This window comes from Nyctereutes procyonoides, unplaced genomic scaffold (genome assembly GCF_905146905.1).
Source record: "Nyctereutes procyonoides isolate TBG_1078 unplaced genomic scaffold, NYPRO_anot_genome, whole genome shotgun sequence".
Taxonomy (NCBI): domain Eukaryota; kingdom Metazoa; phylum Chordata; class Mammalia; order Carnivora; family Canidae; genus Nyctereutes; species Nyctereutes procyonoides.
The window spans coordinates 14,656,909-14,801,087 of NW_026575030.1; the positions used below are offsets into that span (position 1 = coordinate 14,656,909).

Below are 144,179 nucleotides of genomic sequence, written 5' to 3' on the forward strand. Positions count from 1 at the left end.
TGAGGCTGCTAAAGGAGGCAGCATCCTGCAGACCGGCTCAGGAGTTGAGCACTTAGGCAGTAGGGAATCAAAGGAGATCCTTCTTCTCCAGGTTAGAAAAGATTTGCTGCCTCGAATGATAACTACATGGCCAACCAACTACCTACTTAGGAAATAGAAGTTTGTGTCACTACAGTTGGCTGCCCCTATGATACAATTCCCCCACCATACCTACAGATGATGTACTGCCGTGGAAGAAAGGGTTTCTGGCTGTCAAAAATGACCAGTGAGGGATTTCAGCCAGGCTGAATCTTATTTATGGCTGCCAAACATATAAGACTGGCCTACTTTATACACGAATCATAAGGCACCCATTAGTGTTAAGGTAGGAGATGGATTTCAACAGCTAATGTGCATCAGCACATTATGGAGGAGTTGTCTGAGGATATGTGATCAGATCAGGGGTCATGACCCAGTCTCAAAACCCACTCCACCTCCCCTAGTTGTGTGGCCTTGGCAAAAGTACTTACTTCTATACAATCAAAGTTTAAAATTCCCCACTGTATGGGATGCCTACATGCCTACAGTTGAACATCTGCCTTCAGCTCAGGGAGTGATCCTGAGATCCAAGATCAAGTCTCTCATTGGGCTCCATGTAGGGAGCCTGCTTCTCCCTCTGCCTGTGTCTCCGCCTCTCTCTCTCTCTCTCTCTCTCTCTCTCTCTCTCTCTCTCTCTCTTTCTCTCATCAATAAATAAATAAATATTAAAAATAAAAACAAAATAAAATTCCCCACTGTAAAATGAGAATAATAATAGCATCTATTCCATAGAGTTGTTAAGGAATAAGTTGATTCCTATAAGACATTAGCTATAAGCATTAAGCTAGCTATAAGACATAGCTATAAGATTTTCCTATAAGACTGCTGCACACATTAGCTATTGTTAGTAAGTTATTCCTTCCTGTAAAACTTCACTTTCACTTCAGATAATAATGATTCCTTCACAAGCAGGAATAAGACTTCTAGGGATCAATGTCAGAGTGTGATGGAGAGTGTGGGTTCTGTTGTCAACTAGACTAAAGTAACGTATGTACCTGATCTTATCCATAGTACAGTGTGACCTTTAGTAAGTGTCAACCTCAATGTGATCTAGCTCATTCATTCACAAACCAGTGAGAGTACTATACCTCTGGATTCATAGCCCAGCTCCATTCCTTACTTTATCCTCTTGTTGCCTCAGTTTCTTACCTGGAAAATGCAGTAACAGCACCTATATCACTTTCAGGCAGAACCTTTCATAGAAGACTATGCAATTTAGCACATTCCCTCTCACAGTTAATGTGATAGTAGGAGCATCTATCAAGATAATGACTCCAGCATGAATGACTACAATGAGGAACAATTCCTGTTAACACTTTGGATCTGTAGCATGATCAAGAAATAAACCTAGGTTATACTAAGCTAATGAAATTTAAAATTGTCTGTTAGTACTGCAGAATCTAGGCTATCCTAAGAGCTCATAAGTGTGTGGATGGTATTTGAAGCCATGGGCATCAATTCATTAGATCACCTAAGGCATGGGTATGAGTAGAAAGACAAAAATATATAAATAGATAGATGGTAGATGATAGGTGATAGATAGATAGATGATAGATAAATGATAGATAGATGACAGATAGATATAGATGATAGATAGATGATAGATGATAGATGATAGATAGATAGATAGATAGATAGATAGATAGATAGATAGATGATAAGAAGAGAAGGGAAGAGAAGGAAGAGGGAGAGAAGGGAAGGGAGAGGAAGGGAAGAATGGAGAGAGATGGAGAGGTAAAGAGACAAGCAGAGATGAAATTCCAGAACATTTCAACAATGAGAAGCCTAGAAAAGAAAATGTTAGCAATAAATGCTAAAAATGAGTTGCCTTTACTTATTTTTATTTTTAATTATATTTTTGTTTATTATTTTTAGAGCAAAAATGGTGTCACTGAAGTCAAGAGAAGAAAAAGCTTAGAGAAGGAGGATTGGCTGGATAGGATTCTCTTAGAATTTAAGTAACTTGAGTGAGAAAATAAAATATTCTTTAAATTTGGAAATATGGAGATCAGTATTAACCTTGGCAAGGAAGTTTCAATTGGAACATGGGGATAAAAGTTCTACTTAAATAACCTGAAAAAATTCTAGGATGTGATGAAGTACAAGGCACTCCCCAGGTGATTATAATGTATGGCCAGGTTTGAGAATCACCAGCTTAGATAGGTAATTTCCTTGCTAACTGCTCATGTTTACCTCATCTCTGATCCATTTTCTTGGGTTTCTAGGCTTCTAGTCAGGTTTCCTGGTCCCTGTTTTCCCTTCTGCGTTCTAGCCTTTGTCTATATCATCTTCCTGAAACTATGAGCCTCACATGCTCCCTCTGTCACTGCTGTCCCCTTCCCTTTTGACTTGAAACTGTTCATTTCCAGTACCAGTTGGTCCTGGCTCCTCCTAGCCAAATCAGAACCAGAGCTATCCAAGGCTCAGAACATGTCTGATGGTGTCGAATGGCCACCAGGTCCTTCACAGGCCATTTCTGCTTTATGCTTTTCCTCTCTGAGAAAAATAAAATCAATTAAAGAAGTATTTGTAAAGTAAAAAAAAATTAAGAAGTATGGCAAGGGCATATAAATATTGAATTAGAAAAAGAACTCTCCTCTTTTGCACTCTTGTTTTGATAAGAACTGGGTGTTGTATATAGGTGATGAATTACTGAATTCTACTCCAGAAACCAATATTGCACTCTATGTTAACTAAGTAAAATTTAAAATTAAAAAAAACTGCCTCTGGGATCCCTGGGTGGCGCAGCAGTTTGGCGCCTGCCTTTGGACCAGGGCGCGATCCTGGAGACCCGGGATCGAATCCCACATCGGGCTCCCGGTGCATGGAGCCTGCTTCTCCCTCTGTCTATGTCTCTGCCTCTCTCTCTCTCTCTCTCTCTCTCTCTCTCTCTCTGTGACTATCATAAATAAAAAAAAATTAAAAAAAAACTGCCTCTTTTGCATATTTCCTTTCTCTGTGCAAGTTTTCAAAGGCCAAATGCTGTAATCAACAGAGAACAAAGCTCACAGGATGTGGTGACCCTGAGGGAACAATGTTTAGATATGAATTTCTACTACTGTTAGCACATGCTTACTGGTGATTCCAACATCACCATAACTATAAAAGGAAATCCTTTCTAAGAATTGCCACATGTTAGTATTCTTATGTCCAGGGTCCATGACACATCTTCTGGGTTTGAGTTTTGGCTAACAGGTATCTGAAATTTATTCCACACCAAGGATTTTCAGTACCCCTAATCACTACTGCAAGAATAAATTTAGCCAATACTTAAGACTTCCTTATTGTTTTCTTCTGATTTTTGCCTCTTTCAACATCTTTTCAAATATCTTGCACATGAGGGGCCTAACCTTCAAAACATCCTTTTGAATGACCAGGTCTGGTGCAGCTTTCTTGACAACAGGAGCAAAATGCTAACAATAAGTCAAATATCTAACTGCAGCATTCAGGCCCCATGTTTGATGGGGCTGTAGAGGCACCACCATGGCAAGTAATCATATTAATTCCCATTAGACACTTAGAACGCAAAAAGGAAGACTCTTCTCACAACCAGTTTTTTTTAAAAAGATTTTAATTCTCCTTTGGCCACATCACAGACAAAGAACAGAAGCAAATGGCCAGAAAACATCACACCCAGAGGAGAGAAAACCATTTGACTACAGTAAAAACAAATAAAATAAAGCCATTCCCAAAATACACAATTTGCGTCAAACACTTTCCAAATGCACTGGTTGTAAAACTTTTTTTTCGGTTGTTGTAAAATTTATTCTTAAAAAGGAATGTCAGTTATGATGGAACACTGAACAATGGTAAACGGTCTGAGAAAATTTGCTAAAGGTTAAGATGCTGAAGAATGTTCCCTCTATCCCTATACTCTGAAGAGTTGTGATCAGGAATGGATGCTGTATTTTGTCAAATGCTTTCTCTGCATCTATTGAGAGGATCATATGGTTCTTGTTTTTTCTCTTGTTTATATGATCTATCACGTTGATTGCTATACGAGTGTTGAACCAGCCTTGCGTCCCGGGGATAAATCCCACTTGGTCATGGTGAATAATCTTCTTAATGTACTGTTGGATCCTATTGCCTAGTATCTTGTTGAGAATTTTTGCATCCATGTTCATCAGGAATATTGGTCTGTAATTTTCCTTTTTGGTGGGGTCTTTGTCTGGTTTTGGAATTAAGGTGATGCTGGCCTCATAGAACGAATTTGGAAGTACTCCATCTCTTTCTATCTTTCCAAACAGCTTTAGTAGAATAGGTATTGCTTCTTGTTTAAATGTTTGATAGATTTCTCCTGTGAAGCCACCTGGCCCTGGACTTTTGTGTCTTGGGGGGTTTGTGATGACTGCTTCAATTTCCTCCCTGGTTATTGGCCTGTTCAGGTTTTCTATTTCTTCCTGTTCCAGTTTTGGTGGTTTATGGCTTTCCAGGGATGAGTCCATTTCTTCTAGATTGCTATGGCTTTCCAGGGATGAGTCCATTTCTTCTAGATTGCTATGGCTTTCCAGGGATGAGTCCATTTCTTCTAGATTGCCTAATTTATTGGCATATAGCTGCTCATAATATGTTTTTAAAATAATTTGTATTTCCTTGGTATTGGTGGTGATCTCTCCTTTTTCATTCGTGATTTTATTATTTGAGTCTTTTTTCTTTTAATAAGGCTGGCTAATGGTTTATCTATCTTATTAATTCTTTCATAGAACCAACTCCTGGTTTTGTTGATCTGTTCCACAGTTCTTCTGGTCTCTATTTCATTGAGTTCTCCTTGAATCTTTATTAACTTTCTTCTTCTGTTGGGTGTAGGTTTTATTTGCTGTTCTCTCTGCAGTTCCTTTAAGTGTAAGGTTAGATTGTGTATTTGAGTTCTTTCCAGTTTTTTGAGGGATGCTTGTATTGCGATGTAGTTCCCTCTCAGGACTGCTTTTGCTGTATCCCAAAGATTTTGAGCAGTTTTATCTTCATTCTCATTAGTTTCCATCAATCTTTTTAATTCTTCTCTAATTTCCTGGTTGACCCTTTTATCTTTTAGCAGGATGCTTTTTAACCTCCATATGTTTGAATTTCTTCCAAATTTCTTCTTGTGATTTAGTTCCAGTTTCAAAGCATTATGGTCTGAAAATATGCAGGGGACAACCCCAATTTTTTGGTAGTGGTTAGGAGCTGATTTGTGACCCAGTATGCAGACTATTCAGGAGAAAGTTCCATGTCACTTGAGAAGACTGTGTATTCAGTTGTGTTTGGATGTAAAGTTCTGTAAATAACTGTGAAATCCATCTCGTCCAGTGTATCATTAAGGTTCTTGTTTCTTTGGAGATGTTGTGCTTAGAAGATCTGTCATTTGCAGAACGCACCGTGTTGAAGTCTCCCAGATAAGTGTATTATTATCTAAGTATGTCTTAACTTTGGTTATTAATTGATTGATATACTTGGCAGCTCCCACAGTAGGGGCATAAATATTCATGATTGTCAGGTCCTCTTTTTGGATAGATCCTTTAAGTATGACATAGTGTCCCTCTTCATCTCTTACTACAGTCTTTGGGATAAACTTTAATTTATCTGATATGAGGATAGCTACCCCTGCTTTCTTTTGAGGACCATTTGAATGGTAAATGGTTCTCCAACCTTTCATTTGCAGGCTGTAGGTGTCCTTACATCTCAAATGAGTCTCTTGTAGACAGCAAACAGATGGGTCTTGCTTTTTTATCCAGTCTGAAACCCTGCGCCTTTTGATGGGATCATTAAGCCCATTCACATTCAGAGTTACTATTGAAAGATATGAGTTTAGTGTCATCATAATACCTATTCAGTCCCTGTTTCTTGTGGCTTATTTCTTTGGGCTTCCTCTTTCTTTTACAGAGTCCCCCTTAATATTTCTTGCAGGGCTGGTTTGATGGTCACATACTCTTTCAGTTTCTGCCTATCTTGGAAGCTCATTATCTCTCCTATTCTGAATGACAGCCTTGCTGAATAAAGTATTCTTGTTTGCATGTTCTTCTCATTTAGGACCCTGAATATATCCTGCCAGCCCTTTCTGGCCTGCCAGGTCTCTGTGGAGAGGTCTGCTATTAATCTCATATTTCTCCCCATATAAGTGAGGGATCTCTTGTCTCTTTGTTGCTTTAAGGATTTTCTCTTTATCTTTGGAATTTTCAAGTTCCACTACTAAATGTCAAGTTGTTTAACAGTTTTTATTGATTTTAGGGGGGGAAATCTCTCTATTTCCTGGATCTGAATGCCTGTCTCTCTCCCCACGTTAGAGAAGTTCTCAGCTGTGATTTGTTCAAATATGCTTTCTGGTCCTCTGTCCCTTTCGGCACCCTCCAAAACCCCAATTAAACATAGGTTTTTCCTTCTGAGGCTGTCATTTATTTCCTTTAACCTTTCCTCATGATCTTTTAATTGTTTTTCTCTTTTCTCCTCAGTTTCCTTCCCTGCCATCAACTTGTCTTCTATGTCACTCACTCATTCTTCTACCTCATTAACCCTCATCGTTAGGACCTCCAGTTTGGATTGCATCTCATTTAATTGATATTTAATTTCGGCCTGATTAGGTCTATATTCTGCAGTCATGAAGTCTCTTGAATCCTTTATGCTTTTTTCCAAAGCCACTAGTAGCTTTATAATTGTGCTTCTGAATTGGTTTTCTGACATTGAATTGTATTCCAAATTATGTAACTCTGCGGCAGAGAGGACTGTTTCTGATTCTTTCTTTTGTGGTGAGTTCTTCTTCCTGGTCATTTTACTCAGTGCAGAGTGGCTAAAATGAGTTGTATTGGAAAATGGAAGAAGAAAAAAGAAAGAAAAAAAAGAAAAACAAAACAACAGCAACAACAACAACAAAAAAAAACACGGAGGGGTACCCTCTGGTTCTATAAATCCCTCGACTCCCCCTGGAGCTTTCCAGCGCTGCTCGGTCCAGAACTTGCTCTTCCCCTGTCCTTCCAGCTGGTGTTCTGGGGAGAGGCTGCTGTGCTGATTCTCAGGTGTGTGCACCTGGGGGCGCTACCTCGCCCCCTGCCAGTTGCACGTCTCCGTGGGAGCTGCTTATCCCTTGAGGTCTCTGTTCCCTGGGGCCCTGCTCCATCCCAGGCACAGGGTGACACCCGGAGAGACAACACTGGTGGCAGTCAGCTCTCTAGCTCTGGCGCCAGCTCCCCACAGTAACTACCACTCCTAGTCTCCACTGGCCTGGATGCTCCCGGGCATGGGGGTGCTGAACTGCACAGCTATGCGGCGCCCGATGGCAGGAGCGTCCTCGCTGCCCTGTGCCCTCCCCGCCTCTGCCTGTCCCCGGGGGTGAGTGCAGGACTGTGGGCTGTGTCCCCCACACCCTGAGATCCAGGGCTGGAACTGCGCTCCCAGGACTCGGCCTCCACAGGTAGCAGGGCTCAGCCCCTCCACGCGAGCCGCTGCCTGCGCTTCCCCTGAGGCCCCGCCCGCGCGCCCCAGCCCTGTCCCGAGCTCCGCCCACAGTGTGTGGCCCTCTCCCCCCGCCCAGGGCGCACCCCCTCTGCCGGCCACCCGGAGTCTGGAGGCTCCACCGCCCCTCCTGCAGTTCTGCCCAAGTTTCCTGCTAAGCACCTTTCCATGCGGGAAGAATCTGGTGCAGATTTTTAAAGTTCCTGCTTCTCCAGGGCTGGGCTTTCCTGATCTGGAGGCTTTAGCCCGGCTCCTCGCGGGCCCCTGCCCCTACTTGATTCTTTTTTATTTTATTTTTCTACCCGCCTTCCTACCTTGCTAGCGCTAACTCTTCTTCTCTGTAGCATTCCAGCTGTTCTCTCTTTAAATCTCATGTCAAATTCACAGGTTTTCAGGATGATTTAAAGGTTATCTAAGTAAGTTGGTGGGGACAGGTGACTTGGGGACCCTACTCCTCTGCCACCTTGCCCCTTAGGGAAAAGATATAACATTAAATCTAAGGAGACCTTGATAAGATTACATTATATACCAGAATTCCTGAAGTAATTGGTTAACAATAATATAAAACAAATGTAGCTAAAAAGCCATTATAAGTGGAAGATAGAATGAAAATATTTGAAAGAAATACTTGAAAATTTTCACTATGTTAAAAAATATTTAACATATTTGAAGAAAATATATAATTAAAAAGAGAGAAGAACAAAAACTCATATGTAACAAATGAAAATAAATAGCAAGAAAGTGAACTTAAATTCAACTCAAATAATTACATAAAACATACATAGATGAAACAATACAATCAAGAGGCAGACTGATATATGTATATAAAAACAAAACACATATTATCCACAAGAAATAAACTTTAAATGTAAAGGCACAGATGAACTGAAAGTAAAAGAATGAGGGAAAAAAAGATACGTCATGAAAATAATAAGGATAAAGAAGTTGGTATGGCTATATTACTATCAGAAATGTATATGTTGGGATCCCTGGGTGGCGCAGCGGTTTAGCGCCTGCCTTTGGCCCAGGGCGCGATCCTGGAGACCCGGGATCGAATCCCATGTTGGGCTCCCGGTGCATGGAGCCTGCTTCTCCCTCTGCCTGTGTCTCTGCATCTCTCTCTCTGTGTGTGACTATCATAAATAAATAAAAGAAAATTTAAAAAAAAGAAATGTATATGTTAAGATAGGATTATTATCAGGGAAAAAGAAATATGTGTATTAGATTATTCATTAGAGTTTACAGTCATGCTTCCACTGATGCATAAATCAGATAATTCTTAAAAGAGAAGTGAGAGAAGGTACTGGAATGGCTTCCTAGTCATGATAATAAAAAGGGTTAATTCACAAGGTAATATAAAAATTGCAAATTTCTAATTACAAGGTTTTAAAATACATGAGGCATAATTTGACAGAACTGAAAGTAGATATAGCCACTATTATAAATTAGATATTTGACCACTCTTCACTTTCAAAAAAAAAAAAAGGTAGAACAAGCAGACATAAAATCAATAAGGACATAGAGAACTGAAACAACATACCAATCAACTTGACTATTAGAAAGATACACCTAAAAACTGCAGAATTAGAAGTATTTTCAAGTGCACACGAAGTATTCCCTCTCATAGGATAGTATATGTAATAGTTTCAGTAGTTAAAAAATGAAATCTTGCAGAATATTCTCTCTAACAGAAAAGAATTATAATAAATAACAATTCATATATATGTATATATTTAATCACTAAATACTTAAAAATAAGCAGCAATAATAAATTATTCTTGAATCAAAGGAAAAATAGAAAATATATCAAATTAGTGATTAAAGAATACACCCAAACCTGTGGGTTACAGGTTGAGCAGTACATAGAAAAAAGTTGCACTTTTAAATTGTTTTGTTATAGAAGAAAGTTTAATTGTCAATAATCTAAATTCTCTTATTATAAGCTGGTGGAAAAACAGTAAATTATACCCAAATTAAATAGAAGGAGGGAAATAACAAAGATAAAATCAGAAATTAATCAAATAGAAGCAATGACATAGCAACATGGTGGAGCAGGAGATCCTAGCCTCTGTGCCCCCACAAAGAACAATTAGACACTATGAATAATATTGAATGAATACTATATTTTTCTTCCTGAAAATAGTTCTGAGAAAGCTCAGGGGCCCACTTAATGAAACTTCATGAACACAATGCAGTAATGAACCTGAGAATCCTCACAAATAGGGTAGGAAAGATAATTTCATTTTGTTCACATCATCTCATTCCTCAGGCTGGTTCTGCTCAAGAGGGTACTCCCTGGCCCAAGGGTGTTCTGTTTACTGGGTGAGCGACCAGTTTCCCCAGCTTATGGAATCATTGCACAAAGGAACAAACAACTTGAGTTTCACCCCATCCAGAACACAGAGGAGACTGTCATAGCTAGGATTTCTGGAGGCAGCAACAAAGAATGAAAGGGATTATCAATATCAGCCAAGCAGTAGGAGCAATCCACAAAGCTTTCAAAACTGAGGACTCCATCACAGACCCCAGAAGAACACTCCACAAAAGATCCCAGCAGCTTCTGCTGCCAAAGAAACCAACAGCCAGCAGAACTGCTAAGGATCTCTTGCAGCTTTTGCCACTGAGGACCCCACAGGTTTTTTGCATTTGCAGATTCCAGAAACCTGAGTTTCCCCCAACCTGCCAGAGTGACACAGCCATCTTTGCTGTGAATACCCTGAACCTCAGGACTCATCACAGCCACTGTACTCATTGCCATCCCAGGCCCCCATGACCACACAAATGCATGCAGCTGGCTGCCACAGCATTACACACATGACTAATCCCTGCAGCTGCAGGAATGCACAGCAACAGCCTCAGTTTAAAAAAAAAATCAATACGGAAATCTTGGATTTGAATTAAGTTTTAGACCAAATGGACCTAACAAACATACCATTCAATAGCAGTAGGATACACACTCTTCTTAAGCACACATGGAACATTTTCCAGGATATGTCATATTTAGGCCACAAAATAAATCTAAACAAATATGAAAAACTTGAAATCCTACCAACTATCTCTTTCCTGACCATAACAGTATGCAACGAGAAATCAATAACAGAAGGAAAGCTGGAAAATTCACAAATATATGGAAATTGAACAACATGCTCCTGAGTCAAAGAGGAAATAAAAGGGGAAATCATAAACATGTCTTGAGACAAACAAACATGAAAATACAAAGTACCAAAATATATAGGATACAGCAAAAGCAGACCTAAGAGGGAAACTCATAGCAATAAATGTAAGAAAACAAAAGATCTCAACATAAATATGCAGAACTCTTCCATGTTTATTACATTCTTCAATAATATCATCCTCAATCTCTGTACCCCCTCCAATTTGGCAGGTGATTTTCTGGTAAAATAACAGCAGCATGTGTACCTCTTCCAACTTACCACAACCTCTTCCCTGATTCTATGACAGTGACACAACTATTGGTTCCAAGTCGATGATGAAGATATAGTCTCTTATGTAAAGAGCCTTTTTTTTTTCTTGAGAATTCATCTTGAGTTATCTTTTATTTAGATAAAAATAAAGAAGCAGGGAAGCCCTGGTGGCTCAGCGGTTTGGCATCACCTTCAGCCCAGGGTGTGATCCTGGAGACCTGGGATCAGGACCCACATTGGGCTCCCAGCATGGAGTTTGCTTCTCCCCCTGCCTGCATCTCTGACTCTCTCTCTCTCTCTCTCTCCCTCTCTGTGTTTCTCATGAATAAATAAATAAAATCCTTTAAAAATAAAAAAATAAAATAAAATAAAAATAAATAAAAAATAAAGAAGCAAAGATCCACTGTCATTTTATACAATTCCTGTTACCTTGAAAAAATTAAAATGTTAACAGGGAAAAAGAGGGAAAGGAGATCGAATAAACAACCTGAATTTATACCTTAAGAAACTAAAAAAAAAAAAAAAAAAAAAAAAAAGAACTAAGCCCAAAGTTAATAATAAAATGGAAATGACAAATATCAGAACAGAAATAAATGAAGTAGAGACTAGAAAAACAATAAAAAAGATCAATGAATGTAAGAGCTGATTTTTAAAAGAATAGACAAAGTCGATTAGCTAGACTGAGGAAAAAGCAAACATAAAATCAGAAAAGAGGAGACTAAAACTAAGAACACAGAAGTACAGAGGATAATTAAGAGAATGCTATGAATAATCATATGCCAATAAATTGAATTCCTCAGAAGAAATGGATATAATCCTAGAAACATACAATCTTACAGGACTGAATCATGAAGAAACAGAAATATTGAATCGACCAATATGAGTTAGATTAAATCAGTATAGAACCAGATGATTTCATTGGTGAATTCTACCAAACATTTCAAGAGGAGTTAGTACTAATCCTTCTCAAACTCTTCCAAAACTTTGAAGAAGAAGAAACACATATAGGTTCATTTCATGAGGCCAGCACTACTGGATACCAAAGCCAGACAAGGACATTACAAGAATGAAAAATTAAGGTCAATATCCCTGATGAATATAGTTATAAATATCCCCAATAAAGTGTAGAAAAACTAAATTCAGCAGCACATTAAAGAATTATATACTATAATCATGTGTGCTTCATCCCTAGGTTGCAAGGATGGTTCAACATAAACAAATCAATATATGTTATATACCATGTTTCAAGATAAATGTTGAAAATCTTATGATCCTTTCAATAAATGCAGAAAAACAATTTGACAAAATTTAATATTTTTTCATGATAAAAACTCTCAACAAATTAGGTTTGAAAGGAATGTACCTCAATATAATAAAAGCCCTGCATGTCAAAACCATAACCAATTTTATACCATTCAGTGGTGAAAAGTCAAAAGTTCTTCTTATAAAATCAGGAGCAAGACAATGATGTCTACTCTTAAGTCTTTTATTCATCATAATACTGGAAGTCTTAACCAGAAAAATTAGGGAAGGAAAAAAATGGCTCTAAGTTGAAAAAAAGGAGTAAAATTATCTCTGCTGGCAGATGGCATGATATTCTACATAGAAAGCACTAAAGACTCCACCCTAAAACCTTGTTAAAACTAATAAATTTAATAAAGTTACAGGACAAAGAAATCAATATATAAAAACCAGTTGTATGTCTATACTTTAGCAATGAGTTATCAAAAAAAAAAAGACATTAAGAAAACAATCCCATTTGCAGTAGTACCAAAGGAATAAAATACTTAAGAGTAAATTTAACCAAGGGAGTGAAAAATTTGTACACTGAAAACCATAAAACATAGATGAAAGAAACTGAAAAACAAAACCAATCATATCCTATTTTGTAGATTGGAAGAATTCATATTGTTAGAATGTCCATTCCATACAATATAATATACAGATTCAATGCAATCTCAATCAAAATTCTAACTGCATTATTCACAGAAATGGGGGGGGGGGAGTTCTAAAATTTTTATGGAACCACAGAAGACCCAAAATAGCTAAAGCAATCTTGAGAAAAGAAGAGCAAAACCGGAGGCATCATACTTCCTGACTTCAAACTATAAATTATAAAGCTATAAGAATCAAAACAGTACAGTACTGGCCTTAAAAAAAAAAAACATATAGGCAATGGAATAAAACAAAGTACCTAGAAATAAGCCTATGCACATACAGTCAACTAATTCTGAAAAAGGTACCAAAAATACACAATGGGGAAAGGATAGTCTCTTCGACAAATGATGTTGAGTATATTGAATATCCACATGCAAAATATGAAAATGGATCCCCAATTAATATGCTGCACAAAAAAAATCAGCTCGAAATGGATTAGACTTAAACATAACATAAAACTTATACAAGAAAATGGAAGGTTAGCTCCTTAACATTAGTCTTGGCATTGATTTTTGGAATTGATAAAAAAGCACAGGAAACAGAAGCAAAAATAAATAAGTGGGCTACATAAAGCTAGTTTCTCCCCAGCAAAGAAAACAATCAACAAAATGAAAAGGCAACCTATGTAAAAAGTGACAATATTTACAAACTATATATCTCATAAGGATTTAATATGCAAAATAAATAAGTGACTCATACAACTCAGTAGCAAAAAATAACACAAAATATGGGCAAAGGGCCTGAATAGATATTCATCCAAGGAAGACATACAAAAGGCCAAAGATAAATGGAAAGATACTCATCAATCATCAAGGAGATGCAATCAAAACCACAAATGAGATCACCTGTTAGCATGACTATTATCAAAAAGGCAAAAAAAAATAAGTGTTTGTAAGAATTTGGAGTAAAGGGAACTTTCTTATGCATTTGGTAGGAATGTAAATTGCTACAGCCATTATAAAAGAATATAAAATTCCTCAAAAAAAAAAAAAAAGGAACCACCATATGATCCAGCAATCCACTTTCTGGGTATACATCCAAATGAAATAAAATCACTGTCTCAAAGAGTTATATGCACTCTAATGTTCACTACATTATTTACAATAGCCAAGATATGTAAACAACCTAAGTATTGTCAAGAAATGAATGGTTAAAGAAAATGTGATATATAAGTATACAATGGAATGTTATTCAACCTTAAAAAAGAAAGAAATTGTGCCATTTTTAACAACATGAATAAACCTGGAGGATGTTATAGTAAGGGAAATAAGCGAGACACAGAAAGACAAATATCACATATCTACATATATGTTGAATCTAAAAAATATATATATATTTTTTAAAGCCACACTTGGTTCTCATTGTATCATTACATCGGTGCCTCCTTAATGAGCACTGGGTGTATTATGCAACTGATGAATCACTAAAGTCTACCTCTCAAGCTTAAAAAAAGGGGGGTAGAGGGCAAAAGCCACATTCATAGTAACAGAGAATAGAATAGTCGATATTAGAGGCTGGGGTGGTAGAAGGAGGAAAGACATTGATCAAAGAGAATAAACTTTCTGTTATAAGATGAATAAGTTTGATGACCTATTGTACAGTATGATGACTATAGTTAGCAGTAACATTTTATACACGAAAGTTTCTGAGAGTAAATTTCAATTGTTTTCATCACGCACACACACAAAAGGTAGCTGTGTGAGATGATGGATGTATTAGCTTGATCGTGATGCTCATTTTATAATATATATAAATATCAAAACACCAAGTTGTATACCTTAAATATATATATAATTTTGTTTGTCAAAAATAAATAACTATTGAAAACACGATAAAAAATAAAGAGACAAAAAATAGATAAAAGTAACTCTTAAAAGGTTTTTAAAAATAATCAATAATATTGATAAAATCCTTAAAGAATTATCCAGAAAAAAAATAAGAGAAAAAGCACAAATTATAAATTTGGGCAATAAAAAAAGGCATATAACTACCTATTGCAAAGACACTTAAAATATAATAAAGGAATATTATGGTTAACACTATTCCAATAAATTTGGCATTTTTTAAAAACACAGTTTACCTGACAAAAGAAGTAGTAATAGACAATTTATTAAGACATTTATAACATATATGCAAACAAATACATTTATGGAGATATATGTGACATATTTGCACAAAGATCTAGAAAGTATTTATTAAAAACATAAGTAGAGACACCTGGGTGACTCAGCGGTTGGGCAGCTGTCTTTGGCTCAGGTCATGATTCTGGGATCTAGGAATGAGTCCCGCATCAGGCTCCTGTGAAAAGCTTGCTTCTCCCTCTGCCTATGTCTCCGCCTCTGTGTGTGTGTGTGTGTGTGTGTGTCTCATGATTAAATAAATAAATCTTTAAAAAAATAAAAATATAAGTAAACATATACATTAGGAAAATGAATTCATAGTCAAAATGTCCAGGCCTCAATGAGTTCATTAGTGAATTGATCAAACATTTAAGGAAGAAATTATAGCAACTTTGCATGGAGGCTTTCAGAAAGCAAGGGAGGAAAGAACACTTTCCAAATGTATTAGGGCAGCATAAACCCACAACATCTAACACAGTTATTATACCACTAAAAACAGAAACAAACAAAAAAAATGCCCAATTATGTTCACAAAAATAAATACAAAAACCTTTAATAAAATAATAGCAAATAAAATCTCATGATATTTAAGAAGCACAACACAATATGATTGATCTGAGGTTATCCCAGGAATGTAAGGTGATTTAATATTCTAAAATTAATCAGTTATTCTTTATATCAACAAATGAGAATAAAATATAATAAATAATGAGAAAAAGTAAAATTTGATAAGTGGAAAAAATTGATAAAATTCAATAATTTCCCATGACAGAAACTATCAGCAAAGTAGAAATGGAAAGGAACTTTCTAATCTAATAAAGGACATCATGTGAAACCTACAGTAAGCTTTATGCTTGATGGTAAAAGACCAAATAATATCTCTATATGTTCAAAAACAAATAAGGACATCTATTCTCACCACTTCCATTTAATACTGCCTAGGGCCAGGTGAGGGGGTTCTACTCAGCTCAATATGGCAAAAAAATAAAGGTCACACTTACTAAAAATAAGTGACATTTTCTTTTTTAACAGAAGAGATGGTTGTGATGGTTGTGCATGTGAAGTCCAAAGGAATCAACAAAAACTAAAAATTTAGATAAATCAATTTCAAAAGTCATAGGATAAAATGTCAGTATAAGACCCTAAATTGCACTTCTATCTACTAGCAGTAAATGATGTGTTGGCTTTGTACTACGTCAAATTAGCTAAGCTGATTAGAGGACTACAAGGTAATTTTATGTATCTTGAAGATGGAAGTAAAAGAGTACCACTTTGATACCCAGAAATATAACAGAGAGAAGGCGCTGTCAGAGCTCACACATGCTGCTATTCATCAGCTGGCCTACTTCAGTTGAAGGAAGCCACAGCTGGACCTAACCTTCTGCAGCTTCCTCAATCTTTACAAAACTTCTACTAATCCTGGGCCATTGAGTGAGCACCTACATAGTGAAGAACATAGGCTTATCCTGCAAGTCATTTGAATCATAAAGATGGGAGGTTGTTTTAATCTACTCAGGAACCCATAACAAAATACCACAGACTGAGTGGCTTAATCAACATAAATTTCTTTCTCACAGTTATGGAGTCTGGGAGGTCCAAGGTCAGGTTGACAGCATGGTCAGTTCCTGATAAGAGCTGTCATCCTGGTTGGTAGATGATGGCCTTCCCACTGTATCTTCACATGACAAAAAAGAAAGAGACATCTCTCTCTCTTTTTTTTCTTTTTTTTTTTTATTGGAGTTCAATTTGCCAACATTTAGCATAACATCCAGTGTTCCTCCCATCAAGTGCCCCCCTCAGTGCCTGTCACCCAGTCACCCCCCACCCACCCACCTCCCTTTCCACCACCCCCTTTTGGTTTCCCAGAGTTAGGAGTCTCTCATGTTCTGTCTCCCTCTCTGATCTTTTTCTTTTTTTTTTTGTAAGGCCACCTGTCTTATTGAATTAGGACCCCACACTTATGACCTTATTTAATCTTAATTATCCTGTAAAAAACCTATCTCCAAATATGGTCACACTGGGGATTAAGGTTTCAACATATGAATTTTGAGGTGACACATTTCAGTCCAGGAGTGAGAGGCAGACAGTTCCATTTTTTTTATGACAGGTTCTGGATCATTCCCAGCTTCTCCTACTCCATGTATATTTTCCATTTTCAACCACCAGCACTACATACTTGAAGCTCTGTACCAGACAGAGGTAACAGCTCTATACACTGCTTAACAACCTCCTATAACTATATAAAATCCAATAACTGTAATTAATCCCTCATTCAACATTACTTTTGATTCTGCTCCTCTGACTGAACCCTGGCTGTTACATACCATTACATGATGAAAAATGAAATTTTAAAATATGTCATTTACTTTGCATCAAAATCACAAAATATTTAGGAATAAATTTAGTAAAAGTACAACAGCCATGCACTGTAAAACATGCAACATTGCTAAAGCATATTAAAGATGACCTAAATGGAAAGAAAGGCCTGACATGGCCATGAATTATAAGATTTAATATTGTTAGTATGTCAATTCTCTACAACTTGATACAGATTCAACGCAATCCCAATTGAAATCCTCATAGGCTATTCTGTAGTAGTTGAAAAGCTGACTATAAAATTTATATGGAAAACTAAACGATTTATAAAAGACAAAACAATCTTGAAAAAAGGACAAAGTAGGAGAACACATACCCCTTGAATTCAAAACTTCTTCTAAAGATACAATAATATGACAGTGTATTATTAATATAAGAATAGGCAACATTGTCGATGGAATAGAGTGCAGAGTTCCAATAGAAGAGAGTCCAGGAATAAAACCACACACATCCATTTTCTACAAATTTTTTTTCAAGAATCATTGCCTTAAATGTAAATGTTAAAAAAGACTGAAGCTTCTGGGGGAAAAAAAATGTAGGGGTAAAGATGGACTTTTTAGAAAGGACATGAAAATGAAAACTATCAAAGAAAAAGAAGAGATATATTCAAAAGACCTGCATAGTTAAGAAAATGAAAAGACAAATCACAAAATGGGAAGAAGTGTTCACAAAATTCATAATTGACAATGGCCTGTGTGTAGGACATATAAAGACTCTTAACACTCAATAATAGGAATAGAAACAACCCTATAAAAATGATCAAAATATTTGAACAGATGTTTAATTTGTGCTGAGCTCTGCGCAGTGACTTGCAATCAGTAAGTATCCAATTGATGCACACTCCCTTCCTCCTGCTAGCCCTTACCAGCTAAGAATGACCAGTTCCAGTGACCAAAGGGGAAGTTCTCCATGAACATATGGGATAGAGAAAGAATGAGACATTCAAAACTAGGAAAGAACAAACAAAAGTGTTCAGTCGGCTGAGCCTCTGAAAGAAAGAATCTTCCTCTGGGATTCATCTCTCATTCCACAAAATAAATATACACGCAAACACGAGGTGGCAATGTTGCTTCCTTGGATTTCCTGAGACAGTCATTAACAGAGCATGTTTATTGCAAATAGCTAATTATGGACTCTGTTAACATTCACACTCCTAATTAAAGACATTTGTTCTTTGTGAAATGTGTCCCGTAAGCTTGCAGGAGCCCAGTCATAAGGCTTTCCCTGGGCTCCTGAATAACATTTATAAATGAGAAGAGTCTCCAAGTAAAAAACACCAATTAGATTATTAGTTTCCTATTAAATATAGTTCATTTTCATTTATGCCTTTCACTCTCCCTTTCTCTCCTCTCCTTTCCTCCAAGGACAGTCTTCTAAAAAAGTAAATATCTATGTTCAATGTATGCCACATGGCTTTAAAAAAAATTGAATTTAAAAAATGAGGAAAGGGCAATTCTCAGCAGTTTGGGGCATTTCTCTCCTAGTAGAACAATTGACTCAATCAGTCCTCACAAGTAAGTCAAATTGTCTAACAACTTTTCAAACCCTGAGTTTGGTCTGCAGATCCCCTGGCAGGCAGGGTGTGGAAGGGGAAAGTGGATGGGTTTGGGGTCACAGAAGTCCCATCTAGGTGGGCTGTGTTTGCAGAGTCCTACCCAGCCCTGCCCTTGTCTGTCCAGTGGGATGACAGCTATAGTCACTGCCAGGGCTGTGGCACAAATTAAATGGAGCATGTGGCACTCAATGAATGCACTTTCCTTTCTTGTCCTTACCCATAGAAAGATTGTCTTTTTTTTTTAACTGTATCTTGAACACAGCAATCACTTTCGTCATTCTTGTTCAAATTGAGTGGAGGAAAAACCTCATCCTAACTCCTCTTTTCTAATGGAGTCCCGTTTCCAAGCTTGTGACACCTTCCAGAGACAATCCACTTTCAAGTATGTACTTTTACCTTTTAGGGGACTCATCCACAGAGATTTGCCCAGAATCTCCTTCTTGCCAGGTTTCCTTCCCTTCTCCAAAAGTTGATGGGCATTTTCTCTAATCAAATTGTCCTAGGAAGTCCGGGGGTGTCCCAACAGCCTGCAAGAGAGACCCAGAACTCTCTATCCTGAACATCAACTATACTTCTTATCACACATTGGCCTTATGTCCAGGCTTATGCCCATCAGCAACTATATTTGGCATCTACCATTCAACACGCCACTACCAAAGCCAGGCTGTCATGCAAATTTTACCTTCCTAATGCCTTCCACATCATCTTTGCTCAAATAAAGAATATTTTCTCTTCTTGCCATTCTGCCTATAGAGATACTCCCCATGCTTCAACTCATTTCCTCTAGCTTAGCCTCTAGAGACTTCTGCCCCTCTTCTGAACCCTGATAGTGCTCACATTCACTTGTGCAAGCTTCAGAAATTAATTTCAGTCTGCCTTATGTTGTTCTTTAACCGATAGAAGTGACCTTTCTCCTTGAGGACATTAAGTGTCCATTAATGACATTGCAGGATTCAGGGATCAAGATACAAAGCCTAGAGTATGCCAAGAAGCCTAATTCTGTGAAGCTGGAACCTGAAGTGCTACACCTTCAGTGTAAGTGTGAACAAGAAGTAAACATATATTCTGCACTCATTGCCACTTACTCAGGCCCACATTTACTGAAAGGAAAATGATGAAACACACCTGTCTGTCACAGCACTGAGTGAAGGAAAAACAAATCTACCCTGAGAATTGTTAACAAAATTTTTTTCTCATTCAAATTGCCGCATAAATCAACACTACCTGAAAGGTTTGAAAAAACTCAAGCTAAAAGCTAGGTTTAAAATAACAATTCCAGATAACTAGTAGAAGCAAATATTCAACAAAAGCTTGGTAGAGTCCCTGCAGATGAGCTCTCAAGGATTCTGATTTCACAGTCTAAAAAAAGAAAAAAAAATGCACAAGGAAAACAGGCATCCTCAGTAAGAATCAGCAGTATAACAGAAGATGATGCATTTATACCAACTTCAGAATTACCAACAAGAATATAAAATATGTATATTTAATGCATTTAAAGAAAAAATATTTGAGAAGATGAACAGATAATGAGAGATTGAGAGACATTAAAATGTCCAAACCATTTGACAAAAACCAGGGTGTCAAAGAATAACAATTAAAGAGCCTAATGGATCATTTTAACAGAAAGAATTTTGAAGTTGAAGAGATATTTAATAAAACAAAAACTAGATCTAAAGCCATTTTCTATAATACTATATAGAATCACGGTCAGAAAATAACAATGGAGAATGAGAAGACATGGAGAATAGAGCAAAGAAGTCTAATGTTTGTCTGATTGGAAGCATAGAATACTGCCATGAGAGATAGGGAGTGATATTCAAAAAAACTATGAGTGAAATATTTCAGAACTGATAAAAGACATTATTGCTTATATTATAAAAGCAAGTGTATCTCAAGCAGAATAAAAATTAAAAAAGAAAATCCACACAGAAATACTATAATACCAAAGGGAGCAAGAGACTATCTTAAAAATCTTCAGAGAGAAAAGACAGATTTTCAATAAAGGAATGACAAAAAGCAAGTGAAAGTCATAAAACAGTAGAATAATATCTTAAATGTGCCAAGAGAAAAACAACTTTACCCAGTGAAAATATCTTTCAAAGAGGAAGGAAGGAAGGAAGGAAGGAAGGAAGGAAGGAAGGAAGGAAGGAAGGAAGGAAGGAGAAGAAGGAGAAGGAGGAGGAGGAGAAGAAGAAGAGAAGAAGAAGAGAAGAGAGAGAAGAAGAAGAGAAGAAGAAGAAGAAGAAGAAGAAGAAGAAGAAGAAGAAGAAGAAGAAGAAGAAGAAAGAAGAAAGAAAGAAGAAAGAAAGAAGAAAGAAGAAAGAAGAAAGAAGAAAGAAAGAAAGAAAGAAAGAAAGAAAGAAAGAAAGAAAGAAAGAAAGAAAGAAAGAAAGAAAGAAATTCAGACAAAAACCAAGCACTGTACTTAAAAGACCTTCACTTATGATATTCCAAGGGCTATTCAATTAACAAAATTAAAGCAATCAGATGGAAGATCTGAGACATAAGAATAAATGAAGAGTAAGGAAAATAGTAAATATGAAGTTAAATCTATTCAGATATTGACTAAATAAGACAAAAATAATATTGTCTATTAAGGGTAGAGGGATAATAAAACAGATCTAAAACACTTGTCCACAATAATATATCATAAGGAAAAAGTAAGATTACAGTTAATTTATAATTCAGTTCTTGTATTATCCAGTAGAAAAGTAAAGATAGTAAGCATCTTCAATTTGGTAAGGTAACCATTGACAGAACAAGAAATAAATAGAATTAATCAGTTACAAAATAGTAGTAAAGTAAGAAAATATGCTTAGAGATGCCTGGGTGGCTCAGTGGTTGAGTGTCTGCCTTCAGCTCAGGGAGTGATCCTGGAGTCCCAGGATCAAGTCCACATCAGGCTCCCTGCACAGAGTGTGCTTGTCTCTGCCTGTGTCTCTGCCATTCTCTCTGTCTCTCATGAATAAATAAAATCTTAAAAAAGAGAAAATATGCTTAAAAAAATCAAAAGAAGAGGGAAAAAAGAAAGAAAAAATCATAGGAAATGTATAATACACAAAAAGATATTAGATATATGTATAATTATAATAATAATTAGAACACATGAAACAAAAATTAAGAATTAAAAAAAATATTTCCAAACTAGATAAATAAAATCTAATGTTATGCTATTTGTAAGAAACATTTCTATCTCATAAGTATTAGAAAGAATAATAGTAAAAAAAATGCAGAAAAATTATACCTGGTGAGTACTAACCAAAACAAATACAAAGGTACAATAATAGAAAAAGTCTGACTTTAAGGCATAGAGCACTAACAGATAATCACTACTAAATAATTAAAGGTCTAATTTTCAAGGAAGATATAATAATTGTAAAATTGTATGCACACAGCATATCCTAAAACATATAATAAGCAGAAATTGAAAGGATTATATGGAAAAAAACTCACCATCACCATCATCACTATTATCATCATCATCATCAACAACAAAATGTAGTGAGTTATTTTAACACAATTTTCACAGTTAATAATAGATTAATCAGGAAAAAATCAGTATTCATAAACAGAATTCGAATAATGCAACTGGCAAATTTAAACACACTTAGCTTGCATATTAACACAGCCAGTATAGAATATAAATCTTTTTTTAAAAGGTTTTATTTATTTATTCATGAGAGATACAGAGAGAGGCAAAGACATAGGCATAGGGAGGAGCAGGGTCCCTGCAGGGAGCCTGATGCGCAACTAGATTCCAGGACCCTGGGATCATGCCAGAGCATGAGCTGAAGGCAGATGGTCAAGCATTGAGCCACCCAGGCATCCCAAGAATATAAATCTTTATTAGGTAACTATATAATGCACAAAAATTGATCAAGAGGACTATAATTCAAACATCAAAAATTAATGCAATTAACTAGATATAAGAAACTAAAAAGAAAACTTAGAAATTCCTGAGATCCCCCAAAATTAGAATTTCTCAGGGTCCCTGGGTAACTCAGTTGGTTAAGCATCTGCCGTTGGCTCAGGTCATGATCCTGGGGTCTGAGGATTGAGACTGGCATTAGTCTCATGGCTCAGCAGGAAGTCTGTTTCTCCCTCTCCCTCTGCCCCTGCTCTTGTCCCCTCTTCTCTCTCTCTCCCGTGTGCTCTCTCTCTCAAATAAATAAATAATTTTTAATTAGAATTTCTCTTATATCTTTATACTTTTACAAATTAGAAAGCAATAAAACAAACAAAAATTATTTTTAAAATACAGTTTAAATAATTTATGGATCAAATAAGTCATAATTATGTTAAAATACATTAAATACATGGATTCAATAATGAAACTACAGCTTAACAAAATAGGGAAATATATAACCTAGTCATTTATATTTAAAAACTTAATAAAAAAGAAATTAGTGTGCTAAGAATCCAGATCAAGAGCTTACAACATACATAGAAAGAAGGAAATATAGAGCAGAGAGTAATCCAATTAAAAACTGACAGTATGTAACATTAATGGGAAGAAATAGTGTTAGAAATAACAAATGCATATACCTGCAGATTTAGACAAAGTAAAAACATTTCATAACTAACTTTATGCTGATAAATTTGAAGACACATCAACTGGACAAATTACTTGAAAGTACAACATAAAAGTCAACACCAGATAAAATAGAAAATGTAAATAATCCTATAAATATTTGATAAATTAAATCAGCAGTTAGATGTCTTTCCACAAAGAAAATACAGGCTTCCAATGGCTTGTCCCCATTAGTCCTGCAAGGAACAAATAATGTTAAACAAATATTATGGAGATAGGAGTGTGGAAATAGTTTACAACTCATTTTATCAGAAAATAAAATTATAGGATCATTTCATGAATCTATGCCAAAAAGTCAAATAAATATTAGCAAACTGAATCCAAGATGCATGGAAAAAGTAATACAATATGCCAATAAGAATGCAAGGGGATTTAACACAGAAATCATTTTAGGTAAGTTCTATGTTAACATTTTTAAAGAGAACAAAGAATTTTTGTTTGGTGAAAAAATTCCATTTATGTTTTTAAAATTAATAGCAAACTGAAAAAATTAGGAGTGAATTTTCTGAAGTTGGCACAATATAGCCACAAACACCTTCAAACAAGCATCATACTATACAAAAAAAAATGCTGAAATCATTTTCTTTATGAACAGGAAATGAAAAGCTGCCTATTATCACCATTTCTACTCAACACACACTGGTGATTTACCATGCAATAAGATAAAGAAGTACAAAGAATAAGGACAGAGAGAGAGAGACAGAGAGACAGAGAGGGCAGGAATGGAATGAAAGAAAGGGAGAAGGGGAGAAAGGAGGAAAGGAAAGAAGAAAGAAAGGGAGGGAAGGAGGGAGGAAAGAGAGAAAAAGGAGGGAAGGAGGAAACTATAGATAATGTGATTGTTAAAGTAGACAGACAAATTATTAGAATTAAAGATATGTTTAACATAGTAGGATGATTTAAATATATATACAAGAGCAGGAAATATTTTAAAAGTATAATTAAATAAAATTCTTTTTAAATACCTTGAAATTATAAAATTCCTATGATTAAATTTAGCTCAAGATCTTAAGCTTTCTGAAAATTAAATTTTAAAACTATATTAAAATACATAAAAGAAGATCCAAAGAAATGAAAGAATAAACCATTTTCATGGCTCAGAAAATGGCAGTGCTTAAAGATATCAATTATTTCCAAGATGATACACAGTTCAGTGCAAATCCAATTCAAATCTTCAGTTATATTGTGGTCCTCAAGAAGCAGTTTCTAAAATGTATATGGAAGACCAAAGGAGGAAGAATCAGTAAGATACCCCTAAAGAAGAACCCAGTTAAGGAGTCCTACCTCACTTGACCTATTAAAAAGTCATGATAACTATGAACAACGTATGGCACTGGTGCAGGGATGCCTTAGTAAACACACTAAGCAGGAGAGAAAGCCCACACACAGATCTTCACATGTGAAAATATGATGTATAACAAGGGGAAAACATGAGCTTTTCAATAATCTTTCCTAAGACAGTTATCCACATAAGGAGAAAACAAAGAAATTGGAGTATTACCTCATATTATACATAAAAATTAATTCCAGATGCTTTAAAGATGTAAATGTATATATAGTATGAGGCTCTAAACATCTTAGAATACCATATGGAAGACTATCTTTATGACTGCAGGATAGGAATGGATTTTTAAGATTCCAAAAACTCAAATCATAAAGAAAAAAATAAATGTAAACACGTGAAAAATAAGAACTCGTCTTCATCATAAGAAACCATTGTAAAAATGTACATAAGCCACAAATTGGGAAACATATTTGCAAGATATATAACTGACAAAGAACTAGAATACAAATTACTTAGAGAACAGCTATAAATCAACAGGAAAAAATAATCCAAAAGAGATTGTACTCAGAAATAGTACGCTCTGCCACAGAGTTACTTACAAAAGAGAAATGTACAGGGGGCGGGGCAAGAAGGCAGAAGAGTAGGGTCCCCACCAGCTTACCTAGATAACTTTCAAATTATCCTGAAAACCTACAAATCCGGATGAGATTTAAAGAGAGAACAGCTGGAATGCTGCAGAGAGAAGAGATCGTGCTTCTAACAAGGTAGAAAGAGGGGAAAAATAAAAATAAAAAAGAATCCAGTGGGGGAGGGGCCCCCACGAAGAGCAGGCTAAGCCCCCCTGGCAAAAGCCTCCAGGACAGGAGAGCCCAGCCCCCGGAGAAGCCGGAACTTTAACAATCTTCCCGGATGGAAAGGCGCTTGCTGGGAACTCGGGCAGGATCCCAGGAGGGGCAGGGGAGCCTCCAGGTTCCCAGGGTCAGTAACAGAGGAAGTAAGTGCGCATCAGAGGAGAGCGCCACACACCGCAGGCTGAGCCCGCGAAGGGCTGGAGCACCAGCCAGGCAGGGCCTTGGGAGCTGCTCAGGCGGTGGCTCCACGCAGAGTGGGCTGCATGGCCCCAAGAGGGAGATTCCAGTGGCGCAGGCCCCGGATTCCAGGGCCCCGGGAGACACAGCCCAGGATCCTTCCCTCATCCATGGGACAGGCAGATGTCGGGAAGACACAGGACAGTGAGGACGCTCCTGCAGCGGAGCATGCCTGAGCTGTGCAGCTCAGCGACCCCTTACCCCGGAGCATCCAGGCCAGTGCAGACTGGGAGCTGCAAAGTTATTGCAAGAGCTGACTCCAGGGATGGAGAGCTGGCCACCGCCACTGTTGTTGTTCCTCCTGGTGTCACCCTGTGCCTGGGACAGAGTGGGACCGCCAGGGAACAGGGACCTCAAGGGATAAACAGCTCCCACTGAGCCGTGCACCTGGCAAGGGGCAGGGAAGCTCCCCCAGGTGCTCGCACTGAGAATCAACACAGCAGCCCCTCCCCCAGAACCAGCTGGAAGGACAGAGGAAGAGCAACTTCTGGACTGAGCAGCACTGGAAATCTCCAGGGGGAGTTGGGGGATTTACAGTATATAGAACCAGAGGATACCCCTCCTTGTTTGTTTTTTTGTTTGTTTGTTTTTGTTTTTGTTTTTTGTTCTTTGTTCTTATGGATTTTTTTTCCTTTTTTTCCTCTTTTTTTTTCCTAACTTTTTCCAGTACAACTTGTTTTAAGACACTCTGCACTGAGCAAAATGGCTAGAAATAACTCACCACAAAAGAAAGAATCAGAAATAGTACTCTCTGCCACAGAGTTACAGAATTTGGATTACAATAGGATATCAGAAAGCCAATTCATAAGCACATTATAAAGCTACTGGTGGCTCTGGAAAAAAGCATAAAGGAATCAAGAGACGTCATGATTGCAGAATTTATATCTAATCAGGCCAATATTAAAAATCAATTAAATGAGATGCAATCCAAACTAGAGATGACGGTTAATGAGGTAGAAGAATGAGTGAGTGACATAGAAGACAAGTTGATGGCAAGGAAGGAAGCTGAGGAAAAAAACAGAAAAACAATTAAAAGATCCTGAGGAAATGATAAGGGAAATAAATGACAGCCTCAGAAGGAAAAACCTAAATTTAATTGGGGTCCCAGAGGGCACTGAACGAGACAGAGGAGACAGAGGACCAGAGGTGTATTTGAACAAATCACAGCTGAGAAATTCTCTAACGTGGGGAGAGAAACAGGCATTCAGATCCAGGAGATAGAGAGATTCCCCCACTAAAATCAATAAAAACCGTTCAACCCTGGCTTTTAATAGTGAAACTTGCAAATTCCAAAGATAAAGGAAAGATCCCTAAAGCAGCAAGAGACAAGAGAACCCTAACCTATATGGGGAGAAATATTAGGTTAACAGCAGACCTCTCCACAGAGACCTGGCAGGCTAGAAAGGGCTGGCAGGATATATTCAGGGTCCTAAATGAGAAGAACCTGCAGCCAAGAATACTCTATCCAACAAGGTTCTCATTCAGAATAGAAGGAGAGATAAAGAGCTTCCAAGATAGGCAGAAACGGAAAGAATATGTGACCACCAAACCGCTCTGCAAGAAATATTAAGGGGGACTCCGTAAAAGAAAGAGGAAGTCCAAAGAAACAGTCCACAAAAACAGGGACTGAATAGGTATCATGATGACACTAAATTCATATCTTTCACTATTAAGTCTGAACATGAACGGGCTTAATGATCCCATCAAAAGGCGCAGGGTTTCGGACAGGATAAAAAAGCAAGACCCATCTATTTTCTGTCTATAAGAGACTCATTTTAGACCAAAGGACACCTACAGCCTGAAAATAAAAGGTTTTAGAACAATTTACCATTCAAATGGTCCTCAAAAGATAAGAGATGAAGAGGGACACTATGTCATACTTACAGGATCTATCCAACAAGAGGACCTAACAATCATGAATATTTATGCCCCTAATGTGGGAGCTGCCAAGTATATCAATCAATTAATAACCAAAGTTAAGACATGCTTAGAGAATAATATACTTATACTGTGAGACTTCAACACAGCGCTTTCTGTAAATGAAAGATTGTCTAAGCACAACATCTCCAAAGAAACACAAGAGCTGAAAATGATACACTGAACCAGATGGATTTCACAGATATTTACAGAACTTTACATCCAAATGCAACTGAATACACATTTATCTCAAGTGCACATGGAACTTTCTCCAGAATAGACCACATACTGGGTCACAAATCAGGTCTTAACTGATACCAAAAGATTGGGACTGTCCCCTGCATATTTTCAGACCATAATGCTTTGAAACTAGAACTAACTCACAATAAGAAGTTTGGAAGGATTTCAAACACATGGAGGTTAAGGACCATCCTGCTAAAAGATGAAAGGGTTAACCAGGAAATTAAAGAAGAATTTAAAAGATTCATGGAAACTAATGAGAATGAAGATACAATCATTTAAAATCTTTGGGATACAGCAAAAGCAGTCCGGAGAGGGAATTACATTGCAATACAAGCATCCCTCAAAAAACTGGAAAGAACCAAATACACAAGCTAACCTTACACCTAAAGGAACTGCAGAGAGAACAGCAAATAAAACCTACACCCAACAGAAGAAGAGAGTTAATAAAGATTCAAGCAGAACTCAATGAAATAGAGAAAGAAGAACTGTGGAACAGATCAACAAAACCAGGAGTTGGCTCCTCGAAAGAATTAATAGGATAGATAAACCATTAGCCAACCTTATTAAGAAACAAAAGAGAAAAGACAAAAATTAATAAAATCACGAATGAAAAAAGAGAGATCGCTACCAATACCAAGGTAATACAAACGATTTTTGAAAAAATATTATGAGCAACTATATGCCAATAAATTAGGCAATCTAGAAGAGATGGACGCATTTCTGGAAAACCACAAACTACCAAAACTGGAACAAAAAGAAATAGAAAACCTGAACAGGCCGATAACCAGGGAGGAAATTGAAGAAGCCACCAAAAACCTCCCAAGACACAAAAGTCCAGGGCCAGATGGCTTCCCAGGGGAATTCTATCAAATATTTTAAAAGAAACAGTACCTATTCTACTAAAGCTGTTCCGAAAGATAGAAAGGGATGGAATACTTCCAAACTCGTTCTATGAGGCCAGCATCACCTTAATTCCAAAACCAGACAAAGACCCCACCAAAAAGGAGAATTACAGACCAATATCCCTGATGAACATGGATGCAAAAATTCTCAACAAGATACTAGGCAATAGGATCCAACAGTACATTAAGAAGATTATTCACCATGACCAAGTGGGATTTATCCCCGGGATGCAAGGCTGGTTCAACACTCATAAAGCAATCAACGTGATAGATCATATAAACAAGAGAAAAAACAAGAACCATATGATGCTCTCAATAGATGCAGAGAAAACATTTGACAAATACAGCATCCATTCCTGATCAAAACCCTTCAGAGTATAGGGATAGAGGGAACATTCCTCAGTATCTTAAAAGCCATCTACAAAAAGCCCACAGCAAATATCATTCTCAATGGGGAAACACTGGGAGCCTTTCCCCTAAGATCAGGAACAAGACAGGGATGTCCACTCTCACCACTGCTATTCAACATCGTCCTAGAAGTCCTAGCCTCAGCAATCAGGCAGCAAAAAGAAATAAAAGGCATTCAAATTGGCAAAAAATAAGTCAAAATCTCCCTCTTTGCAGATGACATGATAATGTACTTAGAAAACCCAAAAGACTCCACCCCGATTGCTAGAACTCATACAGCAATTCGGCAGTGTGGCAGGATACAAAATCAATGCCCGGAAGTCAGTGGCATTTCTAATCAGTGAGACTGAAGAGAAATTAAGGAATCAATCCCATTTACAATAACACCCAAAAGCAGAAGATACCTAGGAATAAACCTAACCAAAGAGGTAAAGGATCTATACCCTAAAGACTACAGAACACTTCTGAAGGAAATTGAGGAAGATACAAAGAGATGGAAAAATATTCCATGCTCACGGATTGGAAGAACTAATATTGTGAAAATGTCAATGCTACCCAGGGCAATTTACACATTTAATGCAATCCCTATCAAAATACCATGGACTTTCTTCAGAGAGTTGGAACAAATCATCTTAAGATTTGTGTGGAATCAGAAAAGACCCCAAATAGCCAAGGAAATACCAAAAAAGAAAACCATAGCTGGGGGCATCACAATGCCAGATTTCAAGCTGTGCTACAAAGCTGTGATCAAGTCAGTGTGGTACTGGCACAAAACCAGACACATAGATCAATGGAACAGAATAGAGAATCCAGAAGTGGACCCTCAACTAATATTTGACAAAGCAGGAAAGACTATCCACTGGAAAAAGGACAGTCTCTTCAATAAATGGTGCTAGGAAAATTGGACAGCCACGTGCAGAAGAATGAAATTAGACCACTCTCTTTCACCGTACACAAAGATAAACTCAAAATGAATGAAAGATCTAAATGTGAGACAAGAACCCATCAAAATCCTAGAGGAGAACACAGGCAACACCCTTTTTGAACTTGGCCACAACGACTTCTTCCAAGATACATCCATGATGGCAAGGGAAACAGAAGCAAAAATGAATTACTGGGACTTAATGAAGATAAGAAGCTTGTGCACAGCAAAAGAAACAGTCAAGAAAACTAAAAGGCAACCTACAGAATGGGAGAGGATATTTGCAAATGACCTATCAGATAAAGGGCTAGTTTCCAAGATCTATAAATAACTTATTAAACTCAACAGCAAAGAAACAAACAGTGCAATCATGAAATGGGCAAAAGACGTGAACAGAAATTTCACAGAGGAATACTTAGACATGGCCAACAAGCACATGAGAAAATGTTCCACTTAACTTGCCATCAGGGAAATACACATCAAAACCACAGTGAGATACCACCTCACACCAGTGAGAATGGTGAAAATGAACAAAACAGGAAACAACAAATATTGGAGAGGATGTGGAGAAAGGGGAACCCTCTTGCACTCTTGGTGGGAATGTGAACTGGTACAGTCACTCTGGAAAACTGTGTGGAGGTTCCTCAAAGAGTTAAAAAATAGAACTCCCCTAAGACCCAGCAGTTGCACTGCTGGGGATTTACCCCAAAGATACAGATGCAGTGAAACCCCAGGACACCTGCACCCCAATGTTTATAGCAGCAATGTCCACAATAGCCAAACTGTGGAAGGAGCCTCGGTGTCCATCGAAAGATGAATGGATAAAGAAGATGTGGTTTATGTATACAATGGGATATTACTCAGCCATTAGAAATGACAAATACCCACCATTTGCTTCAACGTGGATGGAACTGGAGAGTATTATGCTGAGTGAAGTAAGTCATCGGAGAAGGACAAACATTGTATGGTGTCATTCATTTGGGAATATAAAAAATGGAGAAAGGGAATAAAGGGAAAAGGAGAGAAAATGAGTGGGAAATATCAGTGAGGGTGACAGAACATAAGACACTCCTAACTCTGGGAAATGAACAGAGGTAGTGCATAGGGAGGTGGGTGGAGGGAGCGGTGACTGGGTGATGGTGATGGGTGAGGGGGGCACTTGACAGGATGAGTACTGGGTGTTATGCTATATGTTGGCAAGTTGAACTCCAATAAAAATTAAAAATAAAAAATTTAAATTAAAAATATATGCAAAAGACTTGAAATAATACTTCAGGAAAAAACTCCAATGGCTAATGAAAGTATCAAATATCAAAAAATGCTCAACTCATGATTAATCAGGAGAATTCAAATTAAGAAAACACAATTAGATGCCTTTTTACACTCATCAGATAGCAGAATTTTCCAAGTCTGACAAAATCAAGTTTTGGCAGGGATGTTCAGGAAAACCTACTGCTGTGGGGTAACAATCTGGTATTATCTAGTAAAATTGAAGTTGTATACTCTCAAGATACAGGCACTCCTTTCCTAGGGTTGAATGGAAGCACTTGTGTACATATGCTTTGGGAAATATCTACAAAATGTTCGTCTCAGCACTGTATAATAGCAAAACTCAGAATGAAGCCAAATGCCCAAAGATAGGAGAATGCATAGAGACTGGTACATTGGTACCACATGGTACTGTACAGAGTGGAAATAAATGAACTACAGCCATGAGCATCTGGTGACTCACTCTCAGAAGAGTACACTGTGCAGTATAAAGCAAGCTGCAGATGAATACATATGGTACAATTCCATCTAAGTAAAGTTTAAAATTCACAGCACTAAGCACTATTTTATTCTGAGGTCTGCATGTCAAAGCTGAGCCAGTCCTGTACTGCACCAATACAGCAGATAAGCTCTAGCAGCGTACGGTGCATGTGCTCCAACGCATTTTGTGGTGGCACTGCTACAGACACAGCCATAGTCGTTAAAACTGAGGCGATGCAAGAAAAAAGACACATTCTGTGTAGTGGCTACCTCTAGGTAAAGAGTAGATGGAGTTAGGAAGAGATACTCACTGGGCTTCCAGGATCATAGTGATGTTCTGTTTCTTAAACTGTGTGGGGGATATATTGGCATTGATTGTATTATTATTTTATATTTATTACTCATATTCCATAAATATTATTATTTTGTATCTAATATGTAATAAAAGAAAAAAAGACCCGAATAGTTGTGGCCTTACACAGACCCCATGACGGTATTTTTTCTGATCCTAATGCGTGTTCTCCAGAATACTGGCTGCCTTCTCTCACTCCATCATGAGTGAACTCTTACTTCCCATGGGTCATGAAAACCAGTGACCCAGAGAAAAGCTATATAGTATGGACAGAGAAATAAACAGAAGCTGACCTCGGTCAAATTCCTGTTGGAGAATTTAATGCCTTGGGAACCTTACTTAACCTCCCTGACTCCAGTTCCCCTCATCTTTAAAATGGACATGATAACATAGAGCATGCAATGCTATGTTGCAGAAATAGAACCATGTAAGCAGATAAAGCATAAATTAGATACAGCATTGTTGGTTAATAATTTGTAGAAACTATTAAAATATTAAATGCCCCTGTCAGTTAACCAGCAAATCAATTACTTTTAATCTATTCTAGAAAAATGCTTTCCAAACTTTCCATAGATTTATATTTAACCTAGGTCATTGGAGCATTGTTTTGGATAAAAAAAGAAAAACAGCTATCAGAATTGTTAAATTATGGTACATGGATACTTAGAAATACATTAATAGTCACTGAAGTGAGTAAGATAGACAATGTCTTGACATAGAAAATCTCTGTGATATATGACTAGGTGAAAAATACCCTCGTTCCTATATGAAGAGTGTGAAGCCCAAAGATGTCCCATTTCCCCAGCCAGTAAGGGGGCAAGACAGGAACTGCCATCCATATAACATAATTCCCAAATGAGAATTATTATGAAATCTACAGAGAGCTCAGATTCTACTTCTCCCTCTCCTAGAAGTTTTTTTTTTTCCTGTTATTCACAGTTATAACTGAAGGAATGAAAACCTGATCATTTTAAGGACTTTCTGAAATCTAAAAAATCCACTTGTGAAAGACAAGTTCTGTAAGGTGAGGGCACTTGTGTCAGAGGAAAGATTGGAAAGGAGCTTCTACATTTGGGGCATACCATTTGTTCTTATTCACACATTCACCACCTATTTGTAGGACTAGTTTTTGCCTGAAAAACTGTGTTGGAATGTCACATATGGCATCTCCAAGGTGCTTAAATTAATAAGTTTGTAATTCTCTGGTTGTTCAGTGGTATTTCTCTCTAAAGTGTGATCATAGAAGGGAAGGGAACTTGGGAAGGCACCCAAGCTGGTGCCTTCCTCTGTTGTAGCTCAGTTACACCTGCTTATCTCCCTCTTGACGCCATAAAACCCTTGAAGGCAGATTCAAAGAATAATTAGAAGAGTCGCTGAGGAAAAAATAGACGTTCATTTGAAGGAGTTTCTTGAACTCCAAGAAGTGGCCGAGGGCAAGAGAACCATCCATTATGTGTCCCAAAAGCGAAGGTACTCTCAAAATGAAGAGGGCAATTAAGTTCTTGTGTTTTGATGTTTAGCTTTTTAAGAATTTCTTGCAATGGAATGGCCTAATCATTTTCAAAGCTAATTGTGATATTGCCTAAAAATGCCTTTTAACTGGTGCCTTTCCACTGCAAAAGACTAGAATAACCTAGAGGTGTTGATATGTGTTAGTATATATCTGGGCAGCCAGGAGCACATGTCGAGTCCAAGTCCTCCTGCCAAAGTGGAGGAGGCTGAAAGGGACTGCAAATCCAGGCTGGCAGACTCCTTGCCCAGTGCTCCCTCTCATCCAGAGCTTAGGATCAGAACACATCTGTGACATGTGAGAGACTGCCTAGTACAAGACTGGGCTCGGGGACAATCCTCCGCTAGCCAATGTGTGGAGGGACTGATTGTTAGTGGTGTAAGGAAATGACAAGCCTTGTGAGTGAGGACACAGGAAGTGGGGCCATTGGTATTATGAGCCAAGTACACACACAAACTCATATAATCCACACATACAATTGCACAGTTTATAGCCTGATTTTGTAGATGAGGAGTGTGAGATTCAGAGCTTAAGGAATTGCCAAGATCTCTCTATTTCTGTGTGATTGGCTTAGAATTTAAATCCACCCAGTGCAATTCTAAAATCCATGTTTTTCCCATAAGTCCTCCTTTCACAGACATTGATGTGGTCAGAGAAACCTGTTCCTGACCACCAGATGGTTCTAAGCCATCATGAATTAAATTTCATCCACAGCATTTTCTGTAAGTTCCAGCTAAGTTTGACAGCTCACCAGATTGAAATCTCACAGTAGATCCCCCAGAACCAGAAGGCTTGGTGGAGGTTAACTGCACCCTGTCGCATAGTAGGATTTCATTGCCTGGAAGAGGACAGAGGTTGCTCTTCCACCTCCTCTGCAATGAGTGCCACCAGGGACATCCAGTACAGATAGCTTCTCCCCATGCTGTTCCTATTAATCCAGGACAGCTTTGTGAGAGGGTTCCAGACTTGCTATTTCTAGACCAAGAACTATTCCAGGGGCTTCATAGGATTTAAAGCCCCATGACCCTTCAGGGTAAGCATGGTTATCTCCATTTGACATACGACGAGCCCAAGCCCATGTTCTCCATGATGCACAATTGATGTCTATTTTATGCACCTAAAGTTATATGAACGTAAGCTGTGAGCTGATAAAGACCCAAAAATATACAAGGAAAGTTATTGTCCTACTCCTCAAGATGCTGGCCATCACATCAAGGAAAGAAGCAATAATACACTATGCAAGAAAAGTCACAATTCAGGGTAATGAACTGTCTATGTCACACCAGGCTAGAACACTTTCCTGGTCAGGAAACACCTCTTCCAGGAAGCCTTCCCAGAAAGCTACAGGTAACAACTACTCTTGTGAGTACTTCTGTCCTCCCAATTCTCTGCACATTTCTGTCTTTGCACATGGCATCCGTTTAGGAAATAATTTGCTTATTTGCCTATTTTCTCTGCGGACTCAGAACTCACTGAGGGCAGACACTGTGACTTATGCTTTCTGTTCTCCTAAGATCCAGCAAAAAAATTGGCACCAGAAAAGAAGTGTTTATTGGTGTGAGATTTGGGTAGTGAGGGCAGGTTTCCGAGGTCTGGCTCGGGCTGCGAGTTCCTTGCTGAGGGAGAGGAAGTGACACAGTGAACATGGTTGTAACCTTATGTCATTGATCTCATTGCAGCTCTGTAGTCCCTAGTGTCTCACTCCTTATTGCCTAGCCCTATCTATATTTAAGTACTGTATCTCAGTGGTGTGTGGATACAATTTTTAAAAATTACAAAATGCTCCAAAATGGTCAGAAAAGGGTCACTAGACTATGAGCCAAGGGATCAGAGTTTAACCATTATTTCTGTCACTCACATATTCTGAAACAGTGAGGTGACTTCAACACTTCTCTGAGCCTCAGCGTCTCCATCCATATAATGAGAGGGTTGAGCTAGTTGAAACAGAGACCTTTCCAATGTTTAAACTCTATTCACCTGAGAAGACATTATGCAGAGGCCAGTTAGCCCCCCTGTAGCTGGCAAAGGACAATATTAAGCCTGGACATTAGAGAAAACAGGAGCCTTTTGAATAATGACTTTGCAGATAGGCATTGGGGCATCATAAACCTCCCTTGCCATTTTCCAAGTTATAATTCCACCTCATTGTCACTAACACCCTAGTTTCTGCAGTAATTTCATTTAATTTTATGGCCTGGCTCCTCCAGCCTTCCTAGACAGATAAGCGGGTTTGACAGCGCTGAGGACAACCCTGGGCAATGATTTGCAAGGTTGAGAGCGCTGAACAACCCAGCCAGATCAACAGCATCGGTGGCTGGAGGGAATTAGTTTACCTCTGGAGGCAAGGGCCAGACTGCCTTCCAAGCAAAATGACCAAGTCAGTGTGGTGGAGGCAGATGATGTGTTCCTTTAGACGCACATGTGCATGGGCTCATAGGTGATCCTGGGCACAGAGAAGGACAGGTGGGAATCAGTTCCTCCCTGGGAGGGCCTCAAGATGCCCAAAAACAAGAGCAGGAACACGTAGGCAGTGAGTTGGGGATCACTTATTACTGTCATGTGTGGAAAGGCAGATACTCCCATGTCCCTCTCCCTTGGGCATGTTTCTTAACCTTGCCGAGCTCTAGTTTCTCAGTGGTGAAGGGAGGACAATTACAACTGTCACCAGAGCTGTTGTGAATGTGATATTTATGAAGAAGCTCAGTGTTATAGCCAACACAGTATGTAGTGCATATGAGCTGACATCCTCTTGTCCAGGCTCAGCTCCAGAATTTCAGGTCCAGATTCTAGAAGTTTGATGGCTGAGAAGGCCTCCTGTTGTGAACATTGACATCTATTCAGTGTGTTCATGCTTGTCTGCAAGTTTCCTATGGGCAAACACGGGGTACATCTTATTTTGCTTTGTATCACATGGGTATAGCAAAGGTCCTGACCAGTAGGGCCTCAGGGCACATTTGAAGGGGACTGGAGGCAACCCATGGCACCCAACCCAGGGGAGAGGTCACAGAACAACTGCCTCCAAACAGGCCTGGAGTGGGAAGGAGGAGCCTGCGTAACCTAAATAAATCCTTCCATGGAGAGTTCTCTGAAGTGATTAAGCACCTACCTGCCACTTTCTGGAAGGGAGTTAACCAGTAGGTCAAGGTTAAACCCACTGAAGGCCAACTCCCAACTGGTCAGGTGAGTTTGAAATGTAAATATGGGACAGAGGAGAAGGATCCTCACAGGGTCGAGCAGAGCTGTGTCCTGGAGACCAGGAGGCCTGGGAATCAGGAGGCCAGGCAGTGAGCCTGGAGTCCAGTAGGGTGAATGTTGCATGGAGTGTAGTTAGCAGGGCTGTGACTCCCCAAAGGCCTTAAACCACTGGGAATGGTGCTGTGTGTCCAGTGAACAGTTACTGACCTGCTGCCTGCCAGGTATTTTTCTAAGTACTTTGCATGTACTAACTCATTTCAGCCTCCCATAGCCATGAGGCATGTGATCTCAGTGAACCCATGTTATAGATGGAGGTGCCAGCCACAGAGAAGGTAAGAAACCTACTCGAGGTACACAGCTAGTAAAGAGAAAGAGCAGTTTGATATTAAAGCTTTTCCACTGCAGCACTATTGACATTTGGGAATGGGTCATTTTTTGTTGCTGGGCTTTTCTGTGCATTACAAGATGATTAGCAGCATCCCTGGCTTCCACCAAGAGATGCCAACAAGACCTCTTTATGAATTGTAACAATCAAAAATGTCTCCAGACATGGTCAAATGTCCCATGAAGGACATAATCAGCCCCAGTGGAGAGCCACTCTCCTAGAAAGTAGCAGAGATCAACAAAAAGACATGATTTCAATATCCAGTTTACTACCTGCTGAGATGGAAACTAGAATTGTTTTTTTTTTTTAGAATTTTTTTAAAGATTTTATTGATTTATTCATGAGAGACACAGAGAGAGGCAGAGACATAGAAAGAAGGAGAAACAGGTTCCTCAAAGGGAGCCCAATGTGGGACTCCATCCCCTGACCAGGATCACGCCCTGAGATGAAGGGAGAGGCTCAACCACTAAGCCACCCTGGTGGCATCCCAAAATGGAAACTAGAATTTGAGATGAGGGCCCCTGAGAGCACAGGGAGGGGGTCTGAGCTCAATCTGCTGAGTCAACTGGAGGAGGAAGCTGAACTGAGGATGAGGAGGACTCAGCCGGGATAAGAGGGTGGCAAAAGGTGTCCCACACAAAGAGAAAAGGATGTGAGTGGGAGCTGGTGGTGAATCCAATCTGTCTGGAAACTTTTCATAGATGCAGTTGTCCAGAGGTGCCCTGTTCCCATGCCCACAAGGTCAGAAGCTCCAGGGTAGAGTCCTGGGATCTACATTTGAATAAATGCCTTAGGTAATTTGTGCGCAGTCAGCCATCACTGAGATTTGGGAATCATAGGAACTTTTTACGGTTAATGCTTAAAGTGTGCGCAGAGTTTGGACAACCTCAGTAGACCCTGTGAGCAAACTCTCAGTGGCTCAGGATGGAGAGGCACTGGGTGTGTAGATGTAGCTATGTCCTACTTCTATTATCTCGATGCAACAAGTTTCTCCTTACTTAAAATCTAGTTGTAACTGGGCTTTCTCACCCAGCCAGACGGCCCTAGCACAGTCTTTGTGTGGTTGAGGGAAAACAGCATAAATTTTGAAGTCAAACAGAACTAAGCTTGAATCTACTCTTTGTAGCTTATCTCCATTGGCTTTTTTGAGACTCAATTTTCTTATCTGTGATATGAGTACAGAAATATATACCTCCTAGGCATTTTACGGCTGGAATTAAATATTTGAAGCATGATAATGTAGTTGTCATTAAGGCCTTCTGCTGACTGAATCCAGCACCAAGTAGCTATTCAGTACACAGCCCTCTCAATGTTAATGACATTTCTGAGATTTATGCAGACTGCACCCATCAGAGACTTTGAGAAGATTTATTAAAAAACAGAGATGTCCAGATTTGAACCAGGTGCCCAGTGCCTGAGGCTTTTCCTACAAGCTAGTTTCTAGTTTTATCATCACAACTGTGATTTCTAAACCACACCCCAGATCTGCCCCTGCCTGGGTAGAATATTATAGATGAGCTCAGACCTAGACCTCTGCTTTGATGACCAGAGCCAGATGCCCACCCAAGCCCCAAACCCATTTTCCAGGCAGGCTGACCCTCAGAGTTTCTGGCTGAACCTTGAGAGCTCTGACCACCACACCATTCACTTCTTACTTCATTCAATCATTCACTCATGAATGTGGGTCTTTCTTCCACCACTAGCGAAAATTAAAACCAGTACCTGTATATGAACATTTATCTTTCACTGTCTCCACTTCTTGGATACTGCATTTTTATCAGAAGCTTTGAAATCCTTTCACAGCAGGCCTTTTATTCTACACTCAGAAATCCTATAGTGGCTCAGTTTTCTCTGCAATATATCCCAAATCTGCTGGTTGCACCCAAAATCCGTATTTTAACCATGCATTTGCTTCTGGGTTTAAAAAGCTTCACTGCCTTCCCCTACAAATAAAATCATAGCTATCAAGCATAATACATGTTATTTTTTAGCTGTACCTGCAATTTGTGAATGAGTCTATTAAATTGTGAAGGGAAATGCAGCATTTGAGGCAGCCTTGAAAATGATACCATCAGGTGTGCTTTCAATTTTCATTCATTTTGGTGACTAAGAAGCAGAATCAAAGAGCTGATCCATTGTCTGTTCCAAACCCAGCAAATCTCTTCTCTCACAGACATGAGTACAGGGTCTCTAAATAGATGAATGATGGTAGATGGAATTGATCAAGGGTGAATGGTGAGGGGATCAGGGAAGAGATAGTAACATTAACATTGCTGAATAGTTGCACTGAGCCAGACACTGTGTGAAGACTTTGTGTTAGTTAATACTTTCTGTGGTGTTCTCAGGGGACATTAGGCAATACTTGGAACTATTCTGTGTTGTCATGATTTGTAGGTGGTTGTGTGCTACTGACATTTAATGGGAAGGGATGCTCTGCTAAACATCTACACAGGATGTTTAGTACAGCACAGCTTGCCCCACAACAAAGAATTATCTCGTCCAAAATGTCAATAATATCAATATTGAGAAAACCTGGCTTAGGAAACACTGCAGTGTCCAGATGGGGAAACTGAGGCCCAGAGATACTAAATCACTTCCCATAGATCAGTAAGTGAAGAAAGTAGGACTAACCTTGAGGTCTGTCTGACCTCACAACTCCATAGTAAAATTGAGGATGTTGGTGTTTAAGTCATGGGGAATTCCCCGCATCTAGCAAAGAGATATTTGCATGGCCGGTTCTTAGCATGTTCTAAAGCTACGACGTTAACCACACACCTGAAGGAAAGCACAAATGAACAAAGGTGCACATACAAGCACAGTATTCAAGTTAAGGAACACAGATTGCACAGCTCTGTTACCAAATTGCTGAGTGGCATTAGTCATATCTCTTAACGTCTCTAAAATTAATTTTTTAAAGAAAATGAATCACTCTAAGGTTATAATTACTGAGAATTACCTAATACGGCTCTGCTTGTATGCAATTCCCCAGCTAATTAATCAATGTGAACATTTATTAGTCCTATCTAAATTTTGATTTGCACATTGGAAGGAGCCTCACCTTAACCCAGAGGAATGAAAGGTGAATGATGGCATTTCAGGAAGCATAGCAAACTGGCGAAAGAGATACTCCGGAGTGGAGAGTACTACTGTTTTTCCTGGAACTATTGCATCTATCTTAGGACCAAATGAAAACTTGAAGAGAAAACTGATGTAATTAAAGGAGGCAGAAACTTCCATGACAGATATAGACTTTGGGACCTGAGCCTGTCAGTAGCCAATTTCACTGCTGCTTTATGAGGTCTCTGTCCCTGCTCTTGGGATAATATGAAGTCCCAGGGAGCCTGGCTCTGGGCATTCCTCTCCCTCTGATATGGAGATAACTGCCACCAGGCCAAAGGGCTTGGTCTAACTGAGGTGGGGAACAGAAGGCTCTTGAGGTCTTGTGAGTCGTGGACTAATATCATCACTTTATTTTCGAAGGAAATTATTTAGAACCTATTTGATGTAAATAACATAAACTCTCTTGGTAGAAAACTCAAAAGAACTGGGAGAAGCTATAAGAAGACAGGCCTACTCAAAGGGTAAACTTCATTTCAGAATTTTGTAAGGAGAAAAAAAAAGAATTTTGTAAGGAGAAATTGGCTGCTATAGTCATTAGTGAGTTTCCCATCACTGGACAGATTCAAACAGAAGCTCGGTTTTTCTCTTGCCTATTACTCATCAGCTTCTGCTGTTCTTTCTTTCTGCTAATTGAGTAAAAGGGGAGATGTGGGACCACTTTTCCCAGGTTCCCTGGTAGTAGCTGGGTGTGGACATCTGATAAGGGGTCACCGAAAGAAAGTAGACTTTTGCCATTTCATTGCAAGTATCATCCTCTGTATTTGTCCCCCTTCTTGTGATCAGAAACCTGGAGACCCTAGGCCCAGATAACCATGAGGATGAGAATGGTGGAATCACAGAGGAAAATTTGTGATTGTTTCAATAGGTGCAGGAAAAAAAAAAGAAATTGACCAAACTCAACTTCCATTGCTTAGAAAAAAAAATCAACTGAATAGAAGAAAACTTCTTTTAAGAACCTGTAAAGCCCTACAGTTAACTTCATACACAATTGTGAAAAGTTCAATGCTTTCTACATGACATCTGGAGCAAAGCACAGACATTAGCTATCATCATAACACTTAACATTTTACTGGGGATCCTAGCCAGTGCAATAAAGCAATAAGAAGAAATAAAATCCATATAATTAGAAAGGAAAAAGTAAAACTGCCTTTGTTTAGAGACAGCATGATTATGTAAAAAACAAAAACAAAAACAAAACAGTGAAACCATAAAACAAAAAGTATAAAAAACTTATACACCTGACAAATGTATTTAGCAATATTGTAGGATAAAAGATCATACACAAAAAGAAAAAAGATCATACACAAAAATAATCTAGTTTCTGTAATTAGCAATAAGCAATCAGAGAAGAAAATTTTTAAATTCCATTTACAGGAACATTAAAATCAATCAAATACTTAAAAATAAAGTTAATGAAAGATATTTAATCCCTCCACACTGGAAACTGCAAAGCAAACCTAAAAGATATTAAAGACTAACTAAATAAATGGAGAGATGTACCGTATTAAAGGATTTAAAAGTCTCTTTTTTTAAACATTCAATGTTTTTAATTTATTTCCTCTCAAATCGATTAATAGATTTAAAGCAATCCAAATGAAAATCTTACCAGGCTTTTTGGAGGCATCGATTGATAAGTTAATTCTTATATATGTATGAAAATGCAAAGAACATAGAATACCCAAAGCATATCAAAAAGAAGAAATTCAGAGGATTAATATTCTCTGATGTGAAGATTTTCTATTAAAAAGTACTATTCAAGAAAATGTGCTATCTGCATAAGGAATGACAAATGGATCAATGGAACAGAATAGAGAATCAGAAATAAATCCACATTATCTAAGGATATCTGATTTCTACAACAGTGCCAAAAGCTGAAACTGTAATACATTATTGGTGGAATTATAAAATATACAATCAATTTAGGAAAAAAAATTCCAACAATTTCTTACAAAATTGTTGCCTTATGAGCCACCAAATTCTGATTCTAGCTATACCAATTCCAATGAATTAGATAAGAATCTTCAGATTAGCTTTATTCATAACTTTCAAAAACTAGAAATACTCCACATATCCATTGACAGGATAGTAGAAACATAAAATGTGGTATATTCATGCAATGCATTATTATTCATGAGTAACAATGAATGAGCTACTACTACACAAAAACTACAGATAAATCTCCAAAGCATTATACTGCTTGAAAGAATCTTTACACAAAAGAGAAAATATTCTATTATTTTAGTCATGTGAAGTTATAGAATAGAAAAATCTAATCTATATGGGAAAAAAATCAGAAGACTGATTACCTTTAAAAGCCTAGAGATGGGGATGGACTTGAAAGGATCACAAGGGAAAGTGCATGTGATGTTTATGGTCTATATTTCAATAGGTGTTTTTGTTACACAGGTTATATGTTTATGCATTTACCAACACTCAGTAAATATACACTGAAAATATGTGCATTTCATTGTATATAAATTGTGTTCCAAGAGAAAGAAAAACACAAACAAGAGACTGAACTCTAATGATATGCATGCTGAAGCTTTTAGGATGAAGTGTATTATTATCTGAAGTTTACTTTGAATGTACCAAAAACTAAAATGAAATGACCCGCATGGATAAAGGAAAGGGTACATAATTAGACTGTCATAAAGCCACAATAGTAAAATGCAAAGGCAGATCCTCCATGATGGATTTATAAACATTTATTGTAAAGTATTTGCAATGTTTGAGTATTTTAATTTTTAAAACTTAAAAAAAAAATCAAGACTCTGCTACTTCAATGTCCCTCTTTGTTTAATATCTAGGATAAGGGAAGTTTTCTACGGCAGAATTTTTTTTCCTATTTATCTCCTTATTCCTTTTACTAACAGATGGCCATATATTTCAGGGAAGGTGAGGTCCCTTTTCACCAGAGTGATATTTTATTTATCCAATCCAATGCTTATCATTCTATTCCTCTTATTAGTGATTTAGAACATCTAGCCAACAATATACAAAGAAAAGCCTCGTGTAGGGCTTCTAGAGAAGTGTTCCATATTCTGAAAGGGGAATTAGGGAAGGAACATTCTTTTTTCTGGCCTCTCAACATTGACATTTGACCTGAAAATCTTGGAGCAGCTGCAGTCATCTTTCAACCATGAAGGGACAAGCTCAAGGTCAAAGGCAACATGCTGCAAAGGTAGACATGGTTCATGATGGCATCAAACAAACTGGAACCCTTCTTCTGAAGTTCTTATGAGAGAAGCATAGGAGTTGACTACAGCTGTAGTTGTCCTCTTGCCATAAGGCCATAAGCATGCAAACAAAAAGGAAATGTGCAAATGATGTTAGAACAAAAAGAAAACAAAAAGAGCTTGGCTTTTTAATATCATTATTGAGATGCTTAAACTCTCACCTGAAGTCCCCTAGACTCCTTCTTAAATAAACAATAAACTTCTGAGTTAGTTGTGTATTGTGTTACTTGCAGCTGAGAGCATTTTAACTGCACACAGCCTTGAAAACGAAAAGTATATGTATATAACCATGAGCATATGACGTCTACATTTATTAATTAAGGTCATTTTGCAGACTGCAATTCTACCAGTAACTTTATTAAAATAGTTCATTGTCATTTAAAGTCATAAGAAAAAGCTTTACAAGGAGGAGGAAGCTGACTGAAGATCTGAAGGAGGAGTAAAATTTCACAGATGAAGAAAAGAGAAGTGAGAAAATCTCAAATAGGGGACTTAAGATATTAGGACTTAAAGCTCAGGTGATCAGTTGCCTTACCTTTACTTCAGAGACAATGGTAAGTGGTTTCTCAGGATAGAAGAAATCTCCCCAACAAGTATCTAAGAAGAAAATGCCATCACTCAATAAAATGGTCACATAGAATGAAAACTACTCTCTTTGAATCAGATGTGATGCTATAGTCTCTAAGTAATGGGAAAATCCAACCAAAATAGCTTATAGAATAAAGAGATTTATTAGCTTATAAAACAGGAAGTCTGTTGATAGAATGAGCTTCAGGATTAATTGGCCAACTCAGAGAAGTCTACAGGGAACCATTTTTTCTCACCTTTCTGTTGTTGGTGCATTGATTTTTGCCATCAATCTAGTTCCTCTTCATGATTGCAAGATGGCTCTATTGGTCCTGGTGTTTCATGATTTCTCTTCCTTCTTTTCCCCTTGAGTCTTCATAACTGCTTCAATCTCCCTTTCTACATACAAGTTCCTTCTGTGGCCAATTTGCACAGTCAACTGTGGTAATATGACATTTCCAGTCTTCACATTACCAGTTCACCGTTGCCCATTCTCTCAAGATTCCAACACAGCATTCCCTGAAAGGAACAAACTGAATGCTATGAGTAGTAGACTGCACTGGGTTGAGGAAAGAACCAGTGAGCTTGAAAACGTGTCAGAGGAACTTCTCAGGCTGATAAACAAAGAGAAATAAAGAATGGGGGGGCGGGGGAAGGATCAGAATATCGAAGAACTGTGAGACAATCACAAAAGGTGTGACATTGCATAATAGGAATACCAGAAGCAGAAAAAAGAAAGGAGCAAAATAAATGTTTTTAGTAATGCTGACAGGGAATTCTCCAGAATCAATGGTAGGCAAGAAACCACAAATCCAGGAAGATCAGAGAACATCAAGCAGGAGAAATTCCAGAAATAAGCCAATAACATACCCAGGTCATCATATTCCAACTGAAAAACAAAAACAACAACAAAACCATTCACACACAAAGAGATCTTGAAAGAAGCCAGGAGAGTTGGGGGAAACACGTTACCTTCAGAGGACCAAAAATAAGGATTACATCGACCCTCTCTCCAAAAACCATGGAAGCAAAAAAAGAATAGAGTGAAATATTTAAAGTTATCAAAAGAAAAAGGGACACCAACCCAAAACTCAAAACCCAATAAAAGTATCCTTTAAATGTGAAGAAGAAATAAACATACTTTCAGAAAAAGCTAGACCAATAGTTATGTCTTGCAAGAAATGTTAAAAGAAATTCTTTGAAAAAAGGAAAATCATATAGGTCAGAAATATGAATTTATATATAGGACTAAATAATTTTAGAGAAGGTAGATTAAAATAAAATCCATTATTTTTCTTATTCTTAACTGGTCTAATAGGTAACTGTTACAAATAACAATAGCAATAATATATTGGGTGATGATAGCTTATAGGTAAGTGAGATGAATGACAGCAGTGTCATAGGAGAAGGCAGAAAGGCATTGGGGATACTCTGTTATAAGTTACCTGTACTGCCTAGGAAGCAGTTCAATTTTATTTGAAAGTCAACTTGGATTAGTTGTAATTCTAATTAAAAACCTTAGAGAAACCAGTAAAACAAAATTTAATAAACATAATTTATATGGCAAGAGAAGAAATAAATGGAACAATAAAAATCCTCAATTAAAACCTAAAATGCCAGAAAAAGAATAGAAGACAAAAATAGAAACATAGAATAAGGGCAACAAATAAAAACAGATATGGTAGGCAAACTATGTCAATAATTACTTTAAATATAAATATTCTGAATGTACAAATGAAAAAATTTCCAAAGAGAAATCTTTTTGAAAACTCAGTTATATGTTGTCTATAAGAAACCTAATTTAAATATGAAGACACAAATAAATTAAAAGTAAAGGGTTAGAGTTAGCTAACCAAGCTAACACTAATCAAAAGAATGCTAGAGTAGCTATATTAATTTCAGACAAAGTAGACTTCAGAACAGAAAATTGTCATAAAGAGAAGCATCACATAATGATAAAAAGATTAATTCTCCAAGAATACATAACAATTCTTAGCAACTATATACTTGACAATAGAGCATCAAAATTTCTGGGTGAAAAGTTGATAGAACTGCAGAAAGAAAGAGAAAATCTGCTGTTGCAGTTCAAGACCCCAGCATCCTTCCATCCTTAACTGACAGATCCAGCAGACAGAAAATCAGTAAGGACATAATTGAACTGAACAGCACTATTGATCTACTGGATCTAATTGACATTTATACATTTCATTCAACACAGAATACACATTCTTCTACAGCTCAAGTGGAACATTCTTCAAGATAGATCATATGTTGAGACATAAAACACACACCTTAACAAATTCAAAAGAATTAGATCATACAATGTCTGCTCTTAGACCATAATGAAATTAAATTAGGAATCAATAATGGCATAGATAGCTGGAAAATCTCAAAATACTTGGAGATTAAACAACACACTTCTAAACACATGAGTTAAAGAAGATGTCTCAAGAGAAGCTTTAAAATATTTTGAACTAAATATTTTGAAAATTTGAAAATGAAATGCAGCTCATCAAAAATGAAAATTGGAATTGAAATTCATGCAGCATGAAAATGAAAATGCAGCTTATCAAAATTCGTGGAAAAAAGTTCTTAAAAAGAAATTATTGGCATTAAAGGTATATATTAGAAAAGGAAAAAAAAAAACCTAAAATCTGTAATCTAATTTTCCACATTAGGAAACTAGAGAAAATAAAAGCAATGTAAACCTAAAGCAAGCATAAGAAAATAAATAATAAAATCAGGGCAGAAATCGAGGAATTGAGAATTGGAAATAATAGAGAAAAATCAATATAATCAAAATCTGTTTTCTCAAAAAAGAAATAGACAAGCTTCTAACTAGGCTATCTAAGGGAGTAGTGGAAAGAGAACACATAAATTAGTAATATGAGAAATGAAAGAGAAGCTATTACTACTGATCCCATGGATATTAAAAGGATAGTAAATGAATATTATGATTAATTATAAATTTGATAACGAAAGAAATAAGTCAAATCATTGAAAGGTACAACTTATCCATATTCAATAAAAATGTATGTGTATATATATATATAACTTATATATATATTTATATATATAATGTGAATAAGCCTATATATATTAAAAAATTGAATCAATATTACTAAACTTCCATAAAAGACAGTGCCAGGCCCAGATGGTTCTATTTATGAATTCTACCAAACATTAAAGGAAGAAATAATACAAATTCTCTGCTATATCTTCCAAAAACATAGAAGTTATAAGGTCATTAGTACTGAAACCAGATAGAGATCTTAGAAGAAAGTTTTCATAAACATAAATTCAATAAAATTCTCAACAAAATACTAACAAATCAAATTTAACAATGTATAAACAAAATTATACACCTCAACCAAGTAGGATTTACTCTATGTATGGGAGGATGGTTCAACATTCAAAAACATCAATTAATGCAATCCATAATATCAATGGGCTAAAGAAAACCATGTGATCATATCTTAGAAAAGCTTTTTTGAAACCATAACACTTTTTTGTGATAAAAACAAACAAGCAAATAAACAACAACAACAAAAGCCTAACTTCTTCCTTAAAGGAAACTCCTTCAATCTGATAAAGAAAATCTAAAAAAAGCAAAACAAAACAAAATAAAAACTAAAACCCTACTCATAGCATTATACTTAATGTTGAGAAACATCTACCTAAGACTGGGAACAAGATAAGGATGTCTCCTCTCACCCCTCCTATTAAATATTATACTGGTAGCTAATGCAATAAGACAAAGAAGAAGAAAGGAAAGGAGAAAGGAAAGGAAAGAAAAAGGAAAGGAAAGGAAAGGAAAGGAAAGGAAAGGAAAGGAAAGGAAAGGAAAGGAAAGGAAAGGACAGGGAAGGGAAGGAAAGGAATACAAATTAAGAAGAAAGAAGAATAAAACTGTCTTTGTTGGCAGATGACATGACTATCTATGTAGAAAATCCCAAAACTCAATAAAAAATTCCTGAAACTAAGTGAATATAGAAAGTTTGTAGGATGCATGGTTAATATACAAATTCAATTGCTTTCCTACATATCAGTGTTGAACAACTGGAGTTTGAAATTTTTTAATACCATTTATATTATACCCCCAAAAATAAATAATTCGGTATAAATATAAGGAAAAACACTATGTAAGGAATCTGTATGTGGGAAATGACGAAACTGTCATGAAATAAATCAAAGTATATCTTTATAAGTGGAGGGATAATCTATGTTCATGGAAAGGAAGACTTGATATTGTTAGGATGCTAATTCTTCCCAACTTGATCTACTAATTCAAAGCAATCCTAATAAAAGTCCCAACACATTACGTAGTACATATTGACAAACTGATTCCAAAGTTTATATGGAGAGACAAAAGATTCAAAATAACACAATACTGAAGGAGAAGAACAAACTTGGCAAACATACAGTACCCAACTTTAAGACTTACTATAAAGCTTAGGCAAATGAGACTGTGTTTTGGTGGAAAAACAGACATATAGATCAACCAAACAGATTAGCAAGTTCAGAAATAGAGCCACACAAATATAGTCAAATGATCTTTGATGGAACAAAGACAACTCAATGGAGAAGACAACTTTATTCAACAAATGGTGTTGGAAGAAGTGAACATCCATATGCTAAATAAATAAATAAGTCTAGCTCCAAGCCTTATATCTTCAATAATAATAATAATAATAATAATAATCAAAATGGATCACAGATCTGATTTAAAATCCAAACTATAAAACTTCTAGAAGACATCATATGAGAAATTCAAAGTTCTCCTGGTTTAGAGATGAGTTTTTAGGCTCATGACTAATAAGAGAAAAAAAAATGTTAAATTGGACTCTATAAAAAATAAAAACTTCTGTTAAGCCACGGACTGGGAGAAAATCTTTGAGAAACATATCTGATAAAGGACTTTTATCCAAAATACAAAGTGCTCTAAAAATTCAACAGCAACAAAACAAACAACCCTATTAAAAATAGGCAAACAATCTAGACAGACATCTCACTAACAAAAGTAGGTAGCAAATATGTATATGAAACAATGCTCAACATTGAAACAATGAAATACTTAAGATTACTAAAATCCAAAAAAAAATGTTAAAGTACCAAATGCTGGCAAAAATGAGAAGCAAAAGGATTCTCGTTCACTGCTGCTGACAATGCAAAATTATACAACCAATTTGCAAGATAGTTTACCAGTTTCCTATAAAACTAAACATGCTCTTACCACGTAATCCAGCTCTCCCATGTATTTACCATTTGAGTTCAAAATTCATACCTGGACAAACTGCATGCAAATGTTTATATATTTATAATTGCCAAAACCTAGAAGTAACGTAGATATTCTTTAGTATGGTAATCCATACAGTGGAATATTTATTAGTCAACAATTTAAAATAATGAGCTATCAAGCCATGAAATGACATGATGGGAGCTTAAGCGCATATTGCTAAATGAAAGAAACCAATCTGAAAAGGCAACATATACTGTATGATTCCAAGTATCTGACATTCTGGAAGAGGTAATAACTACAGAAACAAAAATTATCAGTAGTTGTCAAGTATTTGGGGATGATGAATAAGATGGACCACTAGGATTTTTTAAGGCAATGAAACTATTCTGTGTAATAGTTGTAATATATAACATTATTCATTTGTCAAAACCCATACAGAAAGAGTGAAACTTTATATAAACTACAGACTTAATTTAATAATAATATACCAATATTGGTTCATTGATTACAACAAATGTACCATACTCATGCAAGATGTTGCTAATAAGGGAAACTGTTTAAGGAGAGATGTATATATAGAATTTGCTATACTATCAACTCAATTTTTTGGTTAATCTATAACTGCTTTAAGAAAATAAAGTTTTTTAATCTTTAAAGTCACTTTTTTCATCTCACATTTTATAATATTTTTGTCTAGTAAGCATTTAAGCATTTTTTTCCCCTTTAAAATAGTTGCCTTTGAAGCCTGGCACTTATTCTACTATTCACATGAGCGGCTGTCAAACTTGACGGGTCTCCTTTCCCTAGAAAGCTCTGACTTGAGAGAGCAGCCAACTGGTTTTCTGAACCAAAACTAACAAATCACATAGGTGATTGAACATATTTTTGTTTGTTTTTAAAGCAAAATAGGCCTGATTAAATCTACAGGCAATTTGCAAAGTTGAGATGAGGTGGAAAATAACTTCAAAGGGCCACATCACTGAAATATAGCTATAACCTCTATATCTGAAGTTTCCCCTAAATGCAAATACCTTCATATTATTTTTCTGTGTATCATTTTAAATATGTACAAAGAGAAAATCTAGTTCAACCGCATTGCCAATAGAAAAGAGTAGTCAGTTTTCAGTCTAAGCATTGCTCCTTTGAAGGTAACATGTCCTTTCTCTCTAGCTGCCTTTAGGACTCTCTCTGTCTTGTTTCTCACCACTTTTCCTGTGATGTGTTTAAACATAGGTTTATTTATTGCACTTATTTTGCTTGAAGCTTAAAGGGCTTATTGAAACTGTGACTTGATGTTTTTTGTCATTTGGGGAAAAATATTAACCATGATTTTTTTCAAGTATAGCTTCTACCCCATGTCATTCTCTTCACCTCTCCTGGCACTCCAGTAATTCTGTGTTATATATTTTCACCATGCTCCATCTGTCTCATATTCTTCTTCTGTATTTTTCTCTCCATGCTTCAATCTATTTATTTTCTACTGACCAGATTTCCAATTTACTAATTCTCGTGTAAGTCTATCTAATCTGTTGTGAAACTCATCTATTGAGTTCTTAATTAATATAGGTTATTGCATTTTTATTTCTAGAATGTTCATATAGACTTTTTTATAGTTTCCTGATAAAATTCTTCATTTTGTTAGCTCTTTGTACATATTATAGTGTTTATGTGTAATAAATGTGATACCTGAGTTTTCCGTGGGTATGTTTGTATTGTCTCATTTCCTATCTTTAAAAATGTTTCACTGGATTATAACTAACATGCAGTAAAATGCACTAATCTTGAATGTACATTCTAATGGTGCTAACATATGTATATCTTCAGTAACCCCTACCAGACTGAGGTACCATAGTTATTAACAATATATAAAAAGTTCTACCAAATCAATGAGATTAGAGAGAATCACACAAGGATCAAGTGGACAAAAGTCCTAAACAGGCAGTTCACAAAGAGAACACAAACAGGCTATGCAAGAATAAATCTGAAAAAATGTGCAGTCTCACTTTCAATAAAAAATTCAAATTAAAAGAGGAATAAGATGCTATTTTCATACATTGCATTAAAAGTAACAAATTAATATATCATTAATCTATGGTGGTAAAGCTGAGACTTTCATTTCTTAGGGAATTGGAAATGACAATTCTCAGTTGAAAGATAGCTGTGTTTCAAATTTATTTACTTTTTGATTCAGCAATTCCATCGTTAAGTCTCTGTCATTCAGAAATTTTCATGGAAGCACAAAAAGATATATTAGCTAATAATAATATCAATAATAATATCAATACATTTTTGAGAGCTCACTATTTGCTAGATACTATTCTTAGTGCTTTATGTGTATTAACTCATATAATTGTCAAGATGACATAAAGGCAATAGATATTTCCCAGTCTGAATGGTAGTTGAAGTAGGACACTAAAGCTAAAAAGGGAATATAGTGCTTGTTTTTGCCTCAAACACTAGGTAGAAGAGACAAACATTTTAAAAGGAATAGCTGAGTGGAGGATATCAGGCATAGATTAGAGTGTTGCCCACATGGGTATTGGGCAAAGACATGGAGCCAGGTGAATAAAGCCACAAGGTTGGGCTAGCCAGATCCCCAAAATTTGGTAACTGTGGGAGAAGAGTCCACTACCTCCACACCACATAATGTCAGCCACCTGCTGTCTCTGTGTGCTCCACTGTGCCAAATGCTGTGGGACTTATGAAAGAATGACAAGACTAGTCTCGAAGAGTCTGGACATGATGTGGGAACACTGCACTCTGCTCCAGCCTCCCAGAGAAGGAACCCTGCCTGGATATTCAGCAGCATCTACAGACTCTCTGGGGATTTTCTGTCAGGTGTCTTTCTCCAATGCTCTGCAACTGTATGCCTGACTCCACTCAATATCTTCTACACCTATCACAGTATCTGGCACACACTGGGCCATCAGTTCAATAAATGAAAGATTGGGTCCATGGATGGGTAAACAAATAGCTGAGTAGATAGGTAGATGGGAGGGTAAGTGAATACCTCATACCAAGGATCAACCCTTTCCCTCATGACAAATAGATAAAAGGGTTACACCAGACAATGTCTAAAGTCTACTGTTCAGAAAATAGTTCTATATTCTGATATAACTTTTTTCCATGCTTAAATATTCCAGTTTTGTGGAATTTATTTCCACCCTGTTTCATCAGCACAGAGAAAACTATAATTAAATTGATGCTGTTTCCTTTAGCTGTTTTTTTTTTCTCTTTTCAAAGCAGAAAGATCTTTGTTTTATTGTTTTGTGTTTCTGAGAAAACAAGCACTAACATCTTCAGGGATGAATATTAGATATCTGTCTACTGTCATATTAATTTCTCTCTGCAAAGGAAAATCTATTTCATGTTTATTATTTTTCATTGTTGCTATACACAATGAAATTCTGATATGTCTCAGACTGTCATCATTGCCAGCAATTCTCAACACAGGCATTCACAGCTGAATCAAGGCATCAGAATGGCATAGTACGACCCAGTGAGGCTTTCAAAGCATTACTCAGCTGATGAAGCAGCAGCCACCAGGGGCATGCTCTTCCCAGGGTGGAGGGCTAGAGGACAAGAAGTCAGGCTAAACAATGCAAACACATCCCAAGCCTCCCCTGGGATGTGGCTTAGGTCATGTCCACTCAGCTTCCATTGGCCAAAATAAATCTCATGGCCAAGCCCAACATCCATAGCAGGACATTATACTGGCTTTTGCTTGGGAAGGCAAGCATAAATATTTATAATAATACAAACTATCACAGGGAGTCACTCAAAGGTTAACTCTCAGAATACCTGGGTGGCTTAGTCGGCTGAGTGGCAGACTCCTGGTTTTAGCTTAGGTCAAGATCTCAGGGCCATGGAATCAAAACCCACATAAGGCTCCATGCTCAGCCCAGAGTCTGCTTGTTCCTCTCCCTCTGTTCTTTCCCTCTGCTCATTCTCTCTCTCTTTTTCTCTCATAAATAAATAAATAAATAATTTTTTTTTAAGTTGACGCCTAAGGCCCCTGCTGCTTCCTCACAGTTTCCTGGAGCTCTGTCTGCTTCTTATGCTTTGGTGGCTTTTAATACCCAGTGAGTAAAGATAATTAAAAGAGTATTTATGGAGTGCCCATTATGCTTCAGCCACATTATTTGTATCATTTGTAATTCTCACCACAGATCTACAAAGAAAGTTGTTGTTACACATATGTTAGGCATATCACATACAAGAAAGCTACAAATCTAAGAAAGAGAGTATCTTATCCAATGGCACTAAGTGCATGCCAGAGATAGACATGGGGATCATTCTAGCAGCCCACTCACTGCTCATGGTCTCTTTCTAATTTCTTGGAGTGCTCAACTTCACTGATCATCTTATCTGATGTATTTATTTGTGCCAATTAAGACCACAATGAAATACTCCTACACACTAAACTGAGAGCAAGTAAATTTCAAAGACTCAAAATACCAAGTGTTTGGAAGAGGTGGAATATTGACAGCTCCCTACACTGCCAGTGGCAATGGAAATTGGCAATTTGGGGAACAGTTTGACATTATCTATTAGACTCAAATTCATACTATATTATTACTTAATGCATCTATTCCTCCTAAGTACTGTTGTAATATTTAGATATATCGACACATACATAGATTTGCTGGTAGGAATGTGAGCATTGGAGTGCCTGTAGAAGGGTTTGGAGAGTCAGGGGAATGGGTGATGGGCTCCCACTGAGGATTTAAGAGTTGGGTGGGATGAAGAGCCTGGGAACCTTGAACTTCAGTAGCGACTTGAAATGGTAATGCATGATGGTACTGATCTGGATGGTATACTGGGAGAAAGTGGATTATTGTTTCTGCTTGGAGACTTAGCTGGAATTGATTGGAGTGTGGGGATGGGGGCTTAGGGCCAGTCTTTTAAGGATATCATAGAGACTGAGACACCTCTCTTGCCACACAGACCCTAAATCATACTGCAACTGGAGTTGAGACTGGGGACTGAGCTAAGGTAATTAAATGAATTTGTTCCTCAATTTCATCTTGCCAGATCAAGCCCATTTTCTCAGGCAGCTGAAAGTTTTTTTTGTTTTTTGTTTTTTTTTTTTTTTTTGATTTTGGGGGTTTTGTTGGTTGATTTGATATTTTAGGTTTTCCCTGTGGTTTACAAGTGTCCTTCAAAAATTAAAAAAGGGGGCGATTCGAATAACATAGGGGGCCTTTGTTTTAAAAGTAACCCTCTTCCACCCTATCCTCCCATCTACAGTCTGCTCTCCAAATGCCCTTTATACCATCGTGAACAGTAGATCTCCAGTTAGTTACATCATTTTTCTAGATAATGCTTTTTATCTAGTTTTTGACTTGCCAACTGCAGGCAATATGCCCTGACTTCTTGTACTGGTGACTCTCCATTTGCCTGCCTCCCAGTCCCATTCTCCCCTACTTCTCCCTGGGGGAAGGACTTAGGGGAAAATGAATGATCTTTTCTCATACTCCATCAATGGTCCAAAATAATGCCATATTTTAGTAAGCCTCGAATTTGTCTTATTTTTACAGCTTTTTGTTTGTTTTTCTGGGTTTTTAGTCAACATTTTTTCCTCTGTGGGGAAGCAATGTATGGATTCTTACCACATTTCCAGTTATATGCAGCTGCCCAATCATCTTGTCTCCTGTAGTATTATCCCTCCTGAAGTTCACCATCCTCCAGAACGCAATGAAAGCCCTGGAACCTCTCTGTCCTGCCCTCCACACCCACTGTCGCCTGCATCTGGGGCTCCCCTGCCTAGCCATTTTCCTATGTTCTGACAGAGTTTATTCTCCAACAGCTTTCTGCTGCATAAGAACTAAAACTGTTGAGTCCTTATATATCCAAAGATGTGTTTATTCTTCTCTCAAGACAACTGATCTTCGGCCAGGTATAAGAAGTAAAGGTGAAAGTCAGGTTTACCCCTGAGCTTGACAGCATTGCTCTGTTGTCTTCTACATTCTGTATTATTGATGTGAGTCCTGATGCCAGTCTGACTTGAGTCTTCCATAGAAAGCACCTGCTACCCTCACTAAACCACTTGTCTCTGAAAGCTTTTAAATTTCTTCTCCTTATTACTTTTGTTCTAAAATTAAATAACATGCATTTATATGTATTTTTTTATGCAATCCTTTCATGGCACCTGGGTGGCTCCATCAGTTAAGCATCCGCCTTCAATTCAAGTTATGACCCCAGGGTCCTGGGATCAAGCCCTGCATCTAGCTCCCTGCTCAGTAGAGAGCCTGCTTCTCCCTTTCTCTCTGCTGGCCCCCCTACTTGTGTGAGTGTTCTCTCTCTCTGTCAAATTAAATAAATAAAATCTTTAAAATAAATAAATCTGCTTCAAAATTTAGCTCTTAATAAATCCCTCCTCTTTGCCCACTTGTTCTTCTTGTCTTCCTCATATATATTTACGTATAAATTCCTCTCTTCCATTTTCTCTGCTCTTCTTTGAGAAATGTGTATTAATTGGGCTTCCTATCTCATCATTCATTTTTTTCTCTTATTTTCTCATTTTGCTTTTAGCCTAGGATTACAATTGCACCAAAAAGAATACAATATCCAGGAGTAAATTTAAGCAAGGAGGTGGAAGACTTGTACTCTCAAAACTATAAAACACTGATGAAAGAAATTGAAGAGGACACAAATAACTGGAAAGATTCCATGTTCATGGATTGGAAGAACAAATATTGCTAAAATGTCCATAATACCCAAAGCAGTATACAGAGTCAATGTAATCCCTATCAAAATGCCAACAGTGCTTTCACAGAACAAGAATGATACAAAAATGTGTGTGTAATGACAAAATAGCCAAAGCTATCTTGAAAAAGAAAAACAAACCTGGAGATAACACAATTTCAGATTCCAAACTATACTACAAAACTGTAGCAATTAAAACAGTCTGGTATCTGCACAAAAATAGATATATAGGTGAATGGGACAGAATAAAGAGCCCAGAAAAAAAAAACATACTTACATGGCTAATTAATCTACAAAAGGAGGCAAGAATATAAAATCGGAAAAAGACAGTATCTTCAACAAATGGTGTTGGGAAAACAGGATGGCTACATGCAAAAGAATGAAACAGGACCACTTTCTTACATCCTACAAAAAACTAAACTCAAAATGGATTAAAGACCTAAATGTGAGAACAGAAACCATAAAAAAAAAAAACCCAGAAGAGAGCATAAGCAGTAATTTCTCTGACATAGGATATAGCAACATCTTTCTAGATACATCTCCTGAGGCAAGGGAAATAAAAGCAAAAACAAATTATCATTAATTCTTTCAGCTTTGACTTTCACCTCTTTAACTGGATTTTCATTTTAGCCAATACAGATGGTCTCAATTTAGCAAGCTCAATTTAGGATTTTTAGACTTTACAGTGGTATGAAAGCAATACATATTCAGTAGAAATTGTACTTGGAATTTTGAATTTTGATCTTTTCCATGGCTAGCAATATGTGGGATTCATCCTTTTTCATGATTCTGATCAGTAGCACTTCCTGGTCCACATGATCATGGGGGCAAACAACCCACACAAATACAACCATTCTGTCCTCATACAACTATTCTATTTCTCGCATTCTGTACGGCATTGACAAATTCTATGAGATAATCAAAACTTTACGATAAAAATAGGCTTTGTGTTAGATGATTTTGCCTAGCTGTAGGCTAATATAAATGGTCTCAGCATACACTAAGTTACGATCTTTGGAAGGTTCGATGGATTAAATGCATTGATGACGTATATTTTCATCTTACAATGGGTTTATTAAATTGGGGAAGATCTATATACTTTTAATTGTCTGTATAATTCATTTGTATATTGTTATTGTCATTGTCAAAAATAATTTTCTTGATATCCAGGGCAGGGAAAGATGGCAGAGGAGTAGGGTCCTCACCTCACCTGGTCTCACCAACTTACCTAGATAATATTCAAACCATCCTGAAAAACCTACGAATTCGACCTGAGATTTAAAGAGAGAACAGCTGGAATGCTACAAAGAGAAGGGTTTTCCCTTCTAACAAGGTAGGAAGGAGGGAAAAATAAAAAATAAAAAAGAATCAAGTTGGGGAGGGGCCCCGCGAAGAGCCAGGCTGAGACCGGGCAGCAGAACCCTCTGGGACAGGAAAGCCCAGCCCCAGAGAGGCAGGAGCTTTAAAAAAATCCTGGGTTCTTCCCGGACAGAAAAGCACTTAGTAGGGAACTCGGGCAAGATCCCAGGAGGGGCGGTGGAGCCTCCAGTCTCCCGGGGTCACTAGCAGAGAAGTGCGCCCCAGGGCTGCGCCGCACACCGCGGGCAGATCTCGGTACAGGGCTGGGGCGCTCGCGGGGCCTCTGGGAGGAGCCGGGGGTCAGGCGGCGGCTCTGGGGGAGGGGGCTGCACCTGCTGCCTTCAGGAGCCACAGCCCCGGGAGTGCGATTCCAGCAGTGCAGGCCCCGGAGCCCAGGGCGCCCAGCGGACACAGCCCAGGATCCTGCGCTCCCCGGGACAGGCAGAGGCAGGGAGGGCACAGGACAGCGAGGAGGCCCCTGCCACCGGGCGCCCCCAAGCTGTTCAGATCAGCGCCCCCATCCCCGGGAGCACCCAGGCCCCTGCGGACTGAGATCTGCAGTAGTTACTGTGGCAGCTGACTCCAGGGCTGGAGAGCTGGCCGCTGCCACTGTTGTTGTTCCTCCTGGTGTCACCGGGTGCCTGGGAGAGGCGGGGGCACCAGGGGACAGAGGTCTCATGGGGTAAACAGCTCCCACTGAGCCCAGCACCCGACTGAGGGTGGGGCAGCTCCCCCAGGTGCACACACCTGAGAATCAGCACAGCAGGCCCCTCCCCAGAAGACCAGCTGGAAGGACAGAGGAAGAGCAAGTTCTTGACCCACCAAAGCTGGAAGTGGAGGAATTTACAGTATATAAAACCAGAGGGTAACTCTCCTACTTCTGGTTTCTTCCTTTTTTCCAGTACAACTCGTTTTTTATATCACACTGTAAATTTCCAATTTTTTTTCTCTTTTCCCACCTTAACTAAAATATTTTACCACCTCTAAATTTTTAAGATTCCTCCTTTTTGACTTTCATATTTCTACAATTACAGGTCCTAGAAATATTTTCCACTTCTAAATTCCCTTCAACATACTCAACTTAATTTTGGGAGATATACAAGATATGTTTTTTTTGTTTGTTTCTTTTGTGTTTTTTGTTTTATCTGCCTCATTTTGTTCTACAATGGCAGAAGTTAATACCTTTTAAAACATGACCAGCATTCCCCCAGAACCAAGTACTATACTGTGCTGGTTCATTCTATGAGATTTCTCATTCCCATTCTGCCCCAGTCTTTTATCTCATTTCAGTTTTGGTGGTCAATGATGAGGCTCTCTACAAGTATTTCTGGTTTATATAAATTTGAGACTGAGTATCTTCTAAAATACAGAACTTAATAATCAGAAACAAGAGGGTCACCCTCTAAAACCCTTCAAGTAGACTACATTCTCCCTCCACTACGTCATCACACCACAAAATCCCAAGACCCCCCTATTTTTTCTTCTCCTTTTCGTTCTTTTTTTTTTTCTCTTCTTTGGGATTCCTGGCCTTTTATTTTTTACTACTTTGTTTTTAAATTTGTTTTTCACTTTAGTGGTCCTTTTGTTTTATTTCATTCTGATATTTGTTTTCAATTTCTGGTCTTTGACCTTGGCAGAATCATCTAAGGTGAAATTTACTTAGGTCGCGGTTGATATTCTTGATTCAGCCTGCTCATACAGCCCCTATGCACTGAGAAAAATGACTAGAACGAAGAAGTCACCACAAAAGAATCAGAAACAATACCCTCTGCCACAGAGTTACAGAATTTGGATTACAAAATTATGTCAGAAAGCCCAATCAGAAGCACAATTATAAAGCTAACGGTGGCTCTGGAAAACAGCATAAAGGATTCAAGAGACTTCATAACTGCAGACTTTGCATCTAATCATACTGAAATTAAAAATCAATTAAATGAGATGGAATCCAAACTAGAAGTCCTAACGAAGAGAGTTAGTGAAGTAGAAGAATGAGTGAGTGACATAGAAGATAAGTTGATGGCAAGGAAGGATGCTGAGAAAAAAAGAGAAAAACAATTAAAAGACCCTGAGGAAAGGTTAAGGGAAATAAATGACAGCCTCAGAAGGAAAAATCTATGCATAATTGGGGTTCCAGAGGGCGCCGGGAGGGCCAGAAGGCAGGAAAGGATATTTGAACAAATCATAGCTGAGAACTTCCTTAATTTGGGAGGGAAACAGGCATTCAGATTCAGAAGATAGAGAGGTCCCCCCCTAAAATCAATAAGAACCATTCTTCAACACCCCAAAATTTAACAGTGAAACTTGCAAATTCCAAAGATAAAGAGAAAATCCTTAAAGCAGCAAGAGACAAGAGATCCCTAACTTATTTGGGGAGAAATATGAGATTAACAGCAGACCTCTCCACAGAGACTGGGCAGGCCAGAAAGGGCTGGCAGGATATATTCAGGGTCCAAAATGAGAAGAACATGCAACCAAGAATACTTTATCCAGCAAGGCTTTCATTCAGAATAGAAGGAGAGATAATGAGCTTCCAAAATAGGCAGAAACTGAAAGAATATGTGACCACCAAACCAGCTCTTCAAGAAATGTTAAGGGGGACTCTGTAAAAGAAAGAGGAAGTCCAAAGAAACAATCCACAAAAACAGGGACTGAATAGGTATTATGATGACACTAAATTCGTATCTTTCAATAGTAACTCTGAACATGAATAGGTTTAATGATCCCATCAAAAGGCGCAGGGTTACAGACTGGTTAAAAAAGCAAGACCCATCTATTTGCTGTCTAGAAGAGATTCATTTTAGACCAAAGGACACCTACAGCCTGAAAATAGAAGGTTGGAGAACAATTTACCATTCAAATGGTCCTCAAAAGAAAGCAGGGGTAGCAATCCTCATATCAGATAAATTAAAGTTTATCCCAAAGACTGTAGTAAGAGATGAAGAGGGACACTATGTCATACTTAAAGGGTCTATCCAACAAGAGGACCTGACAATCTTGAATATTTATGCCCCTAATGTGGGAGCTGCCAAGTATATCAATCAATTAATAACCAAAGTTAAGACATACTTAGAGAATAATATACTTATACTGTGAGACTTCAACACAACGCTTTCTGTAAATGAAAGATAGTCTAAGCACAACATCTCCAAAGAAACAAGAGCTTTAAATGATACACTGGACCAGGTGGATTTCACAGATAGATACAGAACTTTGCATCCACATGCAACTGAACACACATTCTTCTCAAGTGCGCATGGTACTTTCTCCAGGATAGACCAAATACTGGGTCACAAATCAGGTCTCAACTGCTACCAAATGACTGGGATTATCTTCTGCATGTTTTCAGATCACACAATGCTTTGAAACTAGAACTCAGTCACAGAAGAACTTTGGAAGAAACTCAAATACATGGAGGTTAAAGGGCATCCTGCTAAAAGATGAGTAGGTCAACCAGGAAATTAGAGAAGAATTAAAAAGACCCATGGAAACTAATGAAAACCAAGATATAACTGTTCAAAATTTTTGGGATGCAGCATAAGCAGTCCTAATGGGGAAATACATAGCAATACAAGCATCCCTCAAAAAACAGAGGATATACACTCAAATATACAAGCTAACCTCGCACCTAAAGGAACTGGAGAAAGAACAGCAAATAAAACCTATTTCCAGAAGGAGAAGAGAAATAATAAAGATTCAGGCAGAACTCATGAAATAGAGACCAGAAGAACTGTAGAACATATCAACAAAACCAGTATTTGGCTCCTTGAAAAAATTAATAAGATAGATAAACCAATAGCCAGCCTTATTAAAAAGAAAAGAGAAAAGACTCAATAAAATCACAAATGAAAGAAAGGAGAGATCACAACCAATGCCGAGGAAATACAAATGATTTTAAAAACGTATTATGAGCAGCTATACGCCAATATATTAGGCAACTGAGAAGAAATGGATGCATTTCTGGAAAACCACAAATTACCAAACTGGAACAGGAAGAAATAGAAAACCTGAACAGGCCAATTACCATGGAGAAAATTGAGGCAGTCATCAAAAACCTCCCAAGACACAAAAGTCCAGGGCCAGATGGCTTCCCAGGGGAATTCTATCAAATGTTTAAAAAAGAAACAATACCTATTCTACTAAAGCTGTTCCAAAGATAGAAAGGGATGGAATACTCCCAAACTCATTTTATGAGGCCAGGATCACCTTAATTCCAAAACCAGACAAAGACCCCACCAAAAAAGAGAATTATAGACCAATATCCCTGATGAACACAGATGCAAAAATTCTCAACAAGATACTAGCCAATAGGATCCAACAATACATTAAGAAGATTATTCACCATGACCAAGTGGGATTTATCCCCGGGATGCAAGGCTTGTTCAACACTCATATAGCAGTCAACATGATAGATCATATAAACAAGAGAAAAAACAAGAACCATATGATCCTCTCAATAGATGCAGAGAAAGCATTTGACAAAATACAGCATCCATTCATGATCAAAACCCTCCAGAGTGTAGGGATAGAGGGAACATTCCTCAGCATCTTAAAAGCCATCTACGAAAAGCCCACAGCAAATATCATTCTCAGTGGGGAAACACTGGGAGTCTTTCCCCTAAGATCAGGACCACGAGAGGGATTTCCACTCTCACCACTGCTATTCAACATAGTCCTAGAGGTCCTAGCCTCAGCAATCAGGCAACAAAAAGAAATAAAAGGCATTCAAATTGGCAAAGAAGAAGTCAAAATCTCCCTCTTTGCAGATGACATGATACTGTACGTAGAAAACCCAAAAGATGACATGATACTGTACGTAGAAAACCCAAAGACCTCCACCCCAAGATTGCTAGACCTCATACAGCAATTCAGCAATGTGGTAGGATACAAAATCAATGCCCAGAAATCAGTGGCATTTCTATACACTAACAATGAGACTGAAGAAAGAGAAATTAAGGAGTCAATCCCATTTACAAGTGCACCCAAAAGCATAAGATACCTAGGGATAAACCTAACCAAAGAGGTAAAGGATCTCTACCCTAAAAACTATAGAACACTTCTGAAAGAAATTGAGGAAGACACAAAGAGATGGAAAAATTCCATGCTCATGGATTGGCAGAATTAATATGGTGAAAATGTCAGTGTTACCCAGGGCAATTTACACGTTTAATGCAATCCCTATCAAAATACCATGGACTTTCTTCAGAGAGTTGGAACACATCATCTTAAGTTTTGTGTGGAATCAGAAAAAAACCCGAATAGCCAGGGGAATATCAAAAAAGAAAACCAGAACCTGGAGTATCACAATGCGAAATTTCAAGCTGTACTACAAAGTTGTGATCAAGACAGTATGGTACTGGCACAAAACCAGACACATAGATCAATGGAACAGAATAGAGAACCCAGAAATGGACCCTGAACTTTATGGTCAACTAATATTCGACAAAGGAGGAAAGACGATCCACTGGAAGAAAGACAGTCTCTTCAATAAATGGTGCTGGGAAAATTGGACATCCACATGCAGAAGAATGAAACTAGACCATTCTCTTGCACCATACACAAAGATAAACTCAAAATGGATGAAAGATCTAAATGTGAGACAATAATCCATCAAAATCCTAGAGAAGAACACAGGCAACACTCTTTTTGAACTTGGCCACAGCGACTTCTTGTAAGACACATCCATGAAGGCAAGAGAAACAAAAGCAAAAATGAATTATTGGGACTTAATCAAGATAAAAAGCTTCTGCATGGCAAATGAAATAGTCAACAAAACTAAAAGACGGCCTACAGAATGGCAGAAGATATTTGCAAATGACATATCAGATAAAGGGCTAGTATCCAAAATCTATAGAGAACTTCTTAAACTCACCAGCAAAGACACATACAATCCAATCATGAAATGGGCAAAAGACATGAACAGAAATCTCACAGAGGAAGACACAGACACGGCCAACAAGCACATGAGGAAATGCTCCGCATCACTTGCCATCAGGGAAATACAAATCAAAACCACAATGAGATACCACCTCACACCAGTCAGAATGGGGAAAATTAATAAGACAGGAAACAACAAATGTTGGAGAGGATGTGGAGAAAGGGGAACCCTCTTACACTGTTGGTGGGAATGTGAACTGGTGCAGCCACTCTGGAAAACTGTGTGGAGGTTCCTCAAAGAGTTAAAAATAGACCTGCCCTACGACTCAGCAATTGCACTGTTGGGGATTTACCCCAAAGATACAGATGCAGTGAAACGCCGGGACACCTGCACCCCGATGTTTCTAGCAGCAATGTCCACAATAGCCAAACTGTGGAAGGAGCCTCGGTGTCCATCGAAAGATGAATGGATAAAGAAGATGTGGTCTATGTATACAATGGAATATTCCTCAGCCATTAGAAACGACAAATACCCACCATTTGCTGTGACGTGGATGGAACTGGAGGGTATTATGCTGAGTGAAGTAAATTAATCAGAGAATGACAAATATGAAATGGTTTCATTCATTCGGGGAATATAAAAAATAGTGAAAGGGAATAAAGGGAAAAGGAGAGAAAATGAGTGGGTAATATCAGTGAGGGAGACAGAACATGAGACACTCCTAACTGGGAAATGAACAAGGGGTGGTGGAAAGGGAGGTGGGGGGGGGGTTGGGGTGACTGGGTGATGGGAACTGAGGGGGGCACTTTATGGGATGAGCACTGGGTGTTATGTTGGCAAATCGAACTCCAATAAAAAAAATAACCAAAAACAAAAAAAATATGTAATTGTCTTATTATTTGCTTTTCCGTTTACATAGCACACCACTCTTATTTTATATTTTTATTATTTTCCCAAATTTATGTGCATATTAAAGTACTGCCTTGTCCCTTTGCTTTCTTGAAGTCAAGTGGAGGGTTTCACCAAAGAGGCTCCTTCTCATACCGGTAGCCTTGACCTTCACACATTTTCATCTACAGGGGCAAACTTCTCTGACAGGCCTGACATTTTATAACCAAAGGTGAGGAACTGGGGAGAAGTTGCTTCTGCTCCAAATAAAGCTTTAACCAATCTCCTTGTCTTCATTATTTCCAACCCCCACATTCCAACCTGCCACCTACAAGCCAGTCACCTGTAGCTCTGACAGGCTTCATCTAACTCCCATGCCCTCCCCCCCACCCCCCCACCCCCCCACACACACACTCCAGTCATCCTGCAGCCTCCCTGAACTGGAGTCTCCATCTCTCTATTTCCTCATCCAACACATTCCACACCTACCTATCTTCCTGGAATTCTTAAAATCTTACACAAGCTGAAGGATCCCCTTGAACCTCTTTACTTTGTGAGCTTATTTATTTTATTATTCCTTTAATGTAATTGTAATGAGCTATCAAAATAGTACAAAATACACTATTTCTTGAGCCATGCACTTGAAGGAACTTATGAGATAAATAGATCTACAATGACCCGTGTCCCTGTGGCCTTGGCATGACCATTCCCATCTGTGGGTGGGCATAGTTATATCTATGTCTCTCTCTGTATTACACATGATATTTTAACTTTGTAGTGCTATGAAATCTTTGTGTTTACCATCTTGTTAGATATGTAAGCCTCCAAAAGGAACCTACACCAACTCCTTCAGAGCACATAAGATGTTGGTGTCTTTTATTTGTATTTTTATTTATTTATTCACAGACAGAATTACACAGAGAGAGAGAGAGGCAGAGACACAGGCAGAGGGAGAAGCAGGCTCCATGCAGGAAGCCCAATGCAGGACTCCATCCTGGGTCTCCAGGATCACGCCCAGAGCTGGAGGCGCTAAACTGCTGAGCCACCCGGGCTGCCCCAGATGTAGGTGTTTTTAACCCTATTTTGCACATGAGAAAATTTGGAGGCAAAGTCACTTATCAAAGTTGCAACTGGTGAGCCAGGAATGAGAAGCCATGTCTGCCACATTCCAAATCCTGTTGTCTCTTTGCTCATGAGATTGTTCTGAAGATTAAATGAAATAAAATATGTAGAACTCAGCAAAAGTTTGGCAAATGTAATTAGCATTCTGTTCCCCCTTCTTAGTCACAGCTACATATTCCAAATCCCTCCCTCCTCTTGGGCAAAGACACAACAGGGGGTCTAAGGAAGAAACTTAGAGGGCCCCAGACATCAGCTGGGAGCAGCTGGAGTTGCAATTTTTTAGTTCAGGTTCACATCAACAACTTACACATGAAGGGAAAGGGCTGTGACCCAAACAGGGCTCTCTGAACATTAGTAATTCACTCTCCTCTTGCTGGGGGATTCTAATCTCCTGATGTTCTGATGGGAACTATTGGAAACATGTTCAACAACTCCCTGCTTCCTTTTCTTCTGCCTCCGGGCCTCCAGCAAAAAGAGCCTCATCAAGTTGAGCAGTAACACTAAAGAGTCCACCAGAGACACTGGGATCCTCCAGGGACAATGGGTTGCAATGGAGACTGAACTGATAGCATTTCCCCCACAGCAGAGCTTTAGCGTTGGGTAGTCCTCATTCCAATTTAGCTGTCACTGAGTAGCTATGTGAACATGAGGAGTTATCTCACCTCTCTGGTCCTCAGTTTCCATTTCTGTAAAATGAAGAAAAGGGAAAAGGGAAAAGAAGATAAAATCAAAGTACCACTTACCCTGTAAGGATGCTGCGACATAGCAGTAACCTCACATAGGAAAGCCCAACATAGCACCAGGCCTGGCACATTCTAGGTGTTCAGAATATGGTTACTATCTGTATATTCCTATGTCTGCTGGGATATGTTTCTCTGGAAAGTCACTAAATCTACTAAAGTGTCAGAACCACCCAGGTTGATTTATGTGCTGTGTCTTTATCACCGACTCTTCTCTGCCTGAGATTCAAGCCGACCCCATCCCAACATCTCTGTAGGTTTTCTTTTCTTTTCTTTCTTTTCTTTTTTCTTTTCTTTTTCTTTTCTTTTCTTTTTTCTTTTCTTTTCTTTTCTTTTCTTTTCTTTTCTTTTCTTTTTTTTCTTTTCTTTCTTTTCCTTTATTCCTTCCTTCCTTCCTTCCTTCCTTCTTCTTCCTCTCCCCCCCCCCCAATACCAGTCTGAAGCTTTCTCCCTTTTCTTAACTTTGGTCCATACAGGTGGAATTTCAGAGTTGTCACGAACACATGAGATTTTGCTTATGGTCACTTCAAACTATCCCAGACCACTTGGTGTTCCAGCTGGGGTTCTGTGTTGTCACATCTTCTCTTAAAGATACTTTTGGAAAGCTTCCAGAGGCAACTCATTCTGGATCCTTAAGATCTACCCCTGGATGAAGTGCCACTATAAATTAGGGGCCAAGGCTGCAGCTCTGGGTCTGAAAAGAGTTCCACAGCCTCACTGACCTTGAATGCTCTTCTCTGCCTGGTATGCCAAGAACCAGCCTTTAGCAAATTCTAGACAGAAGAGGACCTAGCAGCTCGTCCTAACAGGCAGCACTGGGCCTCCTCTCTCTCAGCCTTCAAACCTCCTCATTTATAGATTCTTCTCAGAAACATCTGTGTGCCGCTGGGAAATGGGAGAGGCCCCTGGTCAAAGCTGCAGAGTCTGCTGTGCCACTGATCTCCCTGTGCTTCTCTGGACCCCACCTTCCCCACTCCCACCCCATGTTCCTCATTACTCACAGCTTGTGGCAGCCTTAACCAATGGAACCTCAGCTTCCTCTTTCCTCTCCTCTTAAAATATGCAGAGCCACAGTTTGGTTTTCTTAAAAGCTGCCAACTTGCCAATCAGATAAGTGAAGCCATGTTATTTGTGCTAAAGAAGAAGAACCAGAAAAAGGCCCATGGAGAAATATTTGCAATACACATGAAAAGGTGTTGTTGTCTTTTGTGTATAAAGAGCTCGAACAAATCAATAAGAAAAACATTAACCACTCTTCTGAATGAAAAAGAACATGAACAAAATATTCACCCAAAGAACATGCAATTTCTAAATAAACATGACAGTATATTCAACCCCACTAGTAATCAAGAAAATGCAAAGTCAAATAATTAGATATTTCTCATCTACAGAATTATCAGTATTTAAAATCTAATGCTTGATTCAGGCAAGAGGCTCTGAGATAAACACTTGATTGGGGAGAATGTAAATTGTTTCAGCCACAATTTAGGAATGTATCAAAAGCCTAAAACATGGTCCTAAGCTCTGATCCTGTTGTTCCATTACTGGAATACAAGCTAAGGAAAAAAATATGAGAGGCAGATATTTATGTTCATATGGTTTATCGCAGCAAAGAAAAGGAAACAACTTAGTAAGTAAAAAAAATTGAAGAGCTTTTGTACTTTTATAGGGGAAAATGGTCATGGCGTAATGTTCGATATGAAAAGTCAGCACTTAAAATCACATATTCAGTAACATCTCGGTATTATAAAGCAAATGTCCACAAATGTGTAAAAGAGACAAGAAATAAATATACCCAAATGTGCTAGATAATATGAGCAGTTTTTAGAGTTTGGGATTTTTTTTTCTCCCCCTTACTTGTTTTTTTCTTTTTTTACACAAAGAGCATCTACTACTTTGATAAAGGGCACAACTTTTAATTAGAAGTTTTAAAGGACCCAGGTAAAATCTGCCTGCCTCTATCTGTAAGTGCTCACAGACAGGGACTGCAGTAGGGCTCCTCCCAGAAGGAACCAGCGCTGACTGTGTTTTCATTTCGGTGGGGATAAAGCAGGCAGGGATCCCTCTCACATGGGCAACTCCTGTCCTATGTAGTTCTGGGAAGGAAGCAAAAAAATCCCCTCTGGAACTCCCTTACACCCTCTCTCTCTGTGGGGAGCTCAGCAGCTTATACCAGCCATGCACACATTATAGAGCTTCCAGGACTGAGTCCTGGTCCTGGCTGCAGATAAATTCTTGTCACTGCTCCACCTCTGTCTTCTCACTTTTAAAATGGACCCTTGGCAATATTCTCTTTAATGGTATTTATGGGAATTAAATGAGATAATAGTGTTATTGTCATAAGATAAAGCTGAGTTCTTGCTCCTCCATTAATAAATATCCATCAAAGAAAGACCCATTGAACTTCTGTGACTTAATGTCACAACCTTACCCTATAATCTAATTTTTCATATAATTGTTTTACCTTCTTAAAATATTCCTCATTTCTTTAAAATCAGACACGCCCATGGTTAAATCTTCTAAAATATGTCAAGTATTTTCCTGCTAGCTGAAGAACTATCACCATTAAACACTATTTATCTTCTTTTTAGAATGGCTCAGGGTCTTTATTCTAAGTGTGCCTGTCAGGGAAGGGAACTCATGTCTTCAGTAACTTAAACTCAATATCTTTAACCTATTTGGTGAGTAAGACACTGTACTATCACATCATTATCTAATGAAACAGTAGCAGCAAGCTAACTTTGTAAATTGTTCCAATTTCACGGATGAGAAAATTGAGGCTCAGAAGAGTGAAGCAAAATGCCGATGGTCAGCCACACAGAAGGCAGTGAAGACTCAAACCCAGATGGAGCCCCAAAGCCTTGGTTCCTTGACAGCCCAGGGTACAGTCACGTCCTCCACTTATGGCTGGATCCAAGAAGCATTAGTTTTATAATAAATGCTACTCTGCTTTTGTACGGACCTTATAGTTTGTGGAGCTTTCAATATTTTTGGGGGTAGTTTTTTGGCTTCCTCCTTGTAAGGAATTCTTGTTACATTCTAGTGCTTTTAACCTGTCCTCTTTGGAAATGACATAAGCAAACATTGATTATGTCTAAAGGCCAGCTGGCTGTCAGTGAGCCTTGAGAAGTCTTCCTATAAGTGAAACGCAATGACCTGGGGGCTCATTCTTTGGTTACCTATTGGCTCTTTTGACTTCTTTCCAGCTCTCCAGCTGCATTTCAGATAATCGAGGTTGTTTGATTTATGAACTCTGAATACGAGAATACTCTTAGCCAACATGAACCTATATGTATTACAAAACAAAATACTAAACAATTGCTAGTTTCTAGTAAATGCTTGTTTGTCCCACTTTTATTTTATAGACATGGCTTCTGCAAAATTCTGGAATGCAAGTATTCTTGTCCCCATTTTTTAGACGAAGAAATGGAGACTCAAAAGTTTCCACGTGTGGCCAAAAGCATTTTGTGAATAGTTCCCCTCACATCAACTTATATATGTCCAGCATAGGAGTTTCAGTAAAGATTTATAAGCGGCGTGAGTTTCTTTTATTAACTAACTAAAGAGAATTATGAACATTTGCCCACTGTGTCAAACAGTCCTAATAATAATGTCTGGAGTTGGTCCAGCCCAGAATTGGGAAAGATGTTTGCACCACACACCTCCAGGGGGCAGCCCTACATTGTGTTCCACCTGGGTGGCACTCCCAAGGGCACAAGCACTGTATAGACATTGGAATGGTGCCCAGGGACTGCAGCAGAGCAATTTTAATGGCAGGAGCAAGAAGGGTGTCACAGCAGGGCACTGGAGGACTTTCTAGTAAACAACAATGAAAAGCCCCATAGGAAGCAGTGGCCATCAGACAGGAGGAGCACAAGATGTCTCTAGGATCTGAGATTTAAAACAAGGGTGACGGGGATCCCTGGGTGGCGCAGCGGTTTAGCGCCTGCCTTTGGCCCAGGGCGCGATCCTGGAGACCCGGGATCGAATCCCACATTGGGCTCCCGGTGCATGGAGCCTGCTTCTCCCTCTGCCTGTGTCTCTGCCTCTCTCTCTCTCTCTCTCTCTCTCTCTCTCTCTCTCTCTCTCTGTGACTATCATAAATAAATAAAAAAATAAAAAAAATAAAAAATAAAACAAGGGTGACATGGTCTCAAGTTCCCTGCCCTTCTCTCCGGTGGGGAGAGGGGAGAGATAAAATGTCACATATAACAGAACATTCTTTCTGGATGATGTAGGTAGACTTGATTTAACTAAGCAGAGTGCCAAAATCCGCGTCAAGTTTCTAATTGCTTGAGCAAAGCGAATCCATTACAAACTCCACTGTGTCCGGAAGCCTCAGACAAAAGTCATCCAAATAAGTCACATGGCCTTTGTCCAGGCAATCCCTCTTCTAAGAGTCTTTTCCAAGCATAAGCCCTGGAACTGGGACAGCGCCCTTGAGGGACCAGCCTTGCACGGACTTCCCAGGCCATCAGCGCCCCTCCGCCCTTGGAGGCCACACGGCTGTAAGTGGCGGCGGAGCAGCAGCCGAGATTCAAACGCGGGGCTGTCCCTGTTTGGTCCCCCGCCCTGACAGGGCCTGGCAGGCCGTCCTGTCACATCTGGGGGTTTCTCAGCCCATGCACTGGGGAGCTCTGCAACAACCTCTCTGAGTGTGGTATAGCTGCAGATGGGAACACAAACGTAGTTAGAGAAATGTGATTCTTGCGCAGGAAAGTTGGAACAGAGAAGAATCCAGACGTGGGCGGGTGTGTGTGTTTAAAAAAAAAAAAAGGAAAGAAAGAAAAGGGTGGAAACCCCATCAGCCAAGTCTGCAGGGAAAAAAAAAAAAGAAAGAAAGAAAGAAATGCAGTCTGCCTATCTGGGGCCGGAGCCCCTCCCCTCGGCCCGCGCCAGAGGAGCGTGACACAGGTGCCGCTTCCTCCCCCCCACCCCCCCCCTCCCCCCCCCCGGCCCCGGGGCTGCGGGGCAGAGGCAGAGGCCAGGACCCTCCCTGCGCTGCGCTGGCTGCGCTCCTCCGCGGCGCTCCTCTCCGCGGCGCTCCTCTCCGCGGCGCTCCTCCGCGCGCTCCGCCGCCCGCGCGGCCCCCGCTCCCGTCGGCGATGAGCGGCCTCAACGGCACGTCGCCGCCGCGCTTCGGTGAGTCCGCGCTGCCCCCCGCGGGGTCCGGGTCGGGTCGCGTCGGGTCGGGGTCGCGCCCGGAGCCCCCGGGCCCGCCAGGCTCTGCGCCCGGGGAGGTGCCCTGGCTGGGGAGGACGCGGGGCGCCCCCGGAGCGAACTTCTTGGGAAACTCCGCCCTGCCCCGACTGCTCCAGGCCGGGACCGACCGGAGCGCACGCCGGAGGCCTCGGCCCGCCCCGACCCCGTGGGGACTTGAAATTCTCCTTTCTCTCTAAGACCGAGGGGGCATCGCCCACCCTGAGCTTCTGTGCGCGGGCGCGGGGAGACTTTGCCGCCTTCCCGCCCCGCCTCACCCCACCCCACCCCTTCGCTGCCAGTGGGCTTTTGCGATTTAAAAACAAACCAAAACGACTACAAATTTCATTTTACAATTTTCATAAACACCGTGAATGTTCATCCCTCTTATCCCCACCCTGGCTGGATCTGATCGTTGGAAACTGTCAGGAGAGGGGACATTCTGCGTCTATAGTGTAACCATGTTAAGTAATGAATTTGATAATGATCTGAGTGCTGGAGACACCCACCCCTTTGCAGGGTTTTTAAAAAAACAAATGGTCGTGCGGCCTCTCCAGTGGCACTTGAGCACAGTGCGCTGTGGCTAGGTGCGGGGTTGGTGCCCTCTGAGCCTGTGTATGCACGGCCGCCAGCGGGCCTGTGAGGGTGCTCAGCGAGCCTGGGTGCACAGGAGAGGCCCCGAGCCAAGGCCTCGCTGCCCGCTTTGGGATCAGGTGTGCCACTTACTAACCAGGGGCTTACGGCAAGCTGGCCCCCCTCTTACTCAGCTCCAGCTTCATGATCCACAAAGTGAGAGAAATGGGGTATTCCTCTGGGTTGTGAGAATTACGAGTCTGTAAAGGGCTCAGCACAGACATTGACACATACCCAGGCCTCAATAAATGTCAGGCGCCTTTGTTTTCATTTTACACTAGACTGGATCTGGAAGCTTATGTGCGCATTAGCGTTTGCATGTGTGTTTCTGTGAGTGTGTGGGAGTCAGACACTAGTGAACTTATATGTGTGTGTCCTGGCCAGGGTTGAAGGGCAGAGCCACTGTAATCATTTCAGTACAGGCACTGAGGAAGTGAAGGTCTGCTGTCATTTAGGGCCTGGAGAGGACAGGCTTGCTCACCAGGAGCCCTGCCCCTGCCCCTGCCCCCTCTCTTAAGCAGTTCTCTAGGATTCAAGTTTCAGACCTTGACCAATGGCCACACTGCCCTTCTGGAGCTCCTAGGGATGCAACCCTCGCTTGCATACCATTCTAGATTGCCCTTAGGACTTGATTTACCACAGGCTCTCTGCTGTAAGAGAACCTTGGGGCCCTCTTTCTTGCTGCTAACTCAGGCAGGATGTGTCTATATCCGGTCTCGGTTTTTATCACTGCTCAGAACCAGAGGTTAGACTGGAGAGGACCCTCTGCTCCTGCTTCACCAAGCCTGCCCAACCCTCTGGCCTCAACCAACTCCCATAAGCCCCAATGCCACAGGTACTGCAAATTAGTCATGTGCAGAAATCCACTGCCTTGCCCTTGGATGGAAGGGGTCAATGCTCAGTAAGGAGATGGTCAGGTTTGTCAACTTTATATAGAATTCACTGCCTCTGGCAGAAGCCAAGAGGATTGCATTAAGTGCCAAATGAAATTCCATCTCAGCCATTGCTCAACCTCTCCAGATATCCAGGGCGGTAGGAATCACATGGCATTGGCATAGTCAGCAGCTGGACCTTTCCAAGGGTGCCCGTGGTTGGGCAATTATTTCTGGGGACTTGCAGCACGGTCTGGGAAACAGAGGGGTGTGGGATGAGAGGCACTCTGTATTTACAGTGGAAGCACACCGGCCCATCTTCAATGAGAAGGAAGAGGCAGCAGGGGGAGGTTGGCAACCCAAACCGGTTTCCCTCTTTGGGTAGCAGATATACGTATATCCAATGGCCTTCTGCAGCCCCAACCCAAACGCCTTTCAGAGACTGTGTGAGTGCAATGGGCCCTACAAGCGTAAGCTAAAAACAAATTTAAGCAATGAATCAAGAGTTAATAATCGGAAAGAGATAACATCCCAACTCCAGAGCACTTTATGGACTTAGGAGAATCTTTCTAGAAGTATCATAGCTACATACAATTACTTTTTGTTTTACAAAATGAAACTTATTTATATATTTTATTTCATCTTGCTTTTTTTCATAAGAAGGTATGCTGAAGATTATAGTTTATCATCACGTAGACTAACTCATTCTTCTCAGGGCCGTATGCATAGTATGAATTGTGTGAATATACGAATGAATTGGTTATTTGACCAATTCCTTCACCAATGGACATTTAGATCGTGAAATCTTTATTTGATTTTTTTTTTAAAACAAGACGCAGTGCTGCCATTACAGCCCTGTAAGTGGGGTTGATGCATTTACATGTATGTGTGTAAATATATGTGTTTGTATATGATTAGGATAAACCACACACACACACACACACACATTTAATTCTGGGACACAGAGTATGAACATTTAAAATGGTGGTCAATACTAAAAAATTGCCTGCTTAGAGGTCATCTGGATTTCTAACATCCACCCAAGTATCCAATGAAACTGTTTCTCCCCCACATCATCATTCACACTGTGCAGTTTACATCTTAGCAAATCTGATAAGTAAAACATGTTGTCACTTCTGAATGTGCCTCTGTAATTATAAGTGATGTTGTGCATGGTTTTTGTTTGTTTATTTTGTAAATATTTTATTTATCTATTTGTTTGAGAGAGAGAGAGAGTGCGTGTGCATAAGCAGGAAGAGGAATAAAGGGAGACGGACAAGTAGACTCGGTGTAGAGTACAGAGATCGATGCTGGGCTCGATCTCAGGACCTTAAGATCATGACCTGAGTTGAAATCAAGAGTCAGACACTTAACCCACAGAGCCACTCAGGTGCCCCCATTTTTAAAAAAATATTTTATTTATCTATTTGAGAGAGAGAGACTGAGAGAGAGAGGAGATTGTGTATGTTTTCATACCTCCACAACATATTGCATTTCATTTTCTGAGAAGTACTTGTTCATGGCATTTGCCCATTTCCAATGAGGTCCCCACCCCCCAGTGAAGAAGTTTATGACATGTCCTCTCTCTTATAGTGACCTGGAGGCAGAGCACAACCTGAGCCCCACAGTCAGAGCTATGGAGTCACACCTGGGTTTGGTCCCACCTCCAACACTTCCAGGCTTTGAGGCTTCCAGGCTTCTGACACAATATGTCAGAGTCTCATTTCTCTCATCTGCAAGTGGGAATCATAACAGCCACTTTCATGAGCCACGTCATGAACACGAGACTAAGGGTTTTGGCATCATGCCCAGGAATAGTGGTATCTGTGGCTGTTGTTGTTAACGGCATTTATCAAAGCAAACCTGGCCTGCGGGTGCTGCTAATCTCCAGAGTCTCCCTTACAGAGGGAGCTGTTTTTGTTTTTGATAATATAACAAGAATATCAGTAACTACATGCTGAGCCCTTTAATAGGGCCTTGTGTGGGTCACCTCTCCACAGTCTTAACTGTTTTGCAGCAGAAACACTGGAGGCCCAGGTGATGGCTTACTGATGGCTTACCCCAGGGCTCCCAGGCATGGAGGGCACAGCCAGGCTGTGGACATAGGTTGTCAGACTCCCCAGCCAGCAGGAGTCAGCTGGGAGGCCCTGAGGTGCATGTGAGCAGGGCATTCCACCACCCAGCACCATGGGGGCTGTGCCTGGGAAACACAACTGTAGCTTTGCACACAGAGGAACTGTGTTTGGCACAAATGCTCAGAACCTACCAACCAACCCACGGTTCCTGAGCAGGGCCTGTGTTCCAACCTATCACTGCCCGCCGTTCTGTGGTTGAGCCTGCCAGGCCAGCTGCTGCCCTTCACCCTGCCTTCCACATCCTGCTAAGGCTGTCCCCTAGAGCATTCTCTTATGGCCTTTCCTGATGCCTGGACTGCTCAGTCTCTCCACCTTCACCTCCAGTGCTCTCTGGGTACCCCTGCACACACATATACATGTACACACACGTTCACATCCACATACACACACACACACACACACACACACACACACACAGCCTGCCTGTTTCACTCCTGCTCATCCCATAAGGACGGGGTATTCCTCCCAAGCTCCCTGGGCCCTCCCTGAATACTAAAAAACCACCCACCATGGCCCCAGGAACACTGCAGCCCCAACAAATTCCTGGATTTGTCCCTTTCCTGGAAATCCTGACCTCCCAAAGGACCCAACTGCCCTCTCCTTGGGATCTGGCACAGAGAGGTGAATGCTCCCAGGCCTGTGTCCATTCCACACACTGGAAACACCTTTTAAACATACACTCAGTAGCTCATAATCCAAAACTTGGTATATACATGAAGGTCAGTGAGGTTAAAATGGACAGAAAGTCAAAATGAAACAAACTCTAAGAACAAGGCTCCTGAGCCCAGCACTTACCACCTCACTTTTTGCCATTCCCGCCCTGCTTCTTATTTCATATTCTCCTCCAGCACCCCAGCATCTTTGCCTGGGGTTTTCTTGAGCTCTTCATGTAATCTGAACTGCTGAGGAAGTGCTGGCTCCTGCCCTTAGTTATTAAGCATTTTCATTTTTGTACATTCTTCTGGAACAAATAATGTGCAAAATCTTAGCCAATGGCAGATGTTGACAAGAATGGGTTTCCTCTTGTGCCAGTAGGAGCCAAAGCCAAGACACTAGATTCCATCATAGTCTGGGTGGGCTCGGTCAGGCCCTTGCATGACTCCCCCGGATTAAAAAACGTGTGGGGGGGATCCCTGGGTGGCGCAGCGGTTTGGCGCCTGCCTTTGGCCCAGGGCGCGATCCTGGAGACCCGGGATTGAGTCCCACGTCGGGCTCCCGGTGCATGGAGCCTGCTTCTCCCTCTGCCTGTGTCTCTGCCCTCTCTCTCTCTCTCTGTATGACTATCGTAAATAAATTAAAAAAAAAATTTTTTAAAACGTGTGGGGTTGTCACTACCCCATAGACAGCCCCTGTTGCCTGGGTGACAGCAGCAGAGCAGGACTCAAGGCCCACTTACCTGGCAGTGCCACATGCCCTTTCTCGTGGCCTGACATCTTAATCCCTCTCTCATTAGTGACTCTGAGACTGACTGAATTGCTGGAGGCTCAGCGTGGTGAACTCTGAGAATTAGAAGCTCCAGGGAGACCCAGTCATGGGTCCTTAATACTGTGAGGTTTACCTTCTAGAGTTCCACCTGGTTCCCACAGTATAGAGCAGAGGAAAATCGCCTCAAGCTTCCATCAGAGGAAGGAAGGGAAAAGGATGCATCTTGAAAAAGACCAGAGCACCTGTCTTTAATGAGGCCTGCCTCAGCGCAAGCTACAGTTGACCCTTGAACAACGGGGGTGAACCGAGTGGATCCACTTATACATAGATTTTTTTTTATATAAATACAGTACAGTGCCGTAAATTAATTTTCTCTTACCAATGATTTTCTTAATAACATTTTCTTTGCTCTACCTTACTTTATTGTAAGGAGATAGTATATAATACATATAATACACAAAATACGTTAATGGACTGTTTGTGTTACTGATAAGGCTTCCGGTCCACAGTAGGCTATTAGTTAAGTTCTGGGGGGAATCACAAGTTCTACATGGATTTTCAGCTATTTGGGGGATCGGACCTCTAACCTCCTACTTTGTTCAAAGGTCAACTGTAGTCAACCAGACCCAAACCTGCTGGGGTATTATCAGAACCCATCTCACCTGAAGGAAGGGATCTACCCAACTCTAGCCCACTCTACCCATCCCATCCCACCTAAGGGATGAAAAAAGAACAGAAACTCATGAAGTTCACAGTCAAAAGGTACAGGCTCACCAGAGACAGAGACCTACTGTCACAGGGCTGCAGGATGCCTCCCCTTCCCCCATCCCACTGCCACATCACTGCAGTACCTCTTACTTACTGCATCCTGTCTGGCTGTCAATAAAGCTACAAAGCACACTAAAAGCAAAAAATACAATTTGAAGAGTCAGAGCAAATATCAGAACCAGCCGTGGCAGAGATGTTGGAATTACCAGACTGGAAATTGAAAACAACTACAATTAATAGCTCTTCATGACACTTTATTATATTCTCTCTTATTTCTGCTTTTCTAGCCAAGTCCTTCTGTAGTTAAAGCCACACCTTCTTTCTCTTATTGCCAAAACATTGTGGGCGGCATACTATGTGGGGCTCAGTGGACACACCCCAGAACCATTCTGGGTCCCTAAGAGGGAAGCTGGCACTCCAGGGTGCTCATGGGACCAGGCCCTGGGCAAGGCTACCAAGTCACCTTACTGCACCCCTCATACCCTGGAGGCCTTTTATCTCCACTTCAAATGTGATGCTCCCAACTAGCACATCACGGAGAACACAGACAGCCAGAGCCCCTTGCCCCCACTTCTACGTACAATGCACATTTTTAAGAGGTGTTCAGGTGTGCTTATTCCTACTGTCCCCATGCCCCAGCATTCCCACTTCTCCCCCTTGGAAAAATGTTCTCCTGGAATGGAGAAACTTCACATTTTAGCTGTGGCCACATACATTCTCACCAGAGTCATAAAGTGAAGGACATTATATCTTGCTACATCAAAATCAGATACTGCAGTTATGCCTGCTTGCCTTTTATTTGGGGCCCCAGTCTGTGACTTCGGTCTTCAGCAGGCAGCAAAGTCCACTGGCTATGAAATGATACTTTTCCTTGAGGGGCTTGCCAAATGCTAGAACCATGCACACCACCTTCAGTGAGCAGAGGCTTCAGGTTCAGGTTCTCCTTCTGCACTTTTTAAAATCATTTAGTTCAAATTCACTTTGCACCAGTTTGCTAGTGATGAAGAGGTCAGACCACCAGCTTCACAATTCAAAGATTTGGGTGAGTCTGAAACTTTTCTGACCTGCCTGTGGCCTTAAACGTGTTGCTAGGCCTCCTACTATTCAGTTCATCCTCCAGGACAGGGCTGGCTTTGTCCGTGGGAATCATGCAGGGAAATGTCCCTCCCCCTCCCCCCACCCGCAACCTGGGAGGGCCCCACATGCATTCTGCTAATGCTCTGCAATCCCCGTCTTGAAATTCTTAATTTTTGTAAAGGAGCCCCTGTTTTCATTTTGCCCTGGGCCCCACGAATTCTATAGCTAGTCTTGATCCATTAAATGGGGATCATAATCATTTCTACCTCGGGGGTTTGTTCTGAGGATTAAATGTATTATCCTAGATAAAACTCCTAGTATAGTCCTGGTACGTGTTACTCTCTACCACTTACTGAGTACCCGACTGTGTTCTAAGTGATTTTGCTCGCTCACTCTCGCCCTGTCCAGCTCCCTCCTTGTTCCTCAGTCTCTGTCTTTGTTTGTTGAACACAGCACCTGAGGACAAGCTGGCACAGTCTGCCTAGGTCTGTAGAGCCAGGGCAAGGCCCTCTGCAACAGCTGTCAAGCTGCTCCCTTCTGAGCTGTGGGTGCCACCTCTGATATGTGGGCTCCTTCATGCTTCTATCAGAGCGGGGGTGCAGTGAGGGGGAAGGCAGCCCAGAGAACATATGTGGGCCATTGTGACCTCTCGCACCAGTTGTGGCTCCAGCAAACTTCTCACCCTCTGCAGTCAGTTTCCTTACATGGTACTTGGGGGGACCATCCATGTTCCCCTACCCTCATCTGAACACCAGCCCCTGCTGAACATGTGGGGTTCAGCCAGCTGAACCCATGGAGAAGATAGGCTCTTTAAAAACACTGAATGAGTGAGTGAATGAATGAATGAATGAATGAGTGAAAGTGAAGTTCCCACCAATGCAGCCCATGTCTGATTTGCACAGAGTACTGTGGGTCCCCGTACTCACGTCCTCTGCCTTCCCCCCACCCCTGGCCTCAGAGCCCCTCTTGGGTCAGCCCACTGGCCTCTCCCCCTGCTGCCCTGCACTCCTTGTTCACTCTGACCTGTAGCACGTGGAACCCACTTCATGACTCACCCGCCACCTTTCAGTGCCTTCCCTCGCTGCTCATTTCTTTCTTTTCCTCAATCTGGCCATTCATCCAGGTCCACAGCCAGGACTCTGCCAAGGTGTTTCTTAAGGCCTGGGCTCTCCTCTCTCCTGGGAGGACCCCCTCCACCCCCTTTTCCAGCCTACACCCCACGCCTGAACTCCTACAGGGAACCCGGGCCTTGCTTCTCTGATTGGGCCCTGGGACTGACTTGTCATTTGAATTGCCCTCCATCAGCTTCTACCCAAATTCTCATTTTAGTGATTTAATTTCAGCTATGGCTGAAAATCCTGAGTAATCTTTTAATTTTTTTTTAATTTCACAATCTCTTTTTCCCTTTTGTACAAATTCTGTACATTATCCTGACCTACTCTCCTCTTATGGTGACTGTCTCCCTGACTCAAAGGATGGAAGGAGGCTTCACTTCCTGTAAGTTATCTCATTTCACCCTCTAGCTGCCCCACGGGAGGTATTTTTATCTCTGTTTTGCATATGATGATACTGAAACCCAAGAGGCAACCAACGTGACTTGCAGAGAGCCACAGCCGACCCCTCACACTCCCGCTCACCGATAGCGGGTTTTTCTAGGAAGGGATCAGCCAGGGCTAACATGTACAGTAGGCAAGTGGTTAAGATCCATGCTGCTTTTCAAGATGCACAAAAATGAGTGCTTCTTTTAAAATCAAAAGGAAAAAAACAAACTTTTCATACTAAATATTACATTTGTCTTTAGACTGATGCTGATATAAAATACAACTTTTAATATTTTGGCGGAGAGGGGATCCATAAGGTAAAGCACTCAAGACCCAAATGGGTCACCCTGCATCATCTCTGCCTGGCTCGGGACACCTGAGGCCAAGGGGCTGGGTACCCACTGGCTCCTGTGCTGCCATTCTCCCTACTAGATTCTGTCCTGCTCCTGGCACTCCGACCACTTTTGCAGCGTTGCCTACCTGGATTCCTCACGCCCCTCCCCTGGCAGTCCGGCCTAACCCAGCAGGGCCCCTGGACTGCGCAGCTGCAGTGACTGCTTTGTGCCTGCCCTTTACCTCTGCTCTCGGGAGAATCTCTCAAAAGTAAATGCTTGAGGGGAGCCAGGACTCACTCTCTCTCCCTCCCCACCTCTCTCTCTCTTTCTCTTTCTCTTTTTCTCTTACTCTCTTGGCTTTTTAAGGTTGATCTTCACTTAAAGATTTTCTTAAAAAGTAAGTTTTCTTTACCCTGTTTCATTATTACAGAAACAATTCACGTTCACTGTAGAATTATATACGTAAGACCAAGAAGAAAGGTGTAGGAAGATTCTTTCTAGAGCTGAGGTAACTTTGAGATATTCATGGGGCAGCCAGGTGGCAGCTGGAAGGCAGTGGGGAGAGAGGTCTGAGCAGAGATAAAGACGGAGTCAGGGCAGTAAGGGGCTGGTGGAAGGCAGAGTGGGGGCAAGAAGAGCCTGCTGGGGCCGCACCAATCCTTCCAGATGGTGTGGATCTTCACGGCACTTGTGGTGTGTGGTGGGTGGGTGGTGAAGAGCACTTGCTGAGTGCCCACTCTGTTCTACTCCATACCCAGCAAGGATATACATGGATACCTTGTTTTATCCTGAAGAAGTTGCACAGATGTAGATTCCAGGTTAAAAAGGTGGAAACTGGGAGTCAGGAGATTGTGTGCCTGGGTCCTCACTGTGTACCACTGGCACTGTCCAGCCTTGAGTTAGGTGTATCTCCCTCCACCTCTGGGATGCAGGGAAGGGGTGGCCCAGGACCCCATGCCCTTGTGCTTGGCTCTGTGCAGCCCTGAGGCCACTCTCCTGCCTCAGAAGAAAAGGCCTTTCTTTATCCACCCACCCCAGGCCACTTGTGGTGAGCTCTACCCTCCTCTGCAAGCCCACACCTGCTGGCCCAGCAGCTGCTAGTGAAATGCCCATAGTGGCACACAAGGGCCAGGTTGTGACTGTGAGAGCCCCGCCTGCCCAGGCCAACCCACACACAGGTCTCACTTTCCCCTGAGAAGCAATGGGCAGCTGCCTCTCAGGTTCACTGCAAGGGCACTGGGAGAGAATAAAGAACCCACCAATTCCTAGCCAATTCCTGGAATGCCTCCACCACAGAACCACCCCTGGGCTGGCAATCTTGTCCTTTGTTAAAATATTTCAAACCACAGGACTATGACTGTGTTGTGTATTACAGTTTGCCAGGATGTTCATTCTCTTCCCCATCGCCATTCAAGAGAGACTACTCTCTCTCTCTCTTTGAAAGGAAATAAAGCTCAGAGAAGCTAAGCGACTAACAAGAATTCATACAGCCTAAATACATACACACATACACACATACACACATACACACATACAAAAACAAAAAGAATTCATACAGCCAGGGTAGTAGATGGAGGAAGACTGGGACACAGGCCTCTGATTCCTTTGGGAGTGTACTGTTTATTCCACAGAAACTCATTCCTCAGGTTCTTAAGTGGGGGACAGAATGGGGGTGATGCTGAGGAGCTGATGCTGGGACTGCAGGGCCACCAAAGGGAAGAAACTTTGACACTGGCCCTACATTCTCCTGTACCTTGACATACACGCATGTGCACACACACACATGCACATATACATGCACAGGTGCACACAGCATGCACACACATAAGCCCCTTACCACTTCCTTGCAGTCCTCAGCAATAGACTCATGTCACAGCAAGGTTCAAGGCAGGGAGAAGCTCTCCTGGGTGCTACCTCGTTTGGCGTGAGGCAGGGTGAATAGTCATTTAGTCTATGGGTCCTACTGATCTCACAGAGATAGCTGGAAACAGATGTGAGAAGTGCTGCCCTCAGCATCTTTGGCTTCGGGTGTGCTTTTGAAACTTTCTTATGCCACCAGTTTTCAGACCCTGTTCCCATGTCTTTGCCTCAGTCTGGTATCTCGGCAGTACACCCGCATATCGGCAGTGTGTTCTGCTTCTCGAAGCCTCTTCTGTCTGTGATCTCATCTGAGGTCAGTGCAATGTTCAGGCCAGATCCCCTTAACCACCCCCCTCATGTGGCAGACAGGGCCACACAGGTCTGAAGAAGTCAACAAGTTTTGTTTTGGTTATTTGGGGTTTGGGCTCAGCATAGCCTCTCTCATGCCTCCCTGCCCCTTGAGCCCATCCAGAGTCTATTAACAAAGACAACAATCTATTAATAAGTCCATTAATAAAGGCAGGCTTCCCTCTGGCAGGTTATCCATGCAGCACATATATGTTCCAGTGGTTAAATTCAGGACCAGTTTCCAGATTTGACCCCTGTAAACCCCTTCTTCATTCCCAGCCTGTCCCCTCATCTGGCGTCTCTTTGTAAGTCCCAAGTCTTCAGGGATCCCTTGGGAAGCAGGTGACACAAGCCATGCACCTTGAGCTTTCTATCCATTGCTGGTGAATCCAGTCCAGAGCACCACCTTCAGATTACCATCATTCAATCTGATGCACTTTGATTTTGATCCACCTGTGTGCAAAGGACCACACAGGAGGTATAGGGGACACGGATCCTGTCTTCAAAAGATCTTTAGCCTAGTTGGGGAGCAAAGCCCAAAAACATCAGAGGGCAAAGGAATTCAAAACACGCCTCAGGCCTCTGGTCACACCTGGCTCAGGTGCATGCAACTTTGCAGGTCCCCTCTGGAATAAAGGTCATGTATCCCTGAAATTCTAAAAGAAGTAATTTTCACCTGGGGTCTCCACCCCAAACATACAAACACCACAAAGTGGTGTCACAGCAATAAATCTCCATTGCACTTACTTTCCGCAGAAATGACATTTCCATAAAACAAATTCTTGGATGAAGTCTGGAAATATAAAACAGATGAAAGCCTATCTGATGTAGTCAAGTTGAGGATAAGATGCAGGTGACCACACTCTAAAGGCTCCTTGTGATGGTTCACTCTCAAGCTATTGCTGGACACTGAGGGCTTCATGTAACCAGTCTGCAAACTCCCTACTGCCCAGTACCTGGTGCCTAAGCCAGAGTGGTTTGTTGACATCCAGTCACTGTTGGTTGTCAATGGTGATACCTGAGAGCTTGGATCTCAGAGGACCTTTCCATCATAGATGTTCCCATTACATGAAGCCATAAAATATTCTCACTGTGGCTGTTTGCCTATAGCCAGACGGTAATGTATGCCCAGCTGTCAGTCACTTTACCAATTAATTCCATGAGGACAGTCCTTATCAAACTTCAGAACCCTTATTCTCAGACTCCATGAAGAAACTCTGAAAAGTGGGAAAGGAAACTGGACAGAAGAGTCCATTATGAAAGCAATTTATGCACAAAATTTTATTAACTACCATATACATTCCTGGTTCATCAGTAGAAACCACACATCCTATCATCTGTCCTGGGAATTAAGGAGGAGACAAATAAAGCATAAGACAAGATCCCTGCCCTCAAAGCATTGTTGGGCTTCTTGGAGCTGCAAGACACACATTTTTAACAACAACAAAAAAAGCAACCAATCCTCCTATGGAGAAACTTCTTATCACATGAATTCAGGTTGCAGATCAAATTGCCTATGTCTTGTGATTATTCACTGAAATAGCTAAATAGGTATCTGGATATCTAAAGAATAACTTAAAGTAATGCAGCTCCCCAAATGCAAATTATGACCTAATATTAGTTAATATTGGTAGGTAGTATTAAATTATGGTGAATTTCTACTTAACTAGAGATAATTTTATCTTGGATTAAGATTTTGTGCTTGAAAAAACAAGTTGCCAGCAATCAATGTTGATTGTTGAGAATGTCCCAACTATGGGGAATGACTTCAGTAAAGATAAATTGCAGAAGGTAAAAAGGAAAAATATCATGTAAATGTATGAGGTACCCTGCTATGCCAGGGTATCTGGCCTGTCTGAAGAGCTGAACAAATATTTGCTGGTCATACTCAGCATTAGGCACCATCTGTCACTGTGAGGGGGGTGCTGTAGGTAGCACTCAGATCTTCAGGACACAGGACATTGCTATGAGTGGCAGGGCTGTGATTTTAGCCCAAGGTGTCCAACCCCTGAGTTGTCTTTTAACCCCTGCACACTACCAGTATTCCTATGTGCAGAAAATGGGGAGTTTCCTAGGAGAACAAAGTTTTCTTTCACAGGAAGAAGGGAAGAAAGTTGGTTCAAATGGACTGTTTAAGTACATTTCCTTATATTAGGCTCTGGTAATTACCCCTAGGACATTTCCTATTTAAGAATCATGGACCTTCTGAAAAGAGCTCTTGGAACATGCTATTTTTAAAGGACTCGTTTGAGTGAAAGATGTTTGTCATTCACTGAGAAAACAACGCTGGAATAAGTCAAAATTCATCTTAGAAGACAGGGCAGTTTAGTGGGGAACTGAATCCACAGTTTTCCTTCAAAGTTCAGACACCCTGAGGCTGTGTTTCCCATTCAAGAGCACTTCTGGGCCATTTATTTCCCGCTGCTTTGGTCTCTGCCTGCCCATCTTCACTGTTCTTTCTTCCCTCTGTTTCTAGGGTGGTGCTTTTGGGATAAGTGAACTCTGAGGTTGCACTGCCTTGGAGGCACAATTATCTGAGTTCCTGGCCTTATCTTGCCTTCCTTGTCCAGGGGCTGTGGGAACAGAAGTCCGACTGGGCAGATAAAAGGCTGACCTCTCACTGCCCTGCCTCCTGCCTCCAGGGTCCCTGATGGTTCTCCTTTGAGCTCCCGTGAGAGGGCTCTCCCCAGGGGGGAGGGAATGCAGGGCGGTATTCTCCTCTGTCTCAGTTTATGATATCTCCTCCTGAGCCCACAACCCCTCTCTCTGGGACACTCGAACTGCGCCAGAACACTGCCCACCCCTCCTCTGGCCTCCCTGCACCAAACCCTTACTGTGTAGCCAGCTGTGGCCGTTTATCCTGCTCTGGGAACCAATGCCCCAGGGACTCAGGAGTCCCTGGAACGTCTCTCTGTGACAAAGGCCTGGACGATCAGTGCAATTGGCCAGAGAAGGTACCCAGAACCAAGTCAGAGAGGCCCAGTCCACTGTCCTCAGAGGCACAGAAGGCTTTGACCTGTGCAAGGTTTAACTCAAGAGACAGGACTGCACCCCATCCATGCAACCTTGCCAGCTACTGTTGGCTCCACCAACTAAGCCATGAGGACCACCTTGGGATAGTGATCTCACCCCCTTTGGCCCCTGTGTCCCTGATGCTTGTGTACTCCCCACCCACATCCATCCTGGATGTCCAGGATGCAATGAGCCCCAGGTGCCACCAGATTCTGCAATCTGTAGAAAGTGGCCATGGCAGCAGACAGCGTGCCTGCATTCAAACAACGAAGCATTGCACAGGTGAAAATTCCATCCTCCAGTGTGACAGACCTTGTTCAAGATGCAACGTGGCTACTCAGTGGCTCCCTCCCTGTGGGCACCTTAAATGAGAAGATGTAGATTAAAGGTCCAGGCCTAGCATGGGGCAGATACTCAGTAAATATTAGCCTGAGCAGGAGGAGAGAGACTCAAGGAGACAGAGACTTAAACCAGGAGCCCACAAACTAAGGCCCATGGCTCAAATCCAGCCTGCCACCTGTTTTTATAAGTAAAGTTTTATTGGAATGCAGCTGTACCCATTCATTTATATAGTGTCCATACTGCTTTTTTTTGTAACAGAGACCATATAGCCAGGCCTCCAAGCCTAAACTGTTTACCATGGAGCACGTTATCAAAAAAGTTTGCCAGCTCTAGAATTAAACCAACAGGAGAATCTCTAGTGGCTCAAATTCCAGGCCTTGAGCCCACCTGGACCCCATTGCCCCTCTCTCTGGGGTTATAACCATCCCACTGATGGTTAAGAGGCCATGGAAGAAAGACCTGCAGTCAAGGTCAGGGACTAGACATCAGACATCAGCCCAGTGTGGGGGCCACACTGGGATCACACAAAGTGCCTTGGTCCCCATCACTTAATCTTTCAGTGCCCACACCACCACCACCAAGGAGAGAGGCCCCTCATAGTCTTCACTGTCTCTTGTCCTCCAATCACCCCTCTGTCAGGCACTCAGGACTCTGCTGCCGCCCTGCGGAAAATCTTCACCTCACCTTGACAGGGTGAGAGGGAAGGCAGGACAGGAGACAGGCTCCCCCTGGTATCTACAGCTAAGGGGCCAGCCAGCTCACCTCTTGAGTTCAGTACTTCTCACCCATAGCTGAGGCAAGGAAGAGGGATACCTCTCCACATGGCAAGTGTTGGGCCAGGTGCATTGCCCCAGACCTTACTGAAACCTCTTAATCCCTTGAGACATTGTCACCTCTCTTTTCAGATTAGAGCTGGATACTGAAAGATATGACCACATTTGACCAGTTATAAAATGGTGGATCCAAGTTCAGGCATCCTGAGTCTATATCCATGTTCTTTGCCTGTGCCACTTATACCATAGTAGACCAGGAATCACATTGCATAACCACATATTGAGGACCAACTGTGTATCAGGCCCTGTTGGAAGTTCTGGGGATATGACAGTGAACAAAACAGCAGTAATAAAAAAAAAATCAGTAATCACAGAAGGAAGCTTATATTATATAAGTAGCCCCAGTAGACACATGGGGATAATGCTCAGTAAATCAGATGGTGCTGAGTGTTAGAGAAAAAAATCAAGTCAAGAAAGGAGATAAGGAAGGCCAAGGGATGAGGGAGGCACCATTTTAAAGAGCATGGCTGGAGAAGTCTTCACTGGGAGAGATGATGTTTGAGAAAGACCCAAAGAAAGCCAGGGAGTCAAATGGGAATATCTGAGAGAAGACAAAATAGGCAGAGAGCACTGCAAGTAGAAAGGCCCTGAGGTAGGAGGAGGCCTGGCCCCATCAAGGAACAGCCAAGAGGCAGTGTGACTGGGGGGAGAAGGGTTGGAAATGGTAAGAAGGAGATGAAACCAGACAGGTGAGATAGACAATGGGACTATTTCCCAGCACCTGTTGTAGCAGCTGGAGTTCTACCATCCCTCCTGAGTCTTAGGGCCTCCAAACCTCCTCATAGAATGCTCCTGAGAGAGGAGCCCTTGAGCATCCCAGCTAATGCTCCAGGAAAAGACTAAGAGGGAAGCCCTGGGTGAGCCATGGCATGTGGAGAGAACGAGTGGAGGGGAGAAGAAGGTAGGTGATGCTTCAGTTGAGTGCACAGATGTGTGCATACACAGAGGCCAGCTTCTGGAAGCCTCTCAGAAATTGCTAGTTGCATCTTCTGGGTCTGAAGGTTTTCTGAAGGGACTGTGTATGAGTGCAGGGCCCTGGAGCCCCAAGCATCTGCAGTTCACAGGGCACTCAGGCATTCAGTTGAAGCAACTCAGAGCAAAAGGATGTGGATCAGCCCGTCACCTGTGTCTCTGCATCCACGGAAGCCCTGAGGGTACCAACCCAACGGAGAGCACAGAGCAGCAGCCTTGTCCCCTGAGGTGAAAGGTCTGGCCTAGAAGGAGGTGGAGAAGAGAACTGGGAAAGAGTGTGGACAAGGGTGGGGCTGTGCTGCTGCTCCCGGGGTCCACGCTGCCACCTTGCTGGGCAAGGAGGACTTCATACCGTGTTCAGCCTTACCCAGTCTTTCATGGCAGAATGAAAGCACAGCCCAGAAACGCAGGCTCCTTCTCCTGGAAATCAGAGAACTGAAGAGACAGGCTCAGGTTCGAGCCCAGGATTCCACCTCCTCAGGCTCTCCGCACGCCATTCCCACCACCCTGTGCAAGATAGCAATTACCAGGACTCCCCCTGTCCGTGCAAGTCGCACTAGCAGCCAGGTTCATAAGAAGGGGAAAGATGTTGAGAGGTTATTTGCCTCTGCTCTATATTTGCACACGTTGCTGTTTAGTCTGATAAAGCAGTCCAGTCAGCAGTTCAGTTAAGTGACCAAAGCCACTTAAACCCAGACACAGGAGTTCATCCTGTGTGCCTTCTTCCCTCAGGTAATATGATCCCAGCATGAGAATCCCGCCTCTAAGGAAGTGACTGACTTCTCTCCACCTGAGGACCCTGTTGGAAGCCACCTGGGCAACTGTTTGTGCTTGGAATCACTGGCACACAGTGAAGCTCTTCACATTCCCCATCTCACTCCGTCCTCTCGCAGCCTGGTACGGAGGAGTGTGGAGAGGGCATTGGCATTTATCGAGCTCTCTCTATGCCACGGTGCCAGGTGGGCTGTTCATGTGCCCAGCAGGAAGAACTGTGCTGTTAGCACATGCTTAGAAGAGGAGCCTAGGGTCCTCATACAACTCAGTATCCTGAGTGTTCCTGGGAAAGATATAGTCTGTCTCAAAGGTGCACAATAGCACATGCTAGAGCCCGCAGTACGATTCATGTGTTACTTGACCCCACAACCTCTGCAACTTGCCAGGCTCATGCACAGGCGGCAGCTTGCTCCTCTTTGTGGCACCATGTGCTTTATGTGCTACGGTTCTAAGGAGACCAATGCTCCAATGCTTTATGCATAAGCCCTGCCTGCTCCCCCGAACACACACACACACACACACACACACACACAAGTCAGGAGACCTGAGATGCAGCACACACCCTCACTGAGCTCAGTCTCTATAAGCTTCAGACCTAGTGGGCACGAGGGTCCCACCTCGCTCTTGCATAGGGGAGCCTGTGGTGCCTTGTCCTGCAGACTCAGGCAGGTAGCTGACTTGACTGTGTCTGAATGCAAGGACATTATATTTCTTCTGGGGGCCTGTTTCCCTCCCCTTTATTCACGCTGAGGGGAATGGAACTTTCACCCAGGCCCGCCTCTGATAAGGCTGTAAGCGGCAAGAAAGCAGAGCTGAGCCTTTTATCAGACAGCTACAGGGAGATCTGGTGCCTTGCCTGGTGGGCCTGGGACTGATAAAGTGGGTCTGGGCCCAGCCACTCACCAGCTGTGTTCTCAGACCTATCCCCAGGACCCACCCCTCAGAAACAGGAGCAGTGAGACCCAGGAAGCTTCTTTCCATTCTTAAGCACCAAACAAATTTCCAGTGGCCACAGGCAACAGGATCTAATGGGGAACAATTGGGGGAAAGGTTTGACAGGGAGGGTTGATGGAGAAGGGGTTGATAGGGAGTTTGGGGGACTTGGACATGGTGGTGGGAGCTGGCACCTCCCATGGACATATCAGGAGTACATCTGTGGTTTGAGACCACTCAGACTCCCCTGGGAGGCATACAGCTGTCCCCATTTTTTTGATCAGACACTGAGGAGAGGGAAGGTGTTAAGGTATTTTATTTCCTGTGGTGTGGTCAGGTTTGAAGTCAGGTTTGCTGCCCCCAAAATTCAGGCTGCCTTCTTCCTTCCATCCTGTGAGCTCCAATCTGAAGAAGATCAAAGACTTATTCCACCACCTCTCTCTCTCTCTCTCTCTCTCTCTCTCTCTCTCTCACACACACACACACACACACACACACACACACACTCCTCTTGGAGGGCAGCCAATTTTACCTTCAAAAGTTAACTACTTTTCCTCTAAGCTGTTAAACTTCTCATCTTTAGTATAGGAACGACTGGGTTAGCAGACTGATTTTGAGCAATTGTCTCTCTAGACTTAGTTGTTCTGTCTCTAAGGTAGGCTGGTCATTCCCGCCTCACTGAGCCTCAGTGTCCAGTACCCTGCCAGGAGCACACAAGCTTCATGGATGGAGGGCATATCACCATCACTGGTCACTAGCGTTCCACCACCAGACTCAGCACTACACTGGGGGACAAGGCCACAGGCTGGAAGGAGTGACCAGCACTAGGCCCTTGAGCTCAGGTCTGGGTTTGAATCCTGGCTCTGTCCTTGGCAACTGATCATGTCTCTGAGACTCAGTCTTTTCATATATATAAAACAGGATTGGAAATGGCTATTGGCAATGTTGTTTGGGGGATTTCAGCTAATGAGAAGTACTCATGATTTGTGTCTGTCCCATGACAGTGGGTTTTGAATGAGAGAAGCATCATGAGTAGAAGATGATGCAAGTGAATTCCCAGTACGGAACACACCATAAAAAGCAGTGGCATGGGCCCCACTTACTTCTAGCTGCCCCCCGCCCCAGATTCTGAGGCACATGGATGCAAACAGAATCTGAAAGGCTCTCCAAGACAAGGCAGACACAGCAGCCTCTGGCAGGCGGGTCAGACAGGGCCTCCTAGCAAGCTGGCCTAAGGACTAGAGGCTCCTATAGAGGTAGTAGCCACCTAAAGTTGGCCAGGAGGATGAATGTCCAGGAGTAAGGCCTGAGCCTCCAGAAAATATTCCAGGGTGGCTCCATCAGAGCAGACCTGGGGGAAAGTTGCAGTTCCTGACTCAAATTCCCAGGTTAGGACTGTGCTGGTGGTGTGCCCTGACATGGAGACTGAGCTCAAAGCCTGTGATTATCACTGGAATATTGAGAAATGAACAACTCTCAGATCTCATGGCTGACAAAACCTGATCTAGATAAAGGACAGTTCAAGGGAAGGGCAGGAGAGTACCCAGGGCTGGGGGGAAACAAAGGTGGACGCCTCCCATCTCCTTCCTGGAATCAGCCAAACCATCACTGATAATCATTCTGTAATGATTAGCCAAAGGATTAGTGTATGCAAAAGTTCTGTGCCAGGTGGAAAGATAAATGCAAAAGATAGTTTTATCACCTAGCACCTAATAGGTGCTCAGTTTAGTTGGGTTAGCAATCACTGCAAACTCCTGCTTTCATAACCTCTCTTCTGGATGATTTTTCCTTCTGCGTTTCAATCTGGTCTGCTGAGAAGAACTTTCTCTCAGTAAGCTTTGATGGCCACTGACTTACTATGTGCAGGCCATCTTGCAAAAATGCTAGGATACTGAGATGAAGATTCCATGGCCCTCCCTTCACTCCCAGAGTTGTTTTGACATACTTGGTGAGTTTGTACCTAGTAATAGGAGGTCCCTTCCGCTAGGAGGTCAGGACAGATACCCTCCTTGACATGTAGACATTGTTCACCAGGTAGGCCAGGTGAAGTGAAGATCTCAGGGAACAGCATGAGCCAAAGCCTGGATGTGTGAAATAGAATCCTTGTGACATAAAATGGGCCCACATGGGACAAGCAGAAGACATGTGAACATGTGAGATAATAATGTGAGAATTCATAGCTTGTGCCTATGGCTCTGGGCTTGGGCCCAGGAGATCCTAGAGCTCTCCTCCAGGTGTATCTCCCTTAGAACACTCCCAGTCTATCTGATTAGTTGACAAAGAACCAAACAGTCCATGGAGCTGATGTGCAAAATTTGGGACATACTTTTATACCAAGAAATTTGTTGTTGTTTGTCTAAAAATTCAAATGTAACTGGTTCCTAACTGCATTTTATCTGGCAACCCTAGGAAGACGGGACATGGACATGGGTGTTTTTTAAAGGGTTGCATGTGATTCTGATATGCAGCCAGAGATGAGAACCACACACAAGAGGCTCCTGCTTTGAAGGAGCCCACATATTCAATGCCTTAACTCCCAGGCCAGGTGCCGGGGTGCAAAGCTCTCTGTATAGATGGAGGACTCCTAGTTTTAAAAAGCATCCTTATTTCAAACATTTTCTTTTTTCTTTTTTTTTTAAAGATTTTTGTTTATTCATCAGAGACAGAAAGAGAGAGAGGGAGAGAGAGAAACAGAGAGAGAAACAGGCAGAGGGAGAAGCAGGCTCCATGCAAGGAGCTTGACGTGGGACTCAATCCCAGGCCTCCAGGATCACGCTCTGGGCAGAAGGCAGCACTAAACTGCTAAGCCACCGGGGCTGCCCTCAAGCATTTTCAAGATCACCTTCTTACTCCTTCATTCCATCCATATACGGATACCTCCCACAATAGCTAAAAAGCTATTTTTTACATAATAAATTTGAAAATCTGAAACACATCTTACACTTTAAGTGATGTATTTATTTTATAATAATTTATTTTACATAATCATAATTGTATAATTATGGAAGTTATTCATTAGCTATTTATATTTTAATACAATATAATGAATCATTTTTCATTACCTTCCTACCTTTTCTATCACACTATCTCATTCTCTTCTAATCACACTCCTGTCAGAACCTGAAACTCTCTAACCCTCAACTTGTCAAGTATGACTTGCTGGACCCCTCCCCCCCACCACCACCACACACCCATACCCTCTGCTGTCTGTCTCTCATTGTGTCACTCTGATCTTGTCTCAGTGGCTTCCAGGTGCTCTTCTAAACTTAGAAAACACTCTCCTCTCCATCCCTATACTACTTGAGAATTTCGGGAATCTCCTTTTCCCTAATCTCTCACCTGCTCATGGCCTACAGTAGAAGACACAGCCTGACCTTTAAGACTCTACTTCCTGGAGGCAACTAGGTGGCTCAGGTGATTAAGCATCCAACTCTCGGTTTTGACTCAGGTCCTGATCTCAGGATCATGAAGTGGAGCCCAGGGTCAGGCTCCACCACTGTCTCTCTCTCCATCTCCTTCTGCCCCTCCACCCCCACTCATGCTCTCTGCTCTCTCTCACTCTCTCTCTCTCTCTCAAAAAGGACTCTCTACTTCCCATAATGAAATGAATAATTAAGTTTATTAATGATATTGAATATGATAGTGATGGTGGAAGAAGTAATAAGACATGGAAAAGGAAGAGAGGAAAATAAACTCAAGATATGTACTAGATTTAGCCATTCATATCTCTCCTTCCTTCTCCTAAAAACATAGCTTTTATATTTCCCCCCAAAAAATTAAAAACATCTATTTAATAGGCATAGAATTAAAAATTGCATTTTTAAAAATATGAAACCATCTGTACTAAAAAGGATAAAATTATTTGAAATCTACACTTAGACTATCTGGCATATTAGAGCCCTAATCCTAACTCCTTAAACAGATCCAACTCTATAACAGGTTGATGTCTCTTTTGGTAACTCTGTTTTCATTCTGTTATTTGGTTTGCTTAAGAAAGTAGTATATCAGTCTGATAGAATAGTAAATTTTGTCTGTACTTACCCTTTTCCCTTAAGATTATGTGTTAGATTTCAACCCTGCATTTGAAATGCTAAAATCCCTGATGAGGAAAGATACACAAAGTCCCCTGTCCATATCAGTTGTACTAAAACATCCAATTCACCTTTTCTGCTGATCATGAGATATAACCCTTTATTGGACTTTAACCACACTACCTGCAAAATTCCAAAGTGAAACACAGTCTAAGTTTGTTGGCTTTCTTGATTGGTCTCCAGGGCATTTATCACTTTCTGTGAAAGAAACATTTAATTTAGATGGCAGTTGATTTGTGTCATGGGATTTCAACTGACAGGAGGAAGAGTTATGTATGTGTTTATAGCTTCTTTGCTTTTAAAAGATTAATGTTGGGGAAATATAAATCACAAGACCTGAACGGGGGGCTGGGAAGACAGAACAGGAGTGTGCCAAGGTGATGGATTGAGATGTATTATAGAGTGTCTTCATCAGCCAGAAACACAGTGGGAGGATGGGGTGAAGGGGTGGTGGGGTGGGAGCAGTGAAGAAAAATGGCTTTTCCTCCCCAAGCACAAAGACAGCACAAGGGCTTGATTCTGGGCAGCCAGCTTCCTGGTTCTGGTGCTGGATGCAAAATGAGGTAAATTGGTGACTTCCTAAAGCCCCTTTCCTGCCCTGATACCCAGAGGACAAAGGAGGGCTAACAGCGAGTGAGAAGTGTCTGGACGCCCAACTATCCCAGGAGATAAACAAGTACTCCCTACCCCTCAAGTCACTGGAACTGTCTCCCTCTGCTTCCCCCATAGGGGCCCTGGATCCAGGGGCCATATATGTGTGCACACATGTGTGCAGGAGCTATGCTCAAATAAATGGGAATGGTAAGAAGAGCTTGCATGTGTTCGCACTGCCTTTCTTGGATCTATGCAGGTGCATCCTTCTATATTGGCGAGTTAGCTGAGGGTTAGAGAGGGTTATTTGCATGTGGGACTCAGGAGCCAAGACCTACGGCCATACCTCTCTGGTACCACAATCCATACTCCTGTGCTGTGCATCACAATGCCTTCCTCAATCACTTTAAGATTATTTCTTAGAAGAGTGTGTTGATGTGCATTTGCCCTTCTCTTCATCATTGCCCCAAGCAATACACTCCCAATATGTAGGTCAAAATGTACCCTCCCTTTCAAATCCTGATCCAGCTTAAAAAACCACAGAAGTATCTTTCATAATACTAGCTAACAGGTATTGCATATAAAATCATACCATGCCATCTATATGCATCAACTCATGTCATCCTTACAACTGCCCTCCAAGGTTCTCTCATAATCCCATTGCTTGTGTAAGAACAGTGAGCCTCAGCATGCCTTTACCCGGTGGAGAGAAAGCAGCATCCCTCAGTGTGGGTGCTCTCACTGGCTTGGGAGGAAGAGAAACATTCCAGGAAATGGAAGAGGAGCCACACATGCCTCCTACTCCTGTGACCTTCCAGGATACTCACCACATCTCTACCCTTCTGGTCCATTACCTAGAGGTTCAGCTGCCTCAGGGCCACTTTGGCCTCCCTTAGCACATCCTGGGGAGGAAGTGATCTTGTCTGTCTTTAGGACGTGGGCACTCATGCCTTCATCTGACAGACTCTACTTGAGGCTTTCAATCACGCACATGGGCTATTGGCTTTAATTCTGTGTCCCCAGGACGCTACTGCCTGCTGCATACCAGAAGCAATAGGAGTCCCCTCCACCTCCTGTTCTCCTCCCCACTCTGCTCTTCTCCCAACAGGAAAGGGCTCTGCCACTCCTTCCTGTCAAATTCAGTGAAGGAAGGAGAAAAACATTTTCTGCATCCTGTTCACCAACTGATAAGCCTTCTGGAAAGCCAATAACAAAGCATGGCTAACTAAATCATTATTATTTACACATGCAGCCTGATCGAGGACATTTAGTCAGTAATTAGGTACCTAATTATGCTGAAAATGCAATTATATGATTTTTTAAGTGAATTAAGTCCTCCAGAGAAGTGGTAAGGATTAGCACATGTGATCCAGCTGAAGAGCAGGAACTGTAGAGGGCATGTCAGTGTGACCCTGGGCTGCGCAGAAACCGAGTGACCTGGACTTGAGTCACATGTGTGAGCACATACGCACATGGGCTGTTGGCTTTAATTCTGTGTCCCCAGGATGCTACTGCCTGCTGCATACCAGAAGCTTAATAAATGACATCCATTAATATCATTGAAAGCTTAGTGCGCATCTGTGAAAGGGCTGTTTCGTGGCTGGCGTGGAGACTCTTAAGGAGGTTATTTATTTAACTTGTGAAAGGCAGGTGTGCAGAAAAATGATAAAAGAGTCAACTGTGACATGCATGTCAGAGGATATTTTATGCAACATCACTTATTCGTTCACATAGCATTGTGTCAGATTTGAGGTATGTAAAATACAGTCCTTGCCCTCCAGTATTAAAAATCAGCACAGGAGACAGACAACTGCAAAGCCTTTTAATGGTGATTTGAACAAGTTGTTCAGCAAACTGCAGCTTTCTGGCCAAACTCAGCCCCTGACCTGTTTTGGTAGAGTCATGATTTTTACATTTTTAAAATATTGCTAAAAAAAAAAAAGAAGAAGAAGAAGGAGGAGGAGGAGAAGAAGGAGAAGAAAGAAGAAGAAAAGAAGGAGAAGGAGAAAAGAAGAAGAAGAAGCGAAGAACGAAGAACGAAGAAGAAGACAGGGCAGCCCGGGTGGCTCAGCAGTTTAGCGCTACCTTCAGCCCAGGATGTGATCCTGGAGACCCAGGATCGAGTCCCACGTCAGGCTTCTGCATGGAGCCTGCTTCTCCTTCTGCCTCTGTCTCTGCCTCTCTCTCTGTTTCTCGAATAAAAAAAAAAAAAAAAAAAAAAAAAGATAAAACGAAGAGACTTTGTTTTATGCATATAAAATCATACCATGCCATCTATATGGCAGAGTCTCTGTTTTATGCAACAGAAACTGTATGTGGCCTATAAAGCCTAAAATAGTTGTGAGAAAACTTGCTTCTGGGCAGCCCAGGTGGCTCAGCGGTTTGGCCCTGCCTTCAGCCCAGGGCGTGATCCTGGAGGCCTGGGATCAAATCCCATGTCAGGTTCCCTGCATGGAACCTGCTTCTCCCTCTGCCCGTGTCTCTGCCTCTTTCTCTCTCTCTCTCTGTCTCTCATTAATTAATTAATTAATTAATTAATTAATTAATTAAAAACCTTAAAAAAAGGAATATTAGAAAACTTGCTGCCTTCTGCTGGGATAGAGGGAGCATAGAGGCCCTTTGCAGAAGTCAGGGAAGGCTTCCCAGAGGAGGTGACATGATCTAAACTTGTTGGCAGAACAGGAGTTTGCAAAGGCCCAGAGTCATGATGGCACAGTGCAGCACAGGCCTTCCAGGAGCTTCTTTCCAGCCAGGCGCCCTGAACATGAAAAGCAAGGATAAAGGCAAACTTAGAGGATTTGTACCTGAAATAAGGGCTGTAGGCATTCAGAAGTTCTGAAATGTCAGGCAGTGGAACTTGGAGTAGATCTTCAGCAGGAGAACCAACAGGAATCTGGCCAGAGACACCAGCCTGCCCCCATCATCAATCAAAGGGAAGGGACAGATGACTCAGCTTCTCAGGGCCCTTATGGCCTAGATGCCACTGACTGTAGCCCTTGAATCATCAGAGAGTCCCTCTGGGGATTGAATGACCAGGGAGAGAAGAGAGAGGCACACGCAGACAACTCTAAGAGTGCTCCAGGCCTCCCACACAGACGCCAAGGACATGGGATGCCCCAGCCCTCTCCCCTATGGCCCAGTACTTCCCTTGCTGACCAGACCCTCAGCGCTGCCTGGCGTCTCTATCCCTAGGCCCCCAGATTGCATCACCCCCTTCCCTCAGCCTCTTCTCCCACGGGAGAGGAAGCCTGGCTCTCAGAAGACACTGCATTTCTCTCCCATGCCCTTGTGCCATTGGGCACTGTGTAAGACAGAGGTTACTTCCCAGGCACTATTACTCCTTCCTCCCTAAGAGCCCCTTCCTTCTAAAAAGCACACATCCTGTTCCCTAGGGTAAGGCCATTCCCTCTGCTGCCCCTCTCACACACTGCCACCATCATTCTTCATGCTGTGCATACATACAGGTGACTTCCTTCAACTCCTGCAATTGGCATCAGCCACTAGCTCCTATAGTCACTCCTGGCATGGGACACTGCTAGTGACCCCAGTCTCCATTTCAGTCATCTTGCCCTCCAGTGGACCCCGGCACTCCTAGTTCGTGCCAATGTCCATTCCATATCTCCACTCAGTTCATCCGCCCAGGGCACTCCGCCCTCCGCAGCCTGGCCACCTCCCTTCCTTTCTCACCTCTTCCCTTATGGTGCTCAGATTCTGTAGCCCATTGTTGTGGTCCTTTGTTGTAAGTCCTCAACTCCTGCCAGTAATCCCTAGAAAATATATTCAGGGCCACGATTTCTCACCTCTTCCACCAGAGTCCAAGCTACCATCCTCTCCACCCTGGATTTTACCACAGCGCCCTCATTGTCCCCTTCCCTTGCAGAGTGTCATCCTGTCAGTGTCTCAGTTTATGTCACTCTTCTCAGAATCCTCCCATGGCTCCTGTCTACCTCAGAGTGAGAGCTGATGCCCATACAGAGCTCTCAAGGCCCTACATGGTCTCCCCCCCGACCCCATCCCCCCAGTTCATACTCCAACACTGTCTTCTACAACTCATTTTATTATGGCCACACTGGCCTTCTGGGTGTTCCTGAATCACGCAGAGCTGTTCCCACTTCATTGCCTTTGCACTTGTTGTTCCTCTGTGTGCTACACTGTTTCCCAGATGCCTCCATCCTCCCCCGTTGCCTGGTTCAGCCTTACTCAGATGCCACCTTCCTGAGCCCTCTCAGCTGCACTGTTTAAACCTGTAGCTCCCACCCAGAGCCCCACCTTCCTTTCTGCTCCATTTTTTTCTCTTATCACCATTAGCACACTAATTTATCTCCCCTTTGCATTATCTGTATCTCTTCCCTAGGATGTGAACTCCAGGAGGACGAAACCTCTGGGCTTTGTCTACTTCTATAACCCAACTGGTTTAGGTTGAATGTTCTCTTCGTCTTTTCTCATTCTCACCTGTTCACTCAGTCTAGATATATCCAACTCCTCCCTGCTGCATGCCTGCACCTAAACATGGCCATGGCTGCAAGTACACCCCACTCACTCACATACAAATACATGTTGTACAGTCTCACACTCATGCACACTCACATGGACCAGCCCTACCTCAGCACCATGACCACATCCCCAGTGCGTTGTCCAGCAAACCACCATGTTTCCCTGCCTCCACACTCTCCAAGCCTCCCATATACTGTAGAATCTCCATTTCAGTTTACCTCTCTGGGAAAGAAATAAAAAGAAGCACTTCAAATACTAAAAACATGTATAGAAATCTTTTGGGGAACTTTGCTGCTCCTCCAGGAGCAGGAGGGAGGCAGGGTATCAGGGGAGGTTTTCCTTTTCTTAAGTTTGGGGATGGTCATGCTGCCAGAGCTAATCCAATGGAGGAAGGCAATTCAGTGAGGGAGGGGAGAGGGGAGGATCTCAACAGAGTCTAGGTGATGTGCAAGATGGATCTAATATACACTCAGAGGTTAGGAGCACAGACACTGTGGACAGCAGCAAAGGGAAAGCCGAGAACTTCTTGACACAGCATTCCCTGATTTCCTCCTGGTCCTGTGCCTGCTCCCTCTTGGGATGCCCTGTGGAAGGCCCCTGGCTCAACCCTCGCTCCTCTTCTCCTACCCTTGACTGTTAATGCCATTGAAACACTGGAGGCGCTAGCTGGGACTGCAGCCTGCACCTCTCCCCTGAGCCCCGAGACCCTATGCACAGAGGCCTACACTGAAACTGTGCTTCACATCTGGAGGCTCTCTGGGCATAGCAGGTCTTCACCTCCCCTTGAACAGATTGCCCACCCCTTCTAGTAAACATAGCCCCAGCCTTCCCACTCAGTCCAAAATCTTGACTCTTTCCTGTCTCTATTTTCTTTTTTCTTATTTTTTAAAATTTGCTCACCCTAATCCAATAGCACTCCTAGCAGCCCCTATTCCAGACATGTCCAAAATACCTCTGTTCTTCATCACCAGCACCACCACTGTGCAGACCTAAGCACTTGCATGGACCATGGCTGTAGTGGCTCCCATCCTCACCCTTGAGTCTGTCCTCAGCATGGCAGCCACAGTGATGCTGCTTAGATAGAAACAACATGAACAGCTCCCGTGGGAGACCCTCCCTGGCCTTCCATCCCTCTCAGATGGAAGCCATACTTCTTTCCTGTTGAGTGCTGCACCTTCTAGCCCCACGATCTCTGCCTCACTCCAGAGCTCATCACGCATTCCTGCTCTGGCCTTCACACTGGCCAGTGTCCATCTGGAACACTCCTCTTTTGGATTCAGAATGATCAGGGCTCTTTCTCCCTCTGCTTCACCCTATACGAAGCAGCTTAGGCTGCTACCCAGGGTACTGTACTGTGGCCTGGAAGACTTCAACAGCAGACATTTATGTGTGTTTCTGGAGGCTAGTAGCCCCAGATCAAAGCGCTGAGATATCCTGTATCTTGTGAGAGCCTGTTTTCTGCTTCATAGATGACCATCTTCTGTCTGGGTCCTTACATGGCAGAAGAGGTAAAGGAGCTCTCAGGGTCTTTTTAGAAAGGAACTAACTCCATTCCTGAGAGCTCCACCTCCCAATACCATCACAGTGAGGCATTTCAACATATGAATTTTGGTAGGACACAAACAGCACAGCTGTAGCACAGCCCAAAAGCACCTCCTCTGAGAGCCTCCCTGATCACTCGCTCTTCTCCTTTCTTTGTCTTATAGTGTCTATAACCACCTGGCCTTATAGCATGGATCCACATTTTTTGTGAGCTAATGGCTACTTTCCTCCTCTAGAATGGAAGACACTGAGGACAGGGCTTTGTGCTGTGCACTATGAGATCCTCAGTCTCTAAAACAGGAACACAGTAGCCATTCAGAGACTTTTGTTGGATGGATGATTCTGGAATTAGCTTTGAGATTAGACAGACTTAGATTCCAATCCCACTCTTATCCATTATGTGACCTCAGGCAAGTTACTCAATCTCTCTGTCAGTTTCTTCAACTGTAAAGTGATAGACGTTATAATATTCACCTCAGTGATTCTTGTGAAAAATTGGAACAATACATGCAATTATAAAATGAGCTCCCAAAATGGTGGCAATGGCATCATTATACACATCAGGAAAGGAAGGTTTCAAGTAGGAAAAGACAGCCTCAGGCAATCTGGATCTGTGGGGAAGTGCAGGCCAGTGTGCAGCTCAGGCCTCAGGGTGTGAAAGGGAGAGCAAACAAAGGCCACATCGGCCTATGGGGGCTTGGGTAAGTCTGAGAAGATGACGTTGTCTTCAGAAAAGCTTCAAAGGCAGGCACTACAGGGGCTACAGGGAGGACTGTAGGGTCACTACAGGGAGAGGCTTTATAATACCAGCCTCTGTTTTTTCCTAAGCTGAAGAGATCAAGCCCTCCCTAGGTCCATGCCTGATTGGCGAGAGTACCACTGGCCCACTTCCTGGGTGAGCACTGCTGTTCTGAGCCTCACACCTCATTGAGAGGCACACTGGCTCCTTAGAGAATTATCTTCCCCATTGTGGATCTCATTCACCATCCATGTGTTTGACCTTGGGCTGGAATAGTCACATAGCTGGGAAGCTGACAGCCTGGCAACCAGTGATAGGGACCTTGTCTCAGAGAAGCAGTTGCATCAGCCCAAGGAAGGGCGCTACAGGGCCACAGGTCGTAGAACACCATGTGTGTGTGCTTGTGTGTGTGCGTGTGTGCCTGTGCACTTGTGTGTGTGATGTAATATGGGAATTTCCATGAAGACCCAAAGCTGAGGAAACAATAAGCACACTCACATTCTAAACAGACACTGGACACATCCTAAATGGAGTCCATACTGGGGCAGGCACAGTCACCCATAAGCTATCGTCTCAGAAAGGCTAGATAGCTGCCCAGAGGGCATCCCTGAGGGCAGTTTTGGGAGACTACAATACCACGTTGTCCTTGTCTCTCTAAGTGGCCTTCAGCCTCTCTACTCTGGCCAAATGAGAAGGCCTGAGAGAGCCCCCAGAGCATGCAGGGCCGGTGCCACTGGGTTGCTGGCTCTCCATCCCTCTGTGCAGTAGAAGCAGCAGCAGCAGATCCTAAACCTTCCTTGGTCTGCAGGGTCAGGCTCAGAGGGCCTGGGTATGAACCACCTTCAAGCAGCCCACTCAGAAGATCATTATCCAGGCTAGATAGGGAGCGACTGAGGGGTCAGTCAGCTCAAGGCCCACTGGGGTCAGGGGCAGGGCAAGGTGGGCACACCTGCCTCAGCTCTTCCCAGAGGCCATCACCCTGGCCGCAGAAAGAGACTGCCCAGTCGAGGACTACCACCCCCACCAAGACCAAACAACCATGTCACCCATTAGGTAAAAAGACAGTTCCCCCTGGTCTCGAATCTCCTTTCCACTGCCACTCTGGAGAGGCCAGAATCAGAATTGATGGAGAGAGAAGAATTAAGGAGAGCGAGCGACCAGGCCCTCTTTCTCCTGCTGACCCGGCTGAGCACAAGTGGGAGTTTTTTAAAAAATATTTTATCTCATTGTGGTCTGAACACTTACCATGAGATCTACCCTCTTAACCAGTGTTCCAGGGTACCATACAGTTGACTGTGGACACATCTCTAGGGCTTTCTACCTTCATTTTCTGAAACTGCTCATTGATTAGCTAGTCCCCACTTACCCCCAGCCCCTAGCAATCACTATTCCACCCGTGGATTCTATGAATTCGACTATTTTAGATTCTTCATATAAATGGAATCATGCAGCATTTGTGCTTCTGTGACTAGCTTATTTCACTTAGGAGCTTTAAAATGGATATAAGACCAAAGCTTTTGTTGTGGACTAGACTTTTCCCAGAAGGGACTAAAAAGTTATAGAATTGGCCCACAATGCAGTCCCAGGTCAAGAGGAGATACACAAAGCACATTCTGACAATGCAAAGGGAGGACAGAAGCGGTGTCCCCATTGCAGGGCCCCATCATCTTCCCTGCCTGTCTCTCCTACACCAAAGGTCCCTCCTCCCATGCCTGCTCAACTCAGGGCCTCCTGGCTGCAGGCATTACCTGTAGGAGACCAGAATTAAAATTATATTGTGAATGAGTAATTGCTTTGAATACCAATTTGCTTAACTGGGTGAGAGAATGTGTAAACTTGCAAACAAACATTGCCATACTCCATATGTGTTTTCCCCACAAAACATGAAGTAGGGGTGGCAGCCCCTTGCCAGCTTGAGGAGCTCTCCTGGACTGATCAGGTAGCAAGACAAGGGCCAGATGGACAGCTGTGTCCTGGGGCCCTGGAGCCACCTAGCTCAGGTGGGAAGAAAAGGAATCCATGGCTGGGTTGATAACCCTGGGAAGCTGTGAATGCAGTGTAGGCATTGCGGTCAGGGAGGCTGTAGAGTAATGGAAGAGCCAGACAACAACGACCAGGATGAACATTCAAGGTCATTTTCAACCCAGAGCTGCTGTGCCCCCAGCAACTGATAAGTACATGCTTACTACAATGTGTACAATAGATCATAGTAACTCCTCCAACACCCTTCCCACAGACATTTTGAAAGATGAGACATTCTGTGACCTTGAGGTGCAATCACACTCTCTTAAAGTTACAATGGTTGGATTTCAGGGAATACAAGGATCTTCCCCGATTGAGGTCTGCGGCACCCACACAGCTAGCACTTTTCAAAGCAAACTATAGTCATTGCTTCCAGACCTAAACCCCATCACTTCTTTATAAATACAAGAACAGATACAGACTCTGAAAGTGGGGGGGGGGGGCAGAAATCATTGATGGAAAAATCACTATACTTGAAAAAAAAGAAGCAAGAGATATGGATGAGCATGAAGTGACTGAAGATGGCCACAGAGATAAGGAAGAAAGGAAGAGATGGAGAGAAGAGGAGGCCAAGAGGGGAAACTGAGTCTGTGCATTTCCATTATAAGGTCCCTTCCCCTGAGACTGAAATTAGAGGGACAATTGAGCCTCCTTTCAAAGAATCCTGCCTAGAGGGCTCTCCACCAGTCTAGGAAGTGAGAGGGATCCTTCCAGTGTCTTTAGGAAGATGCTCAAATCCAGGGATCCCTCAGTGGCCAGCTGAGTAGAACACCCACAATGACTGAAGGAGCAAAACCTGTCATCTAGCAGCTGCAGGATTTCTGATATCCAGGCTCTGACTCATCCCCTGAGATGGCCAGAGCTTGCCTTTGTTTCCACCTGCAGAAACAAGGGTGTCTGTGAGGACTTTGGACTCAAGCCACATCTGGAACTCCTCCATCCACATCTGCAGCCCAGGGAAAAGGCAAGATGAGCTAGGGGCATTGAATGCACTTGCAGTTTTCCCCTGTGAGGACTTCTTTATTGGAAGGGAGAATGTCTACTGGGTCAGACAAAAGGTATGTGAACACAAGACTCAGTCATTGAGAAAGTGCATCCATAGTCCCACTGTCCAGTGACGGCCCATGGTGGCTTTTATGGGAAACACTGCAGAAGGGATGCAAACACCCCACAGAGGGTGGGGCAGTGCAAGCAGGGGTGGGGGAGCTAGGAGGGAACTTTGTAGAGCTTTTAGTCAGCCTCGAAGATTCTTTGATGATAGCCCTTTCTGGAGATCCCCTCCCATTTCTTGACTTTAAGAAAACATGTTTATCATAGATAATTTGGAAAGTGCAGAAAAATAAATGTATGTTTGGAGAAAATAATACCACCTCTAACCACTACACAGCCACCACTCAAAAGCTACTACCTCAACATGCTATTTCCTTTTATTCCTTTCTCATAGGTATTTTTTTGAATACTTAACATAATTTATATTTATAGGGTCCTGTTTTTTCTTCTTAAATCATACTGTAAGCATTTCCTCCTGTCACTATAGATTTCCATGCATCACTTCAATAGCTGCATAATATTCTATTATATAAGCGTATCAGAATTTACATAACCAACTCCCTAATGTGGAATGTTTAGATTGTTCTCTTTCTTTTATTTCCCATTTTAAACCAAATTGCAGAATACTTTCCTGAGCATGAATTTTTGTTTCCTTTTCAGATTATTTCTCTAGGATCAATTACTAGAAGTGGAATTTTTGATTCTTAGGGTGACACATTTGCCAAATACTGTATGAGAGAATTAAAGGTGGCCATTTTTGAAAAATCTCACTTTGAGGCTATTTTGATATTGTTGACAATGGCGATAATGGTGACAATGATGATAATGAAACAGCCAACCTGTGCTGGCCACTGTGCTAGGTGCTCACCACATACTAACTCACAAGGAACCTATGCAGCTGTGCCATCACATTTCAAATGTGAGGAAGCTGAGGTTAGAAAGGTCACATCAGGGGACACCTGGGTGGCTCAGTGGTTGAGCATCTGCCTTCGGCCCAGGGTGTGATCCTGGAGTCCCAGGATCAAGCCCCATGCCCTGCATACAGCCTGCTTCTCGCTCTGCCTGTGTCTCTGCCTCTCTCTCTCTCTCTCTCTTTCTCTCTCTCTCTCTAGAATGAATGAATGAATGAATGAATGAATGAATGAATGAAATAAATAAATAAATGAATAAATAAATAAATAAATCTAAAAAAGAGAGAGAGAAAAGAAAGGACACAGCACTCCCCAGGATGGTCCAGGTGTGGTCTAGGCAGGAGCTCAGTCGTACTGTGGGACTGCCTTTTGCTGTGGACCTCACTCCTTCACCTGTTCACCCCTGAGCCTGGTTGACACAGCCAGTGTGCACACCTCATAGGTATGCAGGCACTCAGCCCTGAGCCTGGCAGGTGGAGGCTTCCTGCACCCTCACTCTATTCTAGTCTAGATGGAGCTGTGTATCCAGGGCCATCTGTACTTCGGTCACTTCTGCTGGAGCTCAGAGCTAGAAGCCAAGAAAATGTTGATTAGGATACTATTGTCCCCTCCTAGCTCCTCAAAATATCCCTAAGCATCCATTCCCTTTGCCATTTTGGTGCCCCAGACACCTTTCTTTGGAGAACCACTTCCCTGCTGCATCATCAGAGCCCAGGAATACTGAAATAAATCAGCAAAGGTTGTTTGCCCCTCCAGAGGTCTCACTGCAAACACTCAGCATGCAGATGGACATCCAGGGGGCAGCTGAGACTTTCAGAGTTTCCAAAGAACAAGGCAAAGGAGACTACAGTCTCAATGATCAGACATTGACAGAGACCAAGTGTACCTGCGAGATGCTGGCACAGGGCCCTCAGTCCTCTCACTCAGCTCCACTCATGGGGGCAGGCAAGGGAGCCAACACAGGTGACAGATTCTCACAGTTACCACCATGCCAAGTCTGAAACTACATCAGCTGGCTCCTTAAAGGAAGGACACTAAGCTCGGGTTGTGATGAGGACAGCTGGAACTGTGACTTCTTATTTTCATTGCTAAGAGAGTACCATCCCCCACGACTTCCATTTACCAAAGCTTTATATCACCTCCTTGCAGAGAGGAGGTGTGTGATAGCATTTTAACTGAGCACGTGGTCTATAAGCCACTCTGTCTTGAGCTCAGTGGTTTTCAAAGACAGGCTCCTGGACCAGCACATCAGCAGCCCCTGGGAACATATTTCGCAATGTAAATTTTCCGGCCCATTCTAAGCATGCTGCGTCAGAATCTGAGGTGCAGAGATCTGTGGTATCACAAATCCACCAGGAAATCCTGATGCACACTCAGATTGAGAACCCATGCCTATCAGCCCCCACTAACCCTATCAGAAAGAGGTTTTACTCTCTACTTTACAGAAATGGAAAAGGAGGCTCCTAGAGGTGAGCTAACTTGCCTGAGAAGTTCTGCGCTCCAGCATAGGCGTTGTCCTACCTCACGGGGCTTTGTACCTGACATAATGATGACGTGGTACCACAACAGGCCCACACAGAGGTCCTCTGGCCCCACCCAGAAATTGTGACTTCTCCACTATGAACTTGCCCCCCCCCCGCCGTGCCCTCTCACCACTGCACCCAGTTCCCCCTGCCTGCATTGCCTACCCTGCCATCTCCATAGGTCAGCCGTGGGGGGCCTCCTCTTCCTCCAGAAAGCCCTTCCTGAGAACATGAGACAGCTACCCTTCCTAAACTTACCCACAGGCATTTGTCTCTGTTACACAGTAGGCTCCTTAAAGGTAAGGCCCTTGCTTCGCTAGAGATGACATCATGCAAAATAGTAGGTGCTAAAGAAATGTCGCTGAGGAAAGGAAGAAGAAACAAAATCTTGAGCGTCTGCACTATCATGTCAAAGACACTGGGAGTCCTGGGGCTGAGTCTGATGGGTGAGTCCCCTCTGCAACACCCCCAGGCATATCTTTATTGCTCATTTTGACACTCTACCCAACAGCGTTGGCAGTCTCTTTTCACATAAATATGTTGAATCTCCTCAATCAAGTCATAAGCTCCCTGGGGGTACACCCCATCCTCTCCACATCCCTGGGGCTGGGCAAATGCTACCTGCTTAGCCAACATTTCTGGCTTGCAAGAGAGATGGACAGACAGCAAATAATAAGCTATTCGTTTATTACTTTGTAGCACTACTATCCTGAGATCAACTCTTCCCCAGTTGTAGCTTAACTGTTATATCCTTTCAGGGTATGATAACAACAAACCCTGTGGTCGACATTGTTCCTACCAAAAAATAAAAGTCAGATAATAAACTTCAGTTGTCAACTGCTTTCTGCTTAACTGGCATAAGAAATTGCCAGATTTCTTATGCCAATAGGCAAGAATCTAGCACAGAAAGAAGAAAGAAACTCCAGTGGGAGTGAAGAACTTTCTAGGGCCACAAAGTTTCTTGTCCTTTCCCCAATAGCTGCCCTACTCCTGAACCCAAATCATATTCGTGCAAAGTCATTGCTGTGGGAGAGTTGACTTTTTTAACCAGATCTGTAGTCCCCTTGAAATAGAATGCTCTGGGTAAGTGGCACAGAGCTCGGCAAATTGCCAGGCGGTGGTGTGGTTGCCTCTGCATTGCTGTCATAGGCAGGGTTGTCATGGCAGGAATTCTCCCAAGGACTCCATGCAAACCTGTGTTCCCCTTCATGGTTTTAAAAATGAAATAATCTTCCTCTTCCCAGAACACTTAGGTCTCCTTTTCCAAAGGCATTCTCCCTCTTGACTAAAAGGAACTCAATCCCCAGAGGCCTCAGCCCTGGCCGAAATTCTTGCCCCTTTGCTGGGCCAGGCGGACATGGGAAGCGGGGAGCAGGCACTTCCGACATAACTCGTGAGGCACAAGGAAAATCTGTTAGAGATGGGCAGGAGGTGTGAAGACAAAACCTCGCAGGAAAGAAGAGAACTCCTGGCACAGCTTCATCAGACAGACAACACAAAAGAAGGGAGGTCCTTAGTGGCAACAAAGGGTTGACCTATGTCCCTGGAGCCAGCGCCTATCCACTGCTCTCTGTCAACATCGGAAAATACCCTCACCTCCCGACCCCAGGGCCCAGCTGCTGCTAAAGTCCTGCATCCTGTTGGCTATGTCCAAGCTGCCAGCTGGAACTGGGAATGTCACCTTAAATGAGAGAGCTTCCATAGAAATCTTGCCCAGTGCCTAAGCCTAGTAAATACACAGAGAACCTATGCAGTGCCCCTCCTCCTCCAGAGCCTCAGAAGCCTGAACCCCCAGGATACATGGCCTCATCTCCACGATCAGGGGTCATTCTTCCCACTTGCCATCGCACCCCTACCCCTGTTAGAGGGCAACTTCCCTAAAGAGAGTTTCGGGTAGTAACAGCCCTCCCCTTTCCTCTCCTTCTGGAAACTCATCAGTTCAGCTCACAGGAAGCATCTGTTATCCCTGCCCTTGGCACATGGCCCAGGCCCTGGCCTTGTGGTGATGCCTGTGGCTAGCCACACTGGGGATTCGGAAGCCCAGAGCTGTCACACAACATGGCCACCTTGCCACCATGACCCATACTAGCTTTTGTTTGGAGTGAGGCCATGCTTTCTTCACCATCTGCCTGCTCATAGTTGCGCTCCCTTGAACCCAGCACTGCAGGACTAGGCATTCTCTCTTACAGTGCTGTGGTTTGAGCCAGGCCTTCCGAACAGCTTGGTGAATGCTATTGGTGTGTGCACAAATGAAATCTAAGCCCCACCAAACAGTATTCACTCTGGCTGCCTATGATGGGGCCTGATGATTTCTGAATACCTCTCTCTGTGTGTCTCTCTCTCTCCCCTCCCCTCTTGTCTTCTTCTTCTTTTGCTTCTCTCCCTCTCCCCTTCCTCTCTCTCTCTCTAGTTGGGTCCCACCAGTGGTTTGGATTTACCATATGACAAACACTGCCCTAAATAAGTTGTATGTCATAATCACATCTCCCAGGGAAACCATAAGCCCCCTGAGGTTAGAGACTCATTCTCTATTTCCTGAAAGCTCCTCTGTCCCTGTGGTAATGCTGGGAACACAGAGACACTCAGCATCCAGATGTTGATTTACTGTCAGCCAGGACTGTGGTGGGAATCCATGACCAGCATCCATCCTCTGCAAGGACTCCCAACATCTGTTAGTGGGTCGCTTAGGTGACTGACATTGAATTATGTGCAAACCAGAGTAACAATAAGAGTGAAATCAAACTAGTGGTGACAGGATGTGAGGATGGTCTGGCTATGATATCTGTCACCCCACTGATCACCAGGGTTGATTCAGCAGATCTGGCTATCTAGGGGGTATTTCCTTCCTTCCTCACCACTCCATGTGTGTCCCTCCCAAAGCCGCTCCCTCAGTCAAAGAGGATGACCTTCCCTGATAGAGAAGGATGGTTCTTTGGACAAGGATATTTGAGTAACGGAGCTCTCCTGCTAAAATCTCCAAATAAGTCCATCTGTAGGAGAATGTAGGGTGGTCAAGCTTCCAAGACTCCAGACACATCCAAATGAGGCTCTGTATGTGGCAGTCTGCCTTTGTTTAAAAAAAAAAAAAAGTGGTGACAACTCAGTAAACACCTATTCTGAGCTATGTGCCATTAGGTATTGTCTACATAATATATATAAAATATTTATCATGTGTGGGCATGTCACTTCTAATCCCTACCATGGGGGGGGTTGTTAATCTTGTTTTACATACACAGAAACTAAAGTCAGTCAATATTAAATATTTTGCTGATACACCACTGTGAAATTTCGTGCCAAGACTTGAACCAAAAGCTGTCTTCACAACAATGTGGACAATGCAAGGTACAGTTTGATTCTCAGTTCTCCCAAAGGGACCAGGCTTTCAAATAACATTCAACAACTGTTCTTGGGTGCCAGGCACATAGCCCAATTCTGGGCATAGAGCTATGAGTGGGGCTAACATATTCCGGGATTTGTAGAGCTTTCTCTCTGGTGGGGGCATTGCAGTCTTGAGGGGAGCCAAGAAGGGAAATCGCAGAATACCTTGGATCTCTATGAAAGAGTTGAGGCCTCCCATGCCTGCCCATGAAGGCTACACCGTGGCTTATTTCTGACCTCAGACCTACACCCAGCTGTAAATAACACCTTGTTCTGCCATAAATGTACCCCCTAGGATTGTCCTTCAATCCCTCTACCCCAATTCCTGAGCTCAGAATGATGCTGATTCCAATCACATACTCACCCTTCAACCCCACTAGGGGTGGGCTTTCATTCCAGGGTCCCAATCTGCTTGCGCACTAACCCATCAACTTCCTGGGCAGATGGAGCTCACTCCAGCCAGCCTTTCCAAATATCTCCTATCATTACTGCTGGCTAAAGGGAAGCAGGGCAAGGGAGGATAGCTGAAGACAGTGCTCCCCCCACCATCTCCAGAGGTGAGAGCTGAAAGCACAGGCTTCGAGCAATTGTTTTTAAAAGAAAAGGAAACAGCAGTCCTTTCTAACCCTGACTGGGTTGGACAAACTGGCATAAGAAATGCTGGCCTTTACCTGGACCATTCTGAGTGGCAATTCTGGATATTTGAACTTCTGTGACCATCCATGCAGACTTAAGGAAGGGGCCACTCTTTTTTCTTACTGAATCGTGTGATCACTTAATGATTGAGGAAGGTCTACAATGCCAGTGTCTGAATACACTCACCCATGTATACATGTATACATGCCTACATGCATTTCTTTATGGAGTATTATTCAGCAAATATTTATTGAGCACCAACTGTGTACTAGGTGGCTAAATTCCAGGTTGCTCTCATTCACCCTGGATCTCAAAGCAGATGCCACTTGAACTTCCAGCCCTTCCGACCTCAGGTGGAGGCTCTGAAGCACTTAGAAGCTGATCTGACTGCTCCTCCTGCCTCCCCTTCTCTCCCCTTGCTGACTCCTGCTGTGTGCCTGCTTTGTCTCTTTACTGACTTGAGGACCTCTTTTAACCTCTTCCTCACCTCCAGGCTCTAGGCTGGTTCTTCTCCTCCTCTGCCTCCAACCTTACCTTGGCTCCCTGCACTGTCCTTCCTGGCACCACAGCTGGTTTCTTATCAGAAAAAGGCATCTGAAAGCTGCGCTGGGGAGAATGACCTCATCCCACTATAATAAAAGTGATTATCTGAGCAGAAAGGACTATTATGAAGAAGTCTTCTCTGTTTTAATATGCATAGCCATTGTAGCGGGAACATGGGATTTCCATGTTAACACTGATATTTCTGTGGTCTAATAAATCCTTCCTCTCACTTATCTCCCAGAGGAGAGAGAAGACACTGTGCTGGAAGTGATGTGCAGGTTCCTGCTCTCCTTGAGATGCTAGCCCTGTGGCCAGACCATAGCACCTTGGAAAAACACTCAGTAATTTGCTAGTGCCCCAGGGCGGCCCTTCCCACAGGAGAGCCATTCAGAGATCACAGAGGGGCCTGGGGGAGGAGCCTCCAGACAGGAGCCATCCTGGGAAGGACATCTTCAAGAGAGAAAAGAGAAAGTACTCCACAGAAGTGAGTGTGAGCAAAATCAGGGCCCACCATTGGGCAAGCTGTGTGACCTTGGGCAGGTCACTCTCTGATGCTCAGTGTCACACCTATAAAATGGACTGGTAATACCACACGCCTCATCAAACTGTGGCAAAGACCACCTGATATGACGGGAGAAAGGTAACTAAACCAATACGTGGCATGTACAGACCCTCCACGTGTGGGGACAACTCACATATAGTCTGTTTTTACCATTCTCGTGAGAAATGCTGAGGTCCAAAGGCAGGTGGTGCTGGCAACAGGTGCATCACTGCCCACCTTCATGCTCACCATCAAGCATGTCTCCCCAATGTCTGCCCAGTGCTGGAGCCTGTCCCTCACCCCACTTGCACTGTTTCAGAGATGCCAGACCTGAGTCTGCCTCCACTGTAGTTCACATGTTCTCTCCAGACTGGCCAGTGGCCAGGCAGAGCCAGAAGCCTGTCCATGCTCACACTGCCTCCTGTCCACTCAGCGTGTTTGCAGAGCCGTGCACCTGTGAGCAGGGGGTGCAGGCACAGCTGGGGTGCTGCTAAGTACGGGAAACTTTTTCTCCCCACTTAGGCTCTTCTCTTCTGTTCACAGAACTCGACACTGGCACATTTTTCATGTCATTGGGGGCAAACATTGCCGTCATTGCAGGTAAGCTATCCTGGGCCTCCAAGCCAGGAGGGTCAGATGGAATGCCCAGGGTAGAACCCGCCTTCAAAGCAAATGCCTGAATGAGAATGAGGCTGCATTGGGGCCTATATGTAAGTCCCTCTAAAACTCATAAGTGTTCCCTTCCCCCATTACTCCCAGGCTCCGAGTGACCCACCCCCTATTGCCCAGACTTCAAACCTCTTCTAACTGCTCATGAGTCCAAACAGAAATGAAAGGCTGACGTCTGCCCATATCCCATGCATTTGCACAGCATCCTCCAGAATCCTCTCCCTCTTCAACTCATTTTTGGTTGATCCCTGCTTCCCTGCCAGATTCATGCAGCCCTCACCTTCAGAAAGTGTGCTGGAACTAAGGTAGGATGATGAGCAGTGAATCACACTCCACCCAACTTGTCCTAAGTGCTTCCCATGGCCCTGTCTTGTTTCCCCAATAGTGACTGCACAGAGGGCAGTCACCAGGGCCTAGCCTTCTGGGCACTTTCAGGGCTTTAGCACCAAATCTTGTGTCCCAGGAAACTTCTCAGTTGGGATTACTCTGGTTTTAAAACTGAAAGTCCCAAAGGCCCATGAACCCCTTAGTTTTAGGTAAATGCATGCAGCTCATTCTGCAAGTTTTGCATAGAGATCTGTCTTCCTCAGTAGACCAAGTGCCCCTGAGCAAAGTTCCCTTCTGGGATCCTATTCCAGCCTCAGTCTACACCAGGCTGAGTGGAGGTAGGGGGAGCAGAAGGAGAGTGAGGGGCAACTCAGATGGGCACAAATAAGGGTGAGCACACTCTGGGCAGGAGGAAGAAGGGCAAGAACGAACCAGTCTGTCTGGGGTTGGTGTTCATTATAGCAGAGTATCTGTCCTGCCCCAAGCCCTGTGCATCCTGACCCCCTGTCCCTAGTTCCAGATACCTTCTCCAGACAGAGCCATGCATTGCTTCCCTCCTGCAGGTGTGATCGCCGCTATAGCCTTTGTCCTGATCTGCCTCCTGATCTTCATGCTACGCTACATGTACCGGCACAAGGGCACATACTACACGAACGAGGCCAAGGGCACAGAATTTGCCGAAAGTGCAGACACAGCCCTGCAGGACGATCCTTCCCTCCAGGACACAGGTGACAACAGCAGAAAGGAGTACTTTATCTGAAGGGCACCAGGCCTCACCTCCCCCAATGCCTCCTTCAACTCCATGAGAGAAGATGCACCCCACAACCCCAGCCTGCTCTGTACTACCAGGAGGACAATAAGAGCACCCACCTCATCCCCAAGATATGCACCTGGCCGGGAACACTAGGTGTCATCCTGGGTAGAGAGAGGAAAGAAGGAGGAACTGAGCCACAAGAGGACTGACCCAGGCACCCAGAGCTGCAGTGGCTACCCAGGAGGCCTGCCTTTGTTCTGCCAGAGGGAGAAAGTCTTGGTCCTCCTGGGCAGTACAATCTGTCATCAGCATGATGTGAAAGTCCTTACTAGGTGGGTGGGTCTGAGGGCTAGGGCAGCAAGGAAGTGAGTCATCTGTAAGCTGACTGGGGATAATGGCATCAAATGTCAGTCCTTGACATTTGGGGGGAAAGCAGGTGCCAAAGCTAAAAGGCACCTTAGTCTCCCATTGATCCAGCTCTAAATGATTAGAAATAAATTTGAAATGTAACCAAGCATTCAGAGTCAAACAGCATTACTGTAATTGTCTAGAGAACGATAACTACCACTCAGGCCTTGCTTTTCACCAGTGTGACTTTGTGTTCCCTGCTACAGTCTGCATGAGTGGGACTGGGATCATCCACTTCCATCCCCATTGGCTTGTCTCAGCATAGACTGCACAAAGGGGTCCTGAGCCCCCGGGGAAAGGAGGGCCTAGTGACCAGATTTCTTTTTTCCCTATGTAGGCACAAACTTCATGAAACAAATATAAGAGTGGAATGTTCTTCTAAAAATAGGCTGTCCTAGCTGCCAGGGCACTGGCTGAAGCACTGATTATCTAAGCATGGTATTAGAAAAACTACACATGTTAAATAACTATGAGTGAACCCCTCCTTCCTGTAATAACAATGGCTACAGCACAGACTGCAGAGTGCCATTGCTCTGGGTTTGGGCCTTGGATTCCCGTTTCCTGGTCCTGGGACCTTGGGCAACTCACTTGACCTTTCTGGCATCAGTCTTCTCTTCCCTAGAGTGGACATGACTCCATGGTAGTGTTGAGGAGGAAAATTTTTCCTCTACTCTCCAAGATCCTTCTGGCTGGACTAAGAATCAAGTTGACATGAAACAGATTGGCAGGAAAAATCAAATTTAATATCCTAAGTACTAAACATGGAATTCCAAAAACAGTCAGGCAAAATGAGGTATATATGCCATCCTGACTAAGTAGAAAAGGGTAGGGGTCTGGGACTTCAAAGGAAAGGAAAGCTCATTCCCAGGAAGGTGAAAAAGAGTAAATGCTTAGTAAACAAATGTTTGTTGGGCCCTTTAGGAACAATGGGACATGGAAAGGAATCTTAACCTGAACCCCTCCCTGTCTACCTCCTCTGGTTATATTATAATGTAGTTATCTATGGTGATAGCTCCTTTTCTGAATCAGGTCCTTTGTGTAAATTCTTTTAGGCAGTTAAGGGGAAGGTCAGAGTTTCTTCCTAAGTCTTTGGGGCCTTGATTGTTTCCAGCTCAAAATAATCTACATGCCAAAGTGGGCCCATCCTGAGGGACTCATTCTGAATCCCTACAGTACAAAGTCTCAGGGTTGATGGCAGGAACAAATGTGGCAGGTGCTCAGTGCTGTCTTCTAGTGTCAATAATTGGCACTAGAAATGCAGTACATATGGATTAGTTAATGAAAGTTGCTCATTGCACCATTTCTCAGCACTTTCTGAGGAGGAGTGATTGTCATTTAAAATGAATAATAGGGAGAGAAGATGAACTTACTGAATAACTTCCTTTGTAAGAGTCTTTCTAAGACTTCCAGCAGCTCAGCAATCACTCAGAGACCAGCAGGCCCAGGTTTAAGACTGCAGCCCAGGCAGCCAGGAACTCCCCATGACTCAGGCGTCTTGAGGCTGCACCATCTACACCTGGGAGTCATAAAGGTGTCCCATCATTCTCCCTAGGGGAATAATGGGATCCAAGCTCTGCTAGGAATGGCCACTATGCAAAAGAGCTGGAAGTTATAGGGTTGTCATGGGTGTGGGGAGAGAAATAGAAGAGAAGAAGCTGCTGATAGTCAAAAGGTGAGACTTTTCCCCGAGTAACCCGAGTTCTCTGGCCTACTACCTTTTCATCTATCAAATCAAGGGTTTGGCTACATCCGTATGTCCCAAACTGTGACCTATATAATACCAGCCTGGCAAAATAGTGATAAACAGCCCAATCAAAAAGCCGTGTGAGGCTTCCAGGCATCTTTAGGGTTCCAATATGTACAACTCTTGGAGAGTGGGGGGTTAGGGGATGAATGCTGCATCTCTCAAATACATTTTTCCAGAGACTCTATTTCTTCCCAGAATACTTTTTACAAACCTGAATGCCAAGAGTCCCCAGAACATGTTTGGGAAACACGGAACTAACCAATTAGCCAACATCCCTACCTGTTATAACATCACTTCAGGGTTTTGAGAATCTGGGGGCATATGGCCTCATCTTCAAGGATTGTGAGCACAGATCACTGTCCAGTGGGCACAGAGGAGGCACCCAGAACCCCCACACAGGCATGCCTTGCTATAAAAAAAAGTCTCCAGGGAAAGGATAAGCCCAGGATATCCCCCCACCCATGCCTCCACAGGTGTCTGTGCTAGAAAAAGATGCTGGTGGCTCCTCCACACACCCTCTGCCCCAGCCCCAGAGCAACCTGTACTGACTGATCTCTGAGAACTGGCCCCTTCCTCCCCTGGCCTTTGCCCTCTGTGCCCATCCAATGTCCTAGCAAAGTGTAATAAAGCACAGTTTACTCCCAGCGCTCAGGCCCAGCCAGAATCAGACACGGGGGACATGGATCCTGCCAGGTTGGGTCATCCAAAGTGGCCTATCCAGATGCCCCCAGGAGGGAGTTGTCACAGGCTAACTGTAGAAGCAAGAGAGCCACAACAGTGAGCACATATCCCCACAGGCACCTAGTACATGCTGGTGTGCAAATAAATAGTGCTCTGTCTGGTACCTTACCACACTTAGCTCACTTCATCTTTGATCCCTCCCCCAATGATACATAGAGTCACTATGTAGCATGTGTGCCATGAATGTGGATGGGAGCAAATGTGCAGAAATATGTACACACTAGTTCTCCAAAAGCTTTTAAGAAGGAATAAAAGAAGTGGCGAGGAAAAGCAGAAAGGGGAGAGAAATAGGAGAGGTGAAGAGGATGGCTGCAAGAAAAGGGAAGGGGAGCTAGCACACTCTGTATGCAATGCCAGCTGCTGTGCACGTGTTCCTCTTATCCTCACCAGAATCCTCACAGGCCAGTGGCCTCATCCACCCTTTAGCCCTGTAGAAACTGAGGCTCAGAAAGTTTGGAAGAATTGCTGGAGGTCACATAGTTTTTAAAGGCTATGGGGGCATTTGAACCCAGGCCTGTCTGACAGGGGTCTGGAAAGAGGAGGCACCTTCTTTCTGCAGGCTGAGGTGAATCAGTGAAAGCTCTTCATGGGAGCAGAACAGATGGCATTAAGACCTAGGGACCCCAAAATGACCCAGTGCTGGGGTCAGAGGACCCCAGGCCCCATCTCCGCCAGCAATGCCCTGGGCTGTTACACCAACATTTCCATCCCTGGCGAGGGCTAGCCTGGGATAGAGGCAGCTCGGCATGGGAGTCAATGACCAAATGGAGTCCTGAACTGTCAGCCCTCTGCAGGATGATCAACAAGATACAGACAGCAAGTGCTTTCAGGTTGATTACACCTGATTCACATGCAAGCACCCAAGAATCTTGCCACCCAGGTCTTATGGAAGAGGACAATGATGAGGCAGCTTACATCATGTCAAAACATCCATATAACATCTGTACTAATCCTGCTTGGATGATTTGTGGTTTTAAAAGGTGTTTAACCCCAAAAGAAGAGTATTTAATGATGAAATTTCAGACCCAGAGATAGACAGTATGCATGTGTGTGTCTGTGTGTCTAAGTGTGGTGTCTGAGGATATAGCTACAATCCACAAACATGGGTCGGGTAGCTGGATATAGCAGGCCTTGCCTCAAGGGCTCATGGCTTGGTGGAGAAGATGAACATGTCAATGTATACAGCCCTAAAGTGTTACAGATGCTGTGAGAGAAGGGATACAGATAAACGTGGAAGACCAATGAAAGAAGACACCGGTTCCACCTAAGGACAAGATGGATTAGGAAGCCTTCAGACAAGAAGGAAAGCTTGGTTTGGCCACACAGTAGACTAGGACTGGACCACAGAGGGTTTGGGGCCCAAGGCTAAGAAATGAGGCTTTGTGCCACAGACCATATGGAGGCACTAGAGAAACAGGTCATTCTTTATCATAATGATAAGGCGATGATCAAATTAAATAGGACACAGATGAAAATGTACTGTGGAAATGTACAAGGGGGCTTCTACAGGCTTGTCAAGGGCCTGGAGACCTCTGTCATCTTGGCGCAAACCCATTACTCCAGCAACATTTTATTTTGTCTGAAATTTACATGACTCAGCCCATCCTGCCTGTGGGGAAATGGATCTCTTCTTCTCTACTTCAGTTCTAATCCACAAAATGAAGATAAAGATGTTTTAATTTTAGAGTATTTTGAATATGAAATTCAATGAGGATATAAGCTTTTCAGAAACTATAAAGGTGCTGAGATTTTACCCGCTTATGAGGTAAGTCACGCCTTACCCATGGATACTGACAGAAGACACGGGATAGAGAGCTCAATTACTCACAGCTAGGGTATGAACATCAGCATACTTACGTCGGCACTTTTTCTCCCCTAGCCCCATGTGGACAATGTGGATGGTCCCCAATGGATGCTTGCCCACAGGTAGGTTGAGTTCCAAAAGAAGAGCCCTAAGCTAAGAAAACCAAAGTCTCTTTCGATGGGCAGTAAGCAAGCCTGCCCTCTGCTCTGGAGAAAGGCACTATCTCCATCTTCCAAACCTGCTTGCTAAACAAACATCCTTGCAAGGATAGCCTAGAATGACCAGTTCACTCCTCACAAGATATGAGAAGTTTGAGACACGTGCAGAGCATTGTCCCCTCAAATGGTAAGCACTGCCTAACTGCCTGGTGCTCACGAGTGCTCAGTACTTGTTGAATAAGTGTGTACATACATTAAACCTTAGCAATGTGCTAAGTAGCTGGGCTCAGAGCCTATTAAAGTATCCCTACCTTGTCACCAGCCAACCAAAAACCATATTCTGCTTCCTAAGGTATATGGGGAGTTTAAAGGAGAAAACTTTTCCCCATTCTTTTCCTGATCTCGAGAGATATGGCTGCAGATTCTCTGGTGTTTTGGTTCACAAAGACAGGAACAAATAGAGGTATACACTATGGGAATTTCTCAGTTCATGAGTGAACTCATAAATCTAGAGCCCTGACAACGAAGCTAGATGGAATTCTCCAGCTCCTATTTCTAAGGTCATCCAGTGATCAAGAGGTCTCTCTTACCAACATTATAGATCTCAGAGGATGCTTAAAATAGGCAGACCCCCCCCCATCCTGTCTTTAACTTTAAACCAAACATTTTGGCCACCTTTTTTTTTTTTCAAATAGCTGAAATTCTTATTTTTCTCTCCAAGTCAAAAAGTGAGAAAGAGTTCTACATTCAGTTCTCTGAAGATAAAGTACTCTGTGAGCCTCCTTAGATGGCTCAGGGGCAGACCACCCTTTCCTCTTCCTCCAGGGGAGAACTATTTAGTTCACAGTTGTTGTTCATCAGACTGTCCTCTAACAGTCACAGGTGGAGATATTAGGACAAAATGATGGTGAGCATCCAGACCTCAGCATCTAGGCAGTGATACACCTTCATTCAGTACACAAATGTTCTCTGAGCTTATCCCTCATGGTAGGCACAATGCCAGAGACAGGATGAGCAAGGCCCTGCCACTACTCTGGGGATACTCACCATAATAGGAAATGTGTTAAAACAGCTCAAGTTGCACAGAGCCCACAGTGGAGAAATACTGAAGAGCCTAAAGGAGGCCAGGGAAGGATTCTTAGAAAAAGAACTCTGAGCCTGGTTCTTGAAGGACTCAGCCAGTCACAAGGGTAAGAAATGCAGAGAAGTAAAAGTGAGTCTGGAAACTTCCAGGGTTCTGCCATTCCTGGGGCATGTGGTCTGTGCAGAAGTGAAGAAGGATGAGGCTAGTTCCATGGACTACAAAGAACCAGGTAATGAAGGGCCTAGCTGTCATGCTGGGGTGGGGGGGTGGAGAGCTCTTGGGGGTGGGGGACATACAGGAGGGAATGGGGCACAGATGCAGTCCAGTTTGCAAGTCACATTGGCAGGTAGCGTTGAAGATGAATTAGAGGTGTACTCTGGAAAGAAAGACAGCCTAGAAATTTGTGAGGCCTGAATAGGGAAAAGCCCCTTGTAACAGATCCTTTGTCAAAATCCTCTTTTGACACAATTGTGAATTCACCTGACTCTGCACTGGTGATGGGATGCCATGCATGCAGAGCACTCCAGCCCCTGGAGCAGAAGTTCATACTAGATTTGTTGAGTTTGTGGAGGTAGACTCTTCGTCAGCCTTTATCACTAAAATCTGCACAGAATGAACCAAAGTCTTCAGCACCCTTTAGTCACATTTGTAGCTCCCCTGGGACTAAAAATACCTGACTACAACCCCAGAAGAGACAACAAGGGATTCAGAAGGGGCTACCTCTTAAAACCTGACTATATGGCATTTGAGATGCCCAGGAAAGGCATTCTAACCAAACTTCTAACCCCAAGTAAGTCAGAAATTCCACCCTGCAAGGCAGGAAAAGGAGACATTTCTAACTTCATTACTTTACAAAGGCTCAGCTCTGAAACCTTTCTCAGGTCAGAACCCCATTCTGGCCCACATAGGACCATGATACAGAAAAGAGTCTATTCTTGAAGTCAGGCACAATAACTAGACATATGCCAAGGTCACAGACGCAAATGTGTATACTTATGTCCAACCTTCTAATTTCCCTGGAAGAGGAAAAATGGGGTCTTGGAGACTCCAAAGGGGATAGGCTCCACATGTTTTGTAAAATACCGGTACCTGTGCCATACTAGCAACTACACAATAGCAGCACCTGGGTAATACTGATATCTGGGCTGTAGTGGACACCTGAGCAGTAGTGGGCGCATGTGAAGTCCTCCCATTCCCTGTGTTCCTGGCATGTATTACTAATTGATTATACTGCTCTCCCACTGGAGCCAGGCTGGGCTTCACCTTTCCCCCCCAAACTTAACTCCCGGCAGCCTAAGCCAGATCCAGATGTGGTCTGACAATTGAAGTGGATCATTGGCATCTTGTAGTTGCTTTTCACTAGCTGAGGAAGATGAGTTGATTCCTGGGAATTGACATTGACCAGAGTCAGGAAGCTCTCCTCTTTGAGCTTTCATTTCCTCATTAGTAAAAAGGGGAGAAAAGTCCTAACGTCCCTTCTTCATGGAGCTGTCAGAATTAGCTGATGTTGAGACATAGGTGCTAATGTGTGATGGCTGGAAAGCCTCCACCATGAGTTTTCCCGTCCCTTTCAATATCTTGTTGAAATGTACCATGTCAAAAATGTGTTTGTGTTGCTTATATGGAGGGTCTCTCTCTCTCTCACACACACACACACACACACACACACACACACACACAGGCATTTCGATTTTCAAAATAAAAAAGCTGGAGAGTTTCAACAGACAAGCTGAATTGGAATTCTTGGCAGCTAACAGCAGCTTCCCCCCAGGGAGGTAGAAGGAAGTTCTCTAGCTTGTTTATCCCACTTATTATTAATTACCTGCCATTGAAAAATGATTCTAAGAGGAGAAAATGCACTGCTGAATTACTAATCAAAGAAATATGTATATCCATTTTATTTTACTAATTAAGCAGAGATTATCTAAAAGGTACTTACCCAAAGCTACTAAGTGTGCAATGGCCACATGCTGGCAGGAGCAGGCTTGGCAGTCCGTTTGGCAGTGTGCCAAGAATCTCATAAATGTTCACATTCCTCAACCCTGAAATTCTACTTCAAGAAGTCTATGCTGAGAAGATAACCTGAAATGCAGACCAGGATTTCAGTTAAAAAGCGTCCATAATAGCTCTATTTACAGTAAGAAAAATATAAAACTGCTTAAGTGTTTATCATTAGGAGAATGTTAAGAAAATTATGATGTGGGCTTGCAATTAGATGTTCTCAGCAATAAAATGATGTTTCAGAGAATTGTTAATAAGTTCTGGAAATGCTTGTGATATAATGTTAAGTGAAAAGCATTAAAATACACAATATATCCAGTGCAAACTCAGGCACGCTAAAAAGGCACAGAAAAGATTGGAAACCCCACCTGCACATTAACAGTAACCACTCAGGGTGCTAAGATCATTGAGAGAAGTTTCCATGGGAATCAAGGAAGCTTTTCTGAGACTCCTCACCCTTTGGAGACTGATACCAGAGCTTCACTGTGGCCTGTTCCCTCTTTACCCTCAGCACTTTCATGGGCTCCTTTGCCCTACTGTATATCTCTTGTCAAGGGGTCTACACTGTGGCATTGTGAGTCCACACTGAGAGACTACAAACAAGAAGTCTCTCTGTCCCAGCAATTGCAAGGGAACTTAGCTCCTCTGGAGAAGCAGAGGTTCTGCAGAAGACAGTAATAGGTATGAGTCATCATTTTCTGCTATTTCCTTCAGGTCTTCTACAAAAAAACATATGGTCAGAAAAAAAAGCGGTGGAAATTAAACAAACCTCACCCAAAAATTGGCTCTGCTGTAAAACTCAGAATATTCTGCATCCCACTCCTCCCTGAGCCCCAAGGCTGCAAATCCTGGTGTGAATTCCCCTAGTGAAGGTTACCTACCCAGAAGGGATGGTCTCTACAGCCAAACAGAGAAACAGTGCAAGAGTATTGTTCAAACCACAAATAAGGCCATCCATGTAAAAAGTGATTTAGACCTATGCGCAGCCACACTACTCCATGAACATACATCCATATTCGGAAGCACAGGGCATGGAGCTGACAAGATGGAATATGATTAGGGGCTTCTGCTGCTAGCAGGCACAGATGAGATTATATAGCCCAGCTCTCTCACTGAACAGATGGAGACACCAAGCAGAGATGGGGTAAGGGCTTGTTGGATACAATACAATGCATTGGAACTGAGCTATAACTAACCTTTCTAAGTTTCCTAGTCACTGAGTATGTACTAGCTATGACCCATTAACTCATTTAATCCTCACAACAGTCCTTTTAGGTAGGACTCCATTTTACAGGTGAGGAAACTGAGTACAGGGACATTAGGAAGGCCATCCAGATTGCATAGCATGATATAGCATAAAGCCAGGATTTGAACTCAGGCTTCAACCCATGCACTTAATCACCATACAGTTTTTCAGAAAGTGCTGATTCTGAAATGGAAGAGCTGCCCTGAGTTTCTAGGAACCTAGGATTTGTGGGCCTGCAGGAGAATGGTTCTAGCCTAGATACCCAGTCTATCTGGCATGAGGTGAGTGGGCTCATCTGCAACCTTGACCCAGCCAAACCAGCAGCTCTATCCACTGAACTAGAATTTATTCCAACTGATGTTAAGTGTTTTCCCAAGCAAACTCCCAGAGGCCAAGCAAACATATTCTCAGAGATATCCCACAAGATATCTGTTCCTTCAGGATATCCCTGTTTCCCCAGGGATGTCTGTATGAGAGGGGCACTGGAGGAGGGAAAGGTGCTGCCTTTCAGAAACATTCTACGTGGATACAGACACTCGATTCTCAGAATAATGGAAAACCCTGAAGATGATGTTGTCCAGGAGCCAAGTCAGGAAACTTTGTTCATTGGCCACAGCAAAACAAAACCCTGGGGGAGGGCAGATAGCCACTTGTTTACCATGGTAGAAGAATGTGCCTTCTTCCGAATCACAGAGCATATACAGAGAAACTTTTATGTGCCTACTCTTACGTGTACACTTGGTCTACATCAATGAATAAGGGAGGTCACAAAAATAGTGATAGAAAGGACTTAAAACTTAAAAGTGTCAACACAGCTCACTAAATACAGAGACAGAAGGGATCCTAGAATGTTTTCATATGTGACCCAGGAGAGTGAGATGGGGGAGAGAAGCAAGGGGAAGGAAATGGTTGGGGTAGAAGAGAAGAGAGGAATTGGTCAAGTGAAGTTTCCTGGAGGAAGAACTATGCTTGTCAGTCTGAAAAAATAAGTAGGAATTACTGAGTTAACCATCATTTGAATTACCAAAGAGAATCTCAGAAAGAGGTGATGACAGGTAGAAATGGATCTGGTGTGCTCAGGGTCCTAGAAGAATGTTAATTAATAGCCTTGATGGTGAAGCTAAAAAGTGTGCATTTTGCTCAATAATCCGTGGAACCTGCTGGAGGACTCTGAGCAGGGAGAGGCCCAATCAGATTTGAAATTCAGAAACATTACTTTTAGTGGATGACAGAAGAGTAAGACAGACTCTTCCCCTTCCACAGGCTAAACTCATGAAAATTCCCACTGCTTTTTAAAATCTCAAATTGAGAATATTTATCTCCAGAAAAGAGGTTAGTAGCATGCAAATATGTTCCCTGGATGTTTCACTGTATCTTCCTGGGTAATTTCTTAACACTCACCTACTCATACAGTAGAACCATCAGTACAAAAAACACGTATAGCATATTAACCTGGATCCCTTTTTCAGATTAAGTGACAAAGCAAATCTAAATGCTTCGACATGAATGGAACTGGAGGATATTATGCTGAGTGAAATAAGTCAATCAGAGAAGGGCAAACATTATATGGTCTCATTCATTTGGAGAATATAAAAATTAGTGAAAGGGAATAAAGGGGAAGGGAGAAGAAATGTGTGGGAAATATCATAAAGGGAGACAGAACATGAGAGACTCCTAACTCTGGGAAATGAACTAGGGGTGGTGGAAGGGGAGGTGATGGGAGGTGGGGGTGACTGGGTGACGGGCACTGAGGGGGGCACTTGATGGGATGAGCACTGGGTGTTATTCTACATGTTGGTAAATTGAACACCAATAAAAAATAAATTTATAAAAAAAAAAGAAAGAAAGAAAATGCTCCGCATCACTGGCCATCAGGGAAATACAAATCAAAACCACAATAGGTTATCACCTCACACCAGTGAAAATGGGGAAAATTAACAAGGCAGGAAATAACAAATGTTGGAGAGGATGTGGAGAAAGGGGAACCCTCCTGCACTGTTGGTGGGAATGTGAACTGGTACAGCCACTCTGGAAAACTGTGTGGAGGTTCCTCAAAGAGTTAAAAATAGACCTGCCCTACGACCCAGCAATTGCACTGCTGGGGATTTACCCCAAAGATACAGATGCAGTGAAACCCCGGACACCTGCACCCCGATGTTTCTAGCAGCAATGTCCACAATAGCCAAACTGTGGAAGGAGCCTCAGTGTCCATAGAAAGATGAATGGATAAAGAAGATGTGGTCTATGTATACAATGGAATATTACTCAGTCATTAGAAATGGCAAATACCCACCATTTGCTGTGACGTGGATGGACCTGGAGGGTATTATGCTGAGTGAAATAAGTCAATCGGAGAAGGGCAAACATTATATGGTCTCATTCATTTGGGGAATGTAAAAAATAGTGAAAGGGAATAAAGGGGAAAGGAGAAAAAATGTGTGGGAAATATCAGAAAGGGAGACAGAACATGGAAGAGACCTAACTCTGGGAAACGAACTAGGGGTGGTAGAAAGGAGGTGGGCGGGGGGTGTGGGTGACTGGGTGATGGGACACTTGATAGGATGAGCACTGGGTGTTATTCTATATGTTGGCAAATTGAACACCAATAAAAAATAAATTTATTAAAAAATAAATGAATAGAAAGTTCATTTAATTTATTTTACTATTATTTTTATGTACTTTCAGAAGTAATGGCTCTAGTCAAGATGGTACGGGTTAATTCCCTTTTTAGATCCATCATATAGTAATATGAAGTAAAGCCCCCAAAAAAGGGAGCAGCCTCAAAAACAAGGAAGACATTTCTGTGGAGTCAGAAGAGGAATAGAGGTGCAGAGAGGCATCATCTTGTTGGCTCAGTGATGAAACTGGCCGGGCAACAGAAAGTAAAAGTATTCACCTGGATAGAGAGAGACACAGAGTTTAGAAAGTCTGACTTTCAGAGAAAACTGACCCTCTGAGAACCAGGAAGGATGAGCAAAAGTAAGTTCACAACTTGACACATCCTGGTGAAACCACAGAGAACAGGGGTAGAAGAGATTGCCTCTGAAAGAATAACAGTTGGGCTAACAGATGATATCTTAACAACAGCTTAGAAAATCAGAAGGCAATGAATTACCTACAATGTACTGAGTGAAAATTATCCAGGAAACGAAAAATAGATACAAAAAAAATGGAAAAAGAAGAGATGAAAGATATATAAAGGATTCATTAAGGAGATCTAATATGCATCTAATCAAATTTCTAGAAAGAGAGGAGAGAAACAGAGAGAGGTAATTTTTCAAAATTATTAAAAGATACCAATCTTCAGAATATAGGAATCCCAAAGCATCTCATGTAGGAAAATACAAGAAACCCGCAACTAGGCACATCAATTGCTTAGCAGTGAAGACAAGAATGTATTAGAAATAATAATAGAAAAAAGAGGTTAAATTCTAAAAGGTCAACAATTATTTTGACAAATAACCTCTCAACAGTAAAAAAAAAAAAAAAAAAAACAAAGCAGCCATAAAAACTGAATAATTACAAAGAAAAAGTAGATAAAACTGTCAGAATTGGATACTTACCAAAACTACCCTTCAAGAATATGATGAAAGAAAGATATTTTCAGATGAACAAGAAACTCTCACTAAAAGATATTCTAAAATAATTCAGGAAGACTCTGGTTAAGCATTCAACTCTTGATTTTGGCTAAGGTCATGATCTCAGGATCATGAGACCAAGCCCCCAGTCAGGCTCTACTCATAGAACCTGTTTGGGATTCTCTCTCCCCCCTCCTTCTGTCCCTGCCCTCCTCTAAAAACATTCAGGAGGAGGACAGAATCTCAGATGGAAAGTATAAGATGCAAACTAAAATAACAAGCAATAATAGGTGGCAAATATATAAGTAAATCTAAACAAATGCATACTTTATAAAACAATAATAGCAATGTCTTGTGAGGTTAGAAATGGCTTGGCTAAAATATTGGACATTAATACCATATTTAGAAAGAGAAGTTAAAATTAAAATGTTCTTCGGTCTTTTATTGTTTGGGAAAATGACAATGATATTAAATTCTGACTTTGATAAGTTAAATATACATATTATATAACATTAACAAAAATGTATAAATTCTAAACTGGAAGCAAAAAAATGGAATGAGAAAAAAATACTCAGTGAATTCCAAAAATAAAGGAAGAAATACATAGAAAAGTATAGAAGAGTACAAAGGAGGTTATTGGAAATCAATCTAATTCTATCAAAAATACAATAAGTCTAAATTTATTAAATTCTCCATTTAAAAAATAGATTGCCAGGATGCCTGGGTGGCTCAGCAGTTAAACATCTGCCTTCTGCTCAGAGCATGATCCCAGGATACAGGATGGAGCCCTGCATGGGGCTCACTGTAGGCATCCTTCTTCTCCCTCTGCCTATGTCCCTGCCTCTCTCTCTCTGTGTGTCTCTTATGAAAAAGTAAATAAATCTTTTTTAAAAAAGATTGTCAAAATAGAAAAGTAAAGTAGCTATAAACACACAAAATAAAAGTAAAACAGTAAACACACACACATGAATAATTGATTCCCTCAACAGCTAATATAACATTTAGAAATTTGTATGTCTATAAAAATATGGTCTCTAAATATAAAACCCAAAAGTCTTGGAACTGCAAGAAAGACAAATACAGCACTATTTTAGGAGATATTGACACAACTGTCTTGGGAAAAGCTAGATTAAACAAGCAAAAAATAAAGCAAAAACTAAAAATCAGAGACATAAAGATTTGAAAAACACACAAATCTTGATATAACAGATTAGATAGATAATCTGATTATAGATAGACAATATTCATAGCATTCAACAGTTAAATACACATTCTATTCAATCATACGTGGAATGTTTACAAAGTTCTTCACATATTAAGACTAAAAGCAAACAAAAAAATGTCTCAAATATTTGTAAGGGATTTGTACCAGGGTATCTTCAAACTATATTCTCTCACTACCAATGTAAATAAGTTAGAGATGAATAATAAAGATAATTATTGTATATAAATTCAATGACATATTTCCGAATAGCACAAATGAAAAAATACCACTGGATATTAGAAAACATTTCAAACTGGAATATAATAAAAGATGGCACATCAAAATGGAATGGAATGCTAATTTGATATATAGACAGGAATCTATGGTTTTAAATATTGATATTAAGAGCAAGAAAGATATTAATTTAGTGACCTAAACATATGACTTAAAAAGAACAAAGAAACCTAAAGAACATAGAAAGAAGAGTGTATTAAAGATAAACGCAAAAATTAATGAAAAATAATCAAACCATATAGTACTGGCACAAATTAGACACATAGATCAAAGGAACAGAATAGAAAACCCAGAAATGAACCCACAGTTATATGGTCAATTAATCTTTGACAAAGCAGGAAAGAATATCCATGGGAAAAAGATAGTCTCTTCCACATATGGTGCTGGGAAAACAGGACAACAACATGGAAAAGAGTGAAACTGGGCCACTTTCTTATACCATACAGAAAAACAAATTCAAAATGGATAACAGACCTAAATGTAAGACCCGAATCCATAAAAATTCTAGAAGAAAATACAGATAGTAATGTTATTGACATCAGCTATAACAACTTCTTTCTAGATATCTCCTGAGGCAAGAGAACCACAGGCAAAAATAAACTATTGATACCTTATTGAAATAAAAAGCTACTGCACAGTGAAGGAAACAACAAAACTAAAAGGCAACGTACAGAATGGGAGAAGATATTTGCAAATGACATATCTGATAAAGCGTTAGTATCCAAAATATATAAAGAACCAATCAAACTCAACACCTAGAAAACAAACAATCCAATTAAAAATGGGCAGAAGACACAAACAGACATCTCTCCAAAGAAGACATCCAGATGGCCAGCAGACATATGGAAAGATGCTCAATATCACTGATCATCAGAGAAAATGCAAATCAAATCTATAATGAGATATCACCTCACCTGTCAGAATGGCTAAAATCAACAACACATGTTGACAAGGATGCAGAGAAAGGGGAACCCTCTTGCACAGTTGGTGGGAATGCAAAGTGATGCAGCCACTCTGGAAAACAGTACATAGGCTCCTCAAAAAGTGAAGAAATGGAACTATCCTACTATCTAGCAATTGCACTACTAGGCATTTACCTAAAGGACACAAAAATACTCATTTAAAGGGATACATGCATCTCTATGTTTATGACACCATTATCTATGATAGCCAAATTGTGGAAGCAGCTCAAGAGTCCATTGATAGATGTATAGATAAAGAAGTGATTTCATATATATATTATATATTATTTATATATATAATAAATGTGTGTGTATACATATATGTACACACAATGGAATATTAGTTATAAAAAAGCATGAAATCTTGCCATTTGCAATGACATACAGAACTAGAGCATATTACACTAAGTGAAATCAGTCAGAAAAAGACAAATACCATATAATTTCACTCATATGTGTAATTTAAGAAACAAAACAAATGAGCAAATAGGGGAAAAGAAGAGAGAGGCAAACCAAGAAATAGACTGTTAACTATAAAGAACAATCTGATGGTCCCTGGAGGGGAGGTAGTTAGGGGATGGGTGAAATAGGTGATGGGAATTGAGGAGTGCACTTATGATGAGCATTGGGTGTTGGACATAAGTGATGAATCACTATATTGTACACCTGAAACTAATGTTACACTCAAATTAAAAAAAAAAAAAACTTAAAAAGAGGGCAGCTCAGGTGGCTTAGAGGTTTAGCACTGCCTTCAGTCCAGGGCGTGATCCTGGAGACCTGGGATCGAGTCCCGCGTTGGGCTCCTTGCATCGAACCTACTTCCTCTGCCTGTGTCTCTGCCTCTCTCTCAATCTCTCTCTCTCTCTCTCTCTCTCTGTCTCTCATGAATAAATAAATAAAATCTTTTTTAAAAAAACTTAAAAACAATGAATAAATAAAAAACACTTCCTGCTTATTGAAAAAAAAATTAATGGAAAAAATAAGCACATAAAATACAGAGAAAAGGGATCCCTGGGTGGCGCAGCGGTTTGGCGCCTGCCTTTGCCCCAGGGCGCGATCCTGGAGACCCGGGATCGAATCCCACGTCAGGCTCCCGGTGCATGGAGCCTGCTTCTCCCTCTGCCTGTGTCTCTGCCTCTCTCTCTCTCTCTGTATGACTATCGTAAATAAATTTTAAAAAAATACAGAGAAAATAATGCCAAAGACTGGTTGTTTGAAAAGGCTAATATTAAAACTTCAGGCACAAGTAATCAAGAAAAACATGAGAGAAGGAATGAATAAATAATTTAGGAATAAAACAGAAAGCATAACTCTAAATGCTGCAGATATTAAAAAGGCAATACAAAGACTTTATGAGGAACATTATACCAATGAAGTTAAAAACCTAGATGAAATGTGCAGATTTATGAAAAAATGTAACTAATACAGGAAAAATTTAAAAACAGAAATTCTATGTGGTCCTATAATCATTAAAAATACCTGACCAATAGTTAAAACTTCCCCACAGAGAGACCATCTGATCCATGGAGTTCCAATAAGACCTATCCCAAATACCGAAAAGATACACAGTTCTAATTTTACACAGGCTCTTCCAAAGAAAATGCAATGGACTTATTGTTAGGCCAGCCTAAACTAAGTACCAAAATCCAACCACAACAGTATAAGTATTTTCTTATATAAATCCTAGGCCATCTGTTTTTTATGAATATAGATATAAGAAATCCTTAAAAATGTATTAGCAACCTGAGTCCAGCAATATATAAAAAAAACTTATATCTCACAACCACATTGGATTTATTCTAAGAAATGTGTGGTTACTTTAACTTAAAAAAAAACAATGAATAGAAATCATCTATTGCATATCAAAGGGAAAACATCATGGACTTAATCTATTAGTTACAGAAAGAGCACTTAATAACATTTAGCATATATTCATTATAAAAATCTTCAGCAAGCTAGAAATAGAAGGAAATTCCTCAACCTGATATGAAAACATCATACATAACAGTGACGAGTTGGAATTTAAGAAACAAAACAGATACGAACATAGGGTAAGAGAAGGAAAAATAAAATAAGAGGAAAACAAAGGGAGGCCAACCATAAGAGACTCTTAACTATAGGAAACACACTGAGGGTTGCTGGAGAGGAGGTAGGTGGAGGCATGGGGTAATTGGGTGATAAATATTGAAGAGGGCATTTGAAGTAATAAGCACTAGTTGTTGCATGCAGCTGATGAATTACTGAATTCTACCTCTGAAACTAATAATATAGTATATGTTAATTAAATTGAATTTAAATACATTTTTTAAGTGTTTCCTTAAGATTAGGACTAGCTAAAGGGTCCATTGGCATCACTTACATTGAACACCATACTGGACCTCCCAGGTGGCATAGAAAGGCAAGGAAACAAATGTTATAAAGACTGGACAAGAAGAACCAAAACAGGGGCACTTGGGTGGCTCAGCGTTTGAGCATCTACCTTCTGCTTAGGTCATGATCCCAGGGTCTTGGGATCAAGTCCTACATTGGACTTCCCATGAGGATCCTGTTTCTCCCTCTGCCTATGTCTCTGCCTCTCTCTCTGTGTCTCCCATGAATAAATAAATAAAATCTTTTTTTTTAATGAAGAAGAACCAAAATAGTCATTACTTGCAGATAATTTTACTGTCCATGTACAAAACCTAAATGATTCCATTAATAAGAGAGTTTAGCAAGATTACTGAATACCCAGTTTTTAAAAATGCATTTCTACATACTACCAACAAATGTTTTTAAAGGTCACTTTTGTAAATATCATTCAAAATTATCTCAAGAATATAAAGTCCACAAGAATAAATCTAACAGAGGATGTAGATGAACTATATGGACAAAATTAGAAACTTCATTAAAAAACATTAAAGAATCCCAGTTACATATATTGTGCTCACTGAAAGAACTAATGTTGTCAAAATGTTCTCACTAATCTAAAGCAGTTTACAGATTCAGTGCAATCACTACCAAAATATCAATGGCACTTTTCACATAACTAGAACAAATAATCCCAAAATTTGTATAGTACCACAAAAGATCTCAAATAGCCAATGCAATCTTAAAAAAGAACAAAGCTGGAGGTATCACATTCCAGATTTCAAACTATGTTACAAAACTATAGTAATCAAAACAGTATGGTCCTGGTACAAAAATAGATCAATACAATAGAACAGAGAGCCCAGAAATAAACCCACACTTATATGGTCAATTAATCTATGACACAGGAGGCATGAATACACAATGGGGTAAAGACAGGCTCTTCAATAAATGGTACTGGGAAAACTGATCAGCTACATGCAAAAGAATGAAACTGAACCACTTTCTTATCCCATATACAAAAATAATTTCAAAATGAATTAAAGACTAAAATATAAAACCCAAAGCCATAAATCTTTTAGAAGAAAACATAAGCAGTAAGTTCATTGACATTGATCTTAGTGATATGTTTTGGTTCTGCCTCTTTAGGCAAGGACAACAGAAACAAGTGGGATTACAGCAAACTAAAAATCTTTTGTACAGCTGAGGAAAGCAGAAACAAAACAAAAAGGCAACCTACTGAATGGGAAAAGTTACTTGCAAATGATATAATCAATAAGGCGTTAGCCTCCAAAATATACAAATAATTCCTTAAAAAATATTTTAAAAAATAATCCTATTAAAAAAGTAGGTAGAGGATCTGAACAAACATTTTTCCACAGAAAACATCCAGGTGGCCAACAGACACATGAAAAGATGCTCAACATCATTCACCATCAGGGAAATCCAAATTAAAACCACAATGAGAAAAAAAAAAACACAATGATATACCTTACACCTGTCCAAAATGCTAGTATCAAAAAGACAAAAATAACAAGTGTTGGTGAGGATGTGGAGAAAAGGAACCCTCAAGCACTGTTGCTGGGAATGTAAATTGGTGCAGTCACTGTGGAAAAGAGCATGGAGGATTCTCAAAAAATTAAAAATAGAGCTATTATATGTCCAACAATTCCACTTCTAAGAATTTATTTTTTAAAAAAATGAAAACACTAATTCGAAAAGGCATATGTACCCCTATGTTCATTGCAGCATTATTTACAATAGTTAAGATATGGAAGAAACCTAAATGCCCATAGATAAATAAATGAAGAAGAAGATGTGGTATGTGTGTACACACACACACACGGAATATTACTTAACTATTAAAAAAAAAAGTAATGAAATCTTGCTATTTGCAACAACCATGGATGGACCTAGAGGGCACTGTGCTAAGTGAAATAAATCAGACAAAGAAAGACATCGTATATAACAGTGACAAGTTGATAGGTAAAGGACCTCTTGCATCACTTACATTGAACACCATTTGATCTCACTTACAAGTGGAATCTGAAAAACAAAACAAACGAACAAAAGAGAAACAAACTCATAGATGCAGAGAACAAGTTGGTGGTTGCCAGAGAAGACAGGAGTGGGGATATGGATGAAATAGATGAAAGGGGTTAAGAGGTATAGTCTTTCAGTCACAAAATACATAAAACACAGGGATGTAATGTAAAGAATAAGGAATAGTCAATAATATTATAATAATTGTGTGCAGTTACAGATCATAACTAGACTTTATTGTGACAACCATTGTAAAACATAAATATCAAGTCAGTGTTGTACACCTGAAGCTAATATAACATTGTCTGTCAATTATTCTTCAAATTAAAAAAATCCCAGTTATCTACGTCTTCAATGCATTCCAATCAAAATACACAGAAGTGGTGAGGATTTGTGTTTGTTATGAATGATATGTATCTTGATCTGCTATTTCTAATATTTAGAAAGGAGAACAAAGAGTATGAATAACCAAGAGATATTCCTGAAGAAGAAAAATTAAGTGAGAAGACTTACCCTATTAGATCCTAAGAATCATTATAAATTTCAGGTAATTAGACAATCAGGTATTGGTGCAGGACGGGGGGAAGAGACAAATGAAAATGAATAGAGAGCCAAGAAGCAGACCCACTCATACATGAAACCTAATTTATGACAGAATAAATCTGCACTTTCATAAGAAAGCTGGATTTTGAGGAACTAAAGAAGATAGTTTCTATGCATCTCGATCTGAACTTCCTAATCTCCACCACTGGTGCTGGTGTCTCTGAGCCTGCAGGACGGCCCTAGCCCAGATCTAAGGAAGTGTGCTGTTTGGTGGTGTGGTGAGTCTAAGAGAATAATGAGGATGGTGGGCAACTGCACACTGGCCATGGCTGCTGCCCATGAAAGAATTACTTCTGTTCTGTGGCTACAAGTACTACTAGGAGATGTTCTCCAGAAAGGGTAGCAGACACAGGGTATTGACAGAAAACAAGGAGTGAGCTCCTTCTCCCTACTTCTGCCCTGCAGCAGCCCTGATTGGCAGACCCTCACAGGCAGAAGCTGGTAAAGTAAAACCAGGGTCTGCAGAGTCCCAAACTCAGCATGACAAAGTAAATTACAGATGGACACATGGAGCTGAGAAGCCAGAGCATGGTGTTAAACAGAAACTAAAGAGCCCCAGGGGTATGGGGTTGAGTCCCTCTCATTTATGTCCCATCACCGTCCTGCTCATTTTTAAAAATAAAAGCCAAATTATCACCCCCTTCCTAGGATGGCCTCAGCCTGCTTGTAATTCCTTCCCCAGACATCTCTGGTGCTTGGCTCTGGACATTCCCCATGTCCATCAGCCTTTGCCTTCTCAAGACAGGTAGAGGGAGCCCTGGAACATCGGCAGGCTGGGAGCAAACTACCAGGACTCAGAGGTTCAAGTGAGGGGCTGCAGACTTAATATTAAAATGGGCTTCAGCTAACCTGGGCTGAATGACAGCATGGGCTTTGCTCTGGAGTACAGGAGGACAAGACTTCTGACACTAGTCAATCACGGCACCCCATCACTGTCAAATATGGTTCCACCAAGTTCTGTACACCCTGCTGTCCATCCCCCCAAAGAGCTATGGGACCTTTGACACAATGACCCATACCACATTTGCTCCAAAATAATGCTGAATCAGCAAAAGAGGCAAAAGCAAGCCAAAGAAGTAAATTACAGTGGTTGTTGGCACCATTTATAGAACCCACACACCAGCTCTCTGTTATCATCCCCCAAGACATGAAGACAGAAGAAAAAAAATGCTAAAAAAAAAAAGCCATAGCAGTAATAATTATAACAGAATCAGGGGAAAGCTATTATTTAATGTGCTAAGAGCTGTACTGGGCACTCCATAAGCATTATCTCATTTAGTTATCCAGGAGAATTAAAGGTAAGGAGAAAGGAGATAAATACAGTTACCTTCACTAAAGAAATTAAAGCTCTGACATTCAGAATGTAAATAACAAAACAAAACAAAAAACTACCCGAGATGACAGAGCCAGTAAGTGGCAAGGCCTTGCATTAGGAAAGTATTTTTAGCAGTTAGTTCCTATTGAAGAACTGAATGTCCTAGCAGGTCTAGTTTTCCTGGGGCAGTGCATTAGTCAACTTGGGCTGCTTGAAAAAAATACTACAGACAGGGAGGCTTAAACTGTGTTTAATCTTCACAGTTCTGGAGGCTGGGAGGCCAGAGATCATGGTGCCAGCAGGGACAGGTTTGGGTAAAGACAAGGCTTAGGGATGGCTGGGTTCTGGCTGTGTCCTCACCTGGTAGAAATAGGTACAGTGAGAGGGAGAAAAGGAAATGCAGGAAGCTCTGATCTCTTCTTATAAGGGCACTAACTCCATCCTAAGGGCCCCACCCTCCAGATCTTGAAAGAGTTCAGGACATGCACATTGCTATATTAATTATTTTGAGCCGAAGGCACTTAGAGAAGAGTAAATGCAGAAAGAAGCTTCCTGTGAACTCTTTATCTATATAAGGACAGATCCTCCTCCAAAAGGAACTCAGTGACAACTCTCTGACATCTCCTGAGGAGGAGAGTTAGTACCAGCCAGAGAAGTGCTGGGACTCTTATCACAGAAAACAAGACTAAAGGTCTATACCTCAGCCACAGAGACTTTGTCACAGACTATCACACCTCCTATCTCTTCCTCTAAGGGCCATTCCGTAGGCCCATCCTTCCTCAAAATCATTTACTGTCTTGTTGGTGGCTTCCAGCCTCCCTCACACTCCCTATTAAGATGCTATATAAGCTTCCAAGTATCACCACTTTTTTGAGTATTTACCTTCTTTCCTGTGATGCTTCCATGCACATGATATTAAAAATTAATATATTGTGTACCTTTTCTCTTATTGATTTGCCTGTTGTAAGTTTATTTTATAGACGCTGTTGTCAAACCTAGGAGGAGAGAGAGTAACTCCTTCTTCCCCTACAACCTCATCTAACTCTAATTTCCTCCTAAACACCCCCATCTCCGGATACCACCCTATTGGAGCTTATGGCTTCAACATATGGATTTGGGGAGGACACAAATGTCCAGGTCATGACAGGCAGGGTCTGTTTCTTACTATCAGGAATATTTCAGATCTGCCTGCCCAGCACATCACCCTTCTTCAAAGACCAGCCACCTCCAGCCCTTCCCCTGTAATTTACAGGTAATTCTCCACCTGCGGGCAGAATCTGGCCACAGTTGATTGGTCCAGACAACGCACATGACACAAATGGGGTCAATCACAGGACATCACAAATGCCCCCACCACCCACCACACACACACACACACACACACACACACACACACACACACTTTATAGATGAGCAAATTTGGCTCTAGTTGAGCTAACTCTGAGCCCTTCTACGAGATTTTTGATTGATCCCAGAGAAGACATGCTTCAGTCCTCCTAAGATAGTGAGCAAGGCAAGGTGATGCAGGCAACATGGCACAAAGGCAGGCAGTCCCCCACCTTGGACCAAGTGGAGAAAAGTCTGTTTTGTAAATGAAATTCTTTGAAGGATCAGAGTAATCTGACCCATGTACATAGGCATCATATACTGCATCCTCATGGACAGCACTTGGAGAAGCTTGGAGAGGTAATTGGCAAGCTTTGGGCTCCAACCCTCCAGAATAGAGTTTCACATTTCACTGGTGGATCTCACAGTGTGGCCCTGCATAGCACTTTTTAAAAATATTGAATTACTTGCCCACTTTTACAAATCAGGAGACATCCCATAAATATCTGGATGTCTGGGTTCTCTTGAAAAATTAGGACAGCCAGAAACATTGGGCTTTTGTCCCTCTTGGCTTTCTGGAAGCAAATGATGGCTGCTCACTGCAGGTGGTACATTCTCCTGTCTGACCCCAGCCTCCCTTCTCCCCATCACTTCCCTACCCAATGCCCTGTGTCAGCTGCCATTTGTCACTGCCTCTCCACTGCTTCTTTATGGAATATAAAGAGCTAGACCAGGAATCCTTGCATTTCAAGAAGTTTGGGAGAGAATATGTTACTTTATGGAAGAAAATGGTGCTTTTACATGATTATCAAGCAAATAAAATTGGTGCCAAAAAAATAAAATAAAAAATAAAATTGGTGCCAAAAGAATACAGCTGAAGGCACTGTTATGAAGTAAATAGTTGTTAGTTTTCACACTGTGCCCAGTTCACTCAGTGTACCCTTCTGGTATTTGGTCCTGCAAGAACTGCTCTAGAATATAAATCATCCTAAGCACCAATAATTCAAACGTAAGGTCAGTAGTTAGTACCCAAAGGGCAGGATTCTGTGTTACTTGCAGATGGTGGACTCTGGGATCTATATGCTGCATTGGAAGAAATAAAACACAAGAATTTGTTATGAAAGGGAGAGATTCTGCTTTGTGTCCCTTGGAGGTTTGTGGCCAGGAAAGTCAAATTTCTCATTCTTAGAACAACAACAAAAAAGTGTCCAAGAGGTAGAAATACAATCTTTCAGGAAATAGTTAGTGAATATCCAAGAGGCACATTTTCATTAGTAATAGGGCATAAATGCAAATTCATATGTCCTGTTCATCTAGCAGTGTTGGTCTCCTCACCTCAAACATGACCCTTCACTGCTTCTCATAAAAATTAGAATTTACTGGGATCCCTAGGTGGCGCAGCGGTTTGGCGCCTGCCTTTGGCCCAGGGCGCGATCCTGGAGACCCAGGATCGAATCCCACATCGGGCTCCCGGTGCATGGAGCCTGCTTCTCCCTCTATGTCTCTGCGCCTCTCTCTCTCTCTCTCTCTCTCTGTGACTATCATAAATAAATAAAAATTTAAAAAAAAATTAGAATTTACTAATCTGCTTTTCACCTGCCATCGTGTTTTTTCAGTCCCAATCAACTATTTCATAAAAGTCACTACATGCCCCTTACCAGCCATAAACTTCTAGAGGAGGTGGAGGAGGCAGAGAAGTAAAGGTTTCTAAAAGGCAAAGTGTCATAGCAGTTCTTTATTCAATGCTTACTATGTGCAAAATATGTCTGAGATATGATAGCACGTGCCAAAGACACATTATCCAACTTAACCCTAATAATAACTGTCTGAGGGTCGTATTTACTCATTAGTAAGCAAGGAAGCAGTGGCTCACAGACGCACATTACCTCCTCCTTACTCCCCAAGTAAGCCAAACTCTTGCTCATCGCAGAGTCCTTGCATCTGCTCAGTCCTCTCCCCGGAGCACTCCTTTCCCTGATCTTCAGATAACTGGCTCCTTCTTACCCAAATGTCACCCCCTCAGCAGTCTGTTCTAACACTCTGTCTGCCTTCCCCTGTCTAGACTTTCATTGCATCACTATGTTGTTCCTTCCTAGGCATGAGTGTTCATTGGGTGAATGACCGTTAGCTTTCAATCTCTTATGGTTCTTAGGGTTTCCTGTAACTTTCTGCTCAGAAACTTTCTGTTCTAGGCTCATAAATATAACCGGGACATTAAGTTCACAATGACACATACAGCTTTCAAGGCATCCCATTGTCTAGGGCCAATATACCCTTCCAGTGTTTTCAGCCATCCCAGCAACCTTCACTCCCACTCCACTACACAAATCAGATTGGCTTTAAATACACCTCACGGGCAGTTTAGAAAGGAGAATGGATCCTAAGCAGGTATGTGATATGGGGAAAGGATCTTTCAGCTCTTTATCCAAGTACTAGTCATGGGGGATGCAGTAAGGATAGCTGAGGGGATAGGGACATGGGAGCAGGGTGACAGCTGTGCTGGAATTGGGATGGTGACTTACTAGGCTTGCAACTGAATGAGCTATAGATGATAGTGCTAACAGTGGTAGCTGTGGGAGTTGGATAGGTACTGATGTGATGGCAGTGTTTGGTGGCAGTGGGGACAGGGATGGGAGTGACAAACATGGAGGACATCACATTTGAACTCCTAGCATCTAACCTCAGGTCATTGAGCTGACAAAGCTACCTGGTTCTCCCCACTGCCAGGTTTTCACCTAGCTCATTACCCCTTTGGGATAACCCTGAGATACCCCAATTCCAAGTCCTTGTAAATCACCTCAGTGAAATGACTCAGGATGTATGTGTCCAGGAACACACACGTAGAATTTAGTTATAAAACCTGATTTTCTGGAGAGTCGGGTGCTGGTATATCTATAGTTTTACAGATCCAGGTGCGAGCCCCCCAGGGCTCTGTCAACACCACCTCCTATCAGGCTCCCTTCCACCACACAGTGTGTAGAGAAGTCAGCCAAGGGATGAAACTGCTTACTATGCATTGTTCCAAGGCAGCTGACCGACAAAGTATAAATAGCTCTGCTAGCACTGGCAACAGTTGGCCGGAAAAAGCAGGCAGAAGTCGTTGATAATCTGGCTGTGGAGCCTCCAGCCTGAGAGTGTTACCCAAAGTGCTCTGAGAGCAGAAAATGCCTGATATAGAAGAGGGGTAACTGCTGAACAACAGAGGGGGGCAAACATGGCAAAATGGGGGGGCTTCAGGAGGCCTATCTGAGCTGGCTTAAATCAGTCAGGAAGCACTGAGCAGGTTAAATAAATCAAATCAAGTCACTCCCAGTCTCAGCCACTTCATGAAGAGGGAAGAGGCGTAGGAAGGCAGATGCAAGTGTGGCTCTTTTCAGGGGGCCTGTAATCATTTATTTCTGCTTTAATTTATTTCTTCTTTCTGCTTGCGTTATTCATATTCATTTCTTCTGTTTCATTTGCTCAGTAGACTTAACACTTGGCTAGGTATTCTAGGAAATGAAAGCAGAACCTGATAAGAGGTGAGAGTCACCTGACTTAATGGTGAAGGAGGATGTGGCAAACGTCCACCAAGGGTCATGGTTTGTCACAGTATCAGGAAGTCAGAGGATTAGATGAAGTCACCAGGGAGGCTTCCTGAGAATGAAAAGCATCAAGCTTTGCAGCTGGAAGAATGTCATAGGCAAAGTAGGAACACAGAAGTGAGCAGAGTGTATTGGAGGTAAATGCAACAGGCTCAAGCAGGACCTTGGGAGCAGTTGGAGCTCTGATGGAAGGTATGGAGTTGAAAAGGGGGATTCTGCACCCTGAGCTCTGAGCCAGCACTTAGCCCACTCACGCTGACACCCAGGTGCCGACATGTGTGTGAAGGAGACAGTTTGAGGATCAGTTTGTCATGTACTGAATCACTCAGGAAGAATTTCAGAATTGTCATCAGAACCCCTGAAGTGGGCTTCCATAGGTCAATGTTGGGGAAAACAACTCTGTGGGTGATTCCAAAAACACCCATGATTAATAACTGCCCCCAAGGGACATAGAAAAGCCAAACCAAAAAAAAAAAAAAAAAACAGATAAATAGATGATGTCCCAGGATGCCGTGTTGGTGGTCATCACCCTTGATTCTAAGATCATCATCCAGACTCAGACTGTGCAGTATCTCAGCCTTGACAAGGACCACCAGCATGACTTCCAGACTCTCTGGCTGACCCCAGTTCCTTGTGGCACTGCAGGCTTCATCTGAGTGCTGCTGCTGGCAAGCCTGTGGGGCTAGCCATCAGCTCCATCCTCCCACTTCTAGGAACCCTTGCTTTTGTACCTACAGCATGGGCACCAATCACAATCATCAGCACGATGTTCCCTGTGGGGAGAGACTCCTCCTCCCCTATGCCCTGCAATCCATGTCTTTAGGGCTGCGATACCTTCCAACTGTCACATCTCTACCTGGGTCAGACTTTGATCTTACCCTCTCCCTACCTGCCCCAAGAATACTCTGATACTCTGCAGTGGCTTGTGCTGAGGGGACCCCACTCCAGGCTCAGCTACATGCTCCAGGGGAGCCTGCAGGAAGAATCAGAGGGCAGGGAGGACAGAGTCAGAGCCCCACCCATGGCACAACCACCAGAGCTCTCTGAGTGGAGTGGAAGGCAGGTTTGAGTCCCTTCTCCTCTCTGACCCTCAGTATCTTCATCTGTCAAATGAATTGATTGCACACCTGGTCTCCCAGGTACCCCCATCTCCTTAATCCCATGTAAAGTGTGAAAAAATACAACTTTGGGGCTGCCAGCACTGTCTTTAGTTGGCTTTCAGCAGTGGGCCTCTGTAAGCAGAAGCAAAGTCTTCAGTGGGACTTGTGGTCATGCAGGTAAAGCCTGAATCCTCTTCTTAAAAAGAAGAGATGGAGAAATAAGAGGTATACTGCATAGTGACACAAGCCATCTGCCCAGGGGTTGAGGAAATCCTAGGGGAGGACCAGAGGATGCATGAGTGGAGCCAGGCCTGGAGGACAGGACGGGATGCCATGGCTTTCTCATCCTGCCATCTGGACACCACGTGAGTGTTCTGTGGACTCAGGGTGGAAACTCAGAGCCATGGGGACTCTCTGTAGCAGCAAGCTGGGGATATAAGAAGACCCCACCACCACCACCATGAGAAATAGTAATGCCTGTTTGTTTATTGTTTGTTTGCTTATTTGATCAATTGGTTGAGTTGGGAAAATAGACATGCACATGGTTCCAAATCCCAAGCACACAATTCAAACAATTTAGATCAAAAAGCAAGTCCCTCTCTCCTCCTTTTCCTAACCTCTCCAGGCTACACAAGACTTGTGTGTCCTTCCAGACCTTCTAGTCTCCCAGACCAGGCCCAAGCCTAGAAAAGTTTTGCGAAGTATCAGTCACAGTGTTGCTGATGCTCTGGGGACACAAATGAAGGGCTTGTTTCCATGCTTAGGGACGAGAAGTAAGGGGAGTGTCGGTGTGCTGGCCACAGTGGTCAGAGAACAAAGGTGACCAGAAGAAAGGTCAGAGCTCCAGAGAAAGGGGACAAGGGGCCCACATGTTCCCTGTAAATACCATGCAGTGACTGCCTATGTATATGGACAAGGGCTCTTGACCCTAGCTCTGGCCAGCAGAGCAGTGGTCCCCCCTTCTCCAGGCCCTAAGGAGCTCCTTACGGTTCACGCTTCTCCTTCTCCTCCCTTCAAGGAGAGGCCCTGGAGTCAGAGCCACCTGGGTGCTGTCCTGCATTCAGCCCAGCCCAGCCTGGCAGCCACTCCAGAGACACGCCTCCCAGAAGCAGGAATAGAGGAGGCCTCGGTTCCATGGCCTGAACAGGAGAAAACGGAAACTCATGAAAGTTAGATATCCAGGGGCATCCTTTCAATAACAGAAATATATACATTAAAATTAGAGAAGGAGATGGAGGTAAGTGTTGCTTTAATTTCAAAAGGCGTTAAGTACAGGATGTACAAGGACCTTTCAACTGGTGTAGGACCTATATCCACATTCTCATCCCCTCTTCAGCACAGCGCCAGGGGCCAAGTCATCACTCAAAGGTGGCTCAGCCAATGCTGGCAGGTGGTTCTAGTGGGCCAGGTTGTGAGGACCTGGCACCCACTCTGCAGAAGTCAGAGCCAACCTTGTCCAGTAGGGCCCCACTGCGCCCCTGGTGCTCTGGCAGGTGGGCTCACATACAGGCCCTGCCATGCCCCCTCCTCACCATTGCTTCCTTATAGCTTAGAATCCCTCCTTTGCCAAGGCTACTATGGGTACTATGAACAGCTCACATCAGGGGCGGAGGCCAGGGCCTTAATGATGGAGCTTCAGACGGAAGAACCATTTATTCTGCACTTGGAGCTTGGCTCAATGGAGTGGTTCTCCTGTTGAATGTGGTGCTGGCTGGGGTCATTCATGTAGCTCAACTCAGCTGGGAGCTCAGCTGGGCTGGACCATTCTAGAAGGCTTCGTTCACATGGCTTATGCCTCTCCTGGGATGGCTAGAGCTCTCGTAGGTGTTTGGGTTTCTCTCTCCATGGAGTCTCAGCATGTATATCCTGGCCTGAGATTCCCCACATGGCAACTAGGTCCCATGAAAGAAAAAGCAGAAGTTACAAGGCCTATGAAACCTGGCTTTGGATGTTTCACAGTGAGTGTCACTTCTGCCACATTCTGTGGTGAAAGCAAGTCACAAGACCAGTCCAGATTGGAAGGATGGGAAATGAACCCCCTCTGAGGTGTGGGGTGTTTCCATATGGAAATGGAAGGATGCCAGTGGCTGGCTCTGGAGAGTGTCTCTCCAGCCTGATAACTCAGGCTTATGGTCCCTATGTTTAAACAGAAAACATCCTTATCAGTAAGAGATGCACATCCACACGTTTAGAAATGAAATGACATCATGTGAGGAGTCTGCTTTACCACAGTTCAGGATGAAAGTGGAAGGAAATAGATAAAAGGACACTGATAAACATCAAAAATCATTAAAAGGTTACTGATGGGCATACAGGAGTTCATTATGCTTAGTCTTTACTTTTGTAGATGTTGAAAAATTTCCCTACTATAAAGTGAGAAATCGAATCAATAAGTAAAACTGTAACTTTTCCACTTTCAGTAGGGGCAGCTTATCTCACCACCTGCCCCCAAAATCTGAAGTTCAAAAGAAAAAGGAAGGGGTTCCAAGCAGTGGATGCCTTCAGGCAGGGTGCCGACTTGAGGAGCAGCTGCTGGCTCCATTCTCTCTGTCCTCCTGGGCATCAGCCTGTCCAGCCTGACATCCCACTTTCTGGCTTGCCTGACTCTCTGCTTCTGGGCTAGCAGCAGTCTCTGTGAGCCTGAAGTCAGGCCTCTGCCAGCTTATTTCAGGAGAGCCCCATGGCTACACCTAGTGGGTCTTCAGGACCTGATTCCCCAACACAGTCCCTGCAGGTAGCTATGTTCATTTAAAAATATTTTGTTTATGAAAAATGCCATATGGTGTCAAGCCCTGTACTGGATTCTGAAGATGCAACAGTGAATAAGGGATCTCTGCTCTAACAGATCTTACATTTAGGGACATGGGATAAGTGCTGTGAGAAAAGCAGTGTCTGGTGTGAAGCAACGCATCCTGAATTAGAAGCTCTGGGTAATTTTGAGGCAGCTCCAAAGTAAGAACCACTGCCTGCATCAGGCTAGCACAGTAGAGATGGGCTCATGGCAGAGCAGGAAAACTCAACAAATCGGAAGGCCCAGGCTCCAGGCTGAGGCGTGGGAGCTTCCTTAGGTACACAGGGATCACCAAATATGCAAACTTGGAGCCAGGAAGGTGGGAGGGCTGGAAGATATGGCATAACTGAGCAGTGCCAGGACAGGTGTCACTCCCAGTAAGGCTCAGTGGTCCTTCCCAGCAGCAGGACAAGAACAGGATGCTGAGTGAGTATGTCAGATGATCTGAGGCCCTGCATGAGTGGGCAGTTTCCAGGATCCAGCCCTGACTCTACCCAGTTGCCCCTGAGTAGGTTGCTTCTCCTCTGCAGGAGGGAGGGTAGCATACAAGGTTATCAGGGTTAATATCACAAAATGGCCATCAGCGGCCACCAGATCTGAAAGAAGACATATGAAGTCAAGTTTTCATATGAGCATCACACCGGTGATTCAGTGACTTG

At 42.1% G+C, this 144,179-nt stretch overlaps 1 protein-coding gene across 1 annotated transcript; it reads left to right on the plus strand.

Annotated features, from left to right (window-relative positions):
* Positions 1 to 71,329: 71,329 nt before the first annotated feature.
* GYPC (glycophorin C (Gerbich blood group)) lies at positions 71,330 to 113,700 on the plus strand. The gene is made up of 3 exons (XM_055316341.1): positions 71,330 to 71,457; positions 111,979 to 112,035; positions 112,995 to 113,700. The coding sequence occupies exons 1-3, from the start codon at positions 71,421 to 71,423 to the stop codon at positions 113,189 to 113,191; spliced, it is 291 nt and encodes a 96-aa protein (XP_055172316.1). The 5' UTR covers positions 71,330 to 71,420; the 3' UTR covers positions 113,192 to 113,700.
* The last annotated feature ends 30,479 nt before the right edge of the window (positions 113,701 to 144,179 follow it).

Coding starts and splice junctions, on each gene's coding strand:
- GYPC (XM_055316341.1), top strand. CDS start 71,421: ATGAGCGGCCTCAACGGCACGTCGCCGCCGCGCTTCG. Junction 71,458..111,978: donor CACGTCGCCGCCGCGCTTCG/GTGAGTCCGCGC, acceptor TTCTGTTCACAG/AACTCGACACTGGCACATTT. Junction 112,036..112,994: donor AAACATTGCCGTCATTGCAG/GTAAGCTATCCT, acceptor TCCCTCCTGCAG/GTGTGATCGCCGCTATAGCC.